General features: G+C 39.4%; 6 protein-coding genes and 4 non-coding genes across 11 annotated transcripts; all 10 read right to left on the reverse strand.

Annotated features, from left to right (window-relative positions):
- Window positions 1-2,190: 2,190 nt before the first annotated feature.
- On the reverse strand, window positions 2,191-3,584 carry LOC122990853 (general transcription factor II-I repeat domain-containing protein 2B-like). Its single transcript, XM_044364390.1, has 2 exons — window positions 3,280-3,584; window positions 2,191-3,011 (listed from the first exon to the last, which is right to left on the reverse strand). Exons 1-2 carry the CDS (start codon window positions 3,488-3,490, stop codon window positions 2,536-2,538), a joined length of 687 nt encoding a protein of 228 aa, XP_044220325.1. The 5' UTR covers window positions 3,491-3,584; the 3' UTR covers window positions 2,191-2,535.
- An 8,489-nt stretch (window positions 3,585-12,073) lies between these two features.
- On the reverse strand, window positions 12,074-12,155 carry trnal-aag. Its single transcript has one exon. It is a non-coding gene; the product is annotated as a tRNA-Leu (tRNA).
- Window positions 12,156-12,797: 642 nt separating this feature from the next.
- On the reverse strand, window positions 12,798-12,879 carry trnal-uag. The gene has a single exon. It is a non-coding gene; the product is annotated as a tRNA-Leu (tRNA).
- Window positions 12,880-14,631: 1,752 nt separating this feature from the next.
- trnal-aag lies at window positions 14,632-14,713 on the reverse strand. The gene has a single exon. It is a non-coding gene; the product is annotated as a tRNA-Leu (tRNA).
- A 155-nt stretch (window positions 14,714-14,868) lies between these two features.
- Window positions 14,869-14,950, reverse strand: trnal-uag. The gene has a single exon. It is a non-coding gene; the product is annotated as a tRNA-Leu (tRNA).
- A 53,060-nt stretch (window positions 14,951-68,010) lies between these two features.
- Window positions 68,011-75,139, reverse strand: LOC122990223 (sterile alpha motif domain-containing protein 3-like). 2 transcript variants are annotated; one of them, XM_044363453.1, is made up of 7 exons: window positions 74,062-75,139; window positions 73,901-73,973; window positions 73,757-73,811; window positions 70,065-71,065; window positions 69,595-69,744; window positions 69,372-69,464; window positions 68,011-69,081 (listed from the first exon to the last, which is right to left on the reverse strand). In XM_044363453.1, the coding sequence occupies exons 4-7, from the start codon at window positions 71,052-71,054 to the stop codon at window positions 68,776-68,778; spliced, it is 1,539 nt and encodes a 512-aa protein (XP_044219388.1). In that variant the 5' UTR covers window positions 71,055-71,065; window positions 73,757-73,811; window positions 73,901-73,973; window positions 74,062-75,139; the 3' UTR covers window positions 68,011-68,775. The 2 variants fall into 2 exon arrangements, 1 of the variants encoding a protein (XP_044219388.1); XR_006405287.1 differs by lacking the exon at window positions 70,065-71,065.
- A 1,223-nt stretch (window positions 75,140-76,362) lies between these two features.
- On the reverse strand, window positions 76,363-79,307 carry LOC122990957. Its single transcript, XM_044364537.1, has 4 exons — window positions 78,230-79,307; window positions 78,069-78,141; window positions 77,925-77,979; window positions 76,363-77,510 (listed from the first exon to the last, which is right to left on the reverse strand). The coding sequence occupies exons 3-4, from the start codon at window positions 77,935-77,937 to the stop codon at window positions 76,363-76,365; spliced, it is 1,161 nt and encodes a 386-aa protein (XP_044220472.1). The 5' UTR covers window positions 77,938-77,979; window positions 78,069-78,141; window positions 78,230-79,307.
- On the reverse strand, window positions 77,946-82,622 carry LOC122990959. Its single transcript, XM_044364538.1, has 6 exons — window positions 82,397-82,622; window positions 82,236-82,308; window positions 82,092-82,146; window positions 80,556-81,677; window positions 78,069-78,141; window positions 77,946-77,979 (listed from the first exon to the last, which is right to left on the reverse strand). Exons 3-6 carry the CDS (start codon window positions 82,102-82,104, stop codon window positions 77,946-77,948), a joined length of 1,242 nt encoding a protein of 413 aa, XP_044220473.1. The 5' UTR covers window positions 82,105-82,146; window positions 82,236-82,308; window positions 82,397-82,622.
- Window positions 82,623-84,696: 2,074 nt separating this feature from the next.
- On the reverse strand, window positions 84,697-86,163 carry LOC122990960. Its single transcript, XM_044364541.1, has 2 exons — window positions 85,966-86,163; window positions 84,697-85,844 (listed from the first exon to the last, which is right to left on the reverse strand). Exon 2 carries the CDS (start codon window positions 85,687-85,689, stop codon window positions 84,697-84,699), a length of 993 nt encoding a protein of 330 aa, XP_044220476.1. The 5' UTR covers window positions 85,690-85,844; window positions 85,966-86,163.
- A 7,454-nt stretch (window positions 86,164-93,617) lies between these two features.
- Window positions 93,618-99,268, reverse strand: LOC122990224. The gene is made up of 5 exons (XM_044363454.1): window positions 98,975-99,268; window positions 95,672-95,793; window positions 95,202-95,351; window positions 94,979-95,071; window positions 93,618-94,688 (listed from the first exon to the last, which is right to left on the reverse strand). Exons 2-5 carry the CDS (start codon window positions 95,783-95,785, stop codon window positions 94,383-94,385), a joined length of 663 nt encoding a protein of 220 aa, XP_044219389.1. The 5' UTR covers window positions 95,786-95,793; window positions 98,975-99,268; the 3' UTR covers window positions 93,618-94,382.
- Window positions 99,269-127,654: the final 28,386 nt, after the last annotated feature.

Consider the following 127,654-nt stretch of genomic DNA (forward strand, 5'->3'; position numbering starts at 1 on the left):
TAGTCATTTTAGCTCTCTTTTTGTCTCCTCTAAATCCTGGGGGATATATTTGACTCTTTAGCTGTTCAATGTTCCACTTTCAACACCAGCTAGTTGCTAACTTTGTCTGTCTGCCATGTGGTGTTGGGCAAGTAGCCAACCGTGGGTTTATTGAGCTTTTTCCACTAAAAAGTGCAGCCTGTCACAGCTGGAAACGAGGTTGATAAGAGCAGTGAGACTGAACCAAAGCAATACATTTTAAGGTAATAATTCTTGGTGGGTTCCTCTCTATGTACCTTTCACATTACACGTAATCATTTGATCTGTTGTGAATATGAAAAAATGATTAGAGCAGCTTTAAGGGACAGAACTTGAGTAATCTCAAATTGGTTTAAGAGAATGTTTAACAGAAAGCCTGTGTTACAAATTGGGGGCATGGTATTTAACAGATGTGGGCATTTACCAGGCAGGGAGGGTCAATTAAAAATAAACTCTCAAGGTGTATTATGGGAAGTGTGAGATCCCATTTTTGTAGCTTGACCCATACTAGGGACTAAAAGTCAGGATAACTCGGCTTCTTCTTCTTCACCTTTGATCATTTATTTCTCAGCTACTTTATGGAAGTGCAATAGTAGAACACTGGAGACGTCTTTTAATGAAACCGCATATTAAAACCATCATTAGAAAAATGGACATCTTATCAACCTTGATTAATCCTTAACTCTGACTTAATCTTCAGCACAAACATCCTGGGGTCAGAGCTTTTCTGTACCTGCAACCTTCGAACTCCTTGGCCACACAGCAGTTTTCCACCATCAGCTACAATCAGGTCAGGTCAAGTCCAGATGCAAAATGTCACCAAAAAACAGACAAAGCAGATAACAACAACTGGGTTCTCTATGTCTGCTGTCACTGTGGCTTCATTATAATGTCTGGCTGCCATTGACTCTTGGAGTCCATACTGTTTTTTACTCACAAACATTGCAGGTTCAGGATGCTACCAGACGCCTTCTGAACTCACAGATATGTAGGTGGTGACCTGTCTTGGCTCTGTCTTGTTTCAGTTACATTTTTTCTCACTGCTGGAGAATGTAGATGCAGGTAGTCTTTTTTTGGCTTTCACCTGTGAGTTTTTAGCTTTGGATGCAGCATGCTGAAGAGAGCTCGATGATGTGCTAATGCAAAGAAAAAGTCCTCTCCATGACTCTGTAGATTTGTGTTTTCTAGAGGTGAAGAGGTGGCAGAGAGAGATTGACACATAGAAGCTCAGATGGAGCGAGGGAGTGATTGGCGTGAAAGCCTCTTAAAGGATTCTGAAAGAATGAGATGCAGATGACAACTGAGAGATGGAAACTCTGCAGGCTAACAATACACAGAGGCACATGCAAACACACACCCACACACACACACACACACAAATCTCATCTCTTTCACCTTCATGCTGACTTAAACTTCAGCAGCTAATGAACATGGAAGCTGCTTCTTCAGCTTTACTGATCAATATGAAGATGGTGTGGATGTGTGTGTGGAACTGTGCATATCTGTGTGGTTTTATGTTCTTTAAAGTGAGTAGATCTATGAGAAAAAAAATGTTTTCACCTTACAGCTTCTGTGCTCCAGCGGCTACAGCAACACCTCATTCTACACACAGAAAAAAACAGATTTGCAGAACTATGAGAGACACACACTTTGTAGGTTATTTGTGCGGATTTGTGTGTGTAAATCGCCTTTTTTTCTGAGCTCAGTCTCTTATATAGCACTTTGTTCATTCCCCTTTTCTCTTCTGCAGAATGGGATAGACCACATATCTGTCTTTATGTGTCCCCACGGCCTCGTTTACACAGAGGGCAAGTGTATATGGAACAGCAAGTCCAGAAAGTAGAGTTCAACTCACATTAAGTCTCTCTCCTGTCTGTGTTTCTTTACTCTCACTCAGCCATCCACTAGATCAGAGGTGCCCAAAGTCTTTCCTATGAAGGGCCAACAAATAATCTGGAGGGATGGTCGCGGGCCAAAAATAAATGTTGATGTTATGTGAAATAACATTACATTAAAATGTATTATATTTTATAGAAAATTAAAATTCTAAATCTAAAGTAAAATCACAAATAATAAAAACACTACTCCTTAATCTGCTTAACAGTAATTTTATTAATTTGCAGAGATGATTGTCTAAAACATAAATTATCTGTATGCTTCTTTTTGGAAGCATAAACATATTTAAAAGGAAAGATACATTTCTTACAGAAAGTGCATGTAAATTCAGGCGCTTTAGAAAATTAAGATCGAAACAGCTGTATTGTCCACCTTTGTGATCAAGAGTGAACATTTGACTTCAGCTTGAAAAATTGACATACATGTATACATATATATATCATAAAGTTAAACATCACAGTGACAACACTAAATCACAAATCAATATCGTTGAGCAACATTTCAGTTACACATCATCACAAAATGTCCACATATTACAGACCTTGTATTACATTCCTCAATTCCTTGTCCAGTCATTTATCACTTACAGTATCAGTGGGAGACATGACGCTTGTCTTTGTTTTACAAAAGTCTTTCAACATTAGTCTCCAGCTGACTTACTGACAGAGTGAGGATGTCATGGGGGTGAGAGTCAGAGAGTGAGTTTCTCTGCTTACACTTCATCAGACTGAAAGCCTGCTCACAAAGGTAGGTACTTCCAAAGAGGGACAACATTACCTGTGCATGTTTGCAAATCTTTGCATACCTGTCTGCTGGAACACATCTGTAAAAGTCCAGTAAGGGAACAGCTGTGAACTTGTTTTGAAGTTGTGAGTCAGACTGCAGTTCTATTAATTCCATTTGAAGCTCCTCACTGACTGTGTTCACATTAACAGAAAAGGGCTCAGCAAATAGCTCAAAGACTGTTGCATTGTGTCTGAAATCTTCAAAGCGCCTGTCAAACTCCAGCACAAGATTGCTGAGAATGTTCATGTACTTTGGTACATTCTCTTCCATCAAGCCTACCTCTCTAAGACTGGGGAAATGGGCTAAATTTCCTGAATGTGGAGACAAGAGAAAAAGAGAAGACCAGTGAAATAGAATTTGAGCATAAAAAACACAAGTATGTAAAAGCTGATGGGGGATAAACTTCCCAGGAGATAAATTAAACTATGGTAATTAAATATAAATAATAAAATAATTAAAAGCTTGATTAACAAAAATACAAAAGGTCCCACAACTCAATGCATACTAAACACAATTAATAATACTATGCTTAATAATTACTTTTTGTGATCATTTGAATGTTATAAGTAGGCATATCACCTGCTGAGAGATGTCTGCTGAGCAGTAGTAGTTTTTGCTTGAAGGCTCTGACACGATCAGACAGCTGGCTGATTATCTGGTCCTTCGCTCGGAGCTGAAGATTCAAAATGTTGAGCAGCTCTGTGACGTCTACCAGAAAAGTCAGGTCAGAGATCCGTGGGCATTTGAACATTACCTTCCTTTCTTGCTTGAAACATCCTGATCTCATCATGCAGCTCAAAAAACCAGCGGAGAACTTTCCCTCAGCTCAGCCATCTCATCTCCTTGGAGCGTACACTCACCAGCCACTTCATTAGGTACACCTGTGCAATCTAATGCAATCCAACGCAACAGCTCTGCCATATAAATTCTACTTTTACAAAGCTTATACATTTTCAGTTTTTGTTGACATTGTCAGAAAGGTGAAAGAAAGGGGTGCTTTATATTGAATGGTGTTCCTAATATTTTGTCCACTCCATTAACATACATGAGGGGGGTAAAATATTAGGAACATTTTTCAATATAATGCAGTCCAGCACACCACCACCACCCACGACAACCTCAATAATAAACATTAAGTGGAATTATCACCTTTCTGACAATGTCAACAAAAACTGAAAATGTATAAACTTTGTCCAGGTGCATTAGGCCATTGAAAAGTCAACATTGGCTCTACGTCAAAAACCACACCTTTCTCATTCATTTCAATGTGACCTCTGCATTAACATAGCTGGGTCCACATGCTGGTAAAAAGTTGATCTTGGCTCAACTTTGCCACAACACAAAGAAATGTCATACGGCAATGCACTGCCCTGGCCAATCAAATTTGGATAAATCACATTCCTGTCAGATTACTTAAAATATAAAATTAAAAAATAAAATTGGTGTAATCTTACTTTTACTTGTGTTGTGATCTTTCTGAGGGACAAAATGTCACTGGATAACTTTCCAAAGTTAGATAATCCAGCCTGACACCATTATAAACAGTTGTGTGTTCTGGTGTCTGATTAGCCTTCAAACTCATTGTTCCATCACCTAAACTATACTTTCTTGATTACATGCAACTATGTACACACCTGCACAAATGTAGCCTCATTTGTCTGGTTCCCTTAATCTTAATTTTACGTCTGTAATTTATTTACACAGTGAACATAGTCTGATTAGACCTTGCAGGTCTAATTTGAATTCCTAACACTGTATCATACCTTGCCCTCCATATTGCTGTTTTATAATTTGTGTCCACCAGACATTTTTTTGGGCACCCTTATCAGTACAGTTCTGCAGATGTGACATCCCTGTCTTTCTCACAGAGACGAAAATCTTTCTGTGAGAGATTTTCATTTTATATCCTCTCCTTATCTGCATCTTTAAGTTCTCACAAAGCTGAGAGGTGACTTCTGTCCTCTTTAGACCTTGTCCACTCACTCCTCCATCAGGTTATCAAGTGTTCAAAGGCCTATGTGTTGAAGGTTCAATTCACTACATATGAAAGTAAGAGTTTAAACTTCTAACAAAAGTGCTCTTTTCCTTTACACAGTTTTTCAGTAGTCCCGGAAGAGCAAAATACCAAACAAAATGGTAGTTTCTCTACTGGAATAGAGAGATTTAGCCATTTAAAAGTGAGGATATAAGCTATTTATGAACAATGAACAATTCATCATATTGCTCTGCCATGTTGCATTGATGGTGAAATCAATGAGAAACTCACAGGGACTGATAAAACACTGAGTAAATGATGAAACACTGTGACATTTTAGTACCAAATATGTTTTTGCCGCTGGATGCCTTATAATAATATAACAAAAATAATAATAATAATAATAATTTTTGGAAGTTCACTGAAAAATATCTGTATTCAGATTTATACTAAAAGTAGGGGTTATATCATTGTATAGTTGTTGGAAATTGTCTAGACTGTGTTATTTTCTGCCATTTATACTCATGCATTTATAAGTTTAGCTGCCAACAAAGTATGCAAAGTAACATGAATCCTGGAGGTTGTGTATACAATCAGAGGAGGCTCACATCAATGTAAGGTTGATTGAAAGTGTTTACGAGTATAAAGAGAAAGACATTGACAAGAAACAGGCCACAGTAGCTCATTGGACCATATTGCATAATTTTAAAAAAAGAGGTTGTGCGTGCAGTGGAAGGAGGTCCAGATGAAAATAAAGTTGGTTCAACGTGCCTATGATTTAAAAATGAGAGCAGTCCCTAACTTCAGCTTGACAGTTTCCCGTGTACTACTAAAAAGTGAAAATCATACCTGTTCAACATCAGTCAAGCTTTATCTTGCACTGCACCACTATTCTGGTGAAAACTGATTAAGTTAATGACCTTGTTTTACTCCACCATGTTTTTAACCTATGGCAGATTTGTTTACATTATGGCAAATATGTACCACAGACAACCACACTGATTTGGCTACTAGCATTTCCTGTTTGCACTGTAGAGACAACATTCACCTGGATTACATTTGATGGATTAATATTAACAAAAGTCTGAATCTGATGATTATGAGCCTAGGTCTAAAGTTTAAACTGTGCCCTTTTTATAACTTCTAAACAAATTTATAGATCCTGGAGAGCACTGGAGATCCTGGTCCTGCTGTAAAGACTGAGTTACCAGTGTGTGTATGATGTCTATGTGTTTTGAGTTGACTGAAGAAGAAACATCCTGTAACATTTGTGGCAAACTGTGTCAGTCAGGTGGTATTGGGATGCTGTTTGTTTCTGCTTCGAGCGCATTATCCGTTCATATCTGAATAATTTGTTTATATTCATTAACATCCCCAGAAGAATCCAGAATATTCAGTGTATTTACAGTACAGAATAATAAGGCTGAAAATGATAGAATAGAAGCCAGACTTTGACACCTTACAAAAGATGACGTCGATGCATTTCATTGGCAGCTGTGATAATATAATAAGATTATGTAGCTAAATTTGACTGATTCGGTGGATTATATTACTGATTCCAAATACAGTAATAAAACACAAATTGGACCTACAAGGTTTCTGCAGCATGCCAAAGAAATACTCAAAGCTTAGAAAGAAATGAGTGTAGGATGAAGGGGGGATAAAAGTGAGGGGAAAAGGGAAGGACTGAGGCCAGATTTTTTGCTATCAGCCCACAGCTAAAAGGTCTTATCCGTCTCTCTTCATGTGGGCTATTTTTACCCTCCCCCCATAATCCCTTGCTCTTTGATGAGGGAGGATGGAGATTCAAGATTTTTTTATCTTTTTTTTTTTTTTTTTTTTTAGAGGCGACAGAAGGAAGGAAAACCACTTGTTAGGAAAGTCCAACCTCATTACCATAGATGTTACTCATATGCAGAGGCACACACACAAGGGCATGGAATCACACCAGTGTATCTGCACGAACGCACAAAGAAATAGCATTAATGCAAGCGCACACTCCTGCAATTACAGTCCATTTTATGTTTATGTACAAGTACGTAATTACACACATCATTGTATTTATGGTGTGAATGTGTGCCTATATTGGTATCCAAGTGTCATTACTTTATATTCATATATACACACACACACACAAACTTTTATGTACGTGTTTGCCAGTATGCGTGTGTGTCTTTGATCAAGGCGAGCAGAGTTAGCACTAAGCTTGCTCCTGTCTGTCACAGAGGCTAATCACCGGCTTAATAGAGCAAGTGGGGATATGAGTTTGATTTTATATATAGAAAACGGCACACACACACACGAATGCAAACTCCCATAGCCACATATTACATTATGGATTACAAGTTCTCTTCCTTTAGATAGAGTGAAGCACAAGAAACATAATACGCTCACTTTTTTAATCTGCATAGTTCAAATCAGTAATATTTAGTCTGATTCCTGGAAGCTTAAAGTTGTAATTGGCCAACAATGACAGCTGAGTACTTAGTGCTTTGCTTTATGTGTAATGCAGAAAGCTTGCAGAATTTACATGTGCAGAGTTTGATGTTGTAGCCTGAGTCATATGGGAAAGAAAATGAGTGTGAGGGCAGCAGTAGGGTAGAAGTGCAATCTAACAGACTTGGAGAACTAAAAGCAATAACATAAAAGGATTTGTGTGTGCTTAGATCTATGCCAGTGAATCTACAGTATGTGTTCTGATTAAAGACAACTGTGCAGATGAAACTGATGGACCGTCGCGTGCAGAGCTCCCTGCATGTTATTTAAACTAGCCTACTGTTAGTCAATGTCCCTGGTGGAATTTCTGATTGTGTTCCTAAAATGAGTTGTGAGGACAATGAAACTACTCACCAAGCTTAAGTGATATTCTGGAAGGGCCCTGTTAGCCACATTAGCAGAGTGGCACAAGGGATGTATTATCAGTCCAGAGTGAAATCTTCAGTACTTAAGGTCCACTTCTTAGCTTTTTTTCTTAGCTTTTCACATCTCTCACAGTCTTCATCAGTTAATAGAATTTACAGAAAACTGAACCACACGAGAGAGCAAACTCCTTTCACTGATGAAGACCATGAGATGTGGAAAGAGAGTAGCACTAGGAGTAGCACTGTGGCTGGGCAGAGATAGTGTGGATACTGAAGGAGAGTTAAAGTGACTGTTGTGCTGCTTTGGCTACACAGCCAGGGTGGACAAGGTGTAAGAAACTTTATTTCCCCATCAGCCTCAGCTGTACTCTGAAATGAATAATAACATTCGACCATTAAAATTAACATGCTAAATGTTAGTATGTTACTATGCTAACTGTGCCAACGCCAATATTATCATGCTAGCATGCAAATGTCAGCATGTTAACACTGAATAGTTGCTGTAGAAGTAGTAGTAGTAGTTCTAGTTGTATGTCAAGATGCTAACCACCCTCATGTCACAATGTGCATTTATTGCTATTTGCTGCATCGATTTCACCACCAGCTACAGTTTCACCAGCAGCTAATTCAGGTTCATCTTTGCTAGTTTTTTTATCACTATCGTGCTAACTACCCTTTCTTCTAAGCTCTGTAGAGGAGATACTAATAAACACATCTCTCAACTTATCTCAAAAGATAAGTTCACACATTTCACAGTTTTTCAAGTCTGTGTTGAAGCAACAGTCAGATGCCCATATGAACATTGAAAGAAGAGGTTTTCCTTGCTGTAATGATTCCTCCTGTTCATACTGGCTGTTAAAAGATCCCCTTCAAATGCTTTTTCAATGTATGTGATAGGGGCCACACAGTCGTTTTGTGCAAAAATGTATTTAAAAGTTTATCTGAAGCTTATATGAGGCTTCAGCAGTCTGAGCTAGTCATATCAAGTGGATATCTGCCACATTTACCGTCTTTTTAGCATGAAATTCCCTCTTTGTGTTTCCTCGGACAGTGTTTCCCTGTTGAGCAGTGGTGGAAGTATAGTAACAAAAAGAGGGACTTTGGCATTAAAAAGACTGCAAGATTGAATCTACTTGATTTGACTAATTTGGACAACAGGTGCTTCATATTAGCTTCAGATAAACGTTTAAATACATATTTGCACAGAAGGACTGTGGATTTTGTCCCCATTAACTTACATTGTAAGTGCATTATAAAGGGATCTTCTAATGGCCAGTATGAACAGGATTATTATGGCAGGAAAAACCTATTTCACAGTTAATTTACACACCTGACTGTTGTTTTATGACAGACTTGAAAAATTGTGAACCTGTTCTTTAATCGTGTACCAAAGGATTTTGTTTTTACAAAAGAAAAACATAAAACTGAACTGAGTTGGCTCTAGATTGACACTTTATTATGTGAAACCAAACAGATATTGACAGCATAAAAAGTTTGCACAAAATCTTCACATAATAAGTTTACACATGCGTATCAACACATTTCCTCTCTTTTCTGATGCATTCTGAAAGATATTGAAAGTGGTATTAAAGCATACTGAAAACAGGAGGAGACTGTGACACAGATGAAGAGAGGAAAGAATATATATTTCAGAACATGAAAGACACTGAGGGGTTAAGAGGAAGAAGAAAGACAACAAATCAGAGAAAAAGGAGAAGTAGTGCAGAGTATTTTCCAGCACCATAATAAGATGTGTGGGTTGAGGATTAGAGTGTAATTTTAGGGACACTGTGTCCTCAGAGTAGTCAGTTACCCTGGCCTATTCTGTGTGTGTGGGTGGTGGGGTTTATTAGAATTCAAATGTGAAACAAAATAACTATCTCCCTCGCTCTATTTTATTGTCTTTTTTTTCTGTCTCTCGCTTTCCTTCTCTGCTCCCGTGCTCTCCCTCTACACTTAACTTATAATGTAAAACATTTTGCAAGAGGACACAGAGCAACCTTGATTCTCATTTAAATTCTGATGAATGACTCAAAAAAGTTTGTTCAGTCCTGCTTCTGTCGGTTCAATGAAATATTTCTATAAAAAAAGTTAGGTTTTGTCTTTAGATTATGTAAAAAGTTATCCATGCATTAATCTCAACCCAACTGGTCACAAGAAAGAAAAGTAACAATAAATTATGTCACGTCAAGTTCAGCTGTACTACAGCTGCATTAGTAGTTACACTTTTACTATGTCCATATTTCACTTGTTTGGGACACAAGACAATATTGTGAATGACACACACAATACACTGTCCACACATAAACTGATCTTAATAAAGCAAACAAACAAACAAACAAACACCAAGTAGACTGTTAGGAATGACTTTAGCTGAGTGGGATCTAACAAAGTGGCAAATGGAAGATGGCTATCAACGATTTTGTATAAAATACTGTTTATAGATGTGTGCATACATCTTTCTCTTTAACAGCATGATTGATATTCCACCACATGAACATTCTGTCACTGGAATCATGCAGTAATGGAGGAATAACACATAGTGTAAAATAAATTACAATTATTTATTTGATGGTTGCTTTTCAAAAGACATTGCTAATGCAAGATGAAGGAGGGCACATGTCTTGTTTTGCAGCCCATTATGGAGATGGGTGTTTTTTTTTTTTTTTAACTTATTTTAACTGATGACATGCTTGAGTTGAAAAGCAGCATGCTGTATACATCACAGTTATGACTAGTGGTCAAAGTAGCAACTGTAAAATGGTGGATAAACACATTTCATTTCCTATAAATTCCTCACAATAAAAGTCCCTGTTATTTTGTTATTCAAGAGCTTTTAATATGAAGCAGCAGCAGGAAATGTTTTCATCTGCAGTAACTTAACACAGCTCTGACATGGATGAAAGTGACCAGGAAACAGTAAAATGAAGCAGATACATGAAAGTACAAACAGGAGGAGAAACTAAAATTCAAACAGCAGAGATTCAGTTAGAAGCTACAAAAGTACTGAGAGTTGAAAACACAGAGGAGTTTAAACATCTTTCTCTCTGGTCTCCAGCACAGACATGAGTTCAGTGTCACAACATAGCTTGTTTGCAGGAGAAGGGGAGTTGTCACAGGCTGGCCACAGTCAGTGAGACATCCCTGCAACCCACTTGGAGGCAAGTCGGGTGAGCTTTGGGCTAAACCACAGAGTAGTGGCACTGCGAAATTCAGGAATCCATTGCCTTCCCATTCACGGAATGCATAGTTAAGCCATAATATGAGACAATAGTTGGAATTTTTACTGTCCTTCATTCTGAAGATCATAGAGACAGCAGCCTAAATACGTTGCCTGAGACCCTGTCCACACTAATGCAGACTTTCCTTCAAGTTTTGGCCTCTCATCCATACACAAATGGTGTTTTAGGTCACTAAGACAGATTTTTTAAAAATATGCCCTCTGAAATGCAGATTTTTTTAAAACTCTGATTTCTGTGTATCCATGTGGACATGTAAAATGGACCTTTAAGACTACTGCCAAAGGAAAATAAACTCACTACGCATGCTCAGAACGTTCTTCTCTGGTGTTTGACATATCATTGATGTAAACTTTATCACCACCCACTGGCCCGATATGCTTGTTTGAGCGTTTATACTTGTTTTTGTGTCCTCATGTGTACGGAGATGTTATTTAAACGGTCATGTGTCCGACTGTCGTGTGCCCGACTGTCCGTAGCGACATCAAAAATGTGCACTGCTGCTATTGAACATTATTAAGTTCATGATTTAGAAATTCCTGCTCTTCACAATTACCAACTCAAATATTCACCTTTGAACACCACTGACATTGGGTTCATGATCACCAGGAGATGTACTTGACAGGTTTACTTGAACAACGAAGGACAAAATGTCTGACTGGCAGCGGTGGGACTGCATAACATGAAGACTGCATGGAGCCTTGCTGGTTGTAAAAATGTATAACTAGCAGAGGATGGTTTCGATCCATCGACCTCTGGGTTATGGGCCCAGCACGCTTCCGCTGCGCCACTCTGCTCTCCATTAACAATGTGATGGCTTTCACCGACATATCGCTGAATTCAAACCAATCTCAGAGCACCTGGAGACTTCCATTTAATCAAGTGGACCTCCCAAAAGGAGGAACAGATTGGCAACTGCTCTTCCTATGCAAATCTACTTGGAAGCAATGCCCCAAAGTGGAAATGTTTCAATCTGACATATAACCTTGTCATAAGAACGTAGATTCTTTCATTCTGAAGATACTGATGGAAAAGCTCTGAATAGGTGCTTTAAGAATTGATCGGCTTCCCTTTAATGGTATGCGCAAACAAGCAATTACACAAGACCTTGCTCAGAATTTTAAATGACTTTTCCCATCTTCCTGCGTTTATGGCTAGAAAAATTTCAAGAGCTGAAGGTCAGAGTGGTGGATTTGGAACCCACGCTGGTAGAGACTGCACGTAGGCTGAGACAAAGCTTTCAGTTAGCAAAGACCATTCTGGACACTTAGCTGAAGGATGAAGCGCAAACATCTGACTGGCAGTGGTGGGATTCGAACCCACGCCTCCTGAGAGACTGGAGCCTTAATCCAGCGCCTTAGACCACTCGGCCACACTACCTTACAGGAAGGTTTATTTAACAGCTACGCTCAAAGATCTGTCAGGTACTTAGCAATGAAAACCATGTAGTCACAGCCTGCAACGGCACATATTGCATCACCTGCTTGCAGCGTAACTATGGTGTCCACTACAGCAGCAAAGGGGCGAGACATCTCTGTTGAGCAATTTGCGGCATATGGTGTGTGTTTGTTTGAACACTTGCCTATATGGGCTTGCATGGATAAGAGGGAGACTATATGGAGCCTTCCTGATTGAAAACACTGACAATTAGGAGAGGATGGTTCCCCATGGACCCCTGGGTTATGGGCCCAGCACGCTTCCCCTGCGCTGCTCTGCTCCCCATTGCTGCTATTAGAGCTTGCGCCACATTGTGTGATTCCAAACCAATTTCTTATCTGTGAACGCCTTGGGAATTTATGTAGAGTCAAGTCATAATAACTCATCTACTTTCACAACGACGAAGAAGCACAGAATGGAAGCGCAGCAAAGTTCGGGAAGTTATTGCCTGGGAATGCATAGTTAAGCCATAACATGAGACAATTTTTGGGATTTTTACTGAGCTTCATTCTGAACATCTTTGGCAGATGTTTGGCCTTCATGCCCAGTTTATGGAAAGAAACTCCAAGTACCAGGAGTTAAACATGGCAGTGGTGGGATTCGAACCCACGCCTCCTGAGAGACTGGAGCCTAAATCCAGCGCCTTAGACCACTCGGCCACACTACCTCCGTGGTATTTCCAAGAGAGGAAACACAAAAACCAATCAAATTCTTAACTGTCAATGTCCATAGCCACATCAAAAATATACAGTGCTGCTATCCAACTTTAGTGAGCGCCAAGTGTGAAGAGCAGGGATTTCCCAGGTGTCTCTGCTTTGACCAGCACTATTTCTAAATCATGAAAAGTCAAATATTCAACTTTGGACACCACTGACATCAGGTTCATGATCACCAGGGGATGTTGCCGGGCATTTTTTGGTACAAGTCTAATACATACAGAGGCCCTGAAAGGGACAGTTTAATCATCTTTGCCTGGCCATGTGCTTGACAGGGTTACTTGAACAACGAAGGACAAAATGTCTGACTGGCGGCGGTGGGACTGCATAAGATGAAGACTGCATGGAGCCCTGCTGGATGTCAAAAGGTACGATTAGCAGAGGATGGTTTCGATCCATCGACCTCTGGGTTATGGGCCCAGCACGCTTCCGCTGCGCCACTCTGCTCTCCGCTAAGGAAAGCCGGGCTTTCACCCGCATTTCCCTGATTTGAAAACCAATGTCAGAGCACCTGGAGACTTTGGTTAAATCAAGTGGACCTCCAAAAAGGAGGACCAGATTGGCAACTGCTCTTCCTATGCAAATCTACTTGGAAGCAATGCACCAAAGTGGACATGGTTCAGTCTGACATATAAACTTGTCATAAGAACATAGATTCTTTCATTCTGAAAATACTGATGGAAAAGCACTGAGTAGGTGCTTTAAGAATTCATCAGCTTCCCTTTAACGGTATGCGCAGTCAAGCCACTATGTGAGACCTTTCTCGGAATTGACTTTTTCCATCTTCCTGCCGTTATCCTGTGTTTATGGCTAGAAATTCCAACTTCCAAGAGCTGGAGGCCACAATGGTGGATTTTGAACCCACGCTGAAAGAGACTGCACTTAGTCTGAGACAACACTTTCGGTTAGCAAAGAATTTGTTTGATGGTTACCTGGGATCATGCAGAAAATATATATGGCAGTGGTGGAATTGGAAACCACTGATATGGAGTTTGGTACAAGTCTAATACGTACAGAGGCCCTGAAAGGGACAGTTTAATGATCTTTGCCTGGCCATGTACTTGACAGGTTTACTTGAACAACAAAGAACAACATGTCTGACTGGCAGCAGTGGGACTGCATGGAACCTTGCTGGTTAGCAGAGGATGGTTTCGATCCATCGACCTCTGGGTTATGGGCCCAGCACGCTTCCGCTGCGCCACTCTGCTCTCCACTAACAATACTAGGGCTTTTACCTGCATTTCTCTGATTTCAAACCAATCTCAGAGCGCCTGGAGACTTTTGTTTAATCAAGTGGACCTCCAAAAAGGAGGACCAGATTGGCAACTGCTCTTTCTATGCAAATCTACTTGGAAGCAATGCACCAAAGTGGAAATGTTTCAATCTGAAATATAACCTTGTCATAAGAACGTGAATTCTTTCATTCTGAAAAAACTGTTGGGAAAGCACTGAGTAGGTGCACATTCCGGTTTAAGAATTGATCGGCTTCCCTTTAACGGTATGCTCAGTCAAGCAATTACACAAGATCTTCCCGCCATTATCCTGTGATTGTTGCTAGAAATTCCAACTTCCAAGAGCTGGAGGTCACAGTGCTGGATTTTGAACCAATGCTGATAGAGACTGCACATAGCCTGAGACAATATTTTCAATTAGCAAAGACTGTTTTCAATGGTTAGCTGAAGGATGAAGTACAAACATCTGACTGGCAGTGGTGGGATTCGAACCCACGCCTCCTGAGAGGCTGGAGCCTTAATCCAGCGCCTTAGACCACTCGGCCACACTACCATGTAGTGCACTATGCATTCCAAGAATGCATAGTTAAGCTGTAATGTGAGACAATTGTTGGAATTTTTACTGAGCTCCATTCTGAAGATCTTTCGCAACTTCCTGCCTTGGTGCCTAGTTTATAGAAAGAAACTCCAAGTACCAGGAGTTAAATGTGGCAGTGGTGGGATTTGAACCCACGCCTCCATAGAGACTGGAGCCTAAATCCAGCGCCTTAGACCACTCGGCCACACTACCTCCGCTTTGATGAAGTCATGTTTGACCAAGGTATTTCCAAGAGAGGAAACAGAAAATCAATCAAATTCTTAACTGTCAATGTCCATAGCGACATAAAAAAATATACAGTGCTGCTATCCAACTTAAGTGAGCGCCAAGTGTGAAGAGCAGGAATTTCCCAGGTGTCTCTGCTTTGACCAGCGCTATTTCTAAATCATGAAAACTTAAATATTCAACTTTGGACACCACTGACATCGGGTTCATGATCACCAGAGGATGTTTTGGTACAAGTCTAATACATAGTCAGAGGACCTGAAAGGGACAGTTTAATCATCTTTGCCTGGCCATGTACTTGAGAGGTTTACCTGAAAAATGAAGGACAAAATTTCTGACTGGCAGCGGTGGGACTGCATAACATGAAGACTGCATGGAGCCTTGCTGGATGTCAAAAGGTACGATTAGCAGAGGATGGTTTCGATCCATCGACCTCTGGGTTATGGGCCCAGCACGCTTCCGCTGCGCCACTCTGCTCTCTGTTAAGGAAAGTAGGGCTTTCACCCACATTTCCCTGATTTAAAAACCAATGTAAGAGCACCTGGAGACTTTGGTTAAATCAAGTGGACCTCCAAAAAGGAGGACCAGATTGGCAACTGCTCTTCCTATGCAAATCTACTTGGAAGCAATGCACCAAAGTGGAAATGTTTCAATCTGAAATATAACCTTGTCATAAGAACGTGAATTCTTTCATTCTGAAAACACTGATGGAAAAGCACTGAGTCGGTGCACATTCTGGTTTAAGAATTGATCGGCTTCCCTTTAACGGTATGCGCAGTCAAGCAATAACATGAGACCTTTCTTGGAATTTTAAATGACTTTTCCAATCTTCCTGCCGTTATCCTGTGTTTATGGCTAGAAATTCCAACTTCCAAGAGCTGAAAATCACAGTGGTGGAATTCTTGGAATTTTTACTGAGTTTCATTCTGAAGACCTTTCCACTTCCCTGCCTTGATGAACAGTTTATGGAAAGAAACTCCAAATACCAGGAGCTAAATATGGCAGGGGTGGAATTCAAACCCACATCTCTATTGAGACTGGAGTCTAAATTCAGCGCCTTAGACCACTCGGCCACACTAACTCTGCTTCGAAAGGGGTCATGTTTGACCAAGGTATTTCCAAGAGAGGAAACACAAAACCAATCAAATTCTTAACTGTCAATGTCCATAGCCACATCAAAAATATACAGTGCTTCTATCCAACTTTAGTGAGTGCCAAGTGTGAAGAGCAGGGATTTCCCAGGTGTCTCTGCTTTGACTAGCACTTTTTCTAAATCATGAAAACTCAAATATTCAACTTTGGACACCACTGATATGGAGTTCATGATCACCAGAGGATGTTGCCAGGCAATTTTTGGTACAAGTCTAAGACATACAGAATCCCTGAAGGGGACACATCATCTTTGCCTGGCCATGTACTTGACAGGTTTATTTGAACAATGAAGGACAAAATGTCTGACTGGCAGCAGTGGGACTGCATAACATGAAGACTGCATGGAGCCTTGCTGGTTGTAAGAATGTGTGACTAGCAGAGGATGGTTTCAATCCATCAACCTCTGGGTTATTGGCCCAGCACGCTTCTGCTGTGCCACTATGCTCTTTGTTGGTAACGCGAGGGCTTTCACCCACATATCGCTGAATTCAAACCAGTCTCAGAGCACCTGAAGACTTTTGTTTAATCAAGTGGACCTTCCAAAAGGAGGACCAGATTGGCAACTGCTCTACCTATGCAAATCTACTTGGAAGCAATGCGCCAAATTCGAAATGTTTCAATCTGAAATATAACCTTGTCATAAGAACGTTAATTCTTTCATTCTGAAAATACTGTTGGAAAAGCATTGAGTAGGTGCACATTTAGGTTTAAGTATTGATCGGCCTCCCTTTAACCGTATGTGCAGTCAAGCAATTATGAGCTTAAATCCAGCTCCTTAGAAAAGGGTTTAAATCCATTGATCTCTGGGCTATGGGCACCAGTCTGCACACTGTCGACAATATCTGGTCTTATATCTGCAAACCAATTTGTCATGTATAAGAATCCTTTTTGCTTAACACTAGAACCGCCAACAAGTAAAACTTACCCGCAGCTGTTTTTTGATTGTATGTAACTTTGTTTCAATTAAGTATTCAAGCCCCCCAGTCCTTGACTTTTCCTAAAAATGTGTTAGGTAGCACCCCCTATTGTTAAAAATTGTCAAGATAAAACCAGATTTAAAAAATGGCCATTTATACCTATAAGCGCCATCAGGTAAAATTTACCCCTATGGAGAACGCAGTCATTTTCCCGCTGCTCATTTTCCCGATGTTCATTTCGCAGGTTTAGTTCAACATTCTATGTTGCTATGGAAAAGCCTTTTTTCTACTACTGTGTGTGATTGAGTTGATTCATAACTCATAGACTAGACTAACCTTCAATATGGATAAGTGAAAGAGAGTTATGAACGTAAATCAGGCATGAGACTTGCTCAATACATTGAGTGAAGGAGAGTCTGATGGTGATGAGTGTTGTGTCCTGGATTGGCTCTGACTCTCAAGAGTCATCGTCTGACAGCGATCCAGAGCCTCCGCGAAAAGTGAGGCCGACCCATCCCCCGCTTGAGGATTGGCCTACTACAGCCCTTGCTGAAGGTAAGCATGAATGAACTTGGTATTCATTTTGCGTAAGTGATCATGAGAACTAATGCTGAATAGCCTAGGCTATTTGTTTTTTTCAAACCGTGATAGATATAAAGCTAATTGAAGCACTCGCACACACACACACACACACACACACACACACACACACACAGTGAAGCACAGTCCAGATGCACGTAGGCCTACAAACACACGCATCTGAAGGCAAATATGCAAAATTGTCTTTTCATTTCTTTCAAAGCTGTAATATCATCAAATGTAGGCCTATATAAATAATAAAATAAATATGTATATAAATAACAGTTAATAATTAGTCTAAAGTAGTCTTTCCCTCTCTCCTATTTAGTTTGTGCCTCAGAGCTATCACCAGCTCAGGAGATAGGGAAAGATGGCACAGTTTTTCTCAGCTGTTTTATCTGCTGTTTTTTGTTTTCTGTGAAGCACTGTGTAAACTTGTTCAGAAATGTGCCATACAAATAAAGTTTATTGTTATTTTATTGTAATGTAGTAATTTTGTAAGTTGCATAAAGGCACCACAGCCATCATTGCATTATACAATGCTGTGTTGTAGAATGATAAATAGCTAAATGAACCTTGTAGCTTGTAGCTTGAAAATCAATACATTCTAATGGTGGGTATAATTTACCCGTTGGCGGTTTTAGGTATACAGCAACCCCTGGCGGTCTAAATAGACTTGGCCACACTACCTCTGCTTTTGAGGGGTCCTGTCTTTGACCTTGGTATGTCCAAGAGAAACCAAAAAATGAATGAAATTTTAACAATGTTCATGTCCAAGTGTCATGAACAGCAGTTTCATTGATGTCCCTACTTTGATGAGCAGTAGATCATCATGATCATCATTACAAAAACTGATAAATTCAGATCTGGCCACCATTGATATCAGGGTCATGATCACTTTAATATCTTGGCAGTTAAACAGTTTGCAACATTCAGCATTAACCAAATACCTAACCAATACATCTAAAAGAGAGTCAAAGATTCAAACCCACGCTTCCTCATAGTCTTAGGGATACATCCTTGTGGTTGGGATCATTAATGATTCCCCTAGCCTTACTCTTGCAGTGATTGGTGTAAATATCCTTTCGGCAGAGTAGAGCACAGAATCGTATGTTCAGCCAAATGAACTTTCCTTTGCAGGGTCCTGTTCAGTGCTGTTTCTGTACCAGGCAATGTTGTTCTCGGTGGTGCAGGAGTAGAAATTCCTCAGTATTTGAGGGGATACCCAGAATCTCCTCAAGCCTCGGAGGTGAAGCAGTCTCTGTCTTGCCTTTCACACCACTGAGTCAGTATGCAGCACCCAGGTCAGGTCCTCTTCTTCTTTCAGGTAGGCCTTTTTATTGTTATCTGTGATCAGGCCCACCACAGCTGTGTCGTCAGAAGACTTGATGATGGTGTTGGAGTCGGTGTGGCTTCACAGTCGTGTGTGTACAGGGATTACAGCAGGGGGCTCAAAACGCAGTCCTAGGGTGCTCCAGTGTTAAGGATGAGGGTAGAAGAGGTGAGTCCACTTACCCTCACCACCTGGGGTGTCTGTCAGGAAGTCAAGGATCCACACGCACAGTGAGGTTTTTAATCCCAGGTCCTTTAGCTTTGTGATGAGCCAAAATGAAATTATGGTGTTAAATGCTGAACTGTAGTTAATGAACAGTAATCTCACATAGCTCCCTTTCTTGCCCAAGTGAGATAGGGTGGTGTGGAGGATGTGTACTATGGCTTCTTCCATCGGTTGGGATGGTAGGCAAGATGCAGTGGGTCCAGTGTGCTGGGTAGTGAGGAGCAGATGTAATCCATGACTAGCCATTCAAAGCACTTCATCCCTACAAAGGTGAGTGCCACTGGGTGGTAGTCATTCAGGCAGGCTGGTCTTGTTTTCTTGAGCACAGGAATGATGGTGGACTTCTTGAAGCATGTTGGTATGACAGACTGAGCCAGGGACAGGTTGAATATCATTGTGAACACAGGCGCTAGTTGGTCAGCACATAGTTTGAGGACCTGCCAACTGATGCTCCAGATCAGGTGAGCAGGAACGGAATAGCACTTTAATATTCCCACTGTCACACCAATCCTTATTCCTCATAAAGCACATGCCTCCTCCTTTTTTCTTGCCAGAGTCCTCTGTTCTGTCAGATTGGTATACAGAGAGAGTCACATGGTTGAATGGCACTGTCCAGTATCCCAGGATTTAGCCAAGTTTCAGTGAGATAAAGGACATCATGGTTCCTGATATCTCATTGGAAATTGATGCAGGCACGGAGGTCGTCCAGTTTATTATCCAACGCCTGTACATTGGCTAGCAGGATGCTTGGCAGAGAAGATCCATGTGGCTGGGATTGCAGCCAGTGTTTAATTCCTCCACATTTACCCTGATGTTTCCTCTGATGTTGAAACGGATGCAGAGGTGGACACAGAGATGGGCTTGTTTGTCTATGTGGTCGTGATCATAGCCGGTGTTTATCCCCTCCACTCTTCCTCGATGTTTACTCTGATGTTTACATTTGAAAACCTTGACTGGCCAGGTAGCAGTCAACAGGAGAAGAGTTTACAAAGTGGTGAGTCGACCATTTCCCTATCCTGATGAGTAACTTGTAGTCATATATTATCATTGTCCATTATTATTCACAAAAAGTACAATTAATATTGTAAAAATAAACATAAAGAGATAAATTTGCATAAATTTAGTGGAGCGGAGAGGCAACTGGATAGGTCAGTGCTTTCTAGAACATTTATTTATGTGAATGGGACAAGCATCCTTATACAGCAATTTAGGAGTAAATGCCTTTTGTTTTTCCATGATAAATTCCACGCCCTATTTATTAGATAAAGAGGTGGGATGGCCTGCATATCTTACACAGCAATATTATCATCAGTGTCATGAAAACACCAGTCTCGCTGGTTAAATTTGCCATGTGGGTCTAAAGTACAGAATTTCACAGATGTCAAGGTCTTTTGACTGATTTAGGTCCATAACTTCTCTAGGAGACTCAACAGTAAATTACAACCATCTGAAGTTCTCTTAAATCTATCTTTCCTGGTTGAACCAGTGAATCTTTTTGAGCAGGAATATAAAGTTGCTAAGCTCTGCTGTCAAGCATCCAACAAACATGTACTACATGACACAACTGCAAAAAGCAAAAATCCTCCAGACACTAACCTGTTCTCACCTCTCTGTTTTGGACCAAAAGTGATTTTTCTGCCTCTTTAGGTTCATGCTTGTGACTCCAAAACCCAAGTGTTCTGTCCCAAATCAATTTATACGGATCTGAGCTCTAAAATATAAAATTTCCTTTGACTCTTTTTAGCCCAAGTGTGTCTTAATAAAAGAAATGAACGACCTGCAGTTCCAAGGACAGATTTATTTTCTGTCCTCCTTTTATGATTCCCTGCATTCAGTTTGTGGTCATTTGTTTCTATCATCATTTCCATTGCACGGGTATGAACACTTGTGTACGAAAGTTTCCTATCTCAGGACTCGGCTCAGGAAAATGGCTCAAGAAACGGCTTAAGAAACTTTAATTAAAGTATGGCGTGTGGACATCAGTGAAATCAGTAATATGTGTGAGGTTTTAATGGTGGGTGTGTGTAAATGTATCGGTGTGTGTATGGGTGCAGAAAGCAAAATAACTAACTAAATGGCAAAGCAAACCAAGCCAAAAGCTGGTGCCTAGAAGGGAGAGCAGAGAGAGAGTGAATGACTACAGCTGTGGCTTAAGTAACTTCAGGACACTGGGCCCAGGTGCACTGAGTCACTGCAAATAGTCACCTGCAGGGGTGAGACATACTTAGAAACAAATACAAACTCCCAGATGACACCACAGGGGCCATCACACCTACTATAGGTGAAAAGGAGGGTACAATAAAAAAAAGAGAAAAGGTCTAACTCTGGTTCAGCCCTTGAAAATCCATGTCACATGTACTAACATGCATATGAGAAAAAGGGAGGAAAACGGATGACAAATCATAAAAGAAAAAGTTAAATATCAACACATATACATAACTTTCTTCCACTTGTGTGACAATGGTGACTGACGTCAAACATGTCTAAAAAAAGGGAGGGCATTCTCTCGATTTCCTTCTTCCCCTTCCTCCATCCTTTCTGTCACTCCCTAAGTACACAAGCTATTAAATCTCTGTCTTTCTCCCTCCCTCCCTGTCTCCCTCCGTTCATTCCCTGAATACACACATATTAATTAGACAGAGACGCAGGTGGTGACAGAGGTGACGGAGCAGGGCCCCAGCATGCAGCTCACTCCAAAAGCTTGTCCACCACATGGCTTGCTCAGGGGCCAACCACAAAAACCCAGTAGAAACACTATCTCATCTTCTCAGATTGTTTTATTTCATTTTACTCTTAATTGAGTTAAAGTACATTTCTTGGAGTCCCAGTGTGTCTGTGTGGTGGGGGTGGATCAGTGAGTGTCTGCACCAGGGATTTTTACAGAGATACACAGACAGGATTGAGCCAGACTGTCCCCTTTTCCGCATCATCTCTTTCTAGTTGATTTTGATAGAATTTTTGTTTGTATATGTGTGTGTGAGTGTGTGTGTGTGTGTGTATCTGTAAGGGAAGATGTGAGAAATTAGATTTAAATGGCACTATTTGACTGTGCCGTCAAACAGTGTAATTTACTCCATGAATCTGGGGCTTCCTAAACATTTCACCACCCACACCACAGGTGGGGACGGAAAACACATTTTCTGAAGGTCCCAAAAAACAATCACAACTCAAAATACAGCCTGAACTCCACTGTTTATGCTGTTTATAGATGTAAACAAACCTCCCACACCTTCAAAACATATATAAAATTCATATTAAAGTGTCCCTGACAGTCTGTGTATCAGAAATTCCTGTGTATATTTGTAGATGCGTGTGTGTTTAACTGTGTGTTCAGGTAAAACTAAAGTGAAAAGGTTGCGCAATTTCATACAAAGTCACGGTAAAGATGCGATCAGACTCCAACCTGGTGCAACCACATCTTCGTGAGTTGCAAATGGCTTTATGAATCTGCATCATAAACTACAGAAATATGAAAAAGCACAGAGACTAGAGGGAATGATCAGAAAGAAGATCAATCAGACTCTGAGCTGAACAGAAACACACAGGCACACTGGCACAAACACGGTTGATGCATCTGTTGCTTGCTAGCTACAGCGAACATCTGTACATTTGTTATATTGATGGTTTGGGCCAAATAAACACAAATGTTCCAGCAGTAAACTACACTTCACTTTCTGTTTGTAGACACCTTAAGTCCAAGTTTGCAGGCAAAGTGTGGCATCACCTACTCAAGGTAAGGACAAACACACATCTGTCAGATAACTCTGTACCTCATCGATACCTCTTTAGTTGGTTGAAAGGTTTAGAACGAAATAGGAACACTGATCAGAGACAAACACGCACACACGCACGCACAAAACACCCAGAGACAAAAGCCACAATGGCCATTCCAGGCAGCTAGTGTGTTTGCTTTCCGTCTGACTCTGAGTGAAGCGGTTGAAATGATTTATTAAAAATTTATATTTAAGTTTATTTAGAAGTTGTTGTGGGAGGCCATGGTAGAAATACTATACTGCCTCAACTACTGTACTTGTAAGCTTGTAGTTTACCATGCTGATTAGTGTTCAAGTTGTGCAAATTTCCAACCTCACTATCTCTTATTCACATTCCCTATTGCACTGCCTATATGGCATCTGCTGAAGCCGGAAAAAGCTAACGTTACGATAGCGGTTCAAAAAGCTCTGAACCAGCATCTTGGCCGTCAGTGAAGGTGGAGACTCAAGGTGGACTGAAGTCATTGTCACTTCTTTCTATTTTGGCTGGTAAAAAAGGTGTTTCAGGTTGCATGCGTGTGAAATGTTAAAAAGAGTTACATATGTAACTAGGGTTGTTAAAATTCTTGATGACTGAAAGATATTTTGGCATTAAAAGATCTGACAATGTCTGAAACATGTCAGTTAGACAGTGGGAGAGATAAAGCTTTGGTTCCAGACAGGGATTTATTCAATCCCAGAAAACACAGTTAAAACAGTTTATATTTGTTTGTTAGGGAAATGGTCATATGACAGGATTTATTCATGGTTTCTGACTTTGTAAATTCTACAGTACAGATATGAAAAGTTTTTTAAAGGATGTGGCATACTCATTGGCCAGATGAACATATGTAGCTGAGATACTACAACAAACAGATGGTCTTATAAATAAACTATTCTAATTTTCTATAATTTTCTTTCCTTCTTGAGTATTTTTCTGATGCAAGACGCAAGATGTAATCTAATAAAACACTAAGCAAAATAGAATAATAGAATAAAATATGAATATCTTGCTATGGATCTCGTCAGCCGTGACACATTTTCTATACACTGAACCAAATCTATTTGTCATAAATAATTAAAAAAGTTACAAAATCCTGTCTGCTATCCAAACTCACTATTGATTGAAATATTGTCTTCTACTTTGGAAGTCAGCTAAAACAGTAGAACAAAAACACGTGCATGATAATCATATACTTAAAAGGGAAATATGAGGGCTTATATCCTCTGTTGTTTCCTCTCTAGCATGTGAAGACCCCCGTGAGTACACAATAACAGAGGTACTATCACCTTTGAAAATATGCGCTTGCAAATAATGAGGCGATATGTCTTATTACACATTTCTTTATTAACACTTGTGGGATTTTCATAGTTAATCTTACATGTTCATTTTTCATGTCTAGGAGTATACAGTATGGTGCCATGTGATCCCTTTTACATTACACATAGTCATTTTTTTCAATTGCTTTTATAAAAATATTGATTAGTGTAGCTTTAATGCCAATGGATAACTACCTTCATTTCTACATTCATTGATATTTGCCACCAATCTGAACTACAATCTGTTTTACTACAAGTGGGACTCATTGCCTGCTGGAGCAACACAGTCTCACATCAAAATGTATAATAACCTCATTGGTCCACAATACAAAATGTATTAGTTTCACAATAACGGCTCCAAAATGGTGACATGCCTGTGTTTTTTTGACCTATTCTTTTCTATTGGCCTGCGTCCACGTCACGTGACTGTCAAGTTTCTGTCTGCAAAAACAAACAAAATGGCTCACATTTCTTTTATTCTCAGTGGAAAATGCAATATTTTAGGATAGTTTCGGCATTAAAATGCATTTTGATGACATTTCTAGCGAGAAATGTGCATTTTATTTTCATAATAAGGCTGGAATCCTCAGACTGCCATTGTTCTCAAAACCAATTAAAAAGCGGCTTGCAGAGACAAGGCAGCCTTGACTGATATCATCTGTCATGGGTGTACAACACCTTTACTGTACTTTCTCCTAATATCACTTTGTAACACTACAATAAAACCAAAAGTGGGCCCAGTGTACCAATTGTACTTCTCCAGCAGACATTACCCTTCAGCTCTGCTTTTAGCCTTTGTTTAACTTATCTTCCACCACAACACAACAGTGTGCAGCATACAAATACAAAGAAGGATACCAATAAACATGATAATTAGCTGCAATACATATGTTTGATGATGTTTTGATGATGAAAGTAAAGGATTACATTCTTCAGATCTGCAGTTTGTAAAGAGATTTTAAAGGATTTAAAAAAAAAACAGTGTAAGCCACTTACTTCCAACATACAGAAGAACAGACAGCTGGTTGTAGCTGAATTTCTGAGTTAGATTAGAATTAGGAGAAGGTTCAAATTTAGAGTAAATTAAATTACATTTATTAATTAGGTTAAGTATGAAGGTTTTAGCATGTTGTACAGAGTTAAGGTGGTGAGCTGAAGATAAAGGTTGTCAGTGGAAATCTTCATGCATTGTAACAGAAATACAATGTTTTTTAGTGTACACAGTAACCTGCTGCCCTTCAGTTGTTATTGCTGAGACAATGTTTAGCATTCATGGAGAAATATTGATATCAGAGACCTTACTAAGCCAGTGGCTAACTCTGCACTGTGTGTGTGTGTGTGTGTGTGTGTGTGTGTGTGTGTGTGTGTGTGTGTGTGTGTGTGTGTGTGTTGTGTACATTTGTGTGCTTGGTGGTTGGGTCCCCATGGTAACAATGTGAAGGAATGGTTCGGTTCGCCACCTGACTGTGTCGAAGCACGCCATCTGGTACCATAGTACAAAAATGTCTGTGCCCGTGTTTGACAAAGAGGAGAGAATGTGTGCAGTTTGCCCACATATGCAAATGAGATAAAACAGAATGATGTGTGATACACTGTAAGCAGCAACAGTGTGTAACATGTAGAGCTCTTGGAGATATTACCAGTGTGTCTTAGGGGATAGAGACAGGGAGAGTAATAAGGTGTTATCCACTGACCTTGCAGAGTGGCACCAGGAGCTGAAGCAACATTGGTATTTAGGCACTCAACAGTGCCACAGGGGCAGTCATTTATTGTATGTGTGTGTGTGTGTGTGTGTGTTCACCCATCTGTTGTGTCCACCCCAGGGACAACAGCAGCAGCCACTTTCAACTCACACACATACACACATAGAGATGGAGGAGGAGGGAGAGAATGGGTAACTGCACAAAGAAACAAATTCACAGATTGTGTTTATGATGAAACTGTGATAATTAAACATCTTTGAAGGAACTCAAGAGCAGTAAAAATGCAGCAGCCCTGGAGCCAATACAGTCTGTTTTGCTCGAGAACATTTCTGCAGGGCAGGTGTAATAATGTTTAATCTTTACTACATTCATTTGCTCACTCTTTTAATTACCATAAACACGCGAGACCGATTTGAGAAGACATGCTGTACTGTACACTGCGTTTTATATTGTGTGGCGTCTTGTGTGTAAGATTTTAATACACGTTAATTTGATCTGATCTGTATCAGCGAGGCCTCAGGGCGCTTAAGACAACATCTCCCATTCAGTCCTACCTCTACTGCATGATATCTGCAGGCAGAAGACTACATACTGTACATGCACAATCACATGAGAGGTCATTTTGTAAGCCAACATGCTCTGTAAGGCGCCGCAAACAGCATGAACATTTCAGAATCATTTCACAGGCCTGAAGTTTGATGGGTAAGAACAGGTGCCGCAAGGATAAAGGATTCATACTTTAAGATCATTAAAAGACACCAACAGAGATTAGATTTCCACCACAATACACAGATTTTTTTCAATTTTGACAGTGGGTATTACTATGGTAGATAACCTCAAATGACAACACCCCTTCTGGTGGGATCTCATTCAATGGTCACTACCAAAAGCTCATGACAATAGGTGAAGGTTGTAATGTAAATAGACCTATTAACCCAGAGTTTTGCCTCCATACTTAGCTTGACAGTCTTTATCACTGCTGACATCACACCAGTCTGTCTGTTGATCTAACTTCCAGTCTTATTCTCATAAAGAAGATAAAATACTTGAAGATACTTGAACCACTTCACTTAGGGCAGCAACTCAATTCCATCCCAAAGGGTGGACTATTTTCCAAGACCGTGGCCTCTGACTCTCGTCCCAGCTGCTTCACACTTGGCTGCAAACCAACCCCAGTGTGTGCTGGAGGTCAGTGAAGCCAGCAGAACTAACCTGGCAAAAAGCAGAAATGCAGTCTTAGGTCACCAAACTGGACATACGTCCATCTTTTGAGAATACAAACACAACTCTCACTCCAATTATACAAGGACTGGATGGTCTGCTGCGTCTTACAGGCGTATCTTCTTTTTTCAGTCATGACAGTCCTGAACAAGGCTAACTTTCTTACTGTAACTTACTTTTGAAAAGAAAAAATGTACTCAAAGCCCCTTAGTACTGACACTTAATGGTGTCAACAGCCTGTACAAAAACAACACTGAATGCATGGCTCACTGTAACACACATACACATACACACACACACACACACACACAGAGTCATATACACCGCACAGAGTGAGGGCGTGTGTTTAGTGACACACAGCCCACCTTTAAACGCCAAAGCAATGCAACGCAATGCATATGACAACTGTGATAAAGACTTAAAATACTCTGAGTGAAGCACTATGAATTTAGAGGATGCATAGACACAAACACACACACATGCACACAGAGATAAACAAGAGAACACATGTTTAATTCATAGCTTTAACTGACTGGGACTTATCTGGTTTGTGGGGGCGGTGAAGATAACACACACACACACACACACACACACACACACACACACACACACACACACACACACATACACTCTCTCTAACACACCCATAAAGACCCAGGCACCAACAAAAAGCACAAAGTGATCCACCAATGTAAGTTAGCACATATGCACACACACACACACACACACACACACACACACACACACAAAGACATTTGAATGCAGCCAAACGCACACAGAGAGAGAACAGAGACGAGGTCTTTCCATCCTCAGAGAGCTGGGATAAGATAGCTTAGAAACAAAGGGAAATATAAGAATGATTTAACTGGCTTTCACTGGAGGGAAACTAGATTTGATTCTCACTGTCAAAATTCCACAGTTTCTAATATGACACAGACAAAGATATGAGCCACAGACCAAATGGTTAGGTTATACTGTTGGCAGCAAGGGGCATGCACACATAGCCGCTGCCCATTTACCTTGTTTAGCTGAAGTGCCGCTCTGGACCAAATGTGGGACGAGAAAGAACTCACCACTTTTTCCGTCTAAAACTTAACCTTTCTTTGTGTGTGAATAAATGAAATGTAGCTGTTTGTTAATCATAATGTGGGTTATTTACACAGCAGCTAAAGTTACTTTGTTTTCTTCAAACTAGGATTAGACAGTAATACCACTTTTTTCTGAATTGGTTCTTGTAAATCAGTTAATTATTATTAACTGATTTATTATTAATTAAGCACAGAGAGCACTACATGGAGCCTGTATTTGTGTTCAGTTTTATTGTCACCGTTTGCCTGAACTCTTGTATAGTTCTTGCAAAGTTCTTGTATAGTTCTTGCAAAGTGTGATTGCCCTTATTATGGAAACAGTTTATTACATTGCATTACAGCTTATAAATGTATAAACACTGTTAACCATTTTTAAATTGAGACACATCCCATCAAAATGTCTGTGCATGTGCCCGGTGATCACCATGTTTCTGTTTCTGCTCTACTACTAGCAGTATTTGCCATTTCATTTAGATTCATTTTTGAGTGATTAAAGTTTTGAGTGGTATATTTGTAGATGAAAATTTCCAATTTTGCAGCCAAAAAACCCTGCAAAAGATGTAGAGCTTTATTTCCAAAACACAGTCCCAAAGCACAAATAATAGGCAAAAGGTACTAAATAAAAGCCAAATACAATTCAGGGTTTTTACCTAAGAACAAGGCTATAAACATGAGTATCAACAAATGTTACACCATACTGAGTAAACAAACTGTTGTTGCTGCAAATTATGAACAGACAGTGTGTTGCTAACAGGGATTTTGAAGAGCAACGACCAAACCAGCATCTGACCAGACTGACTTGACATTTTCGAATATGTTTACATGCTGTTTAATGTGCTGCAGCTGAGCACCCTAACACTACCTGAAAAAGACCATATAATTTTGAGAGAAAATTATGCCCCGCTAACCAAAATATCCCAATAAATAACCTCATCAATCATTTGAAAAATTCCTTCAGCTCCTTCAAGAAAATCATTGGCTTAGTGGGCAAAAGTCCCAACTAATTCCACAACTCCCCTGCTGGGGAGGTGACTATTATCGGAATTATTCCCAGTAGAGATGATCATAAATCCACTTTTCACACGTGGCCTTATAGAGAGGCTGTGTGATTTAAATAGGGCTTTATGATCACGGGAGGTCAACATTTACTGTGAAAAATCATTCTAGTGAAAACAGCCTATAAATGGATCTGATTTGCAGTCAAAATGTCACCGAAGATGATTAAAGAAATCAGTCAGAGAACTGGGTTCTCACAAAGAGAATGTGTGTTGATAAAAATGTGAGAGATCACATAAGTGTAAGTGTGTGTGTCACCCTCACCTCTCAATGCTCACGCCACAGGTAGTATTCCCTCACCTCCATCACCTCAAACAGTAGTGGAAATAGAACCTGCTGCCTGGGTTTCCCCATTGATTTACAGTTTGGACCAAGTGCCAAAGATACAGACTGTAGGGCAGACCGGGAAAAATACGGTCATCAGCAGTTCCACTGCCAGGACAAAACATTAGAAATAAGCCATTGCACTGCGTTGGCACAACATCGACACTGTTAGACAGCAAAAACACTTAATACAATACAGAATCATTTAAGGTAATTAGAATATAATGCGCAAAATAGGGCTGCAACTTATAGTAGAAGATCCAGATTTAATGGCTAATTAAACTGTCAGTTTTTCACTTGTCTTGATTATCATGCTGTTTCTGTGCAATCATGCAAATGTACCCTCTATATCAAATAATACCGACACAAGTTTTAATATTTAATCTGATTTCTGAGATTTACTATGAAAAGACCCATGTTTTGTTTAGTTTTACTGTATAATTCATGAGTTCATTCATTTGTTAATGTAGTATCAGTGATTACGGAATTCATCAGTAGTATCTCCGTACCCTCAATATCTTGGGGTAAGGTTTGAATTTGAAACAAAACAAGGTGTTTTTCCCAGTGTTACAAAGATATTTCTGAATTTATAAAATGGTTTGGTGGGGTCAGGGGTTTTTTATTTTTAGTTTTACAAGGGATATGGGCATTCTGCTCATTTTCTGTTTAAAAGAAAACATGTAGAGAACATGTAAGGCAACATGTAAGGAAATGTGCTTATTCACTTTCTTTCAGAGAGTAAGATGAGAAGATCAATACCATTCTCCAGATTTGGTCAATGAGTAGATGTACCAAGACTCCAAAAAGCTGAGCAAAGTCTTCTACCCATTGATCATATCTGACAACCACCAAGACGTTATTTTCCATGAAACAGTCCTAGCATGGAACTCCCTTTAAAATTTCAAATAGTTTTTTTTACATTTCTATTTCTGTGCAGGTTTAACAAAATGAGATACAAGTTAGTTAGTGATCTGCGGAGGTGTTGGTGGGTGTATTTCTCACTTTGAAAAGAGACAGGCTAGCAGTTTCCCCCTGCTTCCAGTCTTTGTGCTAAGCTAGGCTAACCACATGCTGACTCTAGGTCTGTACTTACAGGCAACTCCACCAGTTCTTCATCTCTGATTGAGGCTAGCTGCTGGAGGCTACATTCTGCTACTTGGACATAACACACCTGAATCTCTGAGTTGGATTAGGGGTAATGTAGGCACCAGGTTTTGATATGAATGTATGGAATAAAAAGTGATATCTCTGTTTCCGCTGCATCGATTTTTTTTTTAAACTGCCTCATGAGTCCAGCAATGTTGGAGTACAGGACTAAATCAGTTAAGTACTCTTGTGAAATACAAACATGTGATATACAGTGATCTTCTCATCCTCCTCTCTGACAGACAGCCATTAAGCACATTTCCTACGATGTTTGAATTATTCATTTAAGTCATATCCATGGTATGGATGTTACAGTAATTTTGTTGCAATGATTATCACTGGCTTGGTTTCTTCATCGAAAAAATTAGGCAGGAAGAAGGAACAGGTCTTTTTCACGGCAGACATTTTAGCTTGTCATAGCAGGAAAAGCACAGGTGTAATTGATAACTAATCGGGGCTGCATTGCATTCAAGTGTGCCAGTCCCAGGGCCCTTCTGTTAACCATGATGATCACCTGCATGGCTTACTGGGACACCTAAATGGAATGAAGCCATAATTAATATTACGAGTGTGTTTCCCTGTCTGCTGTTAAGAGGGCCAACTTCTAAAAGTAACTTGCACTTGCAATACACATTAAAATAATGAAAAGTACCACTATGTAAGACACCATTCAAATCCACATCCTGGCCAGTTTGAGGTGGGTGAGGGCACTTGGGCAATAATTGAAGGATCAGGTGCATGTCCTGATTTCCTTGTCTGGCATTTGAGCTTTACTTTTCAAAAAACTAATTAGTAGCCATCCACTGAATGAGCGTAAACACACAATATTGAGATTTACTTTGTCTCTCATTTAGTCATTTTCACTCATATTAGACTTCAATGGTTTCTCATGCACATATATTTGACACCATTGCTCTCCTGTGGTTGTTTTGTGTAACTGCAGCCGGTAAAGTGACAGGCATTTGAAGTGAGGAGAGAATGGCTTGCATGCCTGTGAGCTTGTATACAGCTGCAAAGAACAAAGCCTGTGGATCATCCCCATTTCAGTGGGCTCAGGCGAGCGAGCTGAACCGACTTGGCGACAGCCAATAGTGTTCTGCTGTCTCTGTCAACTCAAATGGAAGATTTGACACTTTCTCTCACAATTTGGTTCACTTTCTTTTCTCCCTTTTTGCAATTCTTTCTTCACCCCTTACTCACTGTCTCACAGTCTTCCCCCGTTTTCTCCCTCACTCTTAGAAAGTCTGGCTGCACACAGACCAAGGAAGCCCCTGTGGATGCCAATACTGCTCAGCAGAATGCCAGCTTTGCACACATACAGTACACACACACACTCACACACACACACACACACACACACCATTGGTTCAAGATGGCATTTTAGTGGATTGGACTGGTACTGTTTGATCAAATGCCTCTGGGGGAAAGGGAGGAGGAGAGGGCAAATCTGGGAAATCATATTCAAGAGCTTCTAAGTTGATCATAAAATCATCTCTTTCTCACAAATGAACTAAGATAGCGGACGGGAGATAGAGAAAAATAGCTATAGAGGAGGGGAGGGAGAAGGAAGAGGAGATCAAAGTATGGAGAGATGGATTAATGAAGGGAGAGCAAGCTTTGAGAGTCAGGGTTGGAGACTGAGAGGGGTGAAAAAAGAGTAGAGAGAGGAGGACAGAAGACAGAAAGAGTGAAGGAATGCAAAGCAAGCATAGGGGGTAATAGAGAAGGAAAAAGTCATCAATAGAGGAAAGGCAGAAGGGATTGGAAATGTAATAGAAAGCAAGTGAGTAGTCACAAAGCAAAAGTTAAAGTGGGAAAACGAAGAAGGGATGAATACAGAAAGGAAAAGAGAGAAAGAAGTATAGGCAGGGAAAAGAGAAGAGATGGTGAGATTAGGAAATGTGAGAAAGACCTAATAAAAACTGAAGAAGAGAAGAGAATCATGTATAACCTCTTAACATCTGCTGGGTTTGTGGCAACCCGCTTAAGGCAGTTGTAAGCAGCTTAGCACACCGTAATGAGTAAAAGCAATTGGCACAATTTGGCCACTAAGAGACGTTTTCAAGAGGTTCAGGGACACCACAATCTTAAACCACAATCTAAAAACTCACTCCACCAAGGTTAGGCCTAGAGGTCTGGAATTTTATATAGGTGTGATTGACAAGATGTAGGAGGTATCTGGTGATTTGCGTAGTTATGGCATGAAGTGTTCTAGTTATTGTTATTCAAATATGACTCATTATGAACGAGGAACAAAAACACTTTTTTGAGCCCCATTTGAACTGACTGAATTTTGGTTGTGTGTTAGCTACATGCTAAACAAGCACATTTCCAGAAACTACAAATTGTTACTTTTCAAATGAAGCCTAATACATGCATTTAGGCCTTACAGTTATCTGTTATAAACTTTTCCATTTGGGAAAAGTTTATAACCAAATGGGCGAAAATTCCCCCCCAAAAAGGGTGGATGTTAAGAGGCTACTATCACTAGCTTAGGTGATACACTTGTCCATTAATTGATGGTTTGATATTCTTGAACAAGACATTGAACTCAAAATTGTGACATATTTCAGCTCTAATTTTATTCTGATCAATTCTTAAAGTTCAAGTTTCACCCTGTGCAGACTGTCTGTGAACCGCTCATGAATTTTGTTCGTACCCAGGAGAAAATTCTAAGAAGAAAAAGGTGAATGTCAATTGAATCACTGGAACATGAAACATAAGGACAAATCTGTCTGTATGAGTGATTCTTGCATGAGTTAGACCTGGATATATGAATATTCTGCAGAAGTTATACATTTCATGCTGTGCGAAAATGTCTTGATACCAAGGTCAGAGTGACATTTCTTTCACAGTTGTAATATTAAGTTCACAAATCCCAATGTATGAATAGTGTTCCTTGAACCGAAGATCCATGAGCTTTATACACATGCTGTTAGTTCAGATGCTATACATTTCTGGCATTTCAAACTAAACCCCTAGACTTGTCATTTTTTCAAATATTATGTGATCTATGTGAGGTCGCCTGTACATGTTGCAGAATGGATTTCCACTTTACATTAATGTTGAGTATCTCTGCCCTTTACATTAACTTTTTAAGTTCTTTCCTCTCTATTTTCATGAAAAAGATTCTGTTAAAGGCCAAAGGCGACACCTCTACTCCTCTTCGCTTTAAAATATGAAATGATCTTCTACCTTCCATCTTCCATCACCAAAATCACTCCTGTGATAGTTTTTTTCTCTTCCAAAAAATCCATTCAAGTATTCTACTGCAAGTTTTATTTTGAATTGAGCTAGACTGATGGAAACTCAAAAGTTTGCCTCTTTTTTATCAACACTGCTAAGCATTTTCCACACATTTATTTGTTGTAAGTATTTTTTCAGCCTTATCTGCCTGTGTAGACATGTACAACAGTTGTACAGACATCAAAAATATCAGCCATCATCCCCTGTGCCAAAGTCTGAATCTGAGGGTGGCTTTGGCTGACAGGGTGATGTTTGCCTGTAAATATCTGTATCATAAGGTGCTTTCCATGACTGTATGGACATTAGTTTGAGCATTAGAAAACTGAGGCAGAAAGCACAGAAAACACTGTTACTGTGAATTCATGGCTCTACTACAACTGAAAATTGTAGAAACATAAGTATCCAGCACTTAAGCAGAAAAAGCTCTGATTTTTGTGTGCTACTTGCCAAGCACCAACTGAGAGACAGACAAAGTTAGCGAGTTAGCTGGTGAACAAGTGGAGCATTTAGCAGCTAAAGATACAGATATTTTCTCAGCAGTTGGACACAGTAGGACACTAAAATGTCCTGGTTTTCAACTTTCACTACCAAATTGTTCCAAGGCTGTTGCTAGCCTATGACGCTTGCAGCTCTTTCTGACAGAACCTGTCAGTATGCTAATGGTTAGCTATCATGCCGAAGAGAGTCAGTCTTTTCTAAAGCGCTCCAGGAGGCTTACTCCTTCCTTCATAAAGTACCTGGCAATGAAATTACTTCGTTCTGCACACACTGTAAGAGTACATTTTCAATCACACAGGGTGAAAATGCCGATATAAAAGATCATATTAATTCGGCCAAATATACGTGGTGGTTTCCCTGAGAGCTGAGTGCTCCAGAAAAGAAACTCTAAATAAGAAGAAAGACTGCAAAGAGTAAAATACCCAGCAATGTTCTTAAAGGTAACTTTCATTAAAAGCCCTTTCTTGGTTTTTGTTATTAACAAAGTGCAATTGTGATTAAATGTTTTGATGTTTTAATCTTTGTAAACTTGTGACTAGCTCGTGGCATAGTGTTGTGAAGATGTAAGTCAAAGTTATTTTATGTTATAGCCTATAAAATTATTTATAGGCCACAATGAGATTTTGTCCCTTGTTTTGATTTAAAAAAAAAAAAAAAACCTGTAGGAGAATGTGTCACAGTTGGCCAGTGGCCTGTACTTGTGCACTTAGTGGATTTTAGGAGACAGAACATATTTTTTCATCTGCTGTCCGCTGTCCATGGTGTTCAAAGATACACATGGTAGGTGTGCTAAGCACTGAAATAATTGTCTTCCATCCTGATGGAAACACAGATGATGCGTGCATAAGCACATACATACACATACACACCTGGTTTGGGGGTTTTAAAATATGGTCACCCTACCAAAACTAGTGCTAAAAGGCGAGTGAATTTGGGCTTAACGTATGTTCTCCTTGTCTTATTCACGTGAATTTGACCATTGGAGTGTTTTTGCTTAACATGTTTTTTCACCCCAAACACCTAATGTAGGCTATAGTGCAGGTGTTAGCTGTAGCTAGCTAGCAACGCACACACTGACCCATGCATCTGGAGTGTAGATGTGTGTTTTCGTGTGACAGCTCAAAAAAGAAAAAAGCCACAAATTTTTTGCTCACATCAAAATTTTTAAAATTGCAAAGACATGTTGCCTTAGTCTGTGTTGCCTGGGTGTATTTGCAACTGTTTGCATCCACTGGTTTGCAATCATTGACATTATGACATGCAATCAGGCCTCTAAAGTCTGATTTGCATCCTGCCTGAACACACCTTCACATTCAACAGATGGCCAGAACATGACTCCAAATTAATGCTAATGTTGCTGTGTGTCTGCTGGATGCATAAATAGACGGCCATAATCACCATAACAATTTTATAAGATGATGTCAGTGTTGTGTTTTCAGCTTGTTGTGCTGCTGCCGAGCAGCCAAAATGTCAAATAAAGCAGTTTTTAAAGCAACAGACTCATGTTTTTATTCTATCAGTCAATTTTAGAGTTTAATCAGGTATTCAAGCATGGCATGTGTAACTGTAGCCAGTGTGTACAGTGCTGTGCAGTGAGTTAACCTCACTCCCCAACACCTTAAGAGACGTGCTGGCAACAGATGCTAGTGTCCATGGGTTTTAGCCTCCTTGCTAGCGCACCCGCCTCCCATGTCCAAAGTGGTGAGTTTGAGTCCAGTACAGGACTGTGCTTGTCTACACGACGCAGGTTACAGATGGTAACCTGTCAGTACAATTAAAGTCTAAGCACAGTTGTTTTGTGCACTATGAAGGTTGTAGGAAGAAAAGAGAACTATTCTCTTCAGTTTATATAGAAGAGAGGCACAAAAAATAATGAGACCCATCTCACATCCTTCATTCTGAATATGAGTGTTAACCTTCTGACTGACAGTTTAGAGGTACAAAATGCAGACTAAACTGTTATAAAACTAATTTGTTCCAACCTGCATTAAGATTTTAAAGATCCCCCCTAGACACATTTAAAATGTATAGAAAATGCTCTACTTTTAATCATAATTTGTGTCTGATTTGGTTTTTCCACAAAAAATTATCTGTTTAAAATTCTTTAAAGTATATCTACTCTTCTCCCTCATTAAAAATTCCAGAATCTATAAATATCCAAATATATTTCATTTCAGAAGTTTAACTGCTGGACACAAGTCTTGTGTAAGTGGAATACTGGACCAGGATCAGCTCCCAAACTGTTTGTGATTTCACAAATAAAAAACTAGATTTTCAGTGAGCACAGAGAAACTTTCCACTTTCAGCAGATGAATATGAAAACAGGCTTCTAGTATCAGACTCTGCACATATATCATTCTGTGCAGTGATGCTCAAACATCCAACTGTAGAAACAAGAAGAAGAACACATTTTGAATGGAGGACTTTAAATAACAGCAGTTAAATGCTGTGGTGGTGGAACGTTACATAGTCATTGACTTTAAACACTGGCATGTGCAATATTATCATTGTCAGGTTTATGTTGAATGTGCAATATTCTGGCACAGTGTAACACTCAGTTTTTATCAGTTTTATAGGTCTTTGATTTTTGTGTCAAATTTATGAACTTTAGCTTTTTAAATATATTTTTATATATGAATGATTGTGAGGATGCTGCTGAGTATGTCTGGCAATACAGTAAATGCTCTCTGATGCTGAGCCCAAGAAAAAATGTCCCCATTGGGACAATAAAGTATATCTTATCTCATGACTATAACATTCTTCAAATGAAAACATGAAACAAAAATAAATGCCATGTTTCCATCATGTTTTCTACACTGTTTTTCACTATTTGAGGTTTGACTGAGACTCTTTTAATTACATCATCTTGTTGCACTCTCTTCTTCTGCGATGATTTAATGGCCCCCAACTGGAAAATTAGTGTCACCAGCTGTTTATCTCGACAAACCAACTCCTAATATTTGCATAATGGTACTGGATTGAAATGTGTATTAATTTGCATTTTCTTTTGCTGATCTTCTGGGAATTCAGTCAAAATTTTCACGACATTTGGATGGAAACCTGGCCTCTGTCTGTCTGTCTTATGTTCATCTTGCAGTGTACGTAAACACACACAAGCACAGCAGCCACACAGCTCAGACAGAGCGGCCCCACATATTAATCTGTATAATTACCACTGTCTCTTTCTCTGTGTCTGTTTTCATCACCATCCCTCAAGCAAACCTCATCCCTCTTTCCTCTCCTCCTGTCTGCAATCTGCACTACCCCTTTTGTCCCACCACTCTGTTGTTTCATCCCTGCCATCATTCCCTCACTTTCATATCAGACAACAGGATCTGCCCCTTGTGACTGTCTGGCTGGCAAACTGTCTCTCTCTCTCTCTGTATGTCTGTGAGTCTTTTAAAAAGCCCATCATCCACAGTTCAAAGTCTCTCCGCCACTGTCTCACTTTCTTCTTCTCTGTATCTCTTACTCTTTCTGCCAGCTAGCTGTCTGTACAATGAGATAGGTATAAAATCTAATTCACCCTGCTGAAACAAGTATTAACTAGTTCCCAGTAGAAGGGCTCGACTCTAATCCACAGGCTGTTAGGATGGTGATGGGCTGCGTAGTGTTTAGTGGGGGTACGTTCCCTGCTGGAGGCGACAAATAGAAACGTACTTGCCAAGAAACTTTTAACCCTCTTTATCGTCGCCTTCAGCACTTCATATCATACTGAATGTGTTTGTGGCTTACAGTACCAGTCAAAAGTTTGGACACACATTCTCATTCAAGGTAATGGGAAGGTGTGTCTAAACTTTTGACTGGTACTGTATGTGTGGCTTTTTCTCTATTGTATCAAATGTTTGCTGTAGCATCACTCTGGTGCAGGGACGTTATGGAGACTGTGTTGTACATGTCATGAGTTGAAGCAAACGTTAGCATGGAGAATGATGAAGGGGGAAAAGCATTACAGTGACATTGAGACTTATGGAGAACAGACAGCCCCTTATTTGCAATCTCCAAAAACTAATGAGGAAAATGAATACATGCAGAAAGACACACAAAACACAAAAACCAAAAAAATGCTCTTTAAACCAGTCCATTTTCTTGTCCATTTTTTTATTTTTTGATTGTAGAATGACGACTCGAAAAGGTGAAGATCAAAACATCTATCAACAATGTCAAAGTTCAGTGTTCAACACTGTCACACAAAAACATTCAAAATGCAAATTACTCTATTTTTTCATTTATTTTTCACTATGTACAGTATATTTCATGTTATCACGCAACCACTATCCAACTACAGTAAATCTGAGACCCTTCCTACTCATAACACACATGAAAGTGGTTCTCTTTAAGCACTAGCTCAGGATGGACTCCATGAAAGACAACTCTGAAAGGTTATTCTTTGACCACAGTTAATGTGTGTTGTGTGTCCAAAACAAACAAAAACAACATTTATGGCAAATAAACATAATCCTAATGACAACTGTAGTTTTTGTTTTTAATGATGCATATGTGAATGTCTTAATAAGAGTATCTCTAATATCTCTGAGAGCAGCTCATGTTTGATGTTTGTTTTGCCTGATGCCTGCCCAGTATTTATATTATATATCAAGTGTTGAATTGATTAGTCAATTAATCTATTAGTCAATCATTTAAGTAATTTATCAATTGCCAAATAGCCAAAAATGGAAAATACTTTCCAGTTCCAGCTTCTTAAATGTGAGGATTTGCATCATAATTTGAATCCATTTGGGTTTTGGACTGTTGGTTGAATAAAACAATCTAAAGACATCACCTTGTGCTCTGGGGACTTGTGGTGAGCATTTATTACTATTTTCAGACATTTTATGGACTAAACAATTAATCAAAATTATAACCAAAACAATCCTTGCTTTGTGTACTTTTCCCATTTCTTGCAGCACCATATATGTATCACTTATTAAGTTAATCTATGCATAGAACTACATGAGTTCAGCTTGCTTTACAAATTGCACTGAAATGTTGCAGTATTGCATTAAGCCTTGAGAACTATGGGTGTATCTGTGACGGGTGGCGTGTATTAGGCAGCAGAGGAGAGACCCAAATGCAGACTGCAGAGGCAGGCGGAGACAGTTCAGTGAGTTTACTGTCAAAAGAGAAGATACCAAAAGCTCAGAGCCATGAGTGGCAAGTCCAAACAGTCCAAAACAGCAATTGAATTAAATCCACAGAGTTGAAGGGATGAAACGGGGAAAAGTCCAGACAGACAGGCAGGTATAGATATGGCAGAGGTCCAGGTAACAGCACACAGCAAACAGAAGCTCAAAAGCACTGACAAAAAGCAACATGACAATTAAAATGATCTGACAAGGGAACAAAGGATCTGGGCTGGTATATGAAGTCAGTGGCTGATGCGGGAATGAGGTGCAGTGATTGCAGGGCAGATGGGAGTGGCAGGATCTGCAAAGCAAGGAGAAAAGTCTGAGGGCATCTGGTGGGGAATAACAACTTAAGGACCTGGGGAAGTGGGAATGCAGATGGAGGACGGGACATAGAGCTGGACTGTGACTGTATCAAGGGTCATGAAACTTTCTCCAGCATGAAATACCATGTAGAAACTAAAGAGGCAGGAGTTGTGAGATTATGATGTTCCCACTTCAGCAGCCATCACTATCATGCGCATTCAGAGAGGATCATTTCATACTGAACGAGCCTTAAATCTCTATGTGGGATAGATTATGACCTTCTTTTCCCTGTGTTGTCAGTTCTCCACGAGGAAGTCAGCACAAGCAGAGACATTTTGACAGGATTACCTTACATGCAAAAGCTTTGTACACTGACCTATAATGCACTCTCAGACAAGAAAAAGTAGGATTTACTGAGAAGCCTCAGCAGTGGATGAACGTCTTTGTTGCCTCGGTCGCGTTTACTCTCTATGGTAAGCTGAAGGAATGTTCCAGTTGATATACTCACATGCTCCCGGTTATCAGCTACTTAGCATATTAGATGGCTGACTGTCTCTGACTCCGATCAGGTTGTTAGAAGCCTTCTCCATGCTGAATATACATAATTGTGTTAATCTTTCGTAGCAGAGCAGCTGATAATTTGCCCCTAGTATGACAGATTGGGATGAGAAAAAGCAATTAATATGTTTAAGGCATGATAGAAGGAAAAAAAATCTTCAAAAAAACGTCTCCATGCCTATGTCTAATTTGAAGATTCAATGTACTTAAGTCAAAGCATACCTCTTGCACAGAAGACACTGATGTACAATATTTCCCCGAGACAAAGTCTCATAAAACTCACCAAAACATATCAAAATACCTGTATATGTGAATTCACAGTAAGCAGGCCAAAGCTGTAATCTTTTAAAGACTAGGGTCTAGCCTCACACACACATGCCGACTTTCAACCTAACTAGTAAATGTGAATGCTGCATATTCACCATCCTGTCACTTAAAGCATGTTGATAATACCATAATTTGGATATGTGGGTTATAGACAAGCAATTGAGCTAATGCAAGCAGATCTAGGCCACTTGGCAAATCACTGACAAAATGACAAAATGAAAGTTGCTATAATCAACATTTTTGTATCAACAATGGGTCAAATGATTATGTGTACTGTGAAAATTGTCACTGGTAGTGACAAACATACAGAAAATGATCACCAGACACTGCAGTTTCTCTTTGCTCTACAGAGTTTTTAGCATCTTTCAGCTCATGTTTTGGTTGCACAGCATGCAAAATCTTTTGTTTTCATTCAATCTTACAGCTGTCATCAGCGTCATTTCCAGATGCAGGGAACTGTTATCGGCAAAAAAACGATAAGCCTAAACTGTAGTATTTTGTTAAAAAATACTACAGTTTTACAGTATTTTAGCCAACATTTTTTGAAATGTTAATTTCATGAATATATGATCATTTTAACCTTATCACAGACTATAAATTAAACCATGAGTGCATTATCTCTTAACTTGACAACAACATGGGATAAATGAAAATGCAGCCCCAAAAAATCCAATACATGCTCTGGAAAATTGGAAATTATAAAATATCATGACATCTATGCTGCTGCATTTTATGTCAAATCAATCCACAGATGACGATGATGATGTTGATGATGATGAAGGTCTGCTGGTGGACAGGGAAGATCAGAGCATTTGCCTGATCTCATGGTAATTTTATCCAAGGCAAAAGACAACTTGAGATTGACAGAACTTAAGATTCTGTCTGGCTGAAGTGAGGTCCTGAAATATTGAGCATCAGTGGTTCAAGGTGTCTGCTGGTGAAACCAGCATACACAATCAAAGATCATGAATATATGGAAGACATATGCTTTGACTGATAAGTAATCTCTGAAAAGTGCAGTGCAGATACACAGCAGTAATGACAGCTTTGCACCAAAGATGGAGTCAAATCAGAAAGTCTATTTGTGTATGAGAACATGGGCGTATATTGTTGAAAATGTACAGGTGTATAGGTTATAACTTGAGGGCTGCATAGATGATTGAGCTTTCAAGGAAAGTTGAGCCATCTGCAAAATGTCTTTCTTCTTCTCAGTATTGACAATTACTGGCAATAGAGAAGTCATTGTACCTTATGTACCCAGGTTTCAGTGTTCTCATTCCCATATACTGTCTGTTTAAAATTGCAGCTATTACCACGCTGGCAGGTTCCTTTCATCTCAGGCTATTATCACCATTATCTCCCGGTGTTCAATTGATTTGTTTTGTGGGTACATTTGTGTGAACCTGGAGCCCTTCAATCATTTGGGTGCACAACACCTCATGAAGGCAGCTTATGTTGCTTATTTTGTTTTTAATCTATTTTTATTAATAAAATTTGAGGAAATACACGAGTCTGACACACTGACAGTCTCCAAAGAAGCTAAATCACAGCCGCTCAGTTTAGATGGCCCGTGTAGGACAAGTACATTAAGATGGATGCTAATTGTATTTCTACATGTCCAACCATCATGTACAGGCAGTATTTGAATACTGAACAATAAATTACAGAAATTACATGTATGTTAACAAGTGTACACTTTCTAAACTGTGCATCAGACAGGGAATTCTCAGGTAAAACTCACTGAACCACAATTATGGCCAGTGAACACTAAAAATCTGGGTTCTGAACATGATGCATCTCAGTTTCCTCATACCAGGAGTTGTCGTTTTTTAACCATGACTGTGATCTTTAAGTTTAACCAAGTAGTTTTATTTCCATAGTCTTAAATAACACCTTAAATGTATCATATGCCATGTGCAGATATTATGAAGCACTGGACTAAATCTCTCCATGAAAGGTGCTAAATAAATCACCATTATTACTGAATTATAATTACATTGTAGGCAGTAAGAGGTGTCATTGAATATAGTCTGGGGTTTTGCAGTAATATCCAATCAGCGTGGTGAGCACACAAAAAGCTCAGATGACTGACAGATGATTTCAGCCATGTTGTTGGTAACATAACATGCAGAAACCCAACAACCACACCACACTTTCACAAAACTTAGATGGCCAAAAAATATTATTAATGTTTATCATAGCATTTGAAATTCACTAAGACTTTAATTTGCATTTGTGCTATAGTGACTAAAACAAACTAATACAACAACTTCATATTTTTGCAGCTCAAGAAAGTTGAAATACAAACCAGTAGGCATTTTATACAGTATTCTATCCAAATAAATGAGTCTTTAGTTTTTTTTTATTTTGCACACGCTACAAAACTTCCATCACCTTATCCGAAATACAACATACAAAGAAATAAAGAGAAATAGCAACAAGTGTTACATTCTATTATCCCATGTCTAATATGAAATAGAATTGCATAAGACAAAATGGTGGTTATTGGTATTTTTTACTCTCTATTGTCAGCTGAGTTTTAGTAGCAAATCAGAAGTAATTAAGTTTTGCTTTTTCTAACTTTAGTTACAGCTCAGATGTCTTATCTGAAATATGACTGGCGTGTGTGAGAAACAGCTACAGATTTGAGGTTTTGAGCTTTTCTTTGACAAACATATTTTGTTTAAATCTCAGTAAAGAGTAACATCTCCAGGAGGTTTAAATGTCAAATAACCCCATAATTACTGATATTGTTGTACTAATCAACAGAGGTCATAGATTTCTTATTGATAATCTTACTGATATATTAATGTCCAAATCCCAAAATTCAATGCTGTTACAAAATATTAATTTTGTATGTTCCATCTCTACTGTCATACCTTGCAGGATAAAAGAAAGCAGAACATTTATAGGCAGGGGAGTTCTGCAGAGGAATTTTGTCTGTAAACTTTCCCCCTTTCTTCCCCCTCCTTCTTTCCCTTCCTCTGTTCTCTGTGGTCAAACCACGGGAGACAAGCTAAGGTTGAGGAAATTCTGGTTAAGGGTTCCTGCCGGCAGTGTTTCCCGTCCCCTTGTCTCTATCTCTTCTCTGTAGTCCTGCAGAGTAAGGAGTCAGCTCTGACAAATTGGATTTTGGGAGAAAGCAGAAAGAGGCAAGGGGTGACAGAGAGGGAGATAGACAGAGAGACAAGGATACAGAGTGTATGTAAGAAGATGGAGGAGAGAGGCAGTGGGGATGCCTGCATGGTTGGATGGATGGATGAATAATGGAAGGATGACTAAAGAGTACTTGCTTTTCTTGTCTAAGCTAGGATAAACAGAGCAAGAACTGCGTCAGTAGATACAGGGCGTATCTCCCCTCAAATTGAGGTTTTCAGTTTTTGTACAGATTAAACAAAATACAGTGTGTAAATTGTGATTGTCTCAAGCTTTAGAGGTGCAGGTAGGTAGATTTTTGAACTTTGAACAGAGCTGGGCTAGCTGTTTTCCCCTGCTCCCACAATACTAACCTCAGCTAATAATCAATCTCAACTAACACACAGACATGTGGCATCAATCTTTTCATCTGGTGCTAAAGAGTCATTTTGATGTAGGGACTACTAGGACTAGTAGGTCACAATAGCTCTGTGTTTTCAGAGAGTACGTGAAGCACAATTTCACCTTGCGTCATTCACATGTACTTGACCGCTGGACCAAATTTCACCCCCTTCCACAGCCAAAATACCGACTGTACATTAGCTGTAAGCTAGCTAGCAACGTACGCACTGACCATGTCTGTTTCAGTTCAGCCTCTGACTGAACGCAGAACTCACCAGATCCTCAGATTCTTTCTAGTATATTTTTTTTTTAGTAGTATTTTTCCAGTATAATTTTCGTTATTAAGCGTTCATTTGCACCCTACAGTTTCTTTTTTTTTTACCTCCAACTACCTCAGTTAAGCTCAGTCATTTTAATGTTAGTGCTCTCTCTAGCAAGACTTTTATTTTAAATGATTTTATCATTTCTAATCAGCTTGACTTTTTTTAACAGAGACATAGTTTAAATCTGGGGATGACTGTCAGGTTGGTGAACTATGCCCCCAGTTTTATGATTGTTTCAGTCAGCCCAGATTAAATGGGCATGGTGGAGGTTTAGCTGTAGTGTTTCACAAACGGTTCAAATGCTACCCCATAAAGGTGACCAATGTCTGTAGTTTTTAAGGTACTTGCTTGTTATTTGTTGTTTAAAATTAAATATGCGATCCCCACCCACTGTGCACTATTGTCCTATTGTCAGGAGTTTCCTAACATAGTCATTTCATTTGGTGTACAATAACATGTGCTCGGGCCTACACATAACCATGGGCATACTTTGGACCAGGTGTTTACCTATGGTATGAGTACTGGCCCCATAAATTTTGTTGACTTGTGCATATCTGATCACTCGTGTGTTTAATTTAATGTTTTTGTGTTTTTTTAATGTTTTAATTAATCTATTCAAGATGCAAACAATAGGCTTACGTACTTTTAATGAGGAAACAGTTTAAAATTTTTTATCCACTTTTCCTGCCATGAATAGTATACCCAATTTTTCAGACACAAACAAGCTGATGAATAGCTTCAACCTCCTTTGTACATCCACTTTAGATTCTGTTACACCTTTTAGGACAAAAATTAAATGTAGTATAGGATTGGCACCCTGGATTTATAATGACATTCGCACTTATAAAAGAGAATGTAAACCTGTGGAATGGAGGTAGAGGAAGACGAGGCTCCAGGTACATTATCAACAAATGAATGAGTTGATTTCTTTTAATGAGCAGGTTAGGAATATGAGGGCCAAGTATTTTTTGTTTTAATTCATACAAATAAGCACATCCCCAGAGCTCTTTTTAACACTGTGGACCGTCTTTTAAATCCTATTAGTTTTAATCAGTGAAAGTCATCTAATAAGGAATGTCTTAGATCTTTAATTTCTTTTAATGATAAAGTTAGTGAGATAAAATCGAAAATTATGGCTCCTGATTCTTTTATTGATGCTCGGAGCCCCAACCACGCTACTTTATCAGGTTTTATGCCTGTCTCTCTAAATGAACTTATGATCACTGTGTTACACCTCAAACACTCCACAAGCCCCGTAGATATAATGACCCCTAAATTTCTCTGTGATGCATTGGATGTGATTGCCCCTTGGTTGGTCTCAATAATTAACAGTTATTTACCCTCTGGCTGCATCCCAGATTATTTGAAGAAGGTTTGTGTGCAACCACTCATTAAAAAATACGGCCTTGATCCATCACAATGCAGCAATTGCAGACCAATTTCAAAATTATCTTCTATTGCAAAACTCCTTGAGAAGATGGTCTCCCTACAACTCCTTGAAGTATTGAGACAAAACAACATATTTGAAAAAATTCATTCAGGTTTTAGGCAGCATCACAGCACTGAGACTGTGCTTATTAGAGTGATAAATGACTTTTTAAGAACAGCTATTACTGGTGAATGTTCCATTTATAAGTGCAGCTTTTGATACAGTTGACCACAAAATTCTGATTGAGAGGTTGCAGTACTGGGTTGGTATATCTGGGACAGCTTTGAAGTGGTTTTGTTCTTATTTGACAAATTGGAAATGTTTTGTTCATATTGGTGACCATGTCTCCCCTCACTCTTTTGTGAATTGTGGAGTCCCTCAGGGGCCAATACTGGGTCTGATTTTATTTTCACTATATATGCTCCCACTTGGCCACATTTTACACAGACATAAATGACTGATGACACAGAGCTATGTCTCCCAGTAAAGCCTCCTGAGATTTCAATCCTCTCCAGTCTTACAAATTCTTTAGCAGATATTAAAAAATGGATCTCAGCAAATTTTATTAAATTCAACTCTGAAAAAATTGAAATCCTTATCATTGGTCCTGACCATCTGTATCTCAGTATCCAGTTCTCTCTCAGTCCCTTAACTATTAATGTGAAACCAACAGTCAGGAAACCTGGTTGTGCTCTTTGCACTTACCTCACTCTTGAGAAACACATTAACAAGGTCACCCAGTCATGCTTCTAACATCTAAGGGATATTGCTGAGATACAATCCTGAGTTTTAATGACACTCAAACTATAATTCAAGCTTTCATTCCCTCATGGTTGTATTATTGCAATGGTGTTTTAATGGGAATAAATCAGAAATCAATTAATAGACTCCAAATTGTGCAAAATGCAGCAGCAAGAATCCTAATAAAAACCAACAAAAGAGAACACATTACTCCAGTTTTAATGATCTTACACTGGCTGCCCTTTTATTTTCAGATTGATATTAAGATTTTACTTATTACGTTTAAAGCCTTTCATGGCCTGGCCCCAGAATATATATATATGAACTGGTGTCCCCATACAAACCAGTGTACCGCCTGAGATCCTCAGGCAGGAACCTGTTGACTGCTCCGACCTCACACTTAAAGACTAAAGGGGACCGAGTGTTTGCTGTTCCTCGGCTGTGGAATGACTTACTGGAGTTCCTCAGGCAGGTCAAATCTTCACTTTTGAAGATTTTTTATCAAAAGGCTTTCTTACAGATTTTATTTTATTTTATGTCTATTTTTACTATTAACTACTGTGTTATACTGTACTTTGTTCTTGATGTTGCACTTAAGTCTTATACTGCTCTATTCGAAGTTGTTATTCAATCATTGTTTTCACATTTTATCCTTAGTGCTTTATTTATGGTTTTCAATCATCCATTGTTTTTAAGTTTTATTCCTCCTGTATTCCTTATGCCTGCACATTTATTAATACATGACTGTGTATTTTATTGTTGTGTTTTATGTATTTGTAGTAAAGCACTTTGTAATGCTCGTTTTGATAAGTGCTATACAAATAAACTTCATTATTATCATTATTATAATTTGGGGGAGCAGTTAATACTCTGGAGTAAGGTAACTGGATGGTACAAGGTAGCAGATAAACTACAATAGCAATAAACGGTTTGCTGTTGGTCAACGGGATGAACTAAGATGTCAAAGTTCACCCAAGGTAAGCTCAAAGATTCTTCGCTCCTCATCCACTGTAAATATCAGATCAAAAAGACCATTTTTGGTGTAACATTCTGTATGGTCTTAACAAGAATACTGTATAACTAGCTCAACTCACTTTGTGTTGTAACATAGATGAAGACCGCTGGTTTAACTTATCATTAACTGCAACTTTACTAGACTAATAATTATATTAGATTGTACTAAAAATTGAATATCTGAAATGCAATAGACAAAAAACAAAAAAAAAAACAAAAGAAAAACACCAAATACTTTGTTAGCATCAACACCAACATGTCCCTGTGAGCCTTACTCATATGCTGTCAAAGCTTCATGGGAGCTATATATAATTGAATGTGTGTTCATTATTGTGTTTGCCCATGGAATGTCACTCTATTTCCCAAATAAGCAATACAGGACTTTATCTTTCACTTTCCTATTAAAACATTGTCTTACCACCCTAGCAACTGCCCAGGAGCAGCTTGACCTTAGCAGTTGGTAGCAGAAGGCATTAATCATTCATGTTCCCTGTCCTGGTTTTCCTAGCAAGTCTGGGAATTTGAACTGGCAACTTTCCAATTACAAGGTTTCTTCTCTAACCTTTAGAGGACTGCACCAGTTTTTGTGGGACTTTGTCCCATTGGTCATCTTATCCACCAACACGATAGGGACCAAAGTCATCTCTATTTGTCCAGAAAATAGGGCCATCCAGTTCACAGATTGGCATTTAAACATTGTGTATGTAAAGTACTGTATGTTCCCGTTTTAAAAAATGGAACTGAGGCAGCAAGTCCTGCTGGGTTTACCTCACTACTTTTTAAGATAGGATGAAACTTTTATAATCCCATTGGGAAAATGGTAAAAATAGGTAGTCAAAATAAGACTGTATTGACCCTCAAATTTGGAAAAAAATGTATGGGCCATATGGGGAAGATAAAGAGAAGTTAGAGAAAGTCCAGAGAACTCCTCAGTCACTGAGAACTACAATCAGTCTGCAGTGCTGATGAACTCTGAATATCTCAGTCATCTGTCAGAATTATTCATCAAACCAAAAATGCACTCTTTAGATCCTAGTTTGTTCGACAGTTAATTAAGTGTATATTAAATAATCACCAACTGCATTAAACACATTAATAAGGCTGATTCATGTTCATCGCTGAGTTACCAAGTAAAATTGGCACTATGTGCAGAATTATCACATGAAAGGATGAAGATTTGTCAAGACAGCCAGAAAAAAATGTCAACATGCAGTTCATGTTTGTTTCCATACACATTTTACTTTACAAGTCAATATTTAACTTGGTTTCATGTATGGCATATGTGAAATAGCTTAAAATATCTCAAATATTTGTTAATGAACCTGGCTGTTAAACTGAAAAACGTGACAGGCCCTCTCTAGAACCAGTGTTTGATTTATCCGTTCTGGGCTATTCCATTTCTGCCATGACCATTCCTCTAGATGCCACAAAACTACACACTGCACCTTTAAGAAACATGATGTCATCCATAACAACAAGATCAACCCTGCCCCCACTCTTATCTTGGGAGTTCTCCCAGTTCCTGAGTTAAAGTTGTTCTCAGCAGTTTTGAGAAAATGTCCACAGAGGAAATTTCACACTAGGAAGGAACTCTTCACTAAACTTAAGTCAATTTTATTAATATAGCCCAAAATTACAAATCACAAATTTACCAAAGTGGGCTTTACAATCTGTACAACACACAACACCCTCTATAGTTAGACCCTCAGTTCAGATTTGCAAACCCCTGGTAAAATATCCCATTATATCCCTAATCTTCTTAATCCCACCCTGTTTCCATGTGTGCTACATAACTACACAAATCTCCATTTAATTTATTATTTTCATATTGTGTCTTTATTTTTTGTCTTTCTTTAGTCTTTTATTGTGAAGCACTTTTCTAGAAAGGTGCTATATAAATAAATTTTACTTACGACATAAATAGTAATGGGCCACCATGGCACCCATCCACATATTAATGTATTTATTAACATACCTATTCTTTAGAGGATCACGGGGGCTGGAGCCGATCCCAGCTGACTAACCCTAACCCCCTAACCCAACCATTCACACTTACCTTTACATCTACTGGCAATTTAGAGTAGCCAATCAAGCTAACCAGAGCACCTTGAGAGAACCAATGGACAAAGGTCCATGGAGAATATACAAACTTCACACATAAAGGGTTCAAACCCAGAACCTTCTTGCTGTGAGCAACAGTGCAAACCACTGCACCACTGTGCCACCACTGATGCCCTGCATCTTAACTCTTGAAAGAGGCACCCTATGATCTAGGTACAGAAAAAAAACTGCGGAAGAAAGTGGGCATCATACCTACAATATTAGCTAATTTTTGAGTGGACACAGTCGATGTTAGTGTATTCTGTGTCCCCCATTAAGTCAAATCACAGATGTATTTAGATAGCTGATTTGGCTGATGTAAATGAATGGGAAGTGCCAATAGACCACATGAAGAAGTTCCTCTATTGCTGCCGTCTCTCAGTAACTTTAATTAGAGCTGCAACTAATGTGCATTCTGTTGTATGAATGTGTGTATGTGCATGTGTCTGCAGTGATTATTATAATTGGACATTAAGTAAAAAAAATAAAAGAGCTGAGACGCAGATGTTTTTCGCAGTATAATGACCCCCCTGCCACCCATTTACAAAAATCACAGGAGGATTCATGCACACACACACACACACACATACACACACACACACACACACACACACACACACACTCATAGTCACATCATTTTGTAAATTAAATGTCCCATTATCTGTCTCCTTGTGTTTAATTCTGTCTGATTGCAGCATGTCAAATAAGCAAACACATGCATACAAAAACAGAAACAGAGATGGATGCTCTCACACTCACAGACACCGTGTTCGCTTGGAAGTCTCCACGCACAGTTTGACACATTTCACACAATTTAGTCTGTGCTTGAGTGCTCAGTGTGATGAGCTCATTGCGTAAAGTGCTTGATGATGTTAAGGAAATCAGCTGCAACTGTCCCTGTTGTGCAACCGAGAGATGACGGTTAATAAGATTGGCCATGCACAGCTACTCTTACGATATTTTTGTGTGAGTCTCATATTTTGATCACAGTTTTAAGACAGATGTAGCACTTTTTCAAACTTAAACTAGTTGAGACACTGTGTTTTTTAGTTGTATTTATTCATGGGTTTGGTTTAATATCACAGGGCTAAACTGGACTGTGAGCGGGGCAGCAGACTCCAATTATTTCTATATAGTGTTGTTATGTTGACACACAGCTTTAAACAGACAAATTGTATATTTTACTGCTCATACAGTTATGTCTTTTTAGTTGTTACCACTGCTAGCTATTTGTGTTTCTTTTTTTTTCTTTGTACTTTGCAGCATAACAAATGAAACAGTATCACACTGGTGATTAAACAAAGAAGCCCAGAAATCTGTTGTTAATTGCCACTGGAAACAAGTGGTGTTGATTCTCTATGTATTTGCTGGGTTTCATTATCTTTACACTGCTTATAACAATGAAGAATACCAGATCTGAGCCCAAATTGATGGAGGAACGACTAGTTTACACTTCAATCTACCAGTATTTTACTTTGTATGCGCTTTTCATACTTCACAGTATACATATACTCTGCACTAATCTGCAAATGATTTCAGTATTACTTGCCTCAATGATTACAAGGTAACTCTTGTGGAAAGGTGAGGGAATGTTTTTGTTATGTGTTCCATTTGCTCCCGCATTCAATCATCTTGAATAATGCCTGGTTCTGCTTCGGCTGCTTTGCTTGGGAGAGATGCAGCTCAGTGCTTAGCTCTCCTTTAGACTGACAAATTATATTCATACAGGATTTTAGCCAGGACACATTTGGCTTTATGTCAGTATGAAGCTGTATAAAGACAGCTCTGCTCACCCACCTCCGTAGGAGAAGAAAGGACTCGCTGTTGATGTTGCTCCCAGCTTGAAAACAGTGTTACAGGCCTTTCAGGAAGATTTCATGTTGTAGTTCTCTAAGTGTGAATGAAATAACCATTGAATAAAAGCCAAGATGGAAATACTTGCTCCTAAATATCAGTTGCATTCTACTACAATAAACTGAATCAGGTATGTCTCCAGCACAATGCTGACACTTTTGTTTAACAAGTTACACTGTCTCATACTCCAATCAAAACTGTAGAATATCAAACTCTCCTTACATGGACACAAAGTGTTGCACGGTCTCAGTCTTGTAAACTGGAGATCATAGTTTGAATTCCTATCCATTCCTTAAAGGACCATCCCAGAGTGGGCTGTTTAGGGTTTAGGGCCCTCTCAAACCTACAGTTTGTTTGGTCTGGTCAGAATCAGCGGATAAATTGGTAAACCTTTGTTTCCCCTTCCTCAGTTTCTTTTCACAAAAGAAAAAAAGATTTAAACAAACCAAAATTTGTGGAAGCCACAGGAAAACGTTCACTCTGCTCCTTGGTCACCTACGTGTCTGGGGTGGGTACCAATCAAGACAACTTACTTCATTGCTAGTCCAGTTTGGGCTTCAATTAATTCTCCAGTTAGCTGCTAGCAACTGCTGACTTACTAAATTGAATCCCAGTATGCAAAACACACCCTGTCAAAGAGCCATTTAGCAAATGTTCAGTCAGATCGAGGTTGGATCATGTTCTGATTTGTTTGTAACAAGACCAAGACCACTTCCTCTGAAGGGCTTCAGTATGGTTGTTTTGGTCCATAACCAAGAACGGCTGCTGTGTTTAGATCTGCCCGAGCTAATTGCACCAAGGGGGAAAACAAACCACAGTCTGACTCAAGAGTTCAGAGACTAAACAACAAAGATACCTATCTAATAAAGGCTGTACAGTTTGAGGTTTCTATATGTATTTTTCTTACCTTTCAGGCAGCCATTGCTCACCATTCATTGCATTGTTAAAATCAATTAGCAGACTCATGGAACTTTCTTTACTTTGTGTAAATTAATCATAGTCTGCGTCAATTTGTGTCAAAGTTACAGTGCAGATTGATTTGAAAAGTCAGTACTGCAGTGCCTCAAAATATAAATTTACAAAAATGAATGCAGACTCTGTGGACACTATGATATATGAATGGAAAACACTGGTTACCTGGAGCAGTGCATTCAAAGTTCTGTAACACAGCAACATGGTTTAAAAATGATTGATAGTGATATAAAGTATGGGTGTATTGTAGTACATAGGTAACATATGCACAACTGTATAGAGAATACAGCAGATGTGCAGTACTTGTAGCTGAATTAATCAACTTTGTCCTGTAGTCTGTCATAAAACAGAGATAACACAACCTTTTTGTTTGGGCAAGATGATGATCTGTATCTTGAAATGCCTCTAAATGTCAGTTAGGCAAACTGTTGCATATTTGAGGACTTTTTTGAGTGGGGAAGCAGAGTTTAGCAGCACTAGAGCTTCAAAAATGAAGCTATTAGTTGATCAAAAGAAAATTAATCTGCGACTATTGATAAACAAATATGGTTTCTTACTTTTGAGGCAAAAATGTTAAATGATGTTTTATAGACCATAATGACAATAATCACTACAGGAAAGGACCTGACGTTTCTGAATGTAAGTAAAACAAGAGGATATTTAAGCTTCTGAGACTGATGGAGGGATTCATTGTGCACATTTCTTATTTGAATAAAGACATTGAAGTTACGAGTGGCTGACTGAGGACTAGTTGGCACTTTGAGATGTGTGTTTGGTGAGCAGTTTTTGGCATGGTCCCGAGTCTGTTGAACACCTCAGAGAACAATCCTCACTCTTACATACAAAACAAGCAGTTTCACGCTACAGTGAAGCATTTCTCTCCTGACAGCAACAGAAACCTACAAAGTGGGAACTGAATGGTTTAATGAAAACAAAGAGGAATCATGACCATCTCAATCCCCGGCTATCAGCCCATTTGTGGAGTCATGGGAGATTCTAACAAGTGCTTTCCATTTACTTTTGTGGTATTTGTATGAAAATGTGTTAAAAGCTGTTCTGGTGGGTTGTGGAAGCCAAATTCCACATTAAGCAACTGGATTATGATCCTTACTTTATTTTGTATATTGTTTTAGACTGTCTCTACTATCCATCATCCCTTTTGCACACACACTCCTTTTAGTATTGTTCCATGTGTTCTGCAGTTTCTTTCCGTCCCTCTCTCCACCTTTCTTTAATTTTTTCTCTTCTGTGACCTTTGCCAATCCTTTATAATGAGGATAGTTTCCATGGTAACCAGTGACCCCAGGTACGATTGATCGTCAAGGTCTGCAGGCATCAGCTCCACTCTGTTTATTTGCACCGTTTGTCTTTCAAGTCAAGTCAAGTGTATTTATAGAGTGCCTTCAACACATTGGTGTACCACAATCTGCTCGTCAGACAACAAGAGACACATAGCAAATCGAAGGATGGGTAATTAATACAAGATATAAAACAAATACAAGGGACATGGGTTCAAACCATGCATCGGAAAGTGTCCTCCCTGCTGCTGTGTCCTTGAGCAAAACGCTGAATCCCTGAACACCAGCACACAGTTCTGTAGATGACCTCTGACCTCCCTGAAAACCAAGAAGGACATTTCTGAAGGAAGTTCATCTTTATTATCCTGTAAGCAAAGAGTGGAGAGACATGTGGGAAGAAAGAAGTAAGATGTAGTGATACCTTACAGTCAGTACAAGTGTATAGAGAGCCAGTTAAGCTCATGACTGGCACATTGCTCATTGCTGGGTGATCAGGGTTCATCTTGTTTCAGGCTTGGAGACTTCACATTTATAAAAGACAGTCTGCATCACAAACTGATGTGGAGTTTGAAAGACATGGGTGTTCACAGGGCATGGAGTGTCTAAGAGATGCTAGAAAATCACACAAAGGAAAACATTAGATCCAAGCTTTTTTGGGAGCTTGACTCATTTTGGCTTACTGGAAGAAATGAACATATGTTTTGTTTTGTCTGTGCTTGTTGTAGTTTAATAAAATGATTTTTAAATTCATATCAGGGACTAAAAGCCAAGCTATCTGAGAGAGACAGAGCTTGTTGCTGTTAGCGATTTGTCTGTCATTGATATTTTTACTTAGCTGAGTGCTGAGTAAGGTTGCTGCTGGACCACTATTTGAAAAATTGGGATGAAACAAATCTATCCGTGGTAAACTATTTCTCACATATTTAAGGTACTGAAGCATGAAAAGTGATTTTGAATAAATGTGCAACAAAACAAGCAAACTGCATAGAGCAATACATTTCTTTACACATATAGCTACTAAAAAACTGAACTTAAGGTCCCTGCACACCCACACAGCTGTTTTCAGTTTAAATTGGTTGGAGCTATGATAGCTCCACATCCATTGTGACAGCAACAAGATCATAGAAGAAGAAGAGAGGGGAATCAAGGTACAGTAGCTGTGATGTGCCGAGCGTTGACCGCCGTCACGGCTGGAAAACAGGACAGCGACACCTCATGTCGATATTTGCAGTGAAACCAATGATGAATCTTTCTGTTCATGATTGGTTTTGTTTGCTGAAAAACAAGTTGGAGAGAAAGATTTGCTCTGTGTGTTGCCAAATGAATCTCTAGTAGACCTGGCTGCAGACTAAATTTGTTTCTCAGGGAAGAAATCTGTCTTTCCTGGCTGGTTGATGGACTTGTAGCTCTGTTACACACCATCTGCGCTCCAATTATCAAATGACTTGCTTAAGCATCCATGTGGAGTCTTGATACCCTGGAGCCAGGTTTTTTGCTTTTTGCTTTACTAATAGATATGTCAGTCAGTTTGGTTTGGCTCCATCACTGAGGTGGTCATTGATTTTTCTTACTTTCCAGCAAAGTCAAAGCACTTACACCACATTTTCTTTAAGGGTAACTGATGAGGTTAAGGAGTAACATTTCTATATAATGTTTCTGAAGAAGTAAGAAAAAATACAGTCAGTCACTGTGCAATATTTATAACATCTATTATTTCAAGACTGGAATTAATTTAGGGAGACTGAACATGTCATAACCAAACAACTTGAGAATTGTCTTTCCAGTAATTTCTCACCTATCTAATATGTTCAGTCCCCTCTGTGGATTCATTCTTCTCTCTCTCTGTCTTTCTGTCCCTTTGTCTTGCTATTTCTGTTTCCCCATCTCTCTCTGTCTTGTTCTCACTCTCTAGAGCTTGAAAATGGTTTTTTTTCCACAGTGAGGAGAAAGACAGCGAGTATGATTACTGATTTTCTGCATGATGGCATCTTATTGGAAACCAAGCAGTTATAATTAGGATGCAGATAATGGCTTCAAATGTTAATCTATCCCAAACAATCTCTCTCTCTCTCTCTCTCACACACACACACACACACAATCACATGCAGGAAAGACAAACAATGACCTGTGGTCAGGGGTAAATGTGGTGCAGTTAAAGCAGAAAATATTGAAATGCAATTATGGCTGTGAATACTGATGAGGTAAATACAGTAAATAGTATGTAAGTATAAATATTTTCAGCTCTATGGTACAGCCTATTCTAATCATCGTCTTTCACTTGATTAATATTCCCTGCCGTCCTTCCCCTTCGTCATACTCCACTTGCCTCTCCTTCTGTTTTTGCGTTCTGTTTTTTAACCTCCACTTGATCTTCCTGAACTGCAAATATACCCATTGTAGATCTATATTTAACTATATTTATGCATGTACACCATGTGAGCACAATATAAACTAAAATACAAGAGGAGGTAAAACTATATTTTACAAACCTGACCTGACAATTTGAGCAAGTTGCCTGCTTTGCCCATTTGGCAATCCAGCTTCATGAAACTAAAGTGTTTTGTTGGTTTTTTTTTTAATAAAGATTCTGAAGCAAATTTAGCAAGAGCTTTGAGGGTGATTTTCATTGTTTTAAGAAAAGTATTATAAGGTTCAAAGCTAAATTGAATGATTTGCATTTAAATCCCAAAACAGTAGTATGTTACTGTCAATTCAACAGTGATGTTTAGTTAGTAATATTCTGTTCTGCAGTTTCCTCTCACAATACACTTCTAGGCAGAGTAAATACTCTTGGCTGGTATTTTCTTGTATTTTAAGTCCACTACTGTTATGTTTTTGTACTTTTAATTTAAAATGACTTAACAAGTCCAGAATTGTAAAATCCTGCCTCAAAGGACTTCCTGGTTCATATTTCATCCTCTAACCTGTAACAACACACCAAAATCATCAATGACTTTTGCATTCTTTTCCACATCCATAACGCAAGCCCCGGTTTTTAATTATATGTCATTTGTCCTCATCCTCAAGATATCAGCTCATTTTGCTGATAATGCTGCCCTACAGATACTAGGCCTGTAGAACGAAGAGGCTGTGTCTGGTCAGACACAATGCAGGTGACTATCCAGGACACAGAGCACAATCTACGATTATGTATTGGTGAATTGTGTAGAACAGAACACTGACATGTTGAATTGTTCATTCATGGTCCTTCTTTTCTTTAGCACCTGCTAAAGAAGATTAATTTTCCACGTAATGTGAATGTAGGAGCAATCTCCTCTAGCCATTTTTGTCCAAGCTCTCTTGAAACATTTTCTGAAGGGAGAAAGAATGAACCGACCAGTATTACATCCACATCCCCTTGGTGAGAATTGCCTTTGGTTCTCAAAGCCCGCTCCAAAGATCTATCAAGAGTCTATTAAACAGATTTATCGTCAATTGCTCTCAGTCAAGACAGAGGTGCTTCTGGTGATGACATCAGAGAGGGGTTTTAGGGAGCTGTGCATCCAGCCACTCCAGCTGGTTGTGGTAAAATGGGATTTGGGCATCCAATCATTTACTCCTGCGCACAACGATGCAGGATGATTCAGCTGAATGCATCCAAATGCTCCGAGCAGTGAGGAGACGTTGCATGGTCAGTGCCTGTGTGTGTGTTTGTGTGTGTGTGTGTGTGTGTGTGTGTTGGCATGCTGTGCAGAGCAAAGAGCTAAACTAAGGCATACACAGCAGTCTTTGTATGCCTTAGTCTGTGCCTGACAAACCAAATCAAAAACAAAGGCTCACTCCCTGGTTTAGTGACAACAGACACACACCACACAGGCTTACACTACTGTATGTGAAGAGCATTAGCATCAGCAGCTTTATTCAGCTGAATGAGAAATGGAAGAAATGAGTACAACAGTGTCATGGTCAGTGTCATGGCCAGTCCTCATTTGATCATTTTTCCATGTCCAGGGTTGTGCTCCCTGCTGGGACACAGAAGTCTTGTTTTGTCTTGACACTAATGAGAACAATCATGGATAAATCATGCTTGTGCTACACTCTGATGTTGAGAATGATAGAAATCCAGGCAGCAGAATAGAGATACTCTGACTTTTAGGTCTTATGGATCAAACTTCCATGACGTTACAGGCCTGTGTGAAACAGAATAACAATAAACTGCGCATCAGAAATTTAGTTATAAGCTTTTTCATTACTGTGAATTAAATGTTTCACCTCACTCTTAATTCTTAAATCCTGCCCAGTTCTTGTGGCCTAATACAGGGTGCGAACTATAGGGTAGCCAGAGCTCGGCTCCTCTTAATAAGACATGAGCTCCCCTGAAAACATGATTTGTGAAATTTTGATGGGTCTCTAAAATATTGACAATATGCTATTTTTGCCATGCATTCCTGTATCTTCAAATTCACTTTAATAAAGATACTGCCATGCATGCTATTCTTGCCATCACCATCGAAGCGTGGCGGTGCAATATCCTAAACTTAACTCACTTTATCTTAAGGATCAGAACAAAAACAATTCCCCCTCCCCGGTAAAAAAAAGTGAGTTCCACTGAAAGCCATGGCATAGTTCACACTGGCCCAATAGACATATTGCTGCTCCACCTCCTGCTGAGAAAGAGAAAGAGCTTATTCCACTCACAGGATTTAGCATTTACCTTAATGGTAAATGTGTTAACAGGATTATTACACTGTTAGCTGAGTTTTGCTACATTAGCAGCTGTAACATACTAACTCTCTTCTCCTCTTCCTTACTGCTAAAGCTGCACACACACACACACACTCACACACTCTCTCACATACACAAACACATGTAGGATATGCTAAATAATGAATGGGGTTTGATATTGTCGCAGAGGGACAAAGGACATTTCCTCTGACCTGAGATTCTGCTGTGTCAGCACTGTTCTTGTGAGTGTGCATATATATGTATTATAGTTGGCACCATTCTGGAGTTTGGTAAAAAAAAAAAAAAAAAAAAAAAAAAAGCCTTTACATAGAAAATGTCCTCATATACATACCAGGAGAAAATAGCTTCAAACTACATGTTATTGTGAACTAGGAAATGGTCCTGTCTTAATCCGCATAGTCCCCTTTTCATAGTTGTGGCCTAGCTCGAAAGGCATGAGATTATTTAACCTGAAAAAGCATTTTGTCTTAACATCATTAGCCAGCTAACTACTCCCAAGGCTAAAGGGCGAAGACCCTATTGTTTTTCGTGTATTACTTTCTTTATTAAATATAAATATACCACATAGAGAGAGTGTTAAAGCCAAGAGTAAATTAAACAGCATGGTGAAATATAAAGACAACTTCCAGCATAGAGAGAATGTTAAAGCCACGAGTATTTTGAAATATAGAGACAACTTCCAGCATAGAGATACTGTTAAAGCTAAGAGTAAAGTACATAGTATGGTGAACTATAGAGACAGCATCAAGCATAGACAGAAGGTTAAAGAAAGGAGTAGAGAAGAAAGGAAAAGAAGGTATCATGATAATTCTGAGTTTAAGCAGCAAGTTGTTGCCAGGGTTGGGTTAAGTAGGAAGCTGAAGACAGAAGTCAGAAAATTTTGGTTTTGTTATGCATCAGTTTTTAGAGAAAGTCAGAGATGGGCCACATTTTGAGTGCTGTGTTTGTCATCGGTTGATGTTTAGATCTCAATTGCTGAGTTGTGATAGGGAAGTGTATAGTAGAAGTTTAGCAACAGCTGATATTGCAGAAACGTGCATTAGTGAAAAGTTTTTGCATAGATGTTCTGATGACTGTGTTGTGCCCTGTCAGTTAGTTTCATCCAGAGGTCAGCTTTGGATTTGTTATACCTGTCACAATAAGATTAGTAAAGGTCAGATACCAGCTGAATGTTGGGTTAATACTTTGATGCTTGATCCCATTCCACCTGAACTGGCATGTTTGAATAGTTTAGAACAACACCTGATAGCTCTGCACATTCCATTCATGAAAATGTTGGCATTGCCTAAAGGAGGACAGAACGGAGTACATGGTCCGGTTACATGTGTTCCAGCCAACGTAGTGCAGACTACTAATGTGTTGCCACATTCTAGCATGGAAGGGTCTTTGCTACAGGTGAAGTTAAAGCGTAAATTGACGTTTAAAGGGTATTACGAGTAGCCTATCAGTTTGTGGATACTTCGCGTGTAAGACAGGCGCTAGAGTGAAGAGTGGGTTAATGACTTTTGTAGACAAAAAGATGGGGAGAATGAGGAGGATCAGCCAACCAGTGAGGATGAAGCTGTTGTAGGAAAGGTAGTGTCATGTCAGGATGATCATGTTGTTAGAGATGGTGATATGACAGCTCAAGCAGGTGGTGAAGTCACAAAACAGGCTGTAGTTGATGGTGTGGAGGAAACATCAGAGATAATACAAGATGAATTGTTACATGACAGACAGCAGCATTGCATGTAGAGAGCATGTACAGAGATAGATAAGAACACAGATGAGGAGGTCGTTGAGTTCATTGATAAATATGTTACATGCGAGTTACCCTCAGATGATGACACATTATTGGACATTGTGTCATCAGTTCAAACACACTCTAAACGACATTCTAAATCATGCAGGAAAAAGAAAACAACATGTCGGTTTAATTTTCCAAAACCTGTTTCATCTAGGACGTTTGTTTGTAAAATAGAGCCAAAAGAATGCAAATGTGATCAGAAGGTGAAGGAGACCATGAATGATCCTGGATCAAAAAACCATCCAGCGACTCTCAGATATGATGATAAGATTTTTTACAGTACTTTGATCCCCATGGGGAAACTGATCCTCTGCATTTGGCCCATCCTGTATACACACTACTACACACTGTTGGCAACAGTGCCAACCACATTGAAACCCAGCCTTACTTACGGGGTGTTGGTGGTGGTTGTGGCCTCACTTGTGTTCCATAGACGTTAATGGGAGGATGGGGGGTGATCTTCGATCCATCCTCTGGCTTCTTCTGCTGGGACTTTTTGGAAATAGGAGGCAAAGGTTTGTTACTTGATTTGTCTCTCATATACAATTCCTTTAACTCACCTTTCAGCCTATCTTTCTCCTCTCTCACAGTGGAGTACTTCTCCATGAATACCCAGGCTTCTCCCGCCGATGCCTTTAACTTATCTTTAAGCTCTCTGATCACCCTCTGACTCTCTTGGAACTTCTGGGTTGCATCATCTGGCCGCCGAGCCAACATGCTCTTCAAATTGGCAATCTCCTGGTCTTTTTCCGCCAACTTAGCCGACATGCGCTCAAGATTCTTCGTCAACTGGGAGTTGTAGTCATGGAGCTGCTGAAGGCGCGTAATGTCACTAACATTATTGTCTTGCGGATTCTTTAACTCCAAACTTGCGACCTTCCTCATAAGTGTCAGCTCAGCATGTCTACTGATCGATAACTCAAGATTCAAGTGATCAAGCTCTGCCTGGTACTGGTTGAATTTTATTTCGCAGTCTTTGAGCTCTTGTTTTAGCGTCTCCTCTGCATGTTTCTGTTGGTCCATCTTCAGCTGCTGCTGCAATACCATGTTATCGCTGTAAGTTGACTTTTTTATAAATATGTCCCTTTCTTCAGTCACATGGTCCAATTCTTTCCTCAGCCGGCTCTGTTCCCTATCAGCTGAAACTACTAATTCTTCATGTGTTTGCTTTATTTCTGTCAGTTGCTTCTCCATGACTATAATCCTGTTCCGCAAACATTTCTCACTTCTCTGAACAGTTTCCAACTCTTGATTCTTCCTGTTAAGCTCAGTATCCCGGCTTCTGATTCCATCAGTTAGCTTTTTAATTGTTTTGTTCTTGTCTTCTATTTCCGAATTAACCTTGTCCAAGTTTTGCTGTAGCAGCATGATCTCACCCACGGCAGCTTCGGTCTGCACTTTTTGCTGCCTCACCTTCTTCTCTGACTCATGAACCAAAAGTCTACTATTGATCACCTCGTCTTCTCTGTCCTTTATGATCCGAGTGTCTTTGTTGCACTTATCTTCAAGTTGAGTTTTTTTATTGTTGACCTTGTTCAGCTTCATTTTGACGTATTCGATGCTGTTGTACTGTTTTTCTACCTTTTCCTCTAGCTGTACTATTTTCGCTGCTAAGGAAGATTTGTCATCCTCTAGACAGCATATCCTCTCTTGGAATTGCACATTTTTCTGAAAAAGTTTTTCTTTCTCATATGTTATTACTTTAATTTGTTTGTCTCTTTTATGTATTTCTAGCTTACCATCATCAATTTTCTTTTTGTATCTTCTAACGTTTCCTAACGACTTCTCTCTTTTTTTTAGGTCATTCTGAAATGCTTCTTTCTCACAGCGCATTACTTTTTCAACGTTGATGCCGTTAGCTTTGTCTTTTTCCAAAGACCTCTCAGCTGCAATGAGTTTTGCAGACAGTCTTTTCTGCACTTTGTTTTTGTCCATGACTGATTTCTCAGGTTTCTTTGTCTTTCTAACTGTTGCTTGAGTTGTTCTATAATTTTAGAATTATTTTATAGAGTTTCAAAATGAAATTATGGTCTAAACACAGTGTCTCTTAGTGTTTTAGGGGCTAACAAATTCCACATCAAAGCGACTCTGATCTGCCCAGAGGCTTTGATCTTTGATCCATAATGATGTCATATATATTTATTATTAATATATCATATACATGGATTAGTATGACTATGACATCATAGTGATATATAAAGGTTCCTTTCAACATCAAAGGCAGCTCTGATCTATGATGACATCATAGTCCAAAAAAAAAAAAAGGGAAAACACCTTGATTCATGATTATGTCATCGCATCATTCTAGAACATTCTTGCTGTTATGATGTAAAAAGAGGCCAGACATGATGACATCTGCTGAAACATGGCCTCCAGATTAACATCATTGGCTCAGGCCAAGTAGTTGTAGTAGCAACAATGATTGCATGAAATGATTTCAGCCAAGAATAATGAAAGTGTAAATAGACTTAGTTCAATGGACTTTTCTCACTATAAATTCTTTAACTGCAAACTTGCGACCTTCCTCATAAGTGTCAGCTCATTATGTCTACTGATCGATAACTCAAAAAACTATTGTTTTTCGTGCGTTTGTTTCTTTATTAGGGCCTGAGCCCAAAGGGCGAAGACCCTATTGTTTTTCGTGTGTTTGTTTCTTTATTAGGGCCTGAGCCCAAAGGGCGAAGACCCTATTGTTATTCGTGTGTTTCTTTCTTTCTTATTCTTTCTTTATTAATACGCCACTTTAACTCTAAATTTGACCCCCTAAACATGCTCAAAAACTCACCAAATTTGGCACGCACATCAGGAATGGTGAAAAATTTGATAAAATGTAAAAATTAACCCCCAAAGTGCCAAAATGTGCTCGAGAGCACCACCTATGTATCTAAAATGGCCGCCACGGCCCGTAGGAATGTCGTAGAGAGATCGAACCAAAACTCAATTATTCATCTCATCAAGACCTACAAATCATACGCTGACACCCCTGACCTAAATCCAACAGGAAGTCCGCAATGTCAATTTCAAAATACGAATTTTTGCCAATTTTGGACCTTGAATAAACGCTATCTCCTCCTAGGGCGTTAATGGTATCGGCTTCAAACTTGAATACATGACTTATCATCACACTGTGTTGAGCAAAAGTTATTAAAAACTTTGTAATAACTCCAACGGTTTAGATTTAGTAAGCCCTGAAAGTTGGAGTGCGACATTACACCTTACAATGTAAACCAATGGGGAGGCAATCTCTGGGCATGGACTTTGTGCCAAACTGGGGCATCTGGCGTCTAAACTATAAGTCCGACCACTTTCAAACTTGTATCAATGGATTCGCGACGAAAATTCCTACAAAAAAATGTGATTTTTATGTAGGATTTGGCCAAAGTTATGGGATATTTCACAAGAAGATCACTTTGAAATCTTTCCTTCCAACTGAGAGGGAGAGAGAGAGAATGGGAGGGGGGGATGGGTAAAGTAAACATCTACTGCCTGTGACAGAAGCCCTTGGTCTGCACCACACTCCACTTACTTAGTGTTTCTACACATGTGACAGCAGTGTTCAATCCTTACTTCTTTTCAAGAAGTACATGTGCTCCTAAAAGACAAAAATTAGGAGCATACATATAACTTTAGGAGCACACTGAAAAATGTTCAAGTAAGAGTTTCTTAAAGAAAACAATTCATTATAACATATTTACAATTGATCACATACATATTTAAACTCTGTGTGTGTGTGTGTGTGTGTGTGTGTGTGTGTGTGTGTGTGTGTATGTAAATCACAATTTGCTGTTTTTAGGGGTGCTTGATTATGGCAAAAATTATAATCACAATCATTTTTGTTCAATATTGACATCATGATTATTTAACATGATTACTTTTGGACTGTCATCTTCTCCAATTGCTGTTGTTCATACATGCACATATTTTTTCTGACTTGGCTGAGGAGACTATTACACATCTAATCATATATTGCAGTAATGATTAAGAAAAACTAAAGCCTATATGAGGGAAAAACTCAGGAAGGCTGGAGTTCCGGAGCTCCGTATTAAAACTGTAATGGACCTGCCATGAGGGTGGAGCAAACTCCATTTCCAAGGATGCTTTGCGATTTTCACACCTCAGCAGGGACCAGTCAACATCAGTCCCTCATTGGCGGAGACGCTCCTGCACAGCGGAGCGTCCTGATGACGCAGCCATGACATCACCACCCCTTTATAAGTGAGCACGCCCAAAATATACTTCTTTCCCATGTCACTGAGGTATGGATAACTCCTGTTCCCCTGTGAGTTAGCTTAACTACCTCACGAACATGTTTTCCCCTCATCGAAGATTCCCCTCGTCGGACGAGACGAGACTTTGCCCGTGTTCACCCGAACACATTCCTGGATCCGAGAGAGACCGCTGCTGCAACCAGCGTCCTCAAATTCCCCCCGAGAAAGAAGAAATGAAGTTACTTCGGGATAACGTGGACCGGCTCTGCCCTGCGCATCTTCACCGAGTCGACTCTGCTGTTCTCTCCGCCACTCCACTCAGAGCCAGCTGCCGTGTTTTCGCCGACCGTGCGAGAACGGCACCGTCTGCCTCCGAGCCAAGAACAAAGTTGGACATTAAGACGGACTACACACACACACACACACACCCTGCTCGCTTTCTGAAGCGACCAAGAGGCATAAGTCTGGGCATAGGCAGTGTTAGTTGTGTGTTCTTTTCAGCATCAGTTGCTGTTGTTTAGCATTTAGCTTTTAAGCTTTATTGCTATTGTTCTTGTTGTGTGAGTTGACGGACCGCCGAGTCCATTTTTCTCTGCTTTACTGTGAGGAGTATTTTAAGTTTGCTGCCTGTTAATTGTGTTCACCACGCTAGACCATTTTGTGTTTTTCCCGGTCTGGAATACTGCTACTTTTGTGCCACCGTGAGTGAGAAAGTAAATTGATTTGTCGATCAGAAACCAGACAACGTACGTTACAGACTGCCGTCCGTACGTGCGCTCTCTGTGGACAAAAGCTTCTCTCCCTCTCACGATCGCTTTTCCTCCTCCCTCTCTTGCGACTAACACACACACTCACACGCGCGCACAGACCCACGCACCGACATCTTTTTACACATCTGATGGTCAGATAACATCGGACAAAGCTTTGCGTTGTCTTTCCTTATCCGTCATCAGACACGTGTGTTTTTCACGGAATTGGGTGAGGGCAAGACGCCGACCACCAGTCACTTTGTTTTTGTCTAGCCAAGACACCGCCATACTTCTGCCATTCGGGTCTCGCGTCACACACACACACGCGCGCGCGCGCACACACACACACACACACATATACATACATATATATACATACATACATACACGCATTCCCCTGCAAGTGTCCAACGCTGTGCAAAGCTGTTTGTGTTTATTCCACACACAGGATTTAGCATTTACCTTAATGGTAAATGTGTTAACAGGATTATTACACTGTTAGCTGAGTTTTGCTACATTAGCAGCTGTAACATACTAACTCTCTTCTCCTCTTCCTTACTGCTAAAGCTGCACACACACACACACACTCACACACTCTCTCACATACACAAACACATGTAGGATATGCTAAATAATGAATGGGGTTTGATATTGTCGCAGAGGGACAAAGGACATTTCCTCTGACCTGAGACTCTGCTGTGTCAGCACTGTTCTTGTGAGTGTGCATATATATGTATTATAGTTGGCACCATTCTGGAGTTTGGTTAAAAAAAAAAAAAAAAAAAAAAAGCCTTTACATAGAAAATGTCCTCATATACATACCAGGAGAAAATAGCTTCCAACTACATGTTATTGTGAACTAGGAAATGGTCCTGTCTTAATCCGCATAGTCCCCTTTTCATAGTTGTGGCCTAGCTCGAAAGGCATGAGATTATTTAACCTGAAAAAGCATTTTGTCTTAACATCATTAGCCAGCTAACTACTCCCAAGGCTAAAGGGCGAAGACCCTATTGTTTTTCGTGTATTACTTTCTTTATTAAATATAAATATACCACATAGAGAGAGTGTTAAAGCCAAGAGTAAATTAAACAGTATGGTGAAATATAAAGACAACTTCCAGCATAGAGAGAATGTTAAAGCCACGAGTATTTTGAAATATAAAGACAACTTCCAGCATAGAGAGAATGTTAAAGCTAAGAGTAAAGTACATAGTATGGTGAACTATAGAGACAGCATCAAGCATAGACAGAAGGTTAAAGAAAGGAGTAGAGAAGAAAGGAAAAGAAGGTATCATGATAATTCTGAGTTTAAGCAGCAAGTTGTTGCCAGGGTTGGGTTAAGTAGGAAGCTGAAGACAGAAGTCAGAAAATTTTGGTTTTGTTATGCATCAGTTTTTAGAGAAAGTCAGAGATGGGCCACATTTTGTGTGCTGTGTTTGTCATCGGTTGATGTTTAGATCTCAATTGCTGAGTTGTGATAGGGAAGTGTATAGTAGAAGTTTAGCAACAGCTGATATTCGTGTGTCATTGAGTGTTTCTGTGGCGTTGCGTAAGGGTAAAGGTGGACAGAAGTCGCAAAGGATTAGTCCAGAAATGTTGAAGGACGAGGTGTCTTTGAAGCAGTTGTTAAAATGCGATGAGGGTTTTAGGTTTCTTAAGCCAATTAGAGGAACTCCAGCTTTTTGGCAGTCAGTTCAGAAGGACATCTTAGCCTGCGTACGTCAGTTGGGGATCCCGACGTGGTTTTGTTCCTTTTCATCTGCAGATCTGCGCTGGCAGAATCTTTTGACCACTATTCTAAAACAGGAGGGCAGGACACAGACTGTAGAGGATTTGGAGTGGGCAGACAGGTGTGAGTTGTTGCGTCGTAACCCGGTCACAGCTGCGAGGATGTTTGACTACAGATGGCATTGTTTCTTGAAGGAGGTTCTCATATCTCCTTCCCAACCAATTGGCAAAATCATTGATCACTTTTATAGGGTAGAATTTCAGCAATTGATAAGAACACAGATGAGGAGGTCGTTGAGTTCATTGATAAATATGTTACATGCGAGTTACCCTCAGATGATGACACATTATTGGACATTGTGTCATCACACTGTAAAATGTAATTAGTTGGCGTTACTCAAAAAAAATATGCAAACTCATTGCCTTAAACTAACTGAGTTAAGTAAACTTGATTAAGTTAAGTATATGTAACTTACTAAATATAAGTGTGCAGTACTTGTGAGAACTTGTTTATAATAAGTTTACTAAACTAAACTAAACATGATTATTTTGAGTTCACAGCTCTTGAATTAACTTGCTGGTTATGACTGCATTGGACTTAAAATAAGTAATTTATTGTAACTTTATTGTATTGAAATTAACTCGTCAATTCTGAGTCTTCAGTACTTAAAATAACTTTGTTATCATCTCTTAATTTGAAAGAAAAAAATACTGCGAAAAAGAATGTCATCTGCATTCAATTTATTTAAAACGTGTACAGAATTAACAGTATGCAGATTTTGTGCTCACAATTTTTGATGGATTATGTGATGGTCACAGTATCCAAATATCCAACATATCACATTTCTTTTAACACGTTAATACCTGAATTCACAAGGCACTATTGTAAAAAAAATTGAAATGAAATGAAAATGTTTTCACGTCACTCTTGAACATTTCAAAATGCTAAAAGCAAACCTCTCTTCCTGTCATAAAAACATTAACAGTATGCAGACTTACTGTGAATCTTAACACGCACAATTTATGCTGGATTACAGGTATTTGCTGGCTAGATCATCCAACATATCACATTTCTTTTTAATCAACATTTTAACATCAGAATTCACAAGAAGGCATTATTGTAAAAGCACTCAACAGGTCTGAGTATCAATTGAACAATGAAATGATGATTATATTTTCACTTGACTCTTAAACAGTTCAAAATGCTGTTTATAAAAGCATCAAACGCCTCTTCTCTGTCATAAGAACATTAACGGTATGCCACATTATCCAACATATATTTCTTTTTACACAACATTTTAACACCTGAATTCACAAGAGGGCACTATATATACCACCAGCATAAAAGCACTGAACAGATTTGAAAATCAACTCAACAAATAAACTGCATCTAGGCAGCTCTTAAAATGTTCAAAATACTGTTTAGTTAAGGCATCTCTTCTCATGTCTCTGTCATAAGCAGTTCTTGAGTGCTACCTCACATCTGACTCCTCATTCGTCAAACAACATGTTTTTAACTGTTAACAGTTTTGGGGGGAGGGCTTTGTTTCCCAAACCAAGCATTACACTTTGAATGAATTTGAATGTGTTTCCAACACATTTTGGGTAATCGAGGTTCAAGGCATATGTGAGGCCAAATATGAGGCAAAATGCCTGTGGCAAGTCCCGAATTTTGTCCATCACAATACCTCCCTCAAGGACGATGGCTGTGGACACGGGCTGCTCAGGATCGTCTTCACTTAGGATGGTCAATACACCGACTGTGACATTGTCTATGGCCTCATCTTTCGTTGTCTCCTGCAAAGAAACAAACAATCAGCAAAACAATGTGTAGTCAGGAAGTATTTGGATAGTTAGACACTATGATCATTATAAACTATACACTAAGATCTGCGATGGAGAGACAAAAAATGAACAATAGAATAACAATCAATAGCTACAATAACACCCTCTAAATTTGAAATGAAGTGAAAGATAAGACAGTAAAGGAAGGCCTACATTAATGAATACAGGCAGAAATGTGAGGGACATATATCTTTGATGTCGGTATTACAAGTGAATATACTGCATTTTGCGCAAGTACTTACAAAACATGTCTTATAGAACTTGTTTGGGTCATCACCAAAGACGATGGGAAGGCCTTTGAGGACCACGGAGCGTCTTGCAGTTACATCCGATGACTTATAAGACAGAGACAGAAAACATCAATTAGAATAAAAAAAGTCAGACAAAGAATGAAAATGTTGGTCTGTAAGTGTATGTAGATGAGAGTAAGAACTTAAAACTTAAATTATTAAATTAATTTCTTACCAAGTTGGCCATTAACTCTTGAATCTTCAGTCCAGCAGCTCCCTTTTTTGACTGCAGGAGTTCAATGATTCGTGGAGTGTGCTTGTCAAGAGACTCAAAGAAACTGCTTTCAAGATGTTTGGTGGCAATTCTGCTAAACTCTGCAAAGACCTAAGAAAAAAAAAGTAGGGCAATGGGGTAGTGGGGGGGCAGTGAGAATACCAGTTAAGTATGGTAAAATCACACACCATACTATTTCATATAAAACTGAATGACATCAATAAATTCTCACTGTAAGAGCAAGAGTTCTTTACTTGAAAAGAACATGTTAACGCATAAACATTTACAAAGACTTATATCTTTGTGAATCTGCAGTGAATTTATTCTTTCTCAAGTTCAATTTTTATTTTGTTTATCTTATCAAACCTGCTTTCAAATATGCAGTCAAGAGTAAAAACTCCCAGTGACCATTCATGACAAAAATAACTTACCTCTCCCTCTGTAAACAGGGCTGGCCACCGTTCCACTATGTCCTGTACAGCAGGCTCCTTTTTCACGATCTCTTGCCGGCGTAGTGAGAATGTCTGGTCCATCAAGTTTGCCATGAGCAAGCCATTGTGTTGTTTTTTCTTCATTTCTTCCACGAGAACGAGTCTGGCACTTTCAAGGCCTTCTTCATTCTGTCTGTCGGGTAAATTGGGGAGATAGTTTGCTTCCCCCCTCTTCGGCCGTTTGATGTTTTTTCTTGATGATTCACCTTCTGGGTTGTTTTTGCTTCTTTTGCCCCCATTAACTATGACATCCTCACATCCAGCCCTTCTGAGCTTCGTACGATAATTTCCCATTTTAAATTTAAGGCTGTTTTTCCAGCCATAGTATCCTGGCTGAGGACCAGGCTCAGTAAGGCTTGGATGCTTGCTGATAAGAGATTGGGACACACTGGTGTAATCATCATCATCAGGGTACGCTTTAAAACTGTACATGGCCTCTGCTAGTTTTTCCAGAATATCATGCTTCATATCACGTGACAGCAACATACGTGTTCCATCTTTCATAAAGGCAAGATCAGCTTGTCTCAACCTGTATTCAACATCCACCGAAAAATTTGGAATATCAAAAAACTCCGGCCATTGTCTTCTTAATGGAGTTTCAGTGAGAGGCAGTATATCCGTATCTATTGAGCTGCAGTCAGCATCTGATGACGTGCCAGACGATGTCACAGCTGATAACTCTAGAGTCATCAAGGGAATGATTTTTAGTGTCGCTTTTTCAGGCAAATCAGTGATGTGTGTCAAATTACAGAGAGCATTATCAAAGTCTTTGTCTTCATACTGCAATATAAAATCATACTGCAGGGAGAGTTTCTCCTTCATATGTGCTTTTAACTCCTCAATAGAATTTGGCCTCTCATTTAAAACCAGTTTCCTGATATCGTCTTTATTGATGACCACTCTCATCAGAAGTTGCTGTTTTTCCATCATGACTTCTCAACCTGAAAAGGAAGAATATTTGTATTGGATTTCAAGACTTCAGTATTTACATACTCAGCACAGTATGTATCGTTTCAGGGTTATGAACTGTCTGCCTCTAATCCTGTAAAGGGATAGAGGAAAAACATCGTTCAGTTCAGACAACTGTGTGACAGAGAAGGTGGACAAGTGACTGAGCTCATATGCTCTTAGATGCTCATCATACCATGAGGCCAGAAGTTTGCAGACAAATACAATGTCACTATTGATCACTACAATCTTTGATATTTGTCTGAAATCTGGTAGCCCAGAGCAAGATCCCACTGAAATGACCATGTCAGCACTGTACTTAATGCCATCAATGAAGACAGAGGGTGCTACCAAGACTGTCTGGCTCTGCTGGCCATTTCTGTGATAGAAAAAGTTCTGCACATTTTCAGGAAATGAAGCAACCATCACAGACTGGACTTTGTCGATTTCAACAGATGGCTTGAAGAATGAGTTAGTATCTAAATGGAATGCTATCATTTTCTGGTGTCGGACAGATAATGTAAGTGAAATGTTCTTGAAATTGCGAGTGTGACGCAGAACATCTTTGAAAAACTTGTGTTTCCCTTCAAAGCGCATTGTCCACACGTCAGACAATGGACCAAATTTTTTTATCAGTTGAGGATAGTGCTCAATGTAGTGGTGTTTTGGGCGCAATTTCTCGTTTGGGAACACTTTCTGAAATAAATCTCTATGCTCTGCAATCTTGCAGTCAAAAAAGTACAGAGACTCCTCTGTAAAGCTTGCAGACACTGAGATTTCCACTACATCTTTTAGGTTCATCAAAACTTCCCAAGTTTCATCCCCCTCAGGGATGTGATGACCAATCATAATTGGCAGAAGTCTGAGAAGTGCCCAATTTTCATGTGCATTTCCTCCAATTGTTGCCATGGTAGAAAAGTTTTTTCTGACAAGCTGAGGTTGGTTGGTTTTGTCTGAAAATGCATATGGAAATTGCTTAATGGCCTGATTAAGGGTTTCAAGAGAGAAGTATCCATTTGATATCAGTACCTTCAAGCATAAGGCTAATTCACCTGGAACAATGCCTTCAAGAAGATCATGCATTAGGTCAGGTGGATAACCATCAACAACATGAAAGTGTTCTAAGCCATCAGTTAGAGGGCAGCTTCTTTTAACACCAAACTGTGGAGCCAAAGAAGGATCCTGTTGTACGTTCTTGACCTGTTGGTCATGATTTTCCTCTGTTCTTGGTTGAAATGAGCCTGTTCGCACTTCCTTGTGTTGTATTTCCTCTCGTTTTGCCATACAGAATCGACATATTTGGCTAACGGTGAAGCTTTCGAAAAACCCTCCAAGAGAATGAGCAGCTAAATTATCTGCAGCAACAAATAATACAGTGCCTTTTACACTGGCCCCTAGCTGTTCAACATACACACCATGTTGCTCAAGAGAAGCCAGGTCTTGAATGAGAGGGCGCAGAGTTTCCCAATAACCATGGTCTTTGATATCACTGGCCTTGCAGAGCAGGGCAAGCTGAATGCAATGGAGACCGGAACGATACTTTGAGTGCAGATTACCAAGTGCCCAGTAGATTGCACATAACTTGTGTTTGTTTCTGGAAGTTCCCAAAGGGTTTGCCACCTCAAAATCATCTATGTACAAGAAAAGAACAATCGTAAATATTTGCTCTTTCAAGAGAGAGTTACTTTTAAAGCAGGAACCATCCCTAAAAGAATTGTATTTCTGTGTCAGATTTGTCTCAGGTGACATGGCCTTTTCCAAAATGTCTTTATTTGCTAGCAACGTCTGCAACATTTGTAATATCGGGACATACATAACTGTCTGCTTGTCATTTTTCAGCACAAATTCAATTGGCATTACCACAGAGAAGTTGTTTAAAATGTATGCTTTTCGTTTGCTTGCAGTTGACAACGACCCTCCAGGAGAAGTGAATCTCAGGAATGCATTACTCTTAGTAACTTCTCTCACTATTTCACCCACTAAAGAGTCATTAGGCTGATCGAGTATTCTTTGAAGTGAGGTATGTAACAACGGCTGTGACAGTAAATTAATCTGATTGATCTGTTCTATAACTTCTTGCAGGGAAGTCTCCGAAATGTTAAGAACTGAGGACATTTTCAGAAATAGAGCAGCCAAATTATGTTCCAACTGACTCTCCAGTCCTTCTGCATCTTCGCTCTCCACGACTTCAAAGTCAGAATCATCAGCTACAGAGACATTATCCTCGGCTTGAATATTTAAACTGGGGGGAGGTTCTTCAGGTAACTTCCCTGAAAGAATTTCAGTTTTGAATGGCATTGTACTATGTACTGGATGCTCTTTGGATTTATGTGCATTAAATGTGGAATAATTGCTGCTCTGGAAGTTACATCCTTGATATGGACAACTAACCTTTTGTTTCAGTCTCAAATGCCCACGTAAATGGGTGAAAAAGTTTGAATCAGTGCCAGGCTCAACAAAGTCACACAGCGGACAGTGGAATGCTGTTTCACTCCTTTTGCCTGGATCTTTTTGAGTGTGCCAGGTAGATAAATGCACCTTAAGTGCATTAAAAGACTTAAACGTGCATATGCATTCCTTATGTGGGCAAGGAAGTTGTGCAATCCGTGTATGGGACCCATGTTTTAAGCGGTAATGTTTAAGTAAATGGCCTCTCTTTTCTGCACAAAATGTGCAGCACTTACATGTCCACTGCATTTGAAGGTTTAATCTGGTTTTGAAGGGTCCTGATTGATAAATCTGAAATGAAAGAAAATAAGAAAATGATTAGAATATGTAGTTGTAGCCTGAGAGATAAACACACACACACAGACAATGAGAATCCTCACCTTGGAGGATACTCTAGATGTGTCCACTTCAGCGGAATGAAGGCCAGGCAGGGGTTTGGTCTGCTTGATAAATCTGAAATGATAGAAAATAAGAAAATGATTAGAACATGTAGTTGTAATGATATATTAATTACTGCACAAGGAGAATCATGAGAAAATACCGTCTACTGCTGAGATTGTGCACTGTGTGGACTCCTCATTAGTTTGAGCCTGTGTTAGACATAGTTAAAAAGAATAAAACAATTCAACTGTTAATACTTAATATTCAAGCATTCACAGTATTTTAGCCATCTCCTATATGACCAGGCTTTACAATGCTGTTGGTCAAATACAAGTGAAAACTATGACAAACACATTAGTCACAAAGACAGTTCTAAGGCTGACAGATATGTAGCTTATGAGTCTAACAGTGATCCTATTATCCTTAAAACATTACTGTTTGTCAGTCTTGATGTTAACTAGGTACTAATGGATTTAATTTCAGTTTCAATCTAAACACACACACACACACCTGGATTATTATTTTTTTGAAAGGTTATGTATTACGCGCCATACGAATTAATCACAAACTACATCAACCTCATGTAGGTGTTCCTGTCAGCTGCCAAAGTCACATATGAACAACTAAATCTACATTTTTTTGTGAATATGCTGGAAACTGTCTTAGCCGAGAGGGCTCTCTCCCTGCCTGTGTGTAACGTTACAAAGTCGGATAGACAGAGTTGAGACCGTGATGCTTGCGGACCTGGGCGCAAGCGCCTCGGTCCCGACCGCATCACTGTCGTGCTCAAATGGCGCTAAAGAACACCCACTCGAGTAATATTGCTTAAGTGAACATGACCCACCAGGCATGCACCCTCATGGTTTCACCTAAAAAAAAGCCTACGTTAGCGACAACAACAAAAGCACCTAATTTCACTGACGTTTTGGGATTTTACAACTTTATTCTACGTTTGACAGTCGTGTTTTGCGAGTAACGTGTCCTTGCATCTCCAAGCTAACTTAACTTCTAAGAAAATAACCCCCCTTCCCCCCACCCCCAGCCCTAGACTTGTACTGTGTCTCAAATCACATACTTCTGTACTTACACTTAACATTTTGAGAAAGTAAGTGCGTTCACACTGAGAAGTATGTAAAAATACACTGTGAGTACCCAGATGTTTCACTCAAAACAGTCAAAAAGTTGAGTGTGGAACTATGGACACTTCTCACCCTTAATGGCCGCCATCTTGGCTACGTGGGGGGGGGGGGGGGGGACTACTTTTCAAACTGAAAATCACCACATCACACAAATGTAAGTTATAAATGTGTTTTGAGCACTAAGCACCACTATACTGTTGTTGGATATAAGCCATCAATATATTTTTTGGGTTGATTTAGAGGTCTGTAATTATTTGGTAGCACAAACTATAAATGCTAACGCTAGCGATTGCTAACGCTAGCTAATGCTAACCCCAAATGACGGATAAGACTACACAGAGACACACGTCCTAACATCGTACATGATAGATAATGTTATCCATCGCTCTATCGATTGTTTTCTGGTCGGTTTCATCGAAAACAAATGCATTGGCCGGGAGAACTGTTAGCGAAACAGCAGAAAATCGAACACACTTGCATAGTTCCCCTTTTAGTCAAGCATGGACTCATCATATCAATGTTCCAAGCAGCAGCAGAACGATAAATCCTAAAATTGAAATAATGGCCGTTGCAGCCGTGTCCAAGTCCAACGACATAGGCATACCGCGCCAAGAGGCAGGTGGTTGATGATCTGTGCAGTGCGCATGTGCAGCCGTTGAACCGTTAGGGGGGGGGGGGCTGTAGCACTTTGTGGCACTGCCAGCCCTGGTCGTTCAATAAAGTTGTACCAATAATGTTATGTAAAAGCAAGAAAAGAAATTAAGTAAAAAAAAAAAAATAAAAAAAAAAATAGAGGAGCATTTTCCTGTGTAAGTGTAAGGAGGTAGAAATAGGAAGTAACTTAACAAGAAAAAATACTTTAAGTGCCAACACTTCTAATATGTAGGGTGTTTAAGTATAAGAGTAAATGCACATAGTTACATGTAACTAAGTACATTAACTCATGAAAAGGCCTAAGTTGCCAGGACTTGTTTTTTCTAAATCAATACAACTCGAGCATACTGAGTTTGGAAGGTTTTTCAACTACAAAGTACAGGTAACTTATTCAAAATGAGTGTTAGCAACATGTTAATAAAAACTGAGTTTAGTACACTCAATACCTTTTATTAAAGCCAATGTTTAGATTTACAGTGCAGTTCAAACACACTCTAAACGACATTCTAAATCATGCAGGAAAAAGAAAACAACATGTCGGTTTAATTTCCCAAAACCTGTTTCATCTAGGACGTTTGTTTGTAAAATAGAGCCAAAAGAATGCAAATGTGATCAGAAGGTGAAGGAGACCATGAATGATCCTGGATCAAAAAACCATCCAGCGACTCTCAGATATGATGATAAGATTTTTTACAGTTAACACCAAACTGTGGAGCCAAAGAAGGATCCTGTTGTACGTTCTTGACCTGTTGGTCATGATTTTCCTCTGTTCTTGGTTGAAATGAGCCTGTTCGCACTTCCTTGTGTTGTATTTCCTCTCGTTTTGCCATACAGAATCGACATATTTGGCTAACGGTGAAGCTTTCGAAAAACCCTCCAAGAGAATGAGCAGCTAAATTATCTGCAGCAACAAATAATACAGTGCCTTTTACACTGGCCCCTAGCTGTTCAACATACACACCATGTTGCTCAAGAGAAGCCAGGTCTTGAATGAGAGGGCGCAGAGTTTCCCAATAACCATGGTCTTTGATATCACTGGCCTTGCAGAGCAGGGCAAGCTGAATGCAATGGAGACCGGAACGATACTTTGAGTGCAGATTACCAAGTGCCCAGTAGATTGCACATAACTTGTGTTTGTTTCTGGAAGTTCCCAAAGGGTTTGCCACCTCAAAATCATCTATGTACAAGAAAAGAACAATCGTAAATATTTGCTCTTTCAAGAGAGAGTTACTTTTAAAGCAGGAACCATCCCTAAAAGAATTGTATTTCTGTGTCAGATTTGTCTCAGGTGACATGGCCTTTTCCAAAATGTCTTTATTTGCTAGCAACGTCTGCAACATTTGTAATATCGGGACATACATAACTGTCTGCTTGTCATTTTTCAGCACAAATTCAATTGGCATTACCACAGAGAAGTTGTTTAAAATGTATGCTTTTCGTTTGCTTGCAGTTGACAACGACCCTCCAGGAGAAGTGAATCTCAGGAATGCATTACTCTTAGTAACTTCTCTCACTATTTCACCCACTAAAGAGTCATTAGGCTGATCGAGTATTCTTTGAAGTGAGGTATGTAACAACGGCTGTGACAGTAAATTAATCTGATTGATCTGTTCTATAACTTCTTGCAGGGAAGTCTCCGAAATGTTAAGAACTGAGGACATTTTCAGAAATAGAGCAGCCAAATTATGTTCCAACTGACTCTCCAGTCCTTCTGCATCTTCGCTCTCCACGACTTCAAAGTCAGAATCATCAGCTACAGAGACATTATCCTCGGCTTGAATATTTAAACTGGGGGGAGGTTCTTCAGGTAACTTCCCTGAAAGAATTTCAGTTTTGAATGGCATTGTACTATGTACTGGATGCTCTTTGGATTTATGTGCATTAAATGTGGAATAATTGCTGCTCTGGAAGTTACATCCTTGATATGGACAACTAACCTTTTGTTTCAGTCTCAAATGCCCACGTAAATGGGTGAAAAAGTTTGAATCAGTGCCAGGCTCAACAAAGTCACACAGCGGACAGTGGAATGCTGTTTCACTCCTTTTGCCTGGATCTTTTTGAGTGTGCCAGGTAGATAAATGCACCTTAAGTGCATTAAAAGACTTAAACGTGCATATGCATTCCTTATGTGGGCAAGGAAGTTGTGCAATCCGTGTATGGGACCCATGTTTTAAGCGGTAATGTTTAAGTAAATGGCCTCTCTTTTCTGCACAAAATGTGCAGCACTTACATGTCCACTGCATTTGAAGGTTTAATCTGGTTTTGAAGGGTCCTGATTGATAAATCTGAAATGAAAGAAAATAAGAAAATGATTAGAATATGTAGTTGTAGCCTGAGAGATAAACACACACACACAGACAATGAGAATCCTCACCTTGGAGGATACTCTAGATGTGTCCACTTCAGCGGAATGAAGGCCAGGCAGGGGTTTGGTCTGCTTGATAAATCTGAAATGATAGAAAATAAGAAAATGATTAGAACATGTAGTTGTAATGATATATTAATTACTGCACAAGGAGAATCATGAGAAAATACCGTCTACTGCTGAGATTGTGCACTGTGTGGACTCCTCATTAGTTTGAGCCTGTGTTAGACATAGTTAAAAAGAATAAAACAATTCAACTGTTAATACTTAATATTCAAGCATTCACAGTATTTTAGCCATCTCCTATATGACCAGGCTTTACAATGCTGTTGGTCAAATACAAGTGAAAACTATGACAAACACATTAGTCACAAAGACAGTTCTAAGGCTGACAGATATGTAGCTTATGAGTCTAACAGTGATCCTATTATCCTTAAAACATTACTGTTTGTCAGTCTTGATGTTAACTAGGTACTAATGGATTTAATTTCAGTTTCAATCTAAACACACACACACACACCTGGATTATTATTTTTTTGAAAGGTTATGTATTACGCGCCATACGAATTAATCACAAACTACATCAACCTCATGTAGGTGTTCCTGTCAGCTGCCAAAGTCACATATGAACAACTAAATCTACATTTTTTTGTGAATATGCTGGAAACTGTCTTAGCCGAGAGGGCTCTCTCCCTGCCTGTGTGTAACGTTACAAAGTCGGATAGACAGAGTTGAGACCGTGATGCTTGCGGACCTGGGCGCAAGCGCCTCGGTCCCGACCGCATCACTGTCGTGCTCAAATGGCGCTAAAGAACACCCACTCGAGTAATATTGCTTAAGTGAACATGACCCACCAGGCATGCACCCTCATGGTTTCACCTAAAAAAAAGCCTACGTTAGCGACAACAACAAAAGCACCTAATTTCACTGACGTTTTGGGATTTTACAACTTTATTCTACGTTTGACAGTCGTGTTTTGCGAGTAACGTGTCCTTGCATCTCCAAGCTAACTTAACTTCTAAGAAAATAACCCCCCTTCCCCCCACCCCCAGCCCTAGACTTGTACTGTGTCTCAAATCACATACTTCTGTACTTACACTTAACATTTTGAGAAAGTAAGTGCGTTCACACTGAGAAGTATGTAAAAATACACTGTGAGTACCCAGATGTTTCACTCAAAACAGTCAAAAAGTTGAGTGTGGAACTATGGACACTTCTCACCCTTAATGGCCGCCATCTTGGCTACGTGGGGGGGGGGGGGGGGACTACTTTTCAAACTGAAAATCACCACATCACACAAATGTAAGTTATAAATGTGTTTTGAGCACTAAGCACCACTATACTGTTGTTGGATATAAGCCATCAATATATTTTTTGGGTTGATTTAGAGGTCTGTAATTATTTGGTAGCACAAACTATAAATGCTAACGCTAGCGATTGCTAACGCTAGCTAATGCTAACCCCAAATGACGGATAAGACTACACAGAGACACACGTCCTAACATCGTACATGATAGATAATGTTATCCATCGCTCTATCGATTGTTTTCTGGTCGGTTTCATCGAAAACAAATGCATTGGCCGGGAGAACTGTTAGCGAAACAGCAGAAAATCGAACACACTTGCATAGTTCCCCTTTTAGTCAAGCATGGACTCATCATATCAATGTTCCAAGCAGCAGCAGAACGATAAATCCTAAAATTGAAATAATGGCCGTTGCAGCCGTGTCCAAGTCCAACGACATAGGCATACCGCGCCAAGAGGCAGGTGGTTGATGATCTGTGCAGTGCGCATGTGCAGCCGTTGAACCGTTAGGGGGGGGGGGGCTGTAGCACTTTGTGGCACTGCCAGCCCTGGTCGTTCAATAAAGTTGTACCAATAATGTTATGTAAAAGCAAGAAAAGAAATTAAGTAAAAAAAAAAAAATAAAAAAAAAAATAGAGGAGCATTTTCCTGTGTAAGTGTAAGGAGGTAGAAATAGGAAGTAACTTAACAAGAAAAAATACTTTAAGTGCCAACACTTCTAATATGTAGGGTGTTTAAGTATAAGAGTAAATGCACATAGTTACATGTAACTAAGTACATTAACTCATGAAAAGGCCTAAGTTGCCAGGACTTGTTTTTTCTAAATCAATACAACTCGAGCATACTGAGTTTGGAAGGTTTTTCAACTACAAAGTACAGGTAACTTATTCAAAATGAGTGTTAGCAACATGTTAATAAAAACTGAGTTTAGTACACTCAATACCTTTTATTAAAGCCAATGTTTAGATTTACAGTGCAGTTCAAACACACTCTAAACGACATTCTAAATCATGCAGGAAAAAGAAAACAACATGTCGGTTTAATTTCCCAAAACCTGTTTCATCTAGGACGTTTGTTTGTAAAATAGAGCCAAAAGAATGCAAATGTGATCAGAAGGTGAAGGAGACCATGAATGATCCTGGATCAAAAAACCATCCAGCGACTCTCAGATATGATGATAAGATTTTTTACAGTTAACACCAAACTGTGGAGCCAAAGAAGGATCCTGTTGTACGTTCTTGACCTGTTGGTCATGATTTTCCTCTGTTCTTGGTTGAAATGAGCCTGTTCGCACTTCCTTGTGTTGTATTTCCTCTCGTTTTGCCATACAGAATCGACATATTTGGCTAACGGTGAAGCTTTCGAAAAACCCTCCAAGAGAATGAGCAGCTAAATTATCTGCAGCAACAAATAATACAGTGCCTTTTACACTGGCCCCTAGCTGTTCAACATACACACCATGTTGCTCAAGAGAAGCCAGGTCTTGAATGAGAGGGCGCAGAGTTTCCCAATAACCATGGTCTTTGATATCACTGGCCTTGCAGAGCAGGGCAAGCTGAATGCAATGGAGACCGGAACGATACTTTGAGTGCAGATTACCAAGTGCCCAGTAGATTGCACATAACTTGTGTTTGTTTCTGGAAGTTCCCAAAGGGTTTGCCACCTCAAAATCATCTATGTACAAGAAAAGAACAATCGTAAATATTTGCTCTTTCAAGAGAGAGTTACTTTTAAAGCAGGAACCATCCCTAAAAGAATTGTATTTCTGTGTCAGATTTGTCTCAGGTGACATGGCCTTTTCCAAAATGTCTTTATTTGCTAGCAACGTCTGCAACATTTGTAATATCGGGACATACATAACTGTCTGCTTGTCATTTTTCAGCACAAATTCAATTGGCATTACCACAGAGAAGTTGTTTAAAATGTATGCTTTTCGTTTGCTTGCAGTTGACAACGACCCTCCAGGAGAAGTGAATCTCAGGAATGCATTACTCTTAGTAACTTCTCTCACTATTTCACCCACTAAAGAGTCATTAGGCTGATCGAGTATTCTTTGAAGTGAGGTATGTAACAACGGCTGTGACAGTAAATTAATCTGATTGATCTGTTCTATAACTTCTTGCAGGGAAGTCTCCGAAATGTTAAGAACTGAGGACATTTTCAGAAATAGAGCAGCCAAATTATGTTCCAACTGACTCTCCAGTCCTTCTGCATCTTCGCTCTCCACGACTTCAAAGTCAGAATCATCAGCTACAGAGACATTATCCTCGGCTTGAATATTTAAACTGGGGGGAGGTTCTTCAGGTAACTTCCCTGAAAGAATTTCAGTTTTGAATGGCATTGTACTATGTACTGGATGCTCTTTGGATTTATGTGCATTAAATGTGGAATAATTGCTGCTCTGGAAGTTACATCCTTGATATGGACAACTAACCTTTTGTTTCAGTCTCAAATGCCCACGTAAATGGGTGAAAAAGTTTGAATCAGTGCCAGGCTCAACAAAGTCACACAGCGGACAGTGGAATGCTGTTTCACTCCTTTTGCCTGGATCTTTTTGAGTGTGCCAGGTAGATAAATGCACCTTAAGTGCATTAAAAGACTTAAACGTGCATATGCATTCCTTATGTGGGCAAGGAAGTTGTGCAATCCGTGTATGGGACCCATGTTTTAAGCGGTAATGTTTAAGTAAATGGCCTCTCTTTTCTGCACAAAATGTGCAGCACTTACATGTCCACTGCATTTGAAGGTTTAATCTGGTTTTGAAGGGTCCTGATTGATAAATCTGAAATGAAAGAAAATAAGAAAATGATTAGAATATGTAGTTGTAGCCTGAGAGATAAACACACACACACAGACAATGAGAATCCTCACCTTGGAGGATACTCTAGATGTGTCCACTTCAGCGGAATGAAGGCCAGGCAGGGGTTTGGTCTGCTTGATAAATCTGAAATGATAGAAAATAAGAAAATGATTAGAACATGTAGTTGTAATGATATATTAATTACTGCACAAGGAGAATCATGAGAAAATACCGTCTACTGCTGAGATTGTGCACTGTGTGGACTCCTCATTAGTTTGAGCCTGTGTTAGACATAGTTAAAAAGAATAAAACAATTCAACTGTTAATACTTAATATTCAAGCATTCACAGTATTTTAGCCATCTCCTATATGACCAGGCTTTACAATGCTGTTGGTCAAATACAAGTGAAAACTATGACAAACACATTAGTCACAAAGACAGTTCTAAGGCTGACAGATATGTAACTTATGAGTCTAACAGTGATCCTATTATCCTTAAAACATTACTGTTTGTCAGTCTTGATGTTAACTAGGTACTAATGGATTTAATTTCAGTTTCAATCTAAACACACACACACACACCTGGATTATTATTTTTTTGAAAGGTTATGTATTACGCGCCATACGAATTAATCACAAACTACATCAACCTCATGTAGGTGTTCCTGTCAGCTGCCAAAGTCACATATGAACAACTAAATCTACATTTTTTTGTGAATATGCTGGAAACTGTCTTAGCCGAGAGGGCTCTCTCCCTGCCTGTGTGTAACGTTACAAAGTCGGATAGACAGAGTTGAGACCGTGATGCTTGCGGACCTGGGCGCAAGCGCCTCGGTCCCGACCGCATCACTGTCGTGCTCAAATGGCGCTAAAGAACACCCACTCGAGTAATATTGCTTAAGTGAACATGACCCACCAGGCATGCACCCTCATGGTTTCACCTAAAAAAAAGCCTACGTTAGCGACAACAACAAAAGCACCTAATTTCACTGACGTTTTGGGATTTTACAACTTTATTCTACGTTTGACAGTCGTGTTTTGCGAGTAACGTGTCCTTGCATCTCCAAGCTAACTTAACTTCTAAGAAAATAACCCCCCTTCCCCCCACCCCCAGCCCTAGACTTGTACTGTGTCTCAAATCACATACTTCTGTACTTACACTTAACATTTTGAGAAAGTAAGTGCGTTCACACTGAGAAGTATGTAAAAATACACTGTGAGTACCCAGATGTTTCACTCAAAACAGTCAAAAAGTTGAGTGTGGAACTATGGACACTTCTCACCCTTAATGGCCACCATCTTGGCTACGTGGGGGGGGGGGGGGGACTACTTTTCAAACTGAAAATCACCACATCACACAAATGTAAGTTATAAATGTGTTTTGAGCACTAAGCACCACTATACTGTTGTTGGATATAAGCCATCAATATATTTTTTGGGTTGATTTAGAGGTCTGTAATTATTTGGTAGCACAAACTATAAATGCTAACGCTAGCGATTGCTAACGCTAGCTAATGCTAACCCCAAATGACGGATAAGACTACACAGAGACACACGTCCTAACATCGTACATGATAGATAATGTTATCCATCGCTCTATCGATTGTTTTCTGGTCGGTTTCATCGAAAACAAATGCATTGGCCGGGAGAACTGTTAGCGAAACAGCAGAAAATCGAACACACTTGCATAGTTCCCCTTTTAGTCAAGCATGGACTCATCATATCAATGTTCCAAGCAGCAGCAGAACGATAAATCCTAAAATTGAAATAATGGCCGTTGCAGCCGTGTCCAAGTCCAACGACATAGGCATACCGCGCCAAGAGGCAGGTGGTTGATGATCTGTGCAGTGCGCATGTGCAGCCGTTGAACCGTTAGGGGGGGGGGGGGCTGTAGCACTTTGTGGCACTGCCAGCCCTGGTCGTTCAATAAAGTTGTACCAATAATGTTATGTAAAAGCAAGAAAAGAAATTAAGTAAAAAAAAAAAAATAAAAAAAAAAATAGAGGAGCATTTTCCTGTGTAAGTGTAAGGAGGTAGAAATAGGAAGTAACTTAACAAGAAAAAATACTTTAAGTGCCAACACTTCTAATATGTAGGGTGTTTAAGTATAAGAGTAAATGCACATAGTCACATGTAACTAAGTACATTAACTCATGAAAAGGCCTAAGTTGCCAGGACTTGTTTTTTCTAAATCAATACAACTCGAGCATACTGAGTTTGGAAGGTTTTTCAACTACAAAGTACAGGTAACTTATTCAAAATGAGTGTTAGCAACATGTTAATAAAAACTGAGTTTAGTACACTCAATACCTTTTATTAAAGCCAATGTTTAGATTTACAGTGCAGTTCAAACACACTCTAAACGACATTCTAAATCATGCAGGAAAAAGAAAACAACATGTCGGTTTAATTTCCCAAAACCTGTTTCATCTAGGACGTTTGTTTGTAAAATAGAGCCAAAAGAATGCAAATGTGATCAGAAGGTGAAGGAGACCATGAATGATCCTGGATCAAAAAACCATCCAGCGACTCTCAGATATGATGATAAGATTTTTTACAGTTAACACCAAACTGTGGAGCCAAAGAAGGATCCTGTTGTACGTTCTTGACCTGTTGGTCATGATTTTCCTCTGTTCTTGGTTGAAATGAGCCTGTTCGCACTTCCTTGTGTTGTATTTCCTCTCGTTTTGCCATACAGAATCGACATATTTGGCTAACGGTGAAGCTTTCGAAAAACCCTCCAAGAGAATGAGCAGCTAAATTATCTGCAGCAACAAATAATACAGTGCCTTTTACACTGGCCCCTAGCTGTTCAACATACACACCATGTTGCTCAAGAGAAGCCAGGTCTTGAATGAGAGGGCGCAGAGTTTCCCAATAACCATGGTCTTTGATATCACTGGCCTTGCAGAGCAGGGCAAGCTGAATGCAATGGAGACCGGAACGATACTTTGAGTGCAGATTACCAAGTGCCCAGTAGATTGCACATAACTTGTGTTTGTTTCTGGAAGTTCCCAAAGGGTTTGCCACCTCAAAATCATCTATGTACAAGAAAAGAACAATCGTAAATATTTGCTCTTTCAAGAGAGAGTTACTTTTAAAGCAGGAACCATCCCTAAAAGAATTGTATTTCTGTGTCAGATTTGTCTCAGGTGACATGGCCTTTTCCAAAATGTCTTTATTTGCTAGCAACGTCTGCAACATTTGTAATATCGGGACATACATAACTGTCTGCTTGTCATTTTTCAGCACAAATTCAATTGGCATTACCACAGAGAAGTTGTTTAAAATGTATGCTTTTCGTTTGCTTGCAGTTGACAACGACCCTCCAGGAGAAGTGAATCTCAGGAATGCATTACTCTTAGTAACTTCTCTCACTATTTCACCCACTAAAGAGTCATTAGGCTGATCGAGTATTCTTTGAAGTGAGGTATGTAACAACGGCTGTGACAGTAAATTAATCTGATTGATCTGTTCTATAACTTCTTGCAGGGAAGTCTCCGAAATGTTAAGAACTGAGGACATTTTCAGAAATAGAGCAGCCAAATTATGTTCCAACTGACTCTCCAGTCCTTCTGCATCTTCGCTCTCCACGACTTCAAAGTCAGAATCATCAGCTACAGAGACATTATCCTCGGCTTGAATATTTAAACTGGGGGGAGGTTCTTCAGGTAACTTCCCTGAAAGAATTTCAGTTTTGAATGGCATTGTACTATGTACTGGATGCTCTTTGGATTTATGTGCATTAAATGTGGAATAATTGCTGCTCTGGAAGTTACATCCTTGATATGGACAACTAACCTTTTGTTTCAGTCTCAAATGCCCACGTAAATGGGTGAAAAAGTTTGAATCAGTGCCAGGCTCAACAAAGTCACACAGCGGACAGTGGAATGCTGTTTCACTCCTTTTGCCTGGATCTTTTTGAGTGTGCCAGGTAGATAAATGCACCTTAAGTGCATTAAAAGACTTAAACGTGCATATGCATTCCTTATGTGGGCAAGGAAGGATATGATGATAAGATTTTTTACAGTACCTCGATCCCCATGGGGAAACTGATCCTCTGCATTTGGCCCATCCTGTATACACACTACTACACACTGTTGGCAACAGTGCCAACCACATTGAAACCCAGCCTTACTTACGGGGTGTTGGTGGTGGTTGTGGCCTCACTTGTGTTCCATAGACGTTAATGGGAGGATGGGGGGTGATCTTCGATCCATCCTCTGGCTTCTTCTGCTGGGACTTTTTGGAAATAGGAGGCAAAGGTTTGTTACTTGATTTGTCTCTCATATACAATTCCTTTAACTCACCTTTCAGCCTATCTTTCTCCTCTCTCACAGTGGAGTACTTCTCCATGAATACCCAGGCTTCTCCCGCCGATGCCTTTAACTTATCTTTAAGCTCTCTGATCACCCTCTGACTCTCTTGGAACTTCTGGGTTGCATCATCTGGCCGCCGAGCCAACATGCTCTTCAAATTGGCAATCTCCTGGTCTTTTCCCGCCAACTTAGCCGACATGCGCTCAAGATTCTTCGTCAACTGGGAGTTGTAGTCATGGAGCTGCTGAAGGCGCGTAATGTCACTAACATTATTGTCTTGCGGATTCTTTAACTCCAAACTTGCGACCTTCCTCATAAGTGTCAGCTCAGCATGTCTACTGATCGATAACTCAAGATTCAAGTGATCAAGCTCTGCCTGGTACTGGTTGAATTTTATTTCGCAGTCTTTGAGCTCTTGTTTTAGCGTCTCCTCTGCATGTTTCTGTTGGTCCATCTTCAGCTGCTGCTGCAATACCATGTTATCGCTGTAAGTTGACTTTTTTATAAATATGTCCCTTTCTTCAGTCACATGGTCCAATTCTTTCCTCAGCCGGCTCTGTTCCCTATCAGCTGAAACTACTAATTCTTCATGTGTTTGCTTTATTTCTGTCAGTTGCTTCTCCATGACTATAATCCTGTTCCGCAAACATTTCTCACTTCTCTGAACAGTTTCCAACTCTTGATTCTTCCTGTTAAGCTCAATACCCCGGCTTCTGATTCCAGCAGTTAGCTTTTTAATTGTTTTGTTCTTGTCTTCTATTTCCGAATTAACCTTGTCCAAGTTTTGCTGTAGCAGCATGATCTCACCCACGGCAGCTTCGGTCTGCACTTTTTGCTGCCTCACCTTCTTCTCTGACTCATGAACCAAAAGTCTACTATTGGTCACCTCGTCTTCTCTGTCCTTTATGATCCGAGTGTCTTTGTTGCACTTATCTTCAAGTTGAGTTTTTTTATTCTTGACCTTGTTCAGCTTCATTTTGACGTATTCGATGCTGTTGTACTGTTTTTCTACCTTTTCCTCTAGCTGTACTATTTTCGCTGCTAAGGAAGATTTGTCATCCTCTAGACAGCATATCCTCTCTTGGAATTGCACATTTTTCTGAAAAAGTTTGTCTTTCTCATATGTTATTACTTTAATTTGTTTGTCTCTTTTATGTATTTCTAGCTTAGCATCATCAATTTTCTTTTTGTATCTTCTAACGTTTTCTAACGACTTCTCTCTTTTTTTTAGTTCATTCTGAAATGCTTCTTTCTCACAGCGCATTACTTTTCCAACGTTGATGCCGTGTTTTACTTGTTCTCTTAATGAAGCATTGTCATCGTGTAACTGTTTGTTTTCTCTGTCAAGCTTTTTTAACAGCTCTCTCTGTTCATTAATTATTTTATCTGCGGCCCTCTTCTGCCCCTCGAGCTCTTTTACGCAGTGAGCCAACCCTTCAACCTCTTTTTTAAACTTATTTTTTTCTTTTAGAAGAACCTGCACCCTAAACAAAATGTCACCCTCTTTCTTCTGGGCCAGTTCATCATTTTTGGCCTGCTCTTCTTTAGCTTTGTCTTTTTCCAAAGACCTCTCAGCTGCAATGAGTTTTGCAGACAGTCTTTTCTGCACTTTGTTTTTGTCCATGACTGATTTCTCAGGTTTCTTTGTCTTTCTAACTGTTGCTTGAGTTGTTCTATAATTTTAGAATTATTTTATAGAGTTTCAAAATGAAATTATGGTCTAAACACAGTGTCTCTTAGTGTTTTAGGGGCTAACAAATTCCACATCAAAGCGACTCTGATCTGCCCAGAGGCTTTGATCTTTGATCCATAATGATGTCATATATATTTATTATTAATATATCATATACATGGATTAGTATGACTATGACATCATAGTGATATATAAAGGTTCCTTTCAACATCAAAGGCAGCTCTGATCTATGATGACATCATAGTCCAAAAAAAAAAAAAGGGAAAACACCTTGATTCATGATTATGTCATCGCATCATTCTAGAACATTCTTGCTGTTATGATGTAAAAAGAGGCCAGACATGATGACATCTGCTGAAACATGGCCTCCAGATTAACATCATTGGCTCAGGCCAAGTAGTTGTAGTAGCAACAATGATTGCATGAAATGATTTCAGCCAAGAATAATGAAAGTGTAAATAGACTTAGTTCAATGGACTTTTCTCACTATAAATTCTTTAACTGCAAACTTGCGACCTTCCTCATAAGTGTCAGCTCATTATGTCTACTGATCGATAACTCAAAAAACTATTGTTTTTCGTGCGTTTGTTTCTTTATTAGGGCCTGAGCCCAAAGGGCGAAGACCCTATTGTTTTTCGTGTGTTTGTTTCTTTATTAGGGCCTGAGCCCAAAGGGCGAAGACCCTATTGTTATTCGTGTGTTTCTTTCTTTCTTATTCTTTCTTTATTAATACGCCACTTTAACTCTAAATTTGACCCCCTAAACATGCTCAAAAACTCACCAAATTTGGCACGCACATCAGGAATGGTGAAAAATTTGATAAAATGTAAAAATTAACCCCCAAAGTGCCAAAATGTGCTCGAGAGCACCACCTATGTATCTAAAATGGCCGCCACGGCCCGTAGGAATGTCGTAGAGAGATCGAACCAAAACTCAATTATTCATCTCATCAAGACCTACAAATCATACGCTGACACCCCTGACCTAAATCCAACAGGAAGTCCGCAATGTCAATTTCAAAATACGAATTTTTGCCAATTTTGGACCTTGAATAAACGCTATCTCCTCCTAGGGCGTTAATGGTATCGGCTTCAAACTTGAATACATGACTTATCATCACACTGTGTTGAGCAAAAGTTATTAAAAACTTTGTAATAACTCCAACGGTTTAGATTTAGTAAGCCCTGAAAGTTGGAGTGCGACATTACACCTTACAATGTAAACCAATGGGGAGGCAATCTCTGGGCATGGACTTTGTGCCAAACTGGGGCATCTGGCGTCTAAACTATAAGTCCGACCACTTTCAAACTTGTATCAATGGATTCGCGACGAAAATTCCTACAAAAAAATGTGATTTTTATGTAGGATTTGGCCAAAGTTATGGGATATTTCACAAGAAGATCACTTTGAAATCTTTCCTTCCAACTGAGAGGGAGAGAGAGAGAATGGGAGGGGGGGATGGGTAAAGTAAACATCTACTGCCTGTGACAGAAGCCCTTGGTCTGCACCACACTCCACTTACTTAGTGTTTCTACACATGTGACAGCAGTGTTCAATCCTTACTTCTTTTCAAGAAGTACATGTGCTCCTAAAAGACAAAAATTAGGAGCATACATATAACTTTAGGAGCACACTGAAAAATGTTCAAGTAAGAGTTTCTTAAAGAAAACAATTCATTATAACATATTTACAATTGATCACATACATATTTAAACTCTGTGTGTGTGTGTGTGTGTGTGTGTGTGTGTGTGTGTGTGTGTATGTAAATCACAATTTGCTGTTTTTAGGGGTGCTTGATTATGGCAAAAATTATAATCACAATCATTTTTGTTCAATATTGACATCATGATTATTTAACATGATTACTTTTGGACTGTCATCTTCTCCAATTGCTGTTGTTCATACATGCACATATTTTTTCTGACTTGGCTGAGGAGACTATTACACATCTAATCATATATTGCAGTAATGATTAAGAAAAACTAAAGCCTATATGAGGGAAAAACTCAGGAAGGCTGGAGTTCCGGAGCTCCGTATTAAAACTGTAATGGACCTGCCATGAGGGTGGAGCAAACTCCATTTCCAAGGATGCTTTGCGATTTTCACACCTCAGCAGGGACCAGTCAACATCAGTCCCTCATTGGCGGAGACGCTCCTGCACAGCGGAGCGTCCTGATGACGCAGCCATGACATCACCACCCCTTTATAAGCGAGCACGCCCAAAATATACTTCTTTCCCATGTCACTGAGGTATGGGTAACTCCTGTTCCCCTGTGAGTTAGCTTAACTACCTCACGAACATGTTTTCCCCTCATCGAAGACTCCCCTCTTCGGACGAGACGAGACTTTGCCCGTGTTCACCCGAACACATTCCTGGATCCGAGAGAGACCGCTGCTGCAACCAGCGTCCTCAAATTCCCCCCGAGAAAGAAGAAATGAAGTTACTTCGGGATAACGTGGACCGGCTCTGCCCTGCGCATCTTCACCGAGTCGACTCTGCTGTTCTCTCCGCCATTCCACTCAGAGCCAGCTGCCGTGTTTTCGCCGACCGTGCGAGAACGGCACCGTCTGCCTCCGAGCCAAGAACAAAGTTGGACATTAAGACGGACTACACACACACACACACACACCCTGCTCGCTTTCTGAAGCGACCAAGAGGCATAAGTCTGGGCATAGGCAGTGTTAGTTGTGTGTTCTTTTCAGCATCAGTTGCTGTTGTTTAGCATTTAGCTTTTAAGCTTTATTGCTATTGTTCTTGTTGTGTGAGTTGACGGACCGCCGAGTCCATTTTTCTCTGCTTTACTGTGAGGAGTATTTTAAGTTTGCTGCCTGTTAATTGTGTTCACCACGCTAGACCATTTTGTGTTTTTCCCGGTCTGGAATACTGCTACTTTTGTGCCACCGTGAGTGAGAAAGTAAATTGATTTGTCGATCAGAAACCAGACAACGTACGTTACAGACTGCCGTCCGTACGTGCGCTCTCTGTGGACAAAAGCTTCTCTCCCTCTCACGATCGCTTTTCCTCCTCCCTCTCTTGCGACTAACACACACACTCACACGCGCGCACAGACCCACGCAGGTGGCAGGCTGGTCAGATAACATCGGACAAAGCTTTGCGTTGTCTTTCCTTATCCGTCATCAGACACGTGTGTTTTTCACGGAATTGGGTGAGGGCAAGACGCCGACCACCAGTCACTTTGTTTTTGTCTAGCCAAGACACCGCCATACTTCTGCCATTCGGGTCTCGCGTCACACACACAAACGCGCGCGCGCGCACACACACACACACACACATATACATACATATATATACATACATACATACACGCATTCCCCTGCAAGTGTCCAACGCTGTGCAAAGCTGTTTGTGTTTATTCCACACACAGGATTTAGCATTTACCTTAATGGTAAATGTGTTAACAGGATTATTACACTGTTAGCTGAGTTTTGCTACATTAGCAGCTGTAACATACTAACTCTCTTCTCCTCTTCCTTACTGCTAAAGCTGCACACACACACACACACTCACACACTCTCTCACATACACAAACACATGTAGGATATGCTAAATAATGAATGGGGTTTGATATTGTCGCAGAGGGACAAAGGACATTTCCTCTGACCTGAGACTCTGCTGTGTCAGCACTGTTCTTGTGAGTGTGCATATATATGTATTATAGTTGGCACCATTCTGGAGTTTGGTAAAAAAAAAAAAAAAAAAAAAAGCCTTTACATAGAAAATGTCCTCATATACATACCAGGAGAAAATAGCTTCCAACTACATGTTATTGTGAACTAGGAAATGGTCCTGTCTTAATCCGCATAGTCCCCTTTTCATAGTTGTGGCCTAGCTCGAAAGGCATGAGATTATTTAACCTGAAAAAGCATTTTGTCTTAACATCATTAGCCAGCTAACTACTCCCAAGGCTAAAGGGCGAAGACCCTATTGTTTTTCGTGTATTACTTTCTTTATTAAATATAAATATACCACATAGAGAGAGTGTTAAAGCCAAGAGTAAATTAAACAGTATGGTGAAATATAAAGACAACTTCCAGCATAGAGAGAATGTTAAAGCCACGAGTATTTTGAAATATAGAGACAACTTCCAGCATAGAGAGACTGTTAAAGCTAAGAGTAAAGTACATAGTATGGTGAACTATAGAGACAGCATCAAGCATAGACAGAAGGTTAAAGAAAGGAGTAGAGAAGAAAGGAAAAGAAGGTATCATGATAATTCTGAGTTTAAGCAGCAAGTTATTGCCAGGGTTGGGTTAAGTAGGAAGCTGAAGACAGAAGTCAGAAAATTTTGGTTTTGTTATGCATCAGTTTTTAGAGAAAGTCAGAGATGGGCCACATTTTGTGTGCTGTGTTTGTCATCGGTTGATGTTTAGATCTCAATTGCTGAGTTGTGATAGGGAAGTGTATAGTAGAAGTTTAGCAACAGCTGATATTCGTGTGTCATTGAGTGTTTCTGTGGCGTTGCGTAAGGGTAAAGGTGGACAGAAGTCGCAAAGGATTAGTCCAGAAATGTTGAAGGACGAGGTGTCTTTGAAGCAGTTGTTAAAATGCGATGAGGGTTTTAGGTTTCTTAAGCCAATTAGAGGAACTCCAGCTTTTTGGCAGTCAGTTCAGAAGGACATCTTAGCCTGCGTACGTCAGTTGGGGATCCCGACGTGGTTTTGTTCCTTTTCATCTGCAGATCTGCGCTGGCAGAATCTTTTGACCACTATTCTAAAACAGGAGGGCAGGACACAGACTGTAGAGGATTTGGAGTGGGCAGACAGGTGTGAGTTGTTGCGTCGTAACCCGGTCACAGCTGCGAGGATGTTTGACTACAGATGGCATTGTTTCTTGAAGGAGGTTCTCATGTCTCCTTCCCAACCAATTGGCAAAATCATTGATCACTTTTATAGGGTAGAATTTCAGCAGCGCGGTTCTCCTCATGTACACTGTCTGTTTTGGATTGAGGGTGCTCCCCAAATTGATAAGAACACAGATGAGGAGGTCGTTGAGTTCATTGATAAATATGTTACATGCGAGTTACCCTCAGATGATGACACATTATTGGACATTGTGTCATCACACTGTAAAATGTAATTAGTTGGCGTTACTCAAAAAAAATATGCAAACTCATTGCCTTAAACTAACTGAGTTAAGTAAACTTGATTAAGTTAAGTATATGTAACTTACTAAATATAAGTGTGCAGTACTTGTGAGAACTTGTTTATAATAAGTTTACTAAACTAAACTAAACATGATTATTTTGAGTTCACAGCTCTTGAATTAACTTGCTGGTTATGACTGCATTGGACTTAAAATAAGTAATTTATTGTAACTTTATTGTATTGAAATTAACTCGTCAATTCTGAGTCTTCAGTACTTAAAATAACTTTGTTATCATCTCTTAATTTGAAAGAAAAAAATACTGCGAAAAAGAATGTCATCTGCATTCAATTTATTTAAAACGTGTACAGAATTAACAGTATGCAGATTTTGTGCTCACAATTTTTGATGGATTATGTGATGGTCACAGTATCCAAATATCCAACATATCACATTTCTTTTAACACGTTAATACCTGAATTCACAAGGCACTATTGTAAAAAAAATTGAAATGAAATGAAAATGTTTTCACGTCACTCTTGAACATTTCAAAATGCTAAAAGCAAACCTCTCTTCCTGTCATAAAAACATTAACAGTATGCAGACTTACTGTGAATCTTAACACGCACAATTTATGCTGGATTACAGGTATTTGCTGGCTAGATCATCCAACATATCACATTTCTTTTTAATCAACATTTTAACATCAGAATTCACAAGAAGGCATTATTGTAAAAGCACTCAACAGGTCTGAGTATCAATTGAACAATGAAATGATGATTATATTTTCACTTGACTCTTAAACAGTTCAAAATGCTGTTTATAAAAGCATCAAACGCCTCTTCTCTGTCATAAGAACATTAACGGTATGCCACATTATCCAACATATATTTCTTTTTACACAACATTTTAACACCTGAATTCACAAGAGGGCACTATATATACCACCAGCATAAAAGCACTGAACAGATTTGAAAATCAACTCAACAAATAAACTGCATCTAGGCAGCTCTTAAAATGTTCAAAATACTGTTTAGTTAAGGCATCTCTTCTCATGTCTCTGTCATAAGCAGTTCTTGAGTGCTACCTCACATCTGACTCCTCATTCGTCAAACAACATGTTTTTAACTGTTAACAGTTTTGGGGGGAGGGCTTTGTTTCCCAAACCAAGCATTACACTTTGAATGAATTTGAATGTGTTTCCAACACATTTTGGGTAATCGAGGTTCAAGGCATATGTGAGGCCAAATATGAGGCAAAATGCCTGTGGCAAGTCCCGAATTTTGTCCATCACAATACCTCCCTCAAGGACGATGGCTGTGGACACGGGCTGCTCAGGATCGTCTTCACTTAGGATGGTCAATACACCGACTGTGACATTGTCTATGGCCTCATCTTTCGTTGTCTCCTGCAAAGAAACAAACAATCAGCAAAACAATGTGTAGTCAGGAAGTATTTGGATAGTTAGACACTATGATCATTATAAACTATACACTAAGATCTGCGATGGAGAGACAAAAAATGAACAATAGAATAACAATCAATAGCTACAATAACACCCTCTAAATTTGAAATGAAGTGAAAGATAAGACAGTAAAGGAAGGCCTACATTAATGAATACAGGCAGAAATGTGAGGGACATATATCTTTGATGTCGGTATTACAAGTGAATATACTGCATTTTGTGCAAGTACTTACAAAACATGTCTTATAGAACTTGTTTGGGTCATCACCAAAGACGATGGGAAGGCCTTTGAGGACCATGGAGCGTCTTGCAGTTACATCCGATGACTTATAAGACAGAGACAGAAAACATCAATTAGAATAAAAAAAGTCAGACAAAGAATGAAAATGTTGGTCTGTAAGTGTATGTAGATGAGAGTAAGAACTTAAAACTTAAATTATTAAATTAATTTCTTACCAAGTTGGCCATTAACTCTTGAATCTTCAGTCCAGCAGCTCCCTTTTTTGACTGCAGGAGTTCAATGATTCGTGGAGTGTGCTTGTCAAGAGACTCAAAGAAACTGCTTTCAAGATGTTTGGTGGCAATTCTGCTAAACTCTGCAAAGACCTAAGAAAAAAAAAGTAGGGCAATGGGGTAGTGGGGGGGCAGTGAGAATACCAGTTAAGTATGGTAAAATCACACACCATACTATTTCATATAAAACTGAATGACATCAATAAATTCTCACTGTAAGAGCAAGAGTTCTTTACTTGAAAAGAACATGTTAACGCATAAACATTTACAAAGACTTATATCTTTGTGAATCTGCAGTGAATTTATTCTTTCTCAAGTTCAATTTTTATTTTGTTTATCTTATCAAACCTGCTTTCAAATATGCAGTCAAGAGTAAAAACTCCCAGTGACCATTCATGACAAAAATAACTTACCTCTCCCTCTGTAAACAGGGCTGGCCACCGTTCCACTATGTCCTGTACAGCAGGCTCCTTTTTCACGATCTCTTGCCGGCGTAGTGAGAATGTCTGGTCCATCAAGTTTGCCATGAGCAAGCCATTGTGTTGTTTTTTCTTCATTTCTTCCACGAGAACGAGTCTGGCACTTTCAAGGCCTTCTTCATTCTGTCTGTCGGGTAAATTGGGGAGATAGTTTGCTTCCCCCCTCTTCGGCCGTTTGATGTTTTTTCTTGATGATTCACCTTCTGGGTTGTTTTTGCTTCTTTTGCCCCCATTAACTATGACATCCTCACATCCAGCCCTTCTGAGCTTCGTACGATAATTTCCCATTTTAAATTTAAGGCTGTTTTTCCAGCCATAGTATCCTGGCTGAGGACCAGGCTCAGTAAGGCTTGGATGCTTGCTGATAAGAGATTGGGACACACTGGTGTAATCATCATCATCAGGGTACGCTTTAAAACCGTACATGGCCTCTGCTAGTTTTTCCAGAATATCATGCTTCATATCACGTGACAGCAACATACGTGTTCCATCTTTCATAAAGGCAAGATCAGCTTGTCTCAACCTGTATTCAACATCCACCGAAAAATTTGGAATATCAAAAAACTCCGGCCATTGTCTTCTTAATGGAGTTTCAGTGAGAGGCAGTATATCCGTATCTATTGAGCTGCAGTCAGCATCTGATGACGTGCCAGACGATGTCACAGCTGATAACTCTAGAGTCATCAAGGGAATGATTTTTAGTGTCGCTTTTTCAGGCAAATCAGTGATGTGTGTCAAATTACAGAGAGCATTATCAAAGTCTTTGTCTTCATACTGCAATATAAAATCATACTGCAGGGAGAGTTTCTCCTTCATATGTGCTTTTAACTCCTCAATAGAATTTGGCCTCTCATTTAAAACCAGTTTCCTGATATCGTCTTTATTGATGACCACTCTCATCAGAAGTTGCTGTTTTTCCATCATGACTTCTCAACCTGAAAAGGAAGAATATTTGTATTGGATTTCAAGACTTCAGTATTTACATACTCAGCACAGTATGTATCGTTTCAGGGTTATGAACTGTCTGCCTCTAATCCTGTAAAGGGATAGAGGAAAAACATCGTTCAGTTCAGACAACTGTGTGACAGAGAAGGTGGACAAGTGACTGAGCTCATATGCTCTTAGATGCTCATCATACCATGAGGCCAGAAGTTTGCAGACAAATACAATGTCACTATTGATCACTACAATCTTTGATATTTGTCTGAAATCTGGTAGCCCAGAGCAAGATCCCACTGAAATGACCATGTCAGCACTGTACTTAATGCCATCAATGAAGACAGAGGGTGCTACCAAGACTGTCTGGCTCTGCTGGCCATTTCTGTGATAGAAAAAGTTCTGCACATTTTCAGGAAATGAAGCAACCATCACAGACTGGACTTTGTCGATTTCAACAGATGGCTTGAAGAATGAGTTAGTATCTAAATGGAATGCTATCATTTTCTGGTGTCGGACAGATAATGTAAGTGAAATGTTCTTGAAATTGCGAGTGTGACGCAGAACATCTTTGAAAAACTTGTGTTTCCCTTCAAAGCGCATTGTCCACACGTCAGACAATGGACCAAATTTTTTTATCAGTTGAGGATAGTGCTCAATGTAGTGGTGTTTTGGGCGCAATTTCTCGTTTGGGAACACTTTCTGAAATAAATCTCTATGCTCTGCAATCTTGCAGTCAAAAAAGTACAGAGACTCCTCTGTAAAGCTTGCAGACACTGAGATTTCCACTACATCTTTTAGGTTCATCAAAACTTCCCAAGTTTCATCCCCCTCAGGGATGTGATGACCAATCATAAGTGGCAGAAGTCTGAGAAGTGCCCAATTTTCATGTGCATTTCCTCCAATTGTTGCCATGGTAGGAAAGTTTTTTCTGACAAGCTGAGGTTGGTTGGTTTTGTCTGAAAATGCATATGGAAATTGCTTAATGGCCTGATTAAGGGTTTCAAGAGAGAAGTATCCATTTGATATCAGTACCTTCAAGCATAAGGCTAATTCACCTGGAACAATGCCTTCAAGAAGATCATGCATTAGGTCAGGTGGATAACCATCAACAACATGAAAGTGTTCTAAGCCATCAGTTAGAGGGCAGCTTCTTTTAACACCAAACTGTGGAGCCAAAGAAGGATCCTGTTGTACGTTCTTGACCTGTTGGTCATGATTTTCCTCTGTTCTTGGTTGAAATGAGCCTGTTCGCACTTCCTTGTGTTGTATTTCCTCTCGTTTTGCCATACAGAATCGACATATTTGGCTAACGGTGAAGCTTTCGAAAAACCCTCCAAGAGAATGAGCAGCTAAATTATCTGCAGCAACAAATAATACAGTGCCTTTTACACTGGCCCCTAGCTGTTCAACATACACACCATGTTGCTCAAGAGAAGCCAGGTCTTGAATGAGAGGGCGCAGAGTTTCCCAATAACCATGGTCTTTGATATCACTGGCCTTGCAGAGCAGGGCAAGCTGAATGCAATGGAGACCGGAACGATACTTTGAGTGCAGATTACCAAGTGCCCAGTAGATTGCACATAACTTGTGTTTGTTTCTGGAAGTTCCCAAAGGGTTTGCCACCTCAAAATCATCTATGTACAAGAAAAGAACAATCGTAAATATTTGCTCTTTCAAGAGAGAGTTACTTTTAAAGCAGGAACCATCCCTAAAAGAATTGTATTTCTGTGTCAGATTTGTCTCAGGTGACATGGCCTTTTCCAAAATGTCTTTATTTGCTAGCAACGTCTGCAACATTTGTAATATCGGGACATACATAACTGTCTGCTTGTCATTTTTCAGCACAAATTCAATTGGCATTACCACAGAGAAGTTGTTTAAAATGTATGCTTTTCGTTTGCTTGCAGTTGACAACGACCCTCCAGGAGAAGTGAATCTCAGGAATGCATTACTCTTAGTAACTTCTCTCACTATTTCACCCACTAAAGAGTCATTAGGCTGATCGAGTATTCTTTGAAGTGAGGTATGTAACAACGGCTGTGACAGTAAATTAATCTGATTGATCTGTTCTATAACTTCTTGCAGGGAAGTCTCCGAAATGTTAAGAACTGAGGACATTTTCAGAAATAGAGCAGCCAAATTATGTTCCAACTGACTCTCCAGTCCTTCTGCATCTTCGCTCTCCACGACTTCAAAGTCAGAATCATCAGCTACAGAGACATTATCCTCGGCTTGAATATTTAAACTGGGGGGAGGTTCTTCAGGTAACTTCCCTGAAAGAATTTCAGTTTTGAATGGCATTGTACTATGTACTGGATGCTCTTTGGATTTATGTGCATTAAATGTGGAATAATTGCTGCTCTGGAAGTTACATCCTTGATATGGACAACTAACCTTTTGTTTCAGTCTCAAATGCCCACGTAAATGGGTGAAAAAGTTTGAATCAGTGCCAGGCTCAACAAAGTCACACAGCGGACAGTGGAATGCTGTTTCACTCCTTTTGCCTGGATCTTTTTGAGTGTGCCAGGTAGATAAATGCACCTTAAGTGCATTAAAAGACTTAAACGTGCATATGCATTCCTTATGTGGGCAAGGAAGGATATGATGATAAGATTTTTTACAGTACCTCGATCCCCATGGGGAAACTGATCCTCTGCATTTGGCCCATCCTGTATACACACTACTACACACTGTTGGCAACAGTGCCAACCACATTGAAACCCAGCCTTACTTACGGGGTGTTGGTGGTGGTTGTGGCCTCACTTGTGTTCCATAGACGTTAATGGGAGGATGGGGGGTGATCTTCGATCCATCCTCTGGCTTCTTCTGCTGGGACTTTTTGGAAATAGGAGGCAAAGGTTTGTTACTTGATTTGTCTCTCATATACAATTCCTTTAACTCACCTTTCAGCCTATCTTTCTCCTCTCTCACAGTGGAGTACTTCTCCATGAATACCCAGGCTTCTCCCGCCGATGCCTTTAACTTATCTTTAAGCTCTCTGATCACCCTCTGACTCTCTTGGAACTTCTGGGTTGCATCATCTGGCCGCCGAGCCAACATGCTCTTCAAATTGGCAATCTCCTGGTCTTTTTCCGCCAACTTAGCCGACATGCGCTCAAGATTCTTTGTCAACTGGGAGTTGTAGTCATGGAGCTGCTGAAGGCGCGTAATGTCACTAACATTATTGTCTTGCGGATTCTTTAACTCCAAACTTGCGACCTTCCTCATAAGTGTCAGCTCAGCATGTCTACTGATCGATAACTCAAGATTCAAGTGATCAAGCTCTGCCTGGTACTGGTTGAATTTTATTTCGCAGTCTTTGAGCTCTTGTTTTAGCGTCTCCTCTGCATGTTTCTGTTGGTCCATCTTCAGCTGCTGCTGCAATACCATGTTATCGCTGTAAGTTGACTTTTTTATAAATATGTCCCTTTCTTCAGTCACATGGTCCAATTCTTTCCTCAGCCGGCTCTGTTCCCTATCAGCTGAAACTACTAATTCTTCATGTGTTTGCTTTATTTCTGTCAGTTGCTTCTCCATGACTATAATCCTGTTCCGCAAACATTTCTCACTTCTCTGAACAGTTTCCAACTCTTGATTCTTCCTGTTAAGCTCAATACCCCGGCTTCTGATTCCAGCAATTAGCTTTTTAATTGTTTTGTTCTTGTCTTCTATTTCCGAATTAACCTTGTCCAAGTTTTGCTGTAGCAGCATGATCTCACCCACGGCAGCTTCGGTCTGCACTTTTTGCTGCCTCACCTTCTTCTCTGACTCATGAACCAAAAGTCTACTATTGGTCACCTCGTCTTCTCTGTCCTTTATGATCCGAGTGTCTTTGTTGCACTTATCTTCAAGTTGAGTTTTTTTATTCTTGACCTTGTTCAGCTTCATTTTGACGTATTCGATGCTGTTGTACTGTTTTTCTACCTTTTCCTCTAGCTGTACTATTTTCGCTGCTAAGGAAGATTTGTCATCCTCTAGACAGCATATCCTCTCTTGGAATTGCACATTTTTCTGAAAAAGTTTGTCTTTCTCATATGTTATTACTTTAATTTGTTTGTCTCTTTTATGTATTTCTAGCTTAGCATCATCAATTTTCTTTTTGTATCTTCTAATGTTTTCTAACGACTTCTCTCTTTTTTTTAGTTCATTCTGAAATGCTTCTTTCTCACAGCGCATTACTTTTCCAACGTTGATGCCGTGTTTTACTTGTTCTCTTAATGAAGCATTGTCATCGTGTAACTGTTTGTTTTCTCTGTCAAGCTTTTTTAACAGCTCTCTCTGTTCATTAATTATTTTATCTGCGGCCCTCTTCTGCCCCTCGAGCTCTTTTACGCAGTGAGCCAACCCTTCAACCTCTTTTTTAAACTTATTTTTTTCTTTTAGAAGAACCTGCACCCTAAACAAAATGTCACCCTCTTTCTTCTGGGCCAGTTCATCATTTTTGGCCTGCTCTTCTTTAGCTTTGTCTTTTTCCAAAGACCTCTCAGCTGCAATGAGTTTTGCAGACAGTCTTTTCTGCACTTTGTTTTTGTCCATGACTGATTTCTCAGGTTTCTTTGTCTTTCTAACTGTTGCTTGAGTTGTTCTATAATTTTAGAATTATTTTATAGAGTTTCAAAATGAAATTATGGTCTAAACACAGTGTCTCTTAGTGTTTTAGGGGCTAACAAATTCCACATCAAAGCGACTCTGATCTGCCCAGAGGCTTTGATCTTTGATCCATAATGATGTCATATATATTTATTATTAATATATCATATACATGGATTAGTATGACTATGACATCATAGTGATATATAAAGGTTCCTTTCAACATCAAAGGCAGCTCTGATCTATGATGACATCATAGTCCAAAAAAAAAAAAGGGAAAACACCTTGATTCATGATTATGTCATCGCATCATTCTAGAACATTCTTGCTGTTATGATGTAAAAAGAGGCCAGACATGATGACATCTGCTGAAACATGGCCTCCAGATTAACATCATTGGCTCAGGCCAAGTAGTTGTAGTAGCAACAATGATTGCATGAAATGATTTCAGCCAAGAATAATGAAAGTGTAAATAGTGTAAATTGGCTGAGTTTTGTATATCACATCGTACACCTATAATACCTAATATTTTGTACAGTACTCAGTGAGATTATGGCACTTTTCGTTACTGACCAACTGTACCAGTTTACTGTTCTCTAGAGGCCAGAATGTAAAGAGGAGTAGAAAAAGGCCAGATTGGTGCAAGAAGGAACAGATAAAGAGAAGACAGACAGTTAAAGAGTAAGAAGAAGGAAACTATCAAAAAGTAAGGAAAAACTGGGATGGAGTAAAGTGGAAGACAGGGAGGATTTGTAAAAGGATCAACCATGTTTAAGGGTTCAGATGGGTTGTCTGTCCACAAATCTGTCCTATTGGAACAAGTGGGTGAGAATCGGCAGAGACAGATTAAAAGGAATGAGAAGAAAGCTCACACCTTTCCTGCTGAGAGCTTAGAGGGAGAAAGAATGAACGAGACACTTGGACATCTGCTTTCACAGAGGCAAGGGTGAAGGATATAGTAAAAGAGATGTCACCTCTGTCTGAGTTAGTGTCAGATTTTGTTTGCTTTTGAGAGTGAAAAAAAGAGGATCCATCCCGTACAAGCTGCTCTGTGGCCAATAAGGTCGCTGAAATGTTCGAGATTCAGAAATAATAGAATTGATCTGCTGTCTGAAAACTTCTGTAAGATTGGGAAAGTGTTGAAAGCCTTGATGGTCCAAAGATTTTGAACAGAATGATTTATCTGCTGCTCTTTTAACAGCAAGTTGAAAAATGATGGAAGGAAAATTGTTGAAAAATGTTCCAATCCTGTTTTTAGACCAGATAAATGATCTCAGAATGGTATGATTACTTAATTACTAGCTGTTAGAAAATCATATTTTTATACCACTTAGGTAATCTTTAAAAAAAAAAACAGTGACTAGTGAATGAAAGCACAGAGCTGGATGCTGCTCTTCAGAGTGATAAATTGGGTGCTGCAGTGTCCCATGTTTTGTTTTGTCTCATACATATTATTCAGTGGTTTTGCCTTGTCCTGTCTTGTAGTAGTGAGCCACAGTAGAAATGAGTCTCTGATTGTTCTGTGGTTTTAATCCCCCAAAGTTATGTAGCCTACCACAGTTCGGTGCTGTGCTTCGGTGCTTCCCCACACATGGATGAACCGCTGATTGTACTTCAACTTTCAGATGGATCAAACCTAATCTAAGCACAGACGCGACGAAGGGGAAAGAGCAGGAGGGAAAGTTTTTACAGCACTCTAAAAAGTTTAGATTTTACAGACAACTCATCTATTCTAATCACAGATACTCTGATGTTTGCTGAATGACTTTACTACTTTATTATTGCAGCTGGCATTGTGGCTGCTCTACATGATGTGGACCCAAACTAGGTTGTTCTGTGAGATGACATTGATGGTAACACTCACACAAATTCACACCTTGTAAAGAGAGAGTGTCATATTCTCCCTAATACTGTACATTAAAGTGTTACTGTCTCAGTCACATGATTGTCAAGAGATCCAAAAAGTGATCAGTGACCTAGTGATCTGGCCCAGTTTTCCTATGAATTACATTCATATTGGATGAGTCTGCAACTTCATTCTAACGTGCCAATGCAGGAAGTAGTCTGCATGTAATGAGGCCAGAGGTCGCCGTGCACAGATGTCATAGAAAGGCAGACGTCTTTGGCCAAGAACGTTAAAAAATGTTGTCACTGAATGTAATGTTTTGCAGAATTCTGTAATATCAATGTTCTCGTCTGGCACTGGGGTTGGATCAGCTAATGTCACAAAAAATATAGAAAAAACACTTTGAGAAAGGAGCTTTACAGGAATATCTGCACTTCCATAATCTATTGTTTTTTCTATGTGGTGTTTGTGTTGTCCACTCTCATATATCAAATCGGAGTCCGGCTAGCATATGTACGGATACATTTGAGAAGTTGACATTTCAAGTAAAGAACAAGAACAAGTAGTGAAATGACCTAAATACTATTGTTTGTTTATTCCGGAGCACCTGGGAGAGGGCTGTGATGCAGATTCGGGAAGCAAACCAATCAGAACAGAGTGGGCTCATCATGAGGGGGGCCTTAAAGAGAAAGGAGCTAAAACGGCCTGTTTCAGACAAGAGGCTGAACTGAGGGGCTGTATGAAGGGCCAGTATAAGATAAATAAGGAGTTTTTTGAACTGTAAATCATGCAAAGATATCCCAGTGGAGCCCCAGATTATAAGTATAGAACTGAAAATGTGCATAATACGTCCCCTTTAATGAAAAATTGGAACAGTGTCAGTGTGCCTGGCCATCACAGATGTTTATGCTCAAATTTAAGGAACTCACATTAATACAAATGCCATTCATGTACATAGTTATGGAGTTTTTTTCCTGATCATTATTTAATGCACCCTTACTGGACCTTTGATGCAGAGGAAAGCGGACCTCTAAGACTTGTATTTGAGTATCTCTGGTCTAGAGCCATACTTCTGGCTCTGTGAGGCCTTAAATGTTGCTATAGGAAAAACCAGACTGTTAGATAGGTAAACCAAAGTATTGGACAAATTGAAATTTAGTTTGATGATATGCTCGATGAAAAGTCAGGGAATCACTTAAATTAATAGGATACATCCTCTGGGTACGATGGATATGTGCTTCATGACAATTCATCTAATAGTTATCAATACATTTCACTAAAAATCTAAATGTCAACCTCATGATGGTGCTAGAGGAAAAGTCAAGGGCTCACCAAAGTCATCATGATTCATCCTCTGGGAACCAGAAACATCTGTATAAAATTTTCTGGAAAGTCTGGACCAGAGTGGTGGACTGACTGACCAACATACAGACCGGCATTGCCATTCATGGAGCCACACTGCTAGCATAGCTAAACATCTTGTTTCTTTTAAAGTCATAGCAGTAAATAGCATGAAACTTCAGAGATTGACTTTTACTTCAGGAGTTCCATTATTGAAATAAACAAGTATAGTTCTGGGAATTAACTAGACTGCAAGTTATTTATCTGCCCTGAAAAGAAGGGCCCCAATTCTCTCTCTCCTCTTTATTTATCACACTTTCCTTTTATTTAGCCTTTTTCCTGTCTAGCAGTTACTTTCAGTCATGTAAATTTAGGGAAGTATATTCGTTGTGTTGTAAAAGTAAGAGCAAAGTGGGACAGTTGAGTCCCAATATTAGCCATTGAAACTGCTGTGAATCCCTGGTGAGCTTGTGTGTCGGAGCAAGATACAAACCTGTGAAAACTAAAAATAATGCGCACAGCGTCTATATTGTACATGCAGACATTTGTGGCCAAAGGCTTCATCAGCCACAAGAGAGAGCATCAACCACCTTACACTTTTCACTGAATTTTAAAAAATATCACACAAGGCACCATAGAATCTTGTCCCATTTTTCTCTACTGTGTTGCGTTGTGGTGATGCAGCTAGCAATGTGCTGTTTTTAAAATTAAGTGAAAGTCAGTCCCAGTTGAACATTTTGACCCACGGCGCGTGGTGCTTTTAGCCACAAACCTCAAGAGCAAAGCTTGGGCTCTGCCTTATCAACGCTATGTGCTACATCGCACACCAGTAGGCCCCCACTCAGCCAGTTTCTTCTTCTCTCTGCACACTCACACACAGGCATGCACACACACAGGCACGCACACACACACACACACACTGTAGTCAACCTTGGCTAGTTAGCAGACTAGTGGTATTGTCCCCAGACAGCCTTGTTCTCACAGCAGAGCCCCACACACACAAACAGATGTCGGAGGCCCTGTTTCCAGTGAAGTGTGTTTCAGTGAAGTTTCCAATGAAGAGTGTCTCCTATGGCCAGAGCAGAGGGAGGCAGTAATTACCTGGAACTCTTCAAACGCTGTTGCTGGGAACACACAACACACACGTGCACAATCAAATACACAAGCGGGCAAGCAGACACTTTACTCCTCCACTGTGTACTTCATCTAATGAAAGACAGCAGGGGAGAGCAGTATTAATCAAGCCTTATAGTACTGTAGGTTTCTGTGCTTGTGGTATATTAAAGGTAGAGTCAGTCATTTTGGAGAAAGGCTGTTGATATTTGAACTAAACACCCAAACAAATACACCCCTCCCTTTGTGCTCCTTCTGAAGCTCCGTCCCCCAAATTCATGGACATGCATTGTCAAGGCAACAACTAAAAGAGAAATATGGTAGAATCCAGAGCGATGTGTCAGCTGTAGAGTCACTTCTGTTCTTCTCACACTTTGTCACAAGCGGGGGAAAAAATGGTCTCATGTGAGCACAACAGTTCATCCACACTCCTCACTTCTCACTCGACCTGCGTTCAGCGTCTCTTTCCACTGAAGCAGCCGTCTGTCAGCTGCGGCTCCTGGAGAGCTGAGAGGACAGTAGCCAGACAAACTGCCTTCACCAGGCTGACTGACAGCAGAAATTAAACCAAAATAGTTTACATGTCAGCTTCACGGGAAGAAATCAACAGTGTTTGTATTTATTGATTCATTGATACTGTTAATAAGTTGAAAACACATATACAGTGGGATATTTGTGTGATTTAAACAGCTGCCTGCTCAGATTACACTTCACTAAATGTGACAGAAACAGACTTGGAGCATTGAAAACGCAGGGGGTCTGCATGAGACTGTCTCAGATTCAGTGTGATACATTTAATAAAATGGTAGAATGGTATAAAAGTGTATCTGTTCCATGAGAAAAAACTTTTTTACTTTCTCTTCCTCATTTTCAGTCACAAAAAACCCTTCATCACACATTCATCACCTCAAGATTTGACTACATTATTATAGAAAAGAATATTCCACAGGATCCTATAGTGTGGATCTTATATGCAATGAAAATAAATAACTCTGTTGAGTACTTCATTTTAATTGCCAGTACAGCTGAGAAAAAAAATGCATTTTAGTAAACTGGATCTGACCTCCCTCCCTCACAAAGACACTGGATCAAAGAATCCCACATCCCACTTTACTCCGGAGAAGATCCTCTACAATGTCAGGAAAAGACCCACATTGTTTGAAGATCTGGGAAGCTTTCATAGATGCTTTACCTCAACTCAAATGTGATGGCTGATACTCATTTGCAAATTTTATTTCATATCCTAACATACTTTCAAACCAATTTATTACATATATACCTTATGACTTATGACTTTATTGGGGGGTTGCTTGATTTGACTACATATCATTGTACACTGGGGTCCATCTTGTAAACAAACAGTGTAGGGCGAGTTACTTAAAAAATGTAATGACTTACACACTGCATATACTCATTTAAAAAGTAATTACATTGGTTTACTATTTACTCAACAGCAAAAGTAATTAAGCTACTTGTTACTTTACTTTCATTACTCAGCCATCAGCTCTGTCAAATGTCCCCTTTAAATAACTTCAAAGCCTTCACAGCCACAAGAGAAGTTGTGGTTTAACAAGCAAACAGCCGACAGTTTAGAGGTATTTTCTGACCACTGTCAGTCTTCTCAGTGAAGCTGCGTTGTTCTCACAGCCTCCAACTCTGAACTAAACCAGCTGATTCCTGATGTAACTATGTTAGCAAGCCAGCTAAGAAAGCAAAACATGCAAATAAGATAACTTTGTTACCTGGGGTCACGTTTCTCCTTTTTTTTGGTGGCAGCTAACTGTGTCCCTATAGCCCCTGCATCAAGTGAGCATGTACCAGAGTCTGTCCACTGAACGCAAAGAGACCAAACTGTTATCAGTCCTTCATCAAATCACCAGTGAGGCAGCAAAACAAGTTGTTGAAGTAACAGAACATTACTGAGATTAGTAACTATAATGTAAATACTGAAATTATACAATAACCCAGATCAATCTTACACTACTGACCTCTGACTTTCCTGACAAGCAAAGTATATTTCCTGGAACCATTCCCACTCTCCGTGCTTAATGTTGCTGGTTGGTTTTTCATTCACGCACGAAAAGCAGCTCTGAGTTGAGAAGGGTCATTTTCTTTTAAAGACAATTTACTTTAATCCAGGACAAAACCGACTCTAGCAATACATGAAGCAAATAAGGTTTTCATCCTCTGACCATAACTTTAATGACTTGAATTTTAAGTTGTTTTTGTTTACTGTTGGTTTCCTGTTTGTGTGTATTCATAAGTGGATGTGTGCTTCTTAGTTGGCTTGAATGCGTGTGTTTCTATTTGAAGATGACGATGGAATTAACCAAATTCTCAGAGCAGATGCCCAGCATTAAAGCAGCAAAACCATTGGACTACAAATCATTCTTGTGCGTGTGCGTGTGCGTGTGTGTGTGTGTGTGTGTGTGTGTGTGTCCATGCCCTGTGTGTGTGTGTGTATGTGTGTAGTTTCTTCCTTCTAATTCCACAGCCCCCAGATGAAATTATTATTAGAATCAATGAGCCAAGTCGAAAGTCTTCAGTGACTCTACTGGGACGGTGCTTTAGCTAGCATAGGCACACACACATACTACCCACAAGCCAAACAGGGCTTTGAGACAGAAAGCTAAGGATTCATGATGCTCCTCACTTTGAGTTGATTTGCAATAGCAGTAAGAGCAGATAAATAAATCAGCTCTTTAAATCTAATGAAGATATTTTTGCTTCGAGCGCAAACTGTATTTTCAATTTCACCTTGTTTTGCACTCGGAAAGACAGACCTTTAATGTGGTGTTATATGGATGCCATTAGTTTCCCTGTCAGGGAGTGTGCTACGAATAATAATTCTGCTTTAAATATGTACAGTTACATTATACTGTAAGTTACATCCCATATATGGCAACAACTCTTTGAGAAAACTAGCCTGCCCACATCCTAAGGCATAGAAACACAGGCCTTGTTCATTGTTATATGATTAGACTGAAACTATCTGTTTAAAGTAGAAAAAAGTACTGGATTATGAACACTTGTTACTAAGCATTATGTCTGCCCTTAGTTAAACAAGAGATGTTTTTAGTGTTTGCATGTAGTTTGAGCCCCAATGTGTACTGACATAAATTATATGTCATTTTAGCATCTTTCAAAATCACATCCACTGAGACATCCACTGGCGCCCCTGAGAGGATTCATTTTTTCATTACAATATTTTATGATAATTTTAACAGTAAGTAGTTGTGGTAATATTTTAAGCAAGTCATCATCATCATCATCTTTCAAGTAGCTTACCTTGACATGCACACTAGTCATTGTTATTTTAATCACATTCAGGATATCATCTGGAACATGACCTTGTTATTTATATTTCTGTATGATTCTGATATCATCCAGGTTAGAGATCATCTGTGCAGGAGTGTCTTTAATGCCTCCACATCCCAGGTCATGTCTGTACTTAAAGGTGTACTATGCAAGATTTTCCTAAAAAAAAAAAAAAAAAACAACGTCCAGACTCATACAAAAGTAATCTCTCTCAATCATGAAGAAGTGTGTGGCAGTGTATGTGTCTGCCCTCTGCCTGTATTTTCTTATTGTTTTTGCTGTGTTCGAGATGCTTCTGGGTGTCAACCTTTGTGCAGTGGGTGTGTAACCTCCAGCCAATAGCAGCTCACAGGGTGTGAGGTCTGGACTCCTAGCGTAGCGACCAGGTTACATCTACTGTCTCCGTCTCTCTGCTCTGCTCCGCTCTGCTCTCTGTCTCTGTGTCATGAATGTGTAAAGAGCTGCGGGTCTGTGTGTCTGCTTGACGGAGGGTGAGGCTGAGCTACACACACACAGAGCAGAGAGGCCGCAGCAGACAGAATGAAGCTCTGCATTCACACAAAATCCGGCAATGTGGCACCTTTCAGTGGGTGTGTTTATTTGTGCTTGAGAATGTAACCGCCATGTAATGATCAGAAAATAACATTTTATTTATCTGATTCATGGCTTTGTTCTTGCCTGCGCTGCTCGCTCTCTTCATTCACTCTCTAGCTCACTCAACCACCACTGTTCTCTCTCTCTCTTTGAGCCGAGGAGGAGGGACCAACTTTGAATGCTTGTGTTTACAAACGCCAACCGACTAATCCTGCGGGCCTGCATTAAAATTAATAGACCAGTTTAGTTATGTTTTATAGCTGATTTTTTTTGTATGGTTTCCTATAATCCATACATATCCGTACAAAGAGGATGTTAGTGTGGATCTGTAGCAGGAGGGTCTGGACAGGATTAGACAAACACTCTGCAGCGACAGCATGAACAAAATACTGAAGTTTTCAACCAACAGCAGCTCTTTAGAGGTGTGGCGAGCCTGAAAAGCGTCACTGAAATAAACTCAAAACGATCACACTGCTCACATCGTTCATTATGGCTAGCTGTCATGATTAATTACTGACCGCTGTGTTGGTCATCCTCCCCATTGACATATGAAATTAATTACAAAAAATCATTCCTCCTTTTTGGCACCCCTCCATCTGGTGGGAGATGGTACTGGAGATCATGTTGGCCAAAGATATGTCTTGCATAACCAGTCCACCTCTTACAATCACAGTTATAGCAGTAAAATGTGAAGCTGGATTTATAGCTGACAGAAATCGCTATCAGCAGTCCTGCCATAGATAACTACGGTGTAGGTTTTGATTTACAGTTCAGTGTCATTAGATGTTTTATGTGATCAGGCCGTATCAGGTTTAATTATATTCCCCACAGTCAATGTGTGTTTACATTCTTTTATTTTATATTCTTTCATACAAGGTGGACTACACTAGTATCATTTCATCAAAGTGGACTACACACGTACTTATAAACCTTAACAAGTATGCTTTTATAACTTAGCACCCAAATGATCTCTGGATTGTATTGTATTTAACTAGCATTACCCAAAGTATTAAGAGGAAGCAGTCCTGTTTGTCACCTCAGAACAAATGCTCACTCTTCATTCCCTGAAGGCCATCACAAATCAACAGCACAAAACTTTGATCTTTTTGTGTAATTTGGCTCACTAGTCCTCTGCAAACCAAATACACTGTTTCCACAATTTCATCATTGGTAGTGTGTGCTTTTCATTAAACATCCCTTTTACCAAACTGCTAAACAACTCTGACAGGTTCAGCTATGAGTCATTACAATTACTGACCATCCAGGTTTAGGGTTGCTGCAGGCTGTCTCACTTGTGAGATAATGCCATATGCCTGCAATTATTTATCATTCTGTATGCTAAAGAGTCTTTTAAGAGATATATCACCATCTAGATAAAGAAAAAGAAAGAGATTCTTTCTTCTTCTCCTAACACACATACACACAGATGGCCTCCCTCTTTGTAATCCTGTGCCTTGTGTCAGATGAATGATGCTCTCCATCTCTTCTTTGTCAATATTTGACATGCTTGAAATCCCTGTTTGGTGTTTCAACAAAAGATATTTTTCTGTCAACAATGAGAAAAGAATTAGATGGTTTACAAATGTAGAGCCAAAATGCTTTTTGCAGGGCTGCCAACTTTTGACTTCAGCTTGGAGTGAGACTTGCTCCCAAGGGGGGTGGAGGGGGCGGGGGGGGATTATTTTTGTTCATAATAAAATGAGCATTATTTGTGGTAAATTGACCCACTCGACCTTTCTCTGGCTTTGTTTAGTTCTGTAATGCTGCAATAACTTTACTAACCTTGCTCTTCTTAGGCCAGCTCCACAACTTTATACCAACAGAGTAAGACCTGACGAATTCATAAAATTAGACAAATGACCATTGTGTACCTGTCAAGTTAACATGACTGAAATCTGTAAGGTCAGTGATTGAAATCTTTGAGCCACCCCCATCGCCCACACACACACACACACAAAGACAACACATGTAAGCATGGGCACCTGGTTATGTTTTAAAATGGGGGAGCAAACTTGGAAAGATACATAATTGGCAGGGGGGTCTTGGGGTCCTCCCTGTGAAAACAAAATGTAATTTACAGTAATTTTAAATGCAGCCCTCATTATACTTGAGATGAGAAAAGATCCACTATTACAGTCCTTAACATCTGTGTGTAATAGAATGTTAGTTTCTTTCATGTTGCTGTTGTATACACTCATTCACACCTTACATCAACAGTATTATTTTTGCAATGCATTGGAGCAGCGATACTGGAGGCCAAGCAATCAACTCATTCTGAGCAGGCATGTTTTAGTGGGCATTGCACTTGAATTAAATGTCAACCTCACACCATGAGGGTTTGAGTGCTAGATGAAATGCTAGGGGATCACCAAAGTCAGTATGCTGACCATGACGACCATGAATGTCCCTATAAAATTTCATGGAAATACATCCAATAGGTCCCGCAATATCTCAGTCTGGACCAAACAACAGACAACCCCAACATTGCCAACCCCAAAGCCATGCCAGTGACTAGTAATTTTGTAGTGACTTAAAGCACAAGACTACCAAGAATTAAACCACACCATCCAATTGACTGCTATGTAATCAAAAACACAACATTAATACATGTTGTTCAAACCTGGTGAATCAGTCTATATTTTGCTGACTTAAAGCAGTTGAATTGGGTGAACTGTGGAGAAGATTGTCTCACAGTGTTTATCATTCTGCCTGTTGTGACCCTCTAAAAACAGCTTGTTCTACAGAAGGCCCAACATTATTAACGAGTCAGGAAGATTCACAATAATCAAACAAATTTATTAACAAAACCTACAACTACTGACAGAAGCTGTCAGTAAAGGGTCGTAGGATCTGGGCTCTCTCCCCTAACCTAAACCTAACCTAACCTCCACATGAAAACCAAACCTAACAGAAATAAAGTCACAAAAAACAGGACTACCAGACCCACCAAACAAACCAAAGACAAACAAAGGCAAAAGCTAAAGTATAGCAAAACAAACACAAGACCAAACAGCTGCTGCCAAGGCTGGGAAGTGGAGAAGAGAGAGGGCGAGCCACGTTCCTGCCCCCTTTATAGGTCCTCCCTCAATCACACCAGTTCAAGGCCACCTGGGAGAGAGCACTATACATGATAAGTATAATGTCACATGTTACACATATCCTATCCAGCAGGGGGGGGTGTGTAAGACTGCCCAGCAAGTGCATTAAGTCTGCATTTGTGTGCACATGAGGATAGATTAGCTCTGATGCCTGTGAGGCCGAAATCATGAGGAAATTTGTGGATATACATATTTTCCATTGGCTGCATTATTGGTTAAAATAGTCACTCTTTGTTGTTGTAGCCCCGTGAATTAGGTAAGATTACAGTATAGAGTACAGTATAATGTATTAAATGGAAATCTAGCATATTTAAATTTACAGTCAACATAATGAGATGGGTTTAACTGGGGAAGAATTCTGGCTGAGGTTGATTAATTAGTAGATTATTTGTTCCTTGTTGTGCTTATCACCTCATTGAGTTATTTGAAGCAAGGGTACCTTGGCCAAGTAGCTCACAATCAAATATGGTGTTATCCATATTATTGATGGGAGCTTATTAGTGTTAAGGGCACATAGGGGAAATAATGCAGAGAAAGGGAGGGTAAGGAGCAGCAAAGTAAAGAGGAAGATGGAGGGTGAGAATCACTGACAGGAACAACAATTCCTTTATGTTCAAATCTGTGTGTGTGTGTGTGTGTGGGTGTGTGTTTGTATGTCTCTGTGTTGTGGAGTACCCATGTTGCCAGGGTGACAACATCAGCAATCATTTCCATTATTCACAGTTTTGGGGAGGAACACACATCCCACGACTCACTGAGCTGTTTACCCACCAATACAACCTGACAGAGTACTCCTAATCAGTGTCTGCTGGGAACTGGACTTTTGGACTGTTTTGGGAGCTTCCTGTGTGAATTTCTGTTGGAAAAAGTGACTGGAGAATAAACTTTGAGAGCAAGATCGTTAATGAGCAAGTGAGTGAGTCAATGGCTCTCCCATGAGTTGCCATGACTCACCGTTTCTTGTCTCGCATCCCTGTAGACTTTCAAACCTGGTGTGAAGATTTCATTTTCATGAAGCGTAGAAGTTTCTCTTCATTTCCCACAAGAACTGGGGCCTGTTTTACAAAACACAAACAAACTATAATAATGAATAATGAATTATTATGAATATACATGAGTGATAGAGAAACATTAAGACAGTGAAAGTGAAGACTGCTGCTGCCTGGAGGTAAACGGTATTGTCAATGCATATGTAAATCATCTTATGACTGTTGTCACTAAGGTACAGTTGTTTTCATTGGCGCATTATTGTTTTTTCTTAACTTGTCTGTTAAAAAAATCTTTTATTCATAAACTCTACCTGGTTTCATAATAAGGATGCTATGAGTTATCAGTCACACTGATATCAGTAGTCAGCTAATGTGATCTACCTGCTATTTGTTAGAGGAGCTTTTTATAGGTAATGTAATGGTAAGTAGCCTGGAAACAAGGTACAAAATATATAACAAAAGAAAAATAATGGAGGAAGAGCACCCATGTTAACAGGCTCTACTAGGAATCATGATGGCGCCAAGTTGTCCTTCTAGTCAAATTCTTATAATAGTCTACATCATTTGAGAATGGCCTTTGCACCTTCGTTAAAGGAAAATTTAGACATTTTGGGAAATACATTTATTTGCTTTCTTGCCGGGAATTATATGAGAAGATTGATACCACTATCATATTTGTGTGCTGAATATGAAGCTACTGCTAGCAACCTGTTTCCAGCTTAGCACTGGAAACTGGAGAAACAGCTAGCCAGGCTGTGTCAAAATCTAAAGTGTAAAAATGACAAAGTGCTGTTTTACAAGGGGTTATGTGCTGGAGCACATATCCCAAAATGTCAAACTTGTTTAAGTATTATCATTATATAACCAATATCACATTAAAATATATAATAAACTGCCAATCTGCGGCTATTTATGAAGCTCTATATGTTTTCAGTCATTACCTCTGAACCATGATGGGTAGACGCAAAATTCTTGGATTCCTTGGTTTCAGGACAATAAGTATGCAAGTAGAACTTAAAATATGAGAAACATACATTAAATAGATTATTTGCCACTTTTATTTTTTTGCCAAAGTTTCTCAACTCTTCAACAACTTTCTACCAATCTTTACCAATTTGGATTTATAGAAGATGTATTTGGCTGAGCCTGTGCACAGAGCTACTACTATCCCTGTATTAGACATTATCCAGACATCATGACTGCCATCAGCCTGATTGTCTGTCACTGTGTATTTTGATGCATATCCTAATACAGATGTATATGAAACATTTCTAAACATTTTCTGTTTTCAAAATAAGTATGTGGTATGTAGAAGTATGCATTCACTGAGTACTTTCTAGTTTATGTTATTCATCCATGGTACCCACACAGGTGTTTTCACTTATTTAGCCTCCTCTCAGGACTGTGTGTGTGTACAAACTGAGCTTGATTGACATTGCAGGTCATGTTTACCATTGTAGTTTAGTATGTAAGCATGCTAACATTTGCTAAATAGCACTTAAGTACAGCTGAAGCTGTAGGGAATGTCATAAGTTTTTCAGGTATTTGGTCATACACAAAAGACTCGCAATTCATCTAATTGTTGTTGTTGAGAGATTTCATTTAAAACCAAAAATGTCAACCTCATGGTGGCGCTAGAGGAAAAGTCAGAGGATCATCAAAGTCTGTAGGCTTCATCTGCTGGGGGCCATGAACGTTTTGTAAAAATGTATAGCAATCCACCCAGGAGTTGTTGAAATGTTTGATTGATCAACCAACATGCCATCCCAAGAGCAACACTGCTGGTGTGGATAAGAGTGCAGTTAAATACTGCTGACAAGTGACTTTCATATACTTTACAGAAATACATCAGTCACTGTAGTGATAAGATATATTTAGAAGTATGTTGACTACCACTCGCTGGTTTGATTGATTGTTTGATTTGATTGAGTAAGGACTCCATCATTGTAAGTATATAGTGAAGCTGAACAGAGACCAGTGTTGTGGACACATGAAAATACCCTTCTGGTGTTATGAAGCTGGTTTATGATGCAGGACAGGACAATGAAAAATTCATTTGAGTGTAAAAGTCATAGCAAACATTTTATGACCCTACAAAACCAGTCTGTATTCACATCCACACACCCACACCTAAGTCATTACATCCTCCGCCAATAAGATGGTGTGTGAGTTAATGAGGCAACTGGGTTTACTGCCTAAGCATACTGAACACACACGCACACACACACACAAACAGCTGGGTGAGTAATGTGCCAGATGCCATTGGCTGAACACACAGTGGGCTGAATAGGAATAGAACCAACTTTAGCTCAGTGGCATTAGTGTAATTGATGGCACCCGTCCTGTCCAAAACTATATTTGAACACAGGGTTTTCTGACGGCCCAGCAGGCCTGGGTACACTGCAGCCCCTGGAATCCACTCTGCACAGGAAGTGACAAATCAATACTAAAGAACAAACCCACAGAGAAATTGTAAAAGATAAATATGTTGGGTGTAGTTTATTGAAATCATGTTACAGGATATCTGGGTATGGGTGCCCTTTAAGCTTAAACACTTACTGCACTGTTTACTGTGATTTCAAGTTGCTAATGTGTAAAGTAGCCCGGTACCACTTTAATATATGACTTAATGATATAATAGTATAGTATAGGATATAATACAGGATATCCTATGTTATCCCCCCACCACCACCACCAGCACCACCACCCCAAATGACTAACATGAACTCAATGTTAGTGTGAATGATGAAGTGAAAGAAAGTGACACTTCAGTCTGATTATAAGGCTAATATAAACATTCTTTATTCATCAACATTTATTTCTGAGCTTTCATAAAATCAATATACTGTTGTTATGACTAATTTGGAATTTATCTATAACCTCATATCAAGATCACAACAGTATCCTATAAATAACACTACAGAAACCAACGTTTCTTGACCAGATGTTCCAGTTTGTCCAGGATTGTCCTGGTTTCAAGCTGGGTGTCCCAGCTGGTCATTTAGCCGGCAGACTGAGCTTGTGCACACTGACAAATACCTTGGTGGATTTTAGGGAACAAAACATAATTTTTTGTCTGTTGAGACGCTGTCCATAGTGTTGAAAGGAGAGTAAAAGTCTGTGTTGAAAGTCTGTAGCCATGGGAATGCTGAATATACAAATGACTGGATGGGTAAAAGGAAATTTTTCAATTCTTAAAACACAGTTTGGCAAAGTTTGGATTGAGTTTGTCACCAGAGAAAAGCGTATCCTCTGGCCATTTTAGGACACAGTCAGACAAAGCTTTCCATTATTAAACCATTGGCTCAGATTCATCAGTTTGAGCTGTACTCTGTTAGTCTCAGGTGTTTTTAGGTTTTACTCGGAAGAAATGTTAACAATGCTAATATTAGATTGTTAGCTAACATACAGCACATGTTAACGTACAGTTAGCATGTCTAGAAGTCAGGCACCTGGACGATTCTTGGAGACAATACTAGCATGTTAAGAAGATATCTAGTAAGAATGATTTGTTTTTTACGCTTTTCAGTGTATAACTTAAAGGTCCAGTGTGTAGGATTAAGTGGCATCTAGTAGTGAGGTTGCAGATTGCAATCAACTGAATACCCCGCCCCTCACCCTCCCTTTCCAAGTGTGTAGGAGAACCTACGGCGGCTGTGAAATTTGCTAAAGAAATGAAAGGCCCTCTCTAGAGCCAGGGTTTGGTTTGAAACATGGTGGCGGTGGGGATCTGCTTCCCATGTAGATATAAAGGGCTTATTCTAAGGTAACGAAAAGACAACAGTTCTTATTTTCAGGTGATTATACACTAATTAAAACATACTTATGAATATTATATTCCACTTCTGCCAAGTACATTCCGCTAGATGTCACTAAATTCTACACACTGGTCCTTTAAGTGCTGAACAAGTGGATGCACTGGATAATCATTTAAAAAAAATTCAATGGATAACCCAAGTCATTATCTAACAGAGTCACTCATCATCTGGGGCCCTTAAATATCAGTACCAAATTTCACAGCAATCCAATATTTGTCAAGACATTTCACAGTTTGATCGTGATTGCTGAGCATACCTAACTGGCCCCTTAATTTGAGATTAGTCATGCAATTTAATGAGCCATGGCAAATGTCAGTTAGAGGTCTATACACTGATTATTAGCTTTCATGGAAAAGTTACAAAGTTTAAATGCCAAAAATGATGTGAACAGGATTATTTCTTGATATGCACAGACACAGGATTAGAAGGCAGTTGTAGTAATCCAATAATGCATCAATGTCTGGGTAAGCAAGTTCTTACATTTTAACCCTTACATTGATGGTCAATAATCCCATATTAACCATTTATGTTTTGATTGAATTATTACTTTAAACAGCTTTCCCCCCAAGAAGTACTGTGTAGCATGAACTGAATTTCAGTCAAACTGTTAATGGGAATATGATCAACCCTGAAAAAATTACCACTGGGGTCGATCTGAACAACAAGAGAGAAAATAATCTCAAAGAAAATTCTCTGATGATTAATTAATTTATGCATGCACATATAACGTAAAACACTTCAAGTGTAAAGCTTGTGTAAAGAGCTTGATTTATCCTGCTACACACTGCGCGCACACACACACACACACACACACACACACACACGCACACACAGGGGCTTTTGAAAGGTTTTGGTGAAGAAGAGGAAAATAAGGAGAGATGAACTGAAAAGAGGGAAACTACAGGTGGAGTGGGAAATGACAGGAAAGGGTATAGGCAGAACTCATGACCAGATAGATAGGTAGAAATAGAAGAAAGAGTGAGCTGAAAGGTTCATATAATGGGGCAAAACGAAGAGAAAAAGGGAGACAGAGATAGGATGGATGGTAAATCTGCTCTGGGTCATAATTGCATGATGCAGCAATGGGCCCTGTCCTCTTAACCTGCCATTACCACACACACACACAGACACACAGACATCTGAACAGTGTACAATAGACACACTTGCAGAGAGAGCACACACACATGATTGATTCATTTTCATACATATGCTTTTTTCTCTGCAGTCTCTAAACTCTGTTAAAGTTTGGTGTAGAAATATGCATATGATGCTAGAAAGCTGCCTCAGCATCTCACAAACTTTATTACATTTAAACCTGATCCACTATAGCTGTATTGTCTCTATAGATACCAGCAACTTTGAATTAAAGTCGAGTAATGCAATGCAAAAATGCTGACTTGAATGTAAATATAAAGCAATATCAAGAGAAGGGGAACAACTAAAGTATGAGATGCTCAAAGGCTTTGATGTGTACCTGATTAGGAAGAGCTTAGAGAGCTTATTCATCGTTCTCAGTGTGCAGTGAGAACTAACACTTGTTAGAAGACAACATTAATAGCAAGCACTACTTTAAGAAAACACTCAGTTGTTGTCAAATTATCCAGGTCCACTTGCTGAAGTTGAAGGACATGCCTTGCCCCTAGTTTGTAATGCAGGGTTTCTGTTAAAAATGTGTAATCTCAAGCACAATCATAATGACATCCTCAAGGTTATGCTGCTGTAATGGTAGGTCTTTCCTGCCTCAGTGGAAATAGTGTATTTTATGTTTCTGGCTTGTTTAAAATAAACATCAAAAGAACTGGATTGGTAACAGACATCCTCACTATGCTGGCTTCATCTAAAAACTTTAAGATCATTACAGTCAACACATGGTAAGGAGTGGAACAGACTGTGCTGAGTCCCTACTGTGGCCCATTTACATGCAACTAAGTAATCAGGTTACTCAGAGAAACCAGGTTACATGGGTAATCAGGGAATGCATTTACATGCACTGTAGTAATGTGGTTTCTGTAAATCTGTATATACATGCAGCAGATAAGTACCCAGATTTCTCTCCTACCACAAACCTTATTTTGGAAGTGTTGCTTACTATTGTGGTCGAAGACACTGCTTCCTGACTGCTTTCTGGCTTCTTTTTTTCTCAAACATTCAGCAGTGGAAACTGACTTACTTAGACTTCTACGAGCTACTTTGTTTCAGTTTTAGTCAAACTTTGGATGCAATTATTTTAGATATGAAGACACATCGCTCCATGTAATGATCTCTCCTTTCATCCATCCGTTCCGCCGTGCTTTCTCTGTCTGCAGTCTGTTGTTATGCGGATGCATAGTTGTAAAAAGCCGATTAGAAACTTGGTTACGCATATATGTGGCAGAATATTCAACATTCTCCAGGAGAAAACTACCTGGGGAAACCTGGTTTCTTTAATCATCGACACCAATTACGGAAACCAGCTTTCCAGTTTACATGACAGTTAAGAAATCAGCTTTGTGGAGAAAGCCGACTGTAACCTGGTTACTTAAATGCATGTAATGCACTGACTTATATCCTGTTTCATAGCTCTGAAACTCTGTTATTAACTCTTCTAATTCACATGTTTTTCTGTTTCTGTTGTCCAGCAACTGAATGAGTATGAAATAGCTATTTGATTTGAGTGCATGAATTCTACAGTACCTGTAACAACAGCAAACAGTATTTTCCTGTGCTGCTGCTCTTAAACAGCATCCAAATCAACATGATCTGATTGCAAATCTCAGTGTTACTGAAGGAATTTAATATTTTCCTCTGTCAGTTGTTCCTTCTCTCTTCCTCTCTCCCTCTTTCCTCTCATCCCTTGCTTTCTTTGTATCTTTTTTCACAGGCGGTGGTTGCCAAGGTAACTGACATTAATTCTTACATCCATCGATTCAGTGCTCTACTCATTACTATTTACCTCTGTGAGCCTTGGTGTGTTTGTGTGTCAAAAGCTTACCTAGAATGCACTGACTGTGTGTGAGTGTGTATATGTAGTTGTTGTAACCTTTGTCCGACTTCATGTTTATATCTGGAGTTGAAATTTTCGTTAAACTTAATGTGTGTGTTGGTGGTTTCATTGTTTCTTTGCATACAAAAATGAAGGTGAGAGATGAAAATAAGAATAGAGTAGGACACAGAATACACTGGACCAACAGGCACACACACCTTATGTGCTTACAGTCACATCATTTTACTCCATGATGTGCATTTGTGGAGTGATATGATCCAGGACGCATATATACGAGTAAAGTCCTCTCCTTCTCACTCCTCTCCTCCACACACACACACACACACACACACACACACACACACACACACCTGACTTCATTATCTGTGCTCTGCGATCAGAATGTCAGCAGCAGCAACCATGGTAACAAGTAGAGAGAGGGAGACTGTTGAGATTCACAGCCACTTCACACCAACGCATCATTAATGTCATTTAACTCGCCCCTCGGTGACACTTTCTATCTCTCCATCTGTTTCCTTCTTTCGCTCCCCGTCTCTCCCGCTTTCCTCTCACCCCTCCTCCTTTCCTCTTTCTTCCCCTCCACCCCCACCTCCTCCCATGCTTCGCTCTCTCTCACCCATCTGTCTCACGCTATCTCCCTGTCTGAGTCAGGTTTTTATACTGCGCTTTGCTGATGACTCACAATACCTGGTTACTTCCCAAATTTCCTAGTCTTGCTGCCTCATTGCAACACAGCTGCAGTGTGCAGCTAGCTGTACTGGAGTCACTGAGAGGGCTAATCTCTGACATTTATACATTTATTTTACTTTGTGCGTGAATAATCCAGTGTAACACCTTCTCTGCGACACATTGGGACAGGAATTTCTTATTAGAAGTGAATGGGACTCTTTTCAGCACAGTACTCAGAGGGACCTCTGATTGACAAATTTTATGCACTCAAGCTGCATTCATGCAGAGCTTCTGCACTTCTATGACTTGGAATTTATTACTTTTTCATGCATCATTTCTGTGTTACAAAATTTCATTGATGGATGAGATGGGAAAGTGGAGGACAGCAACACACAGTCATGTAAAGTAAGAGGCCAACATAGTCTAACTGATATATTGTAATAATAAGCACAAGTACTTATAACAGGAGTGTGTCCATTCATTTTTTTTAAGAAAACTGATTTTTGAGCCAAATTGTGGGTTCAAATCTGCAGTTTCATGCCAAAACACCCAGGCTTTAAACTAGCAAACACTAGGTTATTGTATTTGAGTCATCTTTTTGTAAACTGCACCAGTTTAAGGCCTTGCCAACATATTACAGCCCAGACATAGTTACAGCTAGAGGATATTACAAAGTTTCTCCAAACAGAAGACAAAAAAGCAGAGGAGAAGACAGGGACATACAGTAGTTGATAAATGGAGTTACAGTGCCATCTGCTGGCCAGCTTAACAGGAGCAGCAATGACTTAAGTTTGCAATATGTCATTATTTGTGGAGGAGCCAAATACCAAGTGCAACTCCAAAAATGTATTTAATGCAATAAGTCATACTTAAGAATCAGGTAATAAAAGTATGATTCTTTAGCCAAGCTAGATAACTGTGAGGTTCCATTTGTGCCCTTTAGCTTTTGCTTTCATTAGATTTCTCCTTGCTGTAGTTGTGGAGGAAGTACTTCAAGTAAACGTCCAGCTTTCAAAACAAACAAATCAAAGTGCAATCATCAAAATGTACTTAAAGCATCAAAAGTAAAAGTACTCACTATGCAGCAGAATGGCACATTTGACAGTTATATTATATTAGTGCATTAGGCATTTTAGCTGCTTCAGCCATGGCTGGTAGAGGTCATTTTTACTAATTTATATACTGTTGGGTGTTTTAATTTAAAACATATTTTATAAACTGATCAAACATTTCATATTTAAAATCTTAAAAATATTCCTTTCTGAAATGTAACTAGTTGAGTAAAAGTACAAAGTAGCATAAAATGGAGATACTTAAGTACAGTATTTGAGTATGTAGCACTGTTCTGCTACCAGACTTTATGAACAGCGCCCTAGGTTTATTTACTATCAACTAAATAGTGATGATGATATCTGTCCAGTTTACTTCTATTACTGTGTCCTATTTACATTACACATGCAGCACTGTATGGCTTCACCTCTATCTGTATTTTCCCATTTAACCTGACTCATTGAACTAAGAATTACCCATAAACTTTATGCTTATGCCATAAAATAAAGCATTTATTCAAATAAAACTATATACCAAAAACTACTTCTCCTTTCAATTAGAACTTTTACTCCAAAGCCAAAAACAAATGAAGGATAAATACAAACAAAATAAAACAAAATAAATCTTCCACTCAGGATGTAGTGGGATACAAAAATATTAACATACCTAAATTGCAACCACACACATACTATAAGTTCCCTGGTTGTGAGTTCAACCTCATCTTACAATAAAATCTCTGCTAACCTAAAGCTCTCAAATTCTTACAGTAAGTTAATCAAATACTTTTAGTTACTAAAATATCTTGTAACTAAACACTCTTTAAATTAATTAATATTCAAATACCAGTATCAGTAAAACAGCATCAATTACACTGATATTGCACTTACAATATCTGTGGGCATGACAGCTAACCAAACTAACTGGGTTAAACAACATCCACTTTCCGCTAGCTTAGCGTTAGCACCGGCTGCTAGTTTAGCTCAAAACTCTGCAGAGATGAAATTCACGCAGTCCAAAAAAAAATACACAGCTCACAGTGGCAGAAACTCACAGCATTTTCGTTCCCAAACTCCCAAATTTCTTAGCAAGACTAGTAATCTTAAAATGGGTTTTGGTTTGAGCCAGTTTGCTCTCTCACACACACACCTGTTAGCTTGCTCCATTGTTTTGTTCCCACCACCTAGCCAAGACACATGAAGTTACTTTTAGGCTATAATCGAAGGCACAAAAGCATGTTAGGGTGCGTAAATAACATAAGCTACTTTCATTTGTTAATACATGCATGTTTGAGGTTTTTGTCTTAGTTTGTGCCTTATTTTCTTCCATTTCACTCAATACTGTTAGCCACTTTTAGCTACATGTTTTAGTCAGGTATCTCTTACAAGAAATTACACACATATGAAATAGCTATAAACACTAAAAACACTACATTATGAAATAACCATAGACATATAGCTTAAAACAATGCCATAGGGAAAATAACAAAGACAACCCAGGGGATGTCTATTTGCTTTGTTGTTCCAGTTGTTGGACTTTGTTTGTGTGCTTCGTCTATGCTGTTGTTGTTTAAGTTTACAAAAATGATCAGTAAAAATGTCCAGCCATACTCTACACCATCTTCCAGATTATTAATAAAATTCGTGTTCATATGATTAATGTAATGTATAAAACATTGACCTGATAGAAGAGATGTAAAAGACCAAACAATAAAAATTCAACCTATATTTTGTTCATCCATATTATTACAAAACCCAAATTGTGTGTTTGTTCTCTTGCATCACTCATGACCATAGCAGTTCCCTTGCATATACCATAATTAGTATAAATTAATCTTAATTTATCCAAGTTAAAAATCATCATGCCCACCTATCTTCATCCAAACATATCAGTTTTGACTTGGGAACATTCAGACACTTTTGAACGTACTTGACCTGCTGCTATAAGACTGCAAAGAAAGCACACAGCACTTTTTGCTCAGATTGAAATGTTTTCACCTTTAAGCTGCTGGCGCACTGAATGTCCCAGAGTTTTTTTTAGAAAAGAGGTACACCCTGTAAAGCCAGCCAGGTCCCAGTTGGACATAAATCCGAAGGGTTTTGGATCACTTAGATTTAAAAGCTCTTCAAAACTTTTTTTCCTGCTAGAATTCCAAAACCGTAATAGGTTTTCTCCATAACAGAGGTCCTTGTAATTCAGAAAGGAACATGGTGTTATTTGTTACCTGCAGGGGAATCCTACAGCCCAATGGACAGATGTACACCCTTAGGAAACAGAATAAAAGAGGTTACTTGACTTTTGAGTGAATTTACAATGATAATGTTTATATATTATACATAAAATAACATTGACAATAGAATCCCTTCTTGTATGTTCATATACAGATAAATCTCTACATTTACCACATGACAGGCAAAAAGGGAAATCAGCTCATACTGTGTGGAGTTTGACTATTCTCCTGGAAACACAGTGAAAAAACTATTTGAAATATAGCTACACATATGACATGACCTCTTATGTTGTTCCAACACATTTATTATATACTGTTTACACAAGCCATCATACTGCACCCTTGCCCATCGCCTACTGTGGCTGAGCCATGACATATCCCAGACTGTAAGGTACAGTACCAGTCAACAGTTTGGACACACTTTCTCAGTCAAATAAATGAGGTGTCTCCGAACTTTTGACTGGTACTGTTGATTGAAGATTTTATCATTTTTTTATCTCCTCAACTTCCTGCTTGTTCTCCTTTTCTCATTCTCTCTCATACCCTTCTTCCCTCACCACTTCCCTGACTGTTTTGGTGTCAATTACAGGTGGACCATCATCTTAGCAGCCTGAATCAAACAAGACCCTTCACCCCCAGGTACAATCCAGTTCTCTGAAGTCTCTGCTGGGGGCAGGAAGGACACTGCAACATCTATGTTTTGTTACAACCCAGCCTATAGGGGAAACCTTGGTGCAGAATGAAAACTCCCTCTTCCCAGATCCCAAGAACCACCAGCAACAAGGATTATGGCCCTCAAAAGTATTTCTTTAAAACAACTATTATGGGACATTTTGGTTTCAGGGTGAATTAAAAGCAAAATAACGAACAAAATGGAGCTAAATTATTCAACCCTAAATTAGTAACTCAAACAAAAACACACAAAAATATAAATCTCTTACCTAAACTTAATAACATAGGAGAAAATAGATTAAACAAAAATGATTCTCACCACTACAGATCCTAGGGCTGCTATACATACTTACAAGATACTATTTACAATATTTTACAAAGGGGTAGTTAAAAACATGTTTGCAAGTGGAGAAAGAAGGAAGTGGGAGAAGGCAGCCTTTTAACCTGAAGCTTATAGGCTGCAAACAATTAGCTCCCTGGAACAACCTACACACACTCAATCACAATCACTCACACAGCCAATCAGAGAGGCTCACCTGCAGCCCACTACACACAGAGCCAGTTCACCAGAGAGGAGGAAAGAGAGATCTACAGGCACATGCGACCTCTGCTGGAGGTCACACATACAAAACCCAAATACAAATACATTATTCAGCAAAGCACAAATAGTGGGTTTTTGCCAAATATTTGTATCATATGAATATTTTAAAATGTCAAATACCAGCATGCATGTCGGTTACATCTATCAGCAGGTCTCAACAAGGGGAATCACATCAACCTGCTGCGTGATGCACATTTCCTAATTTGAACATCACTCCTGGAGTTGGGGGTTTTCCCCAGAGATAAAGCTGAGGTACTGACATACACAAAGTGCTCCCAAGGAACTCACCATAACCTGTTGTTCCCCTTCTCCTTTCCACAATATTAGATTGTAAAAAATAGGCAATGAATGAAAAGTGCAAAGCAAGAATCACCTCTGAAGTTCCCCCCTACACATTACACGGTGTGCTGTCTCTGTGTTATGGGTGTATAAATAGATAGAGGTCTGTCTGTGTCTATCTGTCTGAATAAAGTTTTAGTTCAGTTGTCAGTGCAGTCATCTATGATCTGAGAGACTCCAGTTCAAGACCCGGTGTGGGGACCTCCTTCATAAGGTAGTTTATTCATGAACACTTATTGTAACACTTTAATTTTCTAAAATGAAAAGCACAATAAAAACAAAAACAGGATTTTTAAGCCTCTTTCCACTTTTATTCGAATACAAATACAAATAATTTTGCTGCCTCAACAAATACAGATACGAATACAGATACTGAGCTCTCTGCACATCCCTAATAGGCACTTTAAAGTAAAAAGTGAACATCAGACAATCTGTGAGTGTGACGTCTGCACGTTTACCCTCCAATCTACCCAGGAGTAACACCTCACCCATGGTAATATCCCTTAAAACTTATTCCTATGAGGATGATAGAAAGAAATGTAGGAGACAGGGAAAAGGAAAGGGGGAAAGTGTCCCAGAATAATTTCTGTGTTTCTTGTATATTGTTGTTGTAAATCCTGCCATTGAAAGCTTGCATTCCCCTGCAGGCCTAGGATAAAATCCCCCTCAGGGTCTTTGCTATTCTACCTTCATATCTGCTTTCCAGCATTCTCAACAATAAGTAAAATAAAGAATCTGAGTTCACCTCATTCCCTCAAGCTTGGAGACATCAATTTTTATTTGTAACATAAGACAGTGTCAGATTTAGAAATATATGAAAGCTGAGGCTGTTGTTGATATCATTCAGAGGAGAGTATTGGTGGCTCAGCCTGTTATGAACCAAGGCACATTTTCTATTACTAACATAATAATAATAATAGCTCATAGTCCGGGAGCCAAATAAGGCTGCACATTTTGACAATGCAGTGTGGTGGAATGAGTTTCTTGGAATTGGCAGAAAAAGGCAATGACACTCCAAATATGGAGCAAGTATTCATTGTACTTACTGATGATGATGAATTTGATGTTTGGTAGTTATTTAAAGCTGCTAACAATGGATCAACTGACAACCTTTATATGAAAGATGTCGCTCTGAGTGATGAACCCACAGATAACTATAACCCAATTCTGCAGCTCCTCTTTAGTTCAACAGAGCATTTTAGCCTTTTTGGTTCATATCAACCAAAAACAGTATCACCATATCAACTTAAAAGGTGATAATATGTTAGTAATTGTGTTTACAGCTTGTTGTGCTTCCCTCAAGTGGCCAAAAAAAATTTTAAAAAATCAATTAACGCAGGTTTAAATTTATATTTTAGGCTAATGTGTCAGTTTTGATTCAATATAGTCTATCATTGTTGATGCATAGCTGTGGCAGTTTGCACTGTATTTTGATTTGATAGTTTATGGTAATTTTAAGACCTTAGGTGAATTTTAGAAGATTTTCTAAGTTTCTATTCACTTAGTTTCAATTGCACAGGAGTAGCACATTCACAGTAGATACAGACTCTGGTTTCTAGTTGACATTGTGGGTGTATGTGATGTGCTATTGTGTGTAGCTTTGTATTTTGTATAATGTGTCCTGTGTGTTTTTTGCTTTGTACTGTTTGTTATTGTGCTGTTATATGTTTTAATTGTAAGGGACTGAAGATGAAAATTAGCTTTAAAGCTAACTCTGGTGCAGTACATCA

Source organism: Thunnus albacares, chromosome 10, assembly GCF_914725855.1.
Source record: "Thunnus albacares chromosome 10, fThuAlb1.1, whole genome shotgun sequence".
Lineage (NCBI taxonomy): Eukaryota > Metazoa > Chordata > Actinopteri > Scombriformes > Scombridae > Thunnus > Thunnus albacares.

Excerpts from the sequence above, each read along its gene's own strand:
- LOC122990853 (XM_044364390.1), bottom strand. The coding sequence starts at position 3,490 with ATGATGAGATCAGGATGTTTCAAGCAAGAAAGGAAGGTAATGTTCAAA. Across the intron at positions 3,012-3,279 it reads CAGCAGACATCTCTCAGCAG|GAAATTTAGCCCATTTCCCC; the intron begins GTGATATGCCTA and ends CTCCACATTCAG.
- LOC122990223 (XM_044363453.1), bottom strand. The coding sequence starts at position 71,054 with ATGATGGAAAAACAGCAACTTCTGATGAGAGTGGTCATCAATAAAGAC. Across the intron at positions 69,745-70,064 it reads CCCTGTTTACAGAGGGAGAG|GTCTTTGCAGAGTTTAGCAG; the intron begins GTAAGTTATTTT and ends TTTTTTTCTTAG. Across the intron at positions 69,465-69,594 it reads AAGAGTTAATGGCCAACTTG|TCATCGGATGTAACTGCAAG; the intron begins GTAAGAAATTAA and ends CTGTCTTATAAG.
- LOC122990959 (XM_044364538.1), bottom strand. Across the intron at positions 78,142-80,555 it reads TCCACAGTTTGGTGTTAACT|ATTTATCAAGCAGACCAAAC; the intron begins GTAAAAAATCTT and ends CTATCATTTCAG. Across the intron at positions 77,980-78,068 it reads CATCTAGAGTATCCTCCAAG|ATTTATCAATCAGGACCCTT; the intron begins GTGAGGATTCTC and ends CTTTCATTTCAG.
- LOC122990960 (XM_044364541.1), bottom strand. The coding sequence starts at position 85,689 with ATGTCCTCAGTTCTTAACATTTCGGAGACTTCCCTGCAAGAAGTTATA.
- LOC122990224 (XM_044363454.1), bottom strand. The coding sequence starts at position 95,785 with ATGGCAAACTTGATGGACCAGACATTCTCACTACGCCGGCAAGAGATC. Across the intron at positions 95,352-95,671 it reads CCCTGTTTACAGAGGGAGAG|GTCTTTGCAGAGTTTAGCAG; the intron begins GTAAGTTATTTT and ends TTTTTTTCTTAG. Across the intron at positions 95,072-95,201 it reads AAGAGTTAATGGCCAACTTG|TCATCGGATGTAACTGCAAG; the intron begins GTAAGAAATTAA and ends CTGTCTTATAAG.